At 40.6% G+C, this 144,179-nt stretch overlaps 7 protein-coding genes across 8 annotated transcripts in view; 4 read left to right on the top strand and 3 right to left on the bottom strand.

Annotated features, from left to right (window-relative positions):
* The window catches only part of cemip (cell migration inducing hyaluronidase 1), a 138,339-nt gene extending 120,884 nt beyond the window's left edge, over positions 1 to 17,455 (top strand). For both annotated transcript variants that reach the window (XM_034680589.1, XM_034680590.1), the window contains exons 21-29: positions 4,337 to 4,517; positions 4,931 to 5,146; positions 5,317 to 5,528; positions 6,150 to 6,335; positions 8,549 to 8,753; positions 10,559 to 10,645; positions 10,827 to 10,984; positions 12,508 to 12,608; positions 14,978 to 17,455. In XM_034680589.1, the coding sequence (XP_034536480.1) occupies positions 4,337 to 4,517; positions 4,931 to 5,146; positions 5,317 to 5,528; positions 6,150 to 6,335; positions 8,549 to 8,753; positions 10,559 to 10,645; positions 10,827 to 10,984; positions 12,508 to 12,608; positions 14,978 to 15,105 (1,474 nt within the window). In that variant the 3' untranslated portion in view covers positions 15,106 to 17,455. The remainder of the gene's footprint in view (positions 1 to 4,336; positions 4,518 to 4,930; positions 5,147 to 5,316; positions 5,529 to 6,149; positions 6,336 to 8,548; positions 8,754 to 10,558; positions 10,646 to 10,826; positions 10,985 to 12,507; positions 12,609 to 14,977) is intronic.
* Positions 17,456 to 23,764: 6,309 nt separating this feature from the next.
* Positions 23,765 to 29,205, bottom strand: mesd (mesoderm development LRP chaperone). The gene is made up of 3 exons (XM_034680704.1): positions 29,000 to 29,205; positions 26,398 to 26,630; positions 23,765 to 24,555 (listed from the first exon to the last, which is right to left on the bottom strand). Exons 1-3 carry the CDS (start codon positions 29,156 to 29,158, stop codon positions 24,291 to 24,293), a joined length of 657 nt encoding a protein of 218 aa, XP_034536595.1. The 5' UTR covers positions 29,159 to 29,205; the 3' UTR covers positions 23,765 to 24,290.
* A 5,179-nt stretch (positions 29,206 to 34,384) lies between these two features.
* On the top strand, positions 34,385 to 38,336 carry LOC117809627 (paramyosin-like). The gene is made up of 3 exons (XM_034679072.1): positions 34,385 to 34,510; positions 35,165 to 35,259; positions 35,693 to 38,336. Exons 2-3 carry the CDS (start codon positions 35,231 to 35,233, stop codon positions 38,106 to 38,108), a joined length of 2,445 nt encoding a protein of 814 aa, XP_034534963.1. The 5' UTR covers positions 34,385 to 34,510; positions 35,165 to 35,230; the 3' UTR covers positions 38,109 to 38,336.
* A 10,116-nt stretch (positions 38,337 to 48,452) lies between these two features.
* tlnrd1 (talin rod domain containing 1) lies at positions 48,453 to 51,624 on the top strand. The gene has a single exon (XM_034680719.1). It carries the CDS (start codon positions 49,919 to 49,921, stop codon positions 50,981 to 50,983), a length of 1,065 nt encoding a protein of 354 aa, XP_034536610.1. The 5' UTR covers positions 48,453 to 49,918; the 3' UTR covers positions 50,984 to 51,624.
* Positions 51,625 to 75,517: 23,893 nt separating this feature from the next.
* il16 (interleukin 16) lies at positions 75,518 to 123,463 on the top strand. Its single transcript, XM_034678963.1, has 25 exons — positions 75,518 to 75,758; positions 76,017 to 76,281; positions 80,622 to 80,761; positions 83,825 to 83,942; positions 87,365 to 87,508; positions 87,760 to 87,865; positions 90,613 to 90,761; positions 91,681 to 91,791; positions 92,432 to 92,546; positions 95,206 to 95,279; positions 95,560 to 95,806; positions 96,020 to 96,137; positions 96,267 to 96,399; positions 97,313 to 97,400; positions 99,736 to 99,959; positions 100,097 to 100,234; positions 101,357 to 101,491; positions 108,693 to 108,786; positions 114,176 to 115,260; positions 117,228 to 117,373; positions 117,792 to 117,957; positions 119,241 to 119,339; positions 119,792 to 120,023; positions 122,694 to 122,822; positions 122,962 to 123,463. The coding sequence occupies exons 1-25, from the start codon at positions 75,598 to 75,600 to the stop codon at positions 123,129 to 123,131; spliced, it is 4,587 nt and encodes a 1,528-aa protein (XP_034534854.1). The 5' UTR covers positions 75,518 to 75,597; the 3' UTR covers positions 123,132 to 123,463.
* A 6,537-nt stretch (positions 123,464 to 130,000) lies between these two features.
* On the bottom strand, positions 130,001 to 141,266 carry stard5 (StAR-related lipid transfer (START) domain containing 5). The gene is made up of 7 exons (XM_034680462.1): positions 141,135 to 141,266; positions 140,756 to 140,886; positions 139,612 to 139,661; positions 136,849 to 136,981; positions 134,723 to 134,840; positions 133,813 to 133,906; positions 130,001 to 133,712 (listed from the first exon to the last, which is right to left on the bottom strand). The coding sequence occupies exons 2-7, from the start codon at positions 140,843 to 140,845 to the stop codon at positions 133,562 to 133,564; spliced, it is 636 nt and encodes a 211-aa protein (XP_034536353.1). The 5' UTR covers positions 140,846 to 140,886; positions 141,135 to 141,266; the 3' UTR covers positions 130,001 to 133,561.
* Positions 141,267 to 142,670: 1,404 nt separating this feature from the next.
* The window catches only part of LOC117809998 (transmembrane channel-like protein 3), a 48,535-nt gene continuing 47,026 nt past the window's right edge, over positions 142,671 to 144,179 (bottom strand). Inside the window, 8 exon segments of the mRNA XM_034679525.1 lie at positions 142,671 to 143,049; positions 143,052 to 143,192; positions 143,195 to 143,242; positions 143,245 to 143,536; positions 143,538 to 143,575; positions 143,578 to 143,680; positions 143,682 to 143,714; positions 143,716 to 143,872. Coding sequence (XP_034535416.1) covers positions 142,853 to 143,049; positions 143,052 to 143,192; positions 143,195 to 143,242; positions 143,245 to 143,536; positions 143,538 to 143,575; positions 143,578 to 143,680; positions 143,682 to 143,714; positions 143,716 to 143,872 — 1,009 coding nt within the window. The 3' untranslated portion in view covers positions 142,671 to 142,852.

Genomic DNA, 144,179 nt, shown 5'->3' with positions numbered 1-144,179 from the left:
AGCCCATGCAGAAGTGCGAAAAGGTGCAGTTCACCGAGCGTCTGATTGAGGCTGGCTGCAGAAACATGGGAAACCACATACACACCCATTCAAAGAAGACGATCTTTACAGCAGAAATAAACATGTTTACAGCCTGGTTCAAAAAACAGTTTAGGTCTGAGTAGCTCCTTTCTCTATCGGCACACACTGTACAGAGGTTGAATTTTTGTATAACTCAAATTTTCTGAGATATTAAACTTTAAACTTCTAGTTTTGCCCAAGTAAGGGCGTGGCTGACTTGATTGACAGGCTGGCACCCTGTAGCTGTTAGCTAAAAGGCTAAAGGCCCACCTCTTTACCTCACACTAGCTCGGACGAAGTTTGGTTTTAATCAGCATTTCCAATAACGCACCTGCTGATGATAGGCTTCAAGACAGCACTCAGAAACAGATGGGTGACGTCACGGATACTAGGTCCGTTTTTTATACAGTCTATGGTCTTGATCAGGAAGGTGGTCATGACAGGGGCAGGGGCGAGGGGAGCCATCCACAAGGGATCAAAACTATTGATATTTTGATACTATTTGATACCATGAGCTATAAAGATACAATGTCTGATTTTTTTTAAATTTCAGTGGTATCCAAAAGTACTGAAGCTACATAAAGACAAAAGGTTTCATGTTGACAGCAGCTGTGGTTGAGTGAGTGCTGCCAAAAAGGAGGCAAAGCAGAGACACATTTTCTGTGTTTATCACCTCTAAAGAATGAACAAACTTATCCATACCACTGCACAATTGCTCACAGGGATGAATTTCAACAGATTTCTGTCAGTTTGATAATGATTATATTTGTGAGCAGTGTCAATACTACAGGAAAAACAAGGAAAGAGAGCGATTTGGTGGCGTGAATGCTGTATTAACTTTCAGCCTGGTAACTCAAGAGCGTCCTGTAAGCACAGCTGGAGTTTTCTGCTTTTGTGGCGCTTCAATGCACCAATTATATCTTTATCTTGTCAGTTCAGTAAGCTTTTATTTTGGTAGGGAACATTAGCGTGTGTTAACCCTGCCGTGTCGGGACACATCATGTGTCCATTCCAAATGAAACACAAGAGAATGATGATCTTGAACATGTCAGCGTTATTTGGAGTCAGGTTTGATTACCTGCAGCCGGAGCTCAAAACCACAGACTACATCGCTGCCAGAAGCAGTTCAGGACAGAGGAATGCACATCAACACAACAAGCTGATACAACACAGCAACAAAATAAAACTGGATTCAACTGAACAACAACAGGGGCATGTTTGGTGATGTGCTGTTTGGACTGCACGGTAACGGTATCTCATTAACTCTCATGTGGATGCTTCAGTATTAGTCAGCCTTTTATTACTATTAATAAAGGCTGACTGTTAATGACATACTGTGATTAATTGCATGTCAAATGTTGATTTGTGTTTGGTGAGTTTGCTGTACCACATTGGAAATTAAAAACAAGGACATGACTCAACAGTTGGTGCTCAGGAGTTCATTTTTTTGTTGCTGTGGTTTTAAAACAGCTTCAGATATTTGTTGTGTCCCCTGCAGTCATTTCACCACAGCAAAAACAAGAATTGCTTTCCAGATAAGAGAGACGCTGCGTGCAATTCCTCAGAGCTACAAGATGTGTAACTTCATCAACCACTGTAATTAAGAGGTTCTTTTCCCTTAACCACACAGAAAGGTATGCCACTAATAATTTCACCTTTTATCTGTGTGTGAATGTGTACCTGCGTGCATGCATTAGAGTGTGTGCATCAGAGCTTAGTGTCAGGCTGGAGTCTTTTGGGTTCTAGCAGGGTTTGGGCAGGGAGGTAGAACAAGCATGAGAAAGGATAGAGGATCTAACTGTATCTTCGTCTTCTAGCATCCAACCAATGGTCGTACAATCTGTCAATGAGTTTGATGAAGCCCACTGTCTCTTGTTCCTTCGGCCCATGAACACATACACATGCTACAATCTTATTTAGGCTTCCTCCCTTTTTAATGTTTTATATCTCATTGTGTCACATCAATATCAACACAACATCAAATTAAATTATGATGCCACAAAAAAAACACAAACCTTTAACAGATCTGTTAATTTATTCCATCCATAGAGGCAAGGAAAGAGGCAAGAAGCAACATTTGTAAAATCATGTTCCTTGCAGTATCAGTACGCCTCTGAGGCTGACATCCTTATATGGAAACATCCACCTCTGAGTTTTCTCAAGTTCCCCAAGTTTTTCTGAATATTTCGCTCTTTCATCATCAGTTAATCTAATATGTGTCTGTGGAAATGTAAGGTGGAACAAACTCAATAAGAACCACAGTAAAGCTGCTCTGCTTATCAAACCATCCACACCTGAGTTGAAATCATAAGTCATATTTAGCAGCAATAAATGTCGGACTTGTGCCTGTATTTTCTTCCTCCGGGGATACAGATGATATGCAGAGTTAGAAGCTGAGAAAAAAAGTGTGACAAAGTGTGGTTTAAGCACCGGCACCCTCATGAAAATGAGAGGAAAAAGAGCTCCCTCTGGTGAAGCCATGAGTGCTACACATGAATACATTTCTACCACTCAGTGTGATGTCTAGCAGGGTGGAGAGAGCACTAAAATATTACATTCAAGTAAAAGTCCAGTTGCTTTCATGATGTTAAAAATTAAATAACCAGTCTGTGAATCTACTACAGTGAAAGTAAAACATACCTTATTTCAGATTTAGTACTGAGTGCTCACTGTTAATCCGTTTAAATGTTTAAAGTATGTCAAAGCTGATCTGCTGCACTGACAGAGACAGATCCGTCCTTACCGTCCCTCCTGTCACCCAGTTTGCCGTAAATTCCTCCAGACTTCATCCTGATCAATTTTTGGGAGCCTGTAATGCCGATAAATGCCAGACTCACACGCTGTGGATTCACTCATGCTCATTAAGCTCTTGCTGAACTTTCATCCCCCTCTTCCCTCCAGTCACACTCTTACCGTCTTTCTCTGACAAAGACAGCTGAAGTTTGGCTGCTTCTTCTCGTCTTAATAAATCCACAGAGACGAGACAGCTGAAGTTTGGCTGCTTCTTCTCGTCTTAATAAATCCACAGAGACGAGTTCCCTGCTGCTGTTGGTGAGCAAACCTGACAGTCTAACTGCACTCAGGCCCTGCTGTTTGTTCTGAGCCACCATGTCCATGTGATGTGTGGCGTTTAGGGGAAGTTAAAAAATCTGGTGATTTACTGTACTGTCGTTACCTGTGCTTGTGCTCAAGCACCATGCTGAAGCCCACCTGTTTCAAGCTTGCCAGGGCCAAGGAAGTGTACCGTACCTGACCCCCGACTCATTTATCAGCATACTTTACCCAAACTAACTGTTTGTATATAGCCAACAGGAGGCTACTGATGTGTGAAGTGTGACTCTGAAACTATCCAGGGTTAAGTCACTGAATATTTTAGCAGCATCTTCTGTCAGTATTGACTTTATAGACGGTCCCTCTGCACTTGAGTCACACCAGCTTTGCATCGAGGAAGATGTAAGTTGTCTAGCTTGCAGGGCAGCTCTCATTGATGAAAATAAGATTGTAACTTGTTGTCTACCTTTCTATTCTTTGAAGTAAATGTTGGATTAATAGAAGCAATGTTTGGCTGATAAATTACAGAGACGTGAAGGTCACATCTGTGAGTATACTTCCAACTTTACCAGTAAATCCTTCCTGGTTGTGATTTGAGACTTAGCATACGTGTTCTTTTTCCCCTCTGAAGAGCTTCCCACAAAAACAACTTTAGGAGGGGCGCTGGTTCCCGCTCTCTACTCCCCACATTTCCTGTCTCTCTTCAGCTGTCCTATTGAATAAAGGCAAAAAGCCCCCCCCCCCCCCCCCCCCCCCACACACACATACAAAAAAATGCAACTTTAAAAAAACAACTTCAGTAAGATTACTGATTTTAAAATCAGAAAAAAGATGTTTGTGTGATAAGAGTTTCACAGAGTAATGAGAAGAAAGGACTTTTGAAGGACTAATACTGTTTTGCATCAACTTTGACCACACTAGTCTTCTGCCCACTAACTGCAGAGTTGTCTCCAAGAGAAGATCTCTTTGGTGGGGTCAAATCCAATGGTAACTCATTTCCAGTGGGTAGCACCTGGTGAAAGGCTGCATTTGCTGGAAATAGAGACAAATAGCAATAAAAGTCTCTTCTACCAAACAGTTCAAAGTGTTTAAGGGCATGTCTCACAATCTGGGTGCTAAGTGAGGCTCAGGGTGCCTTTATTACACACATAGGTGTGTTTTGGGTATTAAACCATGATTCAGATTGCTAAGAGGTCCGTGTGTGTGTATCTGTGTTTCCCTTCAGAGATTTTCCTATCCGAGGCATGCAGATCTACGACGGGCCTATCAACGTTCAGAACTGCACATTCAGGAAATACACAGCGCTGGATGGACGACACACCAGTGCCTTTGGCTTCAGGCTCAACAACTCCTGGCAGAGCTGCCCGAACAATAACGTCACTAATATCACTTTTGAAGACGTTCCTGTGAGTCTACATTCAACCTGGAGCTTTAAGAGACAGATCTGAATCACTGTTAAGGGCTTATAAGAATAGAGTTTTAGCTGATGCTGAGATTTGTACCTTCTTATTTCTCCTCATGTTACCTACCACTGTGAAGTGCATTTATGGAGTTCATATAGTTAGTTCATCCAAAAGTAGAGTGTAAATGAACAGAATGTCAAATGATATCAAATCTGAGCCACTGCTGTCTCCTCTTCTTTTATGCTCAGAGTAAAGGAGGAAAAAAACACCCTTTGTCTGTTTTTGGTTAAACAATAATTTCACCTTGTGTTAGAATTTTTAATATAGCCGCTCCTAGTTGGGCCCCTTGCATGATTTTAGGGGTGTTTGCACCTACAGAACATTTAGAAGCCTTGAACTTCCTCTTTATGTTTCAGATTACATCCAGGGTGTTTTTCGGGGAGCCAGGTCCCTGGTTTAATAAGATGGAGATGGACGGGGACAAAACAACCGTCTTCCATGACCTGGATGGCTCAGTCAGTGAATACCCCGGAGCCTTCCTGGTCAAGGAGGACAATTGGCTTCTCCGTCATCCTGACTGCATCGACGTGCCAGATTGGAGGGCTGCTATTTGCAGTGGACACTATGCACAGGTCAGTAAGTGGGTGTCCAGTTCTGTGTGAGGATTTAGTTACTATAATAGATTAAGATTGCTGAACATTAAAGCTCAGATTGAATGATAAAATAATTTCTTTAACTGGCAGACACATTTATTCTTGATATTAAAAGCATCTGTCTAACTAACGTGCTGCGTTTCCTTCAGATCTACGTCCAGATACGTAACCCTGCTTACCTGGACATGCACATTGTGAGAAACGAGTACCCTGATCGGCCCCTCACACTGGAGGGCGCTCTGGGAAAGAGGAAACACTACCAGCAGTTCCAGCCAGTTATTACATTGTCCAAAGGATACACTATCCACTGGGATCAGGTGGCGCCAGGCGAGGTCACCATCTGGCTCATCAACTTTAACAAGTCAGTAGACATACCTGAGACAGCAGCGTATGACAAACACCACCTTCACACCATGCACTCCAGACCCTTCAGTATGAAGGCGTGGGCAGGTCGTACCAAGACAGCATGAAGGGCAGCATGGAGTTCAAAAGTCACAGATTTTCAGTTGGACAGAGGAAATAAATGTACATGTTACAGGGATGGGTTTATACCTCCAGACCAGGCATGTGAACAGAAAGATATTAAAGGGGTCTTGAGCAGCGTCTGTTTTGCCTTCCAGGGAAGAGATTTTTTTAAAAAACATAGAAAATAAAAGATGTCCTTTTTTGTGCATAGCCTGACCCGCTAACAGACCAAACAGGTCTGAACTAGATCCACAGGTCAGGAGATACATGATCCAGTTCAGCCTGTCCTCCATTCTCTCTACTGCTGCATCACTCATCCATGCCTCTACCTTTCAGTGTATGGCAAGCCTGCATAAGTTACCCAAAGTTGAGTTAAACTATATACACACACAAATATATATAGGCTATACATATACATATATGGGGAATCTTGATCAACAATGTAATGTAGCAACTTTTGTGACTTGACTCTACAACATGGAATATCCAGATGGTGTGAATATGTGCTGTTTTTCAGGCATGATTGGATCAACGTTGGCATCTGCTACCCTAAAGGCTCCACTTTCACCGTCATCTCTGACATCCACAACCGCCTGACCAAACAGACCCGCAAGACCGGGGTTTTCACACATACATCACAGAGGGAGAAGATCAACCACAACCACCAGGCCAGAGGATACTACTTCTGGGAGGAAGACTCTGGGTCAGACACACACACACACACACACACACACACACACACACACACACACACACATATATTAAAGGGATATTTCAGTTTTTTTGAAGTGTGGTTGTATGACTTTTATATCACTGGTAATTGTTGGGGCCACAACAGATGCTGCTCAGCTTGTCTCCTGTAATGAGAAACTGCAGGAGAAATGGAACGCAACCTAGTCTACGGTTTCTGCAGACGTGTCATTTCTGCCATGTGATTTGTAGAATTTTGAAAGAGTCCAACACGAGCACTCACTTCTGTTTAGGCGTACGCTCCACTTGGGTTTTTTCCAGCACTTTAATTTGCTGCCAGAAAGCCTGTTCATTTTTGCACTATTTACAGCCGCAACACAGACGTGCTCCTCCGCCTGCAGCGCACTGATCAGCTAATCCCATCTGTAATGTACATCACTGATATACTGTCAATGTTTGACATTTTTGCATCTCAGTTTTGCATCATGTGAAGCAGGAAATGCCTAAGATCACCTGGCGGACACAGTGATGTCTTTAGTGTTTGTTTTATCAGCTCAGTCTTCCTCTTCAGCAGCTAATACAGTTCAATTTGATCATGTAAACATGTCGTGCAGATCATGGGTTGTGTCACTCTGTAAAAAAAAACAGTGAGAGCCAAACACTTACTTTGATTCGCCTTTTTGGGTATCCAGATTTAACTCCGGAACATTGAAGGAAGTCAGAAACAAACTTCAGTTCAGTACGTCAGTACGACAGTGGACTCTGGCTGGTGAGCGTCGCAGACTGCAGCCCTGTTTGATCTGCTGGTTTATCTTAATTCCCAAAAGTCCAGAGGTACTGTTGTTACCAAGTCTAACTCGTGACAGCAAGTAGTTTTCTCGGTACATTAGCTTGCAGTTTACACACCTGTATCTCTGTTTTTCCCTCCGGTGCATTGAATCACCTTTTCCTCTGTAAACTCCGGCTCATAAAGGTGTCCACGTGTGTCTGCAGTAAACGGCATGACATCGACGTGGTCAGAATCACTCAGTATTAAGTTTAGTTGTATATTTGTCTCTTTGAAGCTGCAGACCTGAACATTCAATCAGCGCGCTGCAGGCGGAGGAGCACGTCTGTGTTGTGTCTGCAAATAGTGCAAAAATGAACAGGCTTTCTAGGGGCAAAGTAAAGTGCTGAATAAAATTCCAATTGGAGTGTACACCTAAACAGAAGTGAGTGGTCGGGTCGGACTCTTTCAAAATTCTCTAAATGACGTGGCAGAAATGACACTGTTTGCAGAAACCGTAGACTAGGTTGTGTTCCATTTCTCCCTGCAGTTTCTCATTACAGGAGACGAGCTGAGCAGCATCTGTTGTGGCCCCAACTATTACTAGTGATATGAAACTCATACAACCACACTTCAAAAAAACTGAAATGTCCCTTTAACAGACCATCACCAACAAACATAGCTTTTACCACTCTCATCAACCATCTGAAAACAACAAAGAAATGTGATGATAACTCAGAAAACACGGTGGTTATAGTCGAGGTGAAGTGGACCTCACCATGAATCATCCCCCTAGGTTACACCCTTTCTTTCATTCAGGCATTTTAAACCTCATGACACATTGAAGTGAACATTTCCACTGAAGGTAACGTTAGACGAAACGCTCAGTTGATGATCTTCTAATTGAATTGAAGGATTGTGAATGTGGTAAAGCCTCTTTTGTTTTTGAAGTGAAAATATAACTGTACATTTGGTTGATCTGGTGAGTCATGTGCCTCCTACACTGTGTGGATTGTGTGTGCCAGAGCAGGATTCAACAGTCTGAAAATAAAATCAAACTGAGTTCTCTGAAAACGATGAGTAGTCTGTGAGCAGTTAGAGACAGAGACAGAAATCACTCTGCGTGTGATTATTTACAAACCTGACATGTGTTTGTTATGATGATTGAAGCTCTGGGATCAGGATCTGATAATAACAAACAGAACAAGTTATTATCCAGGGATTATTTTTTATTCTCTTCAATATTTTGAGATATTTTCTGATGATTAAAAGAGAGTCCTGATCTTGGATGCAGGGGTTGTAATAAGACGTTGCAATGAAATGATATAATAAAATGTTCAAAAAGGTCATAAATTCTCTTTTAAAAAGAGTACAACTCTAGATTTCATAATGTGCATTTGTCTGTTGTTTAAAATCAGATTAGTGTATGATGTTTAAAGATCTACCCCTGTGTGTTGCAGCCTGCTGTTCCTGAAGGTGAGAGCTCATAACGACAGGGATCAGTACGCCTTCTGCTCAGAGAAGGGCTGTGAGAGGGTGAAGATCACAGCGGTCATCCCTAAAGGCAGTCCGCCCAGCAACTGCATGGCCAAGGCCTACCCTAAACATGCTGAGTTGCCCTTGGTGGACGTACCCATGCCCAGAAAGACTCCTAATGCCATGCTGGTGAGTGGGCGTGGAGATGTATAACTCATGTTACTCCACCGTGATCAATACTTTCATTTCAATTTCAATTCGTACAACACCTTTCCACGACATATACAAAGGAATACGTTTGCAAAACCTTCTGCAGCTGACAAAGTTAAAGGTGACATATCATGCAAAATGGACTTTTTAATGGTTCTTTACCTGAAATATGTGTCCCTGGCATGTCTACAAACCCCCCGAGAATGAAAAAAATCCATTCTGCCCCTGTTCTGATTTCTCCACCTTTCTGTAAATGTGTGTGAAACGAGCCGTTTCAGACTTCAGTGTTTTTGTTACGTAACAACAATATCCGGTCTGTCACAGAGTCAGAGCTCGGAGCTTGTTCAGCCCATAGACTGTATAAAATAATACTGAATCCCCCCTCTGTTTTTCATTACCTGCACAAATGTGTGCTAACAAGGAGCTCAGGAGGGAGGCATGCTAGTTGTAGGCTGTCTTAATAAACACAAAGGTCGGTTTTACTCCCCACGTCTGCAGATTTGAAGATCTAGTGGATGATTTTTATTTATCATGGATAAGTGCTAGCGCTAGTTAGCATAGCCACATAGCTACATGTTCGTAGCTGTGTACCAAGACACACGTCTACATACTGATAAATAAAACAACAAGAAACACTAAATCTATGACCAATCGTTCAGAGAGGTCCTGCTACAGGCGCCTCTCCGTCAGGATCAGATTCAGAGGGTTGAAGTAACGCGGGTCTGTGGACCCACGTCCAAACTGCTTTTAGCCTTAATTATTAGCTCCCTCGATTCAACCTAAATAAAGAACAGACCTACCCATGCTCTGATCACCTAACATGGTACACACATGTCAGTGCTATACACAGAATAGCACAGAACCTACCTTAAAGTATCTGTTGGATTGACCCCATAGATTCTCACTGATACCTGATCTAGCTGTTTTTATCAGCATTGGACTAATATCTGATATCAGGACTGGACCGAAACATTCCTCACAGATCAGGTACTGAGTAGTTCAAAGACAAGTGAGACAGAAGTAATAAAGAGAAGTGAAACAGACATAAACACAGACAAACAGGACTGTGAGAGGTGCTGTCCTTGTAGCTGTGCTTCAGGTAGTAACAGGACATAGATATTTAGTATGTGCTGTAGATATAAACTGCCCTGAATATTGGACATTGTCTGAATGAATAAATAAAAACAGATAAACAAATAAATAAGATAGGACAGGTGAGGGAGAAGAGCTGTGGGGCAGCTGATCTTTAGGTTCAGGCACCAGAAAAGAACTCTGATTGGATGGTAACTTCTGATGATGTTCACAGCATGTGAGCACAGGTTTATCTTTCACTGTTTGCTTGTCAGCCCGATACAGCACAGAGGTTTATAATTACATTAACAACAGCATGGTAGCATTGATAGCATGCTCCACTGAATGCCATGCATTATTGACATCTTTAAGCACAGTACAGTACCCAACAAGTTTGAGTAAGAAATGCAAAAAAACTGTGCAAATGTATAGAGACAAATATCAGAAAGTGTAAAAATGAAGTTGTTTCAATCAATCTATCAAATGACAAAAATATTCATATCAAAATTTCAACAGCTACACAATTTCCTCTATAATGTCTCAAGTTGAGAAAGGACTCACTCATATAATATCTATGACCTACTGTAGAACTGTTTCATGAGCTCTTTCTCACAGATGTGGTTATTTCATCTCATTTGTTTCGTTTTTGACTGTTTGGAATGCAGCTGACTAAAAACACTGTTCATTTTTTCTCCTTGCTTTTGGACTGGCAGCACTCTCCACAACACTTCCTGGAAATCAAGCTGGAGTCGTATAACACTCGCTTCTTCCACATCAAAGAGGACTTTGCCTTTGCAGAGGTAACTTTCATACGAACAGTAGAGTGATAGTCCTGTTACTTTAGCAGCGTAAAGTTAGACCCCTGGTTAAAAGTGAAACTGAGTGTACAGTGTGTATACATAATGTGTTGCTAATATGTTGTTATTATGTTATGTTATTGTACCATACCAGTGTGGTGAGTTACTGACTGTGTTGTAACAGGTGAATGGGCAGAAGTTGTACCAACCAGAGGATGGGGTGCAGCTGACAGTTATTGACGGGCATGATGGAAAGGTGTTGGAGAGCAAAGGCTTCAGGAACTCCATCCTGCAGGGCATCCCTGCACAGATTGACAACTATGTCAGTGGACTGAGAGACGGGTAAGAAGTTGGTGCACTGCTGTCCACATGTACTAAAACTATTAATAATAATACCTTATAATACTTTATTTGTAGAGCACTTTTCAATACAGGTAACAAAGTGCTTCACAGTGGGCAATAAAAAGAAAAAGAAAAAGAAATGCAAAGTGAAATAAAGCAATAAAAAAATCACATAGAATACAGTATTTCTCAACTGCTAAAACACATTTCTTGACGTCCACCATGCTTCTCTCAATGCTATAAGCACAAAACCCAATTGTCAAACTACATTCACCAAACCTCTGACTCTTCCTGCTAAACCAAACAATGTTGTCAGATCACACCCTGAGTCAATCAAAATTAAAACAATACTGAGCACTCATTACACACGACATCAAAACACTGAACACACAATGCTCAGGACATGAAGCTGCAGATATAATGTTTATTATTCACAGTAGGATTAAAAAATACCTCTTTGAATGTAACTCCTGTATCCAGTAACAATAAAGTCAAGACGAATATAAATGAGAAGAACACGGTCTATCACAGTAGCTCAGATTTCATCAGAAGTTACTGTTCTTTGTCTTTCTCCATTGTGCTCCCCTCCTCTTCCTCCTCGACCACCTCTGACACCCACTCTTCCTCTGCCTCTCAGATTATTTCTGTCCATTGTACAACCTTCAACAACCAGTGCTCTCTGAACTGGCTTATACTGGTTTCCTCACATCATGAGCCACAAGTGTGATCAGTTTTGAGTGGTTGTGTTGAAGCTGTGACTCCTGTGCTTCAAATGTGTTTCACTTTTGCTTCCTGTGCTTACCTTTATGCAGCACAAGTGCATCATAAAGCAACATGTGTTTTAGTGAGTGAGAATGTGTTTGAAGGTGTGTCTAACAGGTGAAAAGTCATTATGCTGTTACCAAAAGAGTGGTCGCTTAGGAATTTGGTTCAGACAAAAGGGTTTAGTGTTTTAACAAATGAGAAATACTGTAAAACGTACAGGCGTACAGAGTCACAGTCTTCATGCCGATTCTCCCCCATTCTGTGGCAAATAGGTTCCTTATTCTAGAATATTGTCTTAGCATGCAGAAAAACTTAATTGCATTGCTAAAATGTTGTGTTCCATTGAGCCAAATGCAGTCATGTTCATCTTAAATCCTTTAAATGACCAAATATGGTTTCCGGCTCTGGTAAATCTCTAGCTGGAGCTTTAAAGACACATTAGGGGTTGACTGTGGCTTAGTGGTAGAGTCACTTTTCTCAATCAAATGGTTTGGATCTGATCCCAGGTCTGCTGTCAACATGCCGGAGTGCCCTCAGAGGTGCCCCCAGAGGTGTGTGAATGGGATAAGTTAATACTAATAGTGCCTTACTAAGCAGCCTCAGCCTTCAGAGTATGAATGTGGTGTGAGTGTGTGAATGTGACATGTGATGTGAAAGCACGTTGAGTGTTCAGAAGAGAGGAAGTGCTGAATAACTACAGTCCATCTACTGACAGCTGAAGGAGTCACTACAATGATGTGATGTTTTTCTCTCTCCAGTTCCATCGTCCTCCTCACGTCTAAGGGCCGTCTGGTCACCAGGGGACCCTGGACTAAAGTTTTGGAGAGGCTTGGAGCAGACAAAAGCTTCAAGCTGAAAGGTAACAAACTATGTCTGTACAGAAAATGTACTCGTAGTGCAGCATTTTAGCAGGCTGCTTCGACTAACAGCTCACTGTTTATTTTTATTGCCCCAAGGAAGCTGCTAGTGCACCAGACTGATGTGTCTGTGATACCATCATGTAGTTGCATATCATGAATTAACTATTGACATCGGGTGTTTCCAACATAAAAAGGCCTACACCACCAGGTATATGGTGTCACATTTTGATACGTGTTATAGTATAATTTTTTCCTCATTTAATTACATTTTTTTTTTGTTTTATTTTATTTATTTATTTTTTGTTGATTTTTTATATTTTATTTATTTATTTATTTAGATTCTATTTTTTATTTTTTATTTTTGAGAGACAGCTCAAATCAAATCAAATCAAATCAAATCAAGTCAAATCAAATCAAATCAAATCAAATCAAATCAAGCTTTATTGTCTTTTTTTTCATACCAGTGTAAAAACATAACAATAGAGCGTTTCCAGGAGATCCTGTTTAAATACATTAATACAAATGTAGTAATAAAAATACAGTAATAAAAATATATAAAAATGTTGTTAATACACAGCATTCATACACTCATCCATCAAAAGCTTAAAGTGCAGTAGGCAGATCATTAAATATGCAGCAGTGCATTCATGTTAATTTAACAGTTAAACAGTGTGATAGCGTGAGGTAGGCAGCTGTTTCCCAGCCTGCTTGTTCTGCATTTTTGGCTGCAGTCTCGTCTCTGAGAGGGCAGCAGCTGGAAGAAACAGAGGGGAGGGGGAGAGGTATCCTTTGCGATGGTCAGGGCCCTCCTTCCTTCCTTCCTTCCTTCCTTCCTTACTTCCTTCCTTCCATCCTTCTTTCCTAATGGCACTCAGTTAATTTGCTCTCCACTCGCTCTGTGCTGACAGACACATATCAGGCCCACGTCCCTCATGTAAACACACTGCTTGTTGTGGGACACTTCCTGTTAAATGTCTTCTCATGTTGTTTTTGAGGTGCAGCTTGAAGTGTCCATTGTCATTTGGTAACAACAACATGTTAATTGTGTTTGTTTTGAAATGCCATGTATTTAAAGAAAAGGTTAATCATCACGCTTCGTTTTAATACCTGTTGAATACACATGAATTATGTATGTTTTGCTGTGATTTAATAAACTGACTGTTGATGGAGACAGTCTACAGAGCAGACAGTGAGAAGGAAACAGAGAGAGGAGGGGTGAGCCTGTGAGAGAGGACAGGTGTGGTTGAGTGGGGAAAGAGAAGTAAATGAGATGAGAATAAAATGTATGTATAATACGATAATGATACAGATAATAAAGTGGAATGAATATCGTGTTGTAAAAAATAACCATTCAAACTGGGCTGTAAATTCCTTTAACTACTTAAATGATATAAAAATTCAAAATGCTTACTTTGCCAGCTGCAAAGAGCAATGAACCAAAATATTCACAGTTTAATACAATTCATAGAAAAAGAGCTTGTACAGCAGATTTATTCCTTTAAGATGGAAATATGAGATGTTTCTCCTGAGTGGTTTAATTATGCAGTGGATGGGTTACTCGAAAGAAAAAGAAACAATTCAACTGCAGTGCAGTAGGTGGTGCTGTTGCTCCATTGGTTGCATTCCACCAGTCCCAATATGACAATCATTTTCTAAGACATTGAGTCTATCCTAAATTTCTGATGATGAAAAATAAGTCTTGTGTATTATTTTGAACAAACTGAAGCATTAGAAACTGTAGGCAACATTTTCCCTTCTTGAAAAAATCTGACACCTGTCGTTTATTCAATATTATGAATTTGAACACAGTGTAGTTTACACAGCAGTGACACCTTTCAAGGCACCATGGTAAACAGATTAAAAAACAGAACTTGACACTCTTCCAGCTTTACTAAAGTAACCACTGTCCACAATTTGATCCTCCTGTGAGACTTCAAAGCTCAATAATCTACATCATTAACTATGTTTGCATGCACTGAATTGTTAAAGAGGCCTTCATTTCTGATGATTTATGTGGCTGATGACAATAATTATGCATGTGACCCTGCCCTGCACACAGCTGAGTAGTTCACAGAACTTCTTGTAAACAGACAAAAGGCTGTGTGTCAGTTCTGATTGTAATGACAGTTCTGCATGAACAACAGGAGAAGCAATCAGCAGCCTTTATGTTGTCATCTGACATGCAACAGTAGTGCTGTACCAAAGGCATCACCTGGTATCTTTATAAAGACCCTGAGACTTCTGTCCAGAGAGCCCTGTGCAGTAACCATCGTATGATGTGCAGACAACATGAGGAAGGTTATTGCTGTGATTCACCCTTTTCTTCAGTTGATTTCACTAACCTTGTGGTAATTTCGCTGTCCTGCAGATAAACTGGCATTTGTGGGCTTTAAGAGCACCTTTAGCCCTGACTGGGTCCACCTGGAGGTGGATGCTGACCGAGCCAAGATCCATCAAGTCCTGCCTGTCCCTGTGGTTCACAAGTTGAAGCTTTGAGTGACAGGTTCACCAGGAGGACATCCAAAAGACTATTTGGCTCCTTGTACAGACTGGAACCGCCCCCCCAAACCACACCATCCCCACCACCAAAAGCACATGCACACACACACACACACACACACACACACACACACACACACACACACACACACACACACACACACACACACACACACACACACACACACATTTTGAGTACACTGCCTGCACTGCTGAGTCAGCTGCTCTGTACCATGGGTCCAGGATCAACCTTTTGTTTAACCCTTTAGGTTTATTAGTGAGATATAACCAGTGATCTTCACTGCCCTTGAAGGAGGGAAAACCCTCCTGCAGAACCAATGTGGTGTGCAGAAATGTCACCTCAGACATGAGCAGAGAGGATTGTCCCATCTGTCCTGTGTTTTTAAGTCTTTATTTTGTAAATATAGTTTTAGATGGTAAGCTAAAGTAAATGGTACAGAGGTGAAATGTTGGGGGAACAACAGAGGCTAAAGAGCATCTGTGTATGTGGTGAGGCCGAGAAGGTGGGAGAGAGCATGTGTGTGTGTCTGTGTGTGTGTGAAACTTGCACTGTTTGTTTACACATTATCCTTCTTTCCCTTATTGTGTGAATTCACACACTGGGACACCAATATGACAGTACTGGTTGGTTCAGTGTAGAAACACATGGGTGGCATGATGGTTTAGCTTTGTCACAGTGCTGTTGTGTAAAAAGGGCTTTTGATAGTAATGTAGGCTTCAGTAAATCATTTAAAGGAGCTGTATTCAAAGTGACCCACTAAAGTCCAACATGTTCTGTCCTCAAAGGAATTTTGGTGTTGGTTTACCTCGAATCACGTCAGCAAACTCTTTGGTCTTAGAGACTGAATGTCCCAAATTTCTCCTCTGGGGATTAACAAAAGACCCCAACAGGCACATGATGCTGTTTGATTTTACAGTTACCAAAAGTAGTAGGTCTACCAAAGTAGGGTCAGGGTTAGTTCAACCAGAAATGAGGTTGCACATGACTCTAACTCATGTCCCATAATTATAAAAATCACATTCAAAGACTCTGTTTTTGCAGAAAACTGATGGCACCCACATTAAGAGGGTCAAGCCATAAACGAAAAACTAAACAGGCTGCAGGATTAACATTACGGCCTAAAACAAGCACATAAAGTGAGTGACCATCCTCCTAGCTCCTGAAACAGTAGTGACCCATATAGCCTACTGTGTCATCTGTAGCTGTTGATTATATGTTTGGTCTAGGTGAGGCCCGTCTGGTTAAAGCATTTCTTTAAGTTCAGCTTTTAAATTCAAAAGAATTCAAAAACAGGCTGAGCCTCACCTGTGGGAAGTTTTCATCTCTGTTTGGTCCTGTTGGTTTGATCGCTCTCACAGCAGCTCACAACACCAAGCATCATCAAACAGGCAGTTAGTTTGAACCGTCAGCCTCCTGTAGTTGTTTATTTTCACTCGACTTCCTCCGCTGGCATTGAGGAGAACACAGCAGTGTTTAACAACACACTGTGTTCACTGTGACCTCCATGATATCAGTCGCTGCCTCCAGGTGAGTCACACCAATGAAGAGAGAAAGGTGAGCCCCATGTGTACCTTGGGCTCTGTGGATTGTCACAGCTTTAATGAGTGCGTTTACCTTGTTGTTTTTCTCAGCTGTGATGGAGACAAACAGAAACATTCCTTTTTTGCATCCAGACTTGTTGTTGTTGACATTTGATATTGTAATGTTGCTCTCATATTTCTTTTCTCGTCAGTGTTTGTAAGCCAGTCGTCAGTGTTTCATGGGATATTAAGCGAGAAGCCTTTATTAACAATGTAAGATATTAAATCAAGATAAAGTGTCCACTGTTAATGTTCAATCAGGGAATTTTTAAATGTGCAATTTCCCAACCTAAAAAAAGATGGACTAATCTTCAGTTTGAAAGACGAAGGTTTCCTTCTGCCGAAATAGCTGGTCTTTTTTCGGAAGTTGTAGCAGTGATCGTTGTTTTGTATGTTTAAATTTGTTTTTAAAATCCAAAGTTTACAAAGAGATATATTTTATACTTATTTATTGTGCAGACACAGCTTACCCAAATCTACTAGGGACATTTTTTTAGTTGTAACTATATTTCTGTCCTGTAAGTATACTGCATGTAAGAAACTATTATAGCTCCAACATAAAGATTAGAACCAAACACTGAGTGTAAACATGCAAATGACTCTATGTGAAGTCAGCGTGATTGAACTGTAAACCAGATGGATGTGTTGTATATGTGGCTTGGACTTGTACAGTAATAAAGTCCCATGAGATATCATTTCTTTAAGGACTTTGGTACAGAAATAAATCATGCTTGTTTCAATGTCACTGACTGAAGCTCACTGCATGTCACTTTTTTTCCTTCTAGGATACACAAAGCAGCATACAAGAGAGCAGCGTCCTGAACAATCATTTATAAAGATATAAACAAAGTCAAATGTCATCTCAGCATCTAAGTGTTATTAGCGACCTTGAGTGCTCTGAAAGGCGCTTCTAAATAAAATGTATTATAATTATTATTATTATTATTAATATTTACCAGTCAGCATGACAGCACCCATGAAACATACCCAAAGCTGGGGCTGTGTGGACATGTCAGCATGGGTCGCACATTTGAAACCATGTGAGCTACTGCTGCTTTGTGTTTTCGTCAGACAGAGAAAATTCAAACTGTCTCTGAATTCTCAAATGTATCCATATGTCTTCATATGTGTAACTAGTTGAAAGGTTGTTCATTACTAGTTAGCTAGTAGACATTTTTGCCTAACAAGTTAACAAGTGAGATCAAAACAGACTCAAACTGCAATCATTTTAGGCTAAGCGGTCCACTAGGAGGTAATATGTAAATGAAGGGGGGTTGATAATATAAAAAGCCTGAGTCTATTTCAATGTTTAACTTGAGAGCCAGTAGAATGCCATCATGAAAACTTCTTTCCCACCTTTTCATTATCAATTTTGGCAACTAGTGTGACTAGTGATCTTTTTTCTTTCTGTAGCTCAACCAGTACATAGATTTAGAGCCACTAGTTTACTACAAGATTAAAAAAGCTTCACTTGTACAGCAAGTGAACGTGTTGTCTACTGAACATTTAGAGCCTCACAGGTGAACTAGTAGGATTCATTATTACAAGCCTAGTGTTACTAGTTAACAAATTATTGCTAACCAGTTAACTAATAGATATTTTAAACCTCACTAGTAAACTAGTCAGATTTTAAAAAAGTAACTTGTGTTGCTACTTGTCATATTGGAGTTTACTGGTAGACTAGTAAAACATGTTTAGGCTTACTATTTAACTAGTCATTCTAAGATCTACTACTCATCTCATCACTATCACTGCTCCCTCTCTCTCTTATTCTCCTCTATCCATCTTTCCAGACCCAACTTGGTTGAAGCAGATGTCTGTCTAACATGAGTCTGGTTCTGCTCGAGGTTTCTGCCTGTTAAAGGAAGTTTTTCCTCACCACTGTAACTAACTAAATACTGCGAGGTGCAATGCTCATGGTGGATTAAGGTGGGGTCAGACTGAGTCTTATCCTGTCTTGGTGTTGGGTCTCTGTTCATAATTTGACATAGAGTGGTCTAGAGTTTCAACATTTAACTAGTTAACTAATGCTGTAAAAGATTGATCTAGTGCAGGAAACTGGCACTTGATATCAAAGATATGAAATAAATACTCACACCTTTCCATACCTTGGCTTACCATTTCTTACCACCAGGTTGCACTCTTCAAAACTCTACATTAGCATTTTGAAACCATCACAAGGGGATTCAAAGCACACATGTATAGTTTGGACTGTTTGGACCCTTTGTGTTCGACAGCAAATGTTCTCTTTTGTGGGAAATTGGGTGAGCCGCCATGACCACACAATTTAATTTCTGCTCATAACTCTGGTCGTTTTCTATCCCTGAGGATTTTGCTTTGTACTCATTTGTTTTAAAAGAATGGGGTTCCCTATTTGGGACCTAAAACTCAAAATTGCAGATTTCCTGTTTAGTGTATGAGAGAGGCTTTTTGTAGGTCTAGGTGTGATACATCCATCCATCCATCCATTATCTTGACCACTTACCCCGTTTGGGGTCGCATGGGGCTGGAGCCTATCCCAGCTGACATTGGGCAGAGGGCAAGGAACACCCTAGACAGGTCTCCAACCTATCACAGGGTAAATATGGAGAGACAGAAAACCATTCACACACACACACTCACACCTACGTGCAATTTAGTGACCAATTAACCTGGTGGGTATGTTTTGGACTGTGGGGGTGTGATACATATGTATGCTTAATAATAATGACTCTCACTTGAACATACTGTAGGGTCTACATGTTTTACATTTTGTGGGGGCACCACAGAACAATTCAGCTGGAGTCACTGAACACACATCAAGCTTCTACATTTCTCACTGCGCTTACATATCGTCCCAAATGGAGCAACTGTAAAATATTATAAACCCCCCAGAAACTACTGCCTGATAACAGCAAATAATGTATCTTCACAGCAGCATCATATACAGGCCTTTCAGCTTCAGTATCAGGACATTATCATGCTTAGACCCAGTAGGAACTGCAGGAGATACTACAGAAACAGTAACTAAATGCTGCCAGTAGGTGGTGCTATAAGAGTTTGAAATTTTCAAAGATGAGTTCAGGCTTGAACTTCTATCAGCAGTGCAGATATGATGATAAACAGATTACTGGGTTGAGGCAGATGGCTGTCTAACATGAGTCTGGTTCTGCTCGAGGTTTCTGCCTGTTAAATGAAGTTTGTCCTCGCTGCTGTAACTAGCTAAATACTGCGAGGTGCAATGCTCATGGTTGATTAATGATGATGAGATGAGATCAAGTCCTGTCAATAAGAGGGGACTAGATCATATCCTGTCTTGGTGTTGGGTCTCTGTTCATGATTTGACATAGAGTGGTCTAGACCTGCTCTGTTTGTAAAAGAGTCTTGAGATAACATTTGTTGTGATTTGGCGCTATACAAATAAAGATTGATTGATCACATACAAATACACACACACACACACAACGTACAGTTAGGCCCAAAAATATTTGGACAGTGACACAAGTTTTGTTATTTTAGCTGTTTACGAAAACATATTCAGGATACAATTATATAATCAATATGGGCTTAAAGTGCAGACTCTCAGCTGTAATTTGAGAGTATTCACATCCAAATTGGAGCAAGGGTTTAGGAATTACAGCTCTTTAATACGCAGCCGCCTCTTTTTCAAGGGACCAAAAGTAATTGGACAATTGACTCAGAAGGCTGCAAAAAAAAATAACAAGGCTGCATGGGCTCTTCCCTCATTAACCTGTCATCAATTAAGCAGTTAAAAGGTCTGGAGTTGATTCCAGATGTGGCGTTTGCATTTGGAAGCTGTTGCTGTGAACACACAACATGCGGTCAAAGGAGCTCTCAATGGAGGTGAAACAGACCATCCTGAGGCTGAAAAAAAAGAAGAAATCAATCAGAGAGATAGCAGAAATGTTAGGAGTGGCCAAATCAACAGTTTGGTACATTCTGAGAAAAAAAGAGTGCACTGGTGAGCTTGGGAACTCAAAAAGGCCTGGACGTCCACGGAAGACAACAGTGGTGGATGATCGCAGAATCCTTTCCATGGTGAAGAAAAACCCCTTCACAACATCCACTCAAGTGAAGAACACTCTCCAGGAAGTAGGTGTATCAGTATCTAAGTCTACCATAAAGAGAAGACTTCATGAGAGTAAATACAAAGTATTCACCACAAGGTGCAAACCATTAATCAGCCTCAAAAATAGAAAGGCCAGAATTGACTTTGCCAAAAAACACCTGAAGAAGCCAGCCCAGTTCTGGAACAGCATTCTTTGGACAGATGAGACTATGATCAACCTGTACCAGAATGATGGGAAGAAGAAAGTTTGGAGAAGAATTGGAACAGCTCATGATCCAAAGCACATCACATCTTCTGTAAAACATGGTGGAGGCAGTGTGATTGCATGGGCATGCATGGCTTCCAATGGCACTGGGTCACTTGTGTTTATTGATGATGTGACAAAAGACAGAAGCAGCCGGATGAATTCTGAAGTGTATAGGGATATACTTTCTGCTCAGATTCAGCCAAATGCAGCAAAGTTGATTGGACGGCGCTTCACAGTACAGATGGACAATGATCCAAAACATACTGCAAAAGCAACCCAGGAGTTTTTTAAAGCAAAGAAGTGGAATATTCTGCAATGGCCGAGTCAATCACCAGATCTCAACCCAATCGAGCATGCATTTCACTTGCTCAAGACAAAACTTAAGGCAGAAAGACCCACAAACAAGCAGCAACTGAAGACAGCTGCAGTAAAGGCCTGGCAAAGCATCACAAAGGAGGAAACCCAGCGTTTGGTGATGTCCATGGGTTCCAGACTTCAGGCAGTCATTGCCTGCAAAGGATTCTCAACAAAATATTGAAAAGTAACATTTTACTTAGGGTTATGTTTATTTGTCCAATTACTTCTGAGCCCCTGAAATGAGGAGCGTTTGTATAAAAATAGCTACAATTCCTACATGTTTAATCATATATTTTTGTTCAACCCCTTGAATTAAACCTTAAAGTCTGCACTTCAATTCCGTTGTAGTTGTTTCATTTCAAATCCAATGTGGTGGCATGCAGAGCCCAAATCATGAAGATTGTGTCACTGTCCAAATATTTCTGGGCCTAACTGTATATCCAAAGGCATTTAGCATACAGGTAAAGGTCATTTAAAATGATGATCTGATGGCCCCTTTGTTTACTCCTGATTTAGATGCCCTCATACATGTGACTTCTACAGCACTCAGGCATGGGTCACAATCGCTTGACTGCATCGCACAACTCCATCTGCATGCTTCTCTTGTAACTTCATACCTAAGTATTGAAATGTAGAGAAAGACAACACGCAGCAAACCAGCCCCCAAGGATGTTTGCTGACACTGGTTTTGTTGTCAAAAATGTGTTAAAGGTATGGTATCAAATTAATGAGGCCTACCAAACACTTCCGTCTTCACCCCAATTTGTCATAATCATGCATTTCACCCTTCACAATTAGATTCTGTTTTTGCAGCATGGAGAAAGAGAGGACTGATCTCTATCAATGACCTGTACACTAACAAGGTGTTCTCTTCATTTGATCAACTCCAAGCAAAATTTACATTACAGTCATCAAATTCCTTTAGGTATCTTCAAATCAGGAATTATGTTAAAGGAAACATCCCCAATTTTGAAATTTTCACTTCTCCATCTAGACTTCAGTCTCTTTTAACAAATGAGCCCGATTCCAGAAAACTGGTCTCTAAATTTGTAAGCGTCTTTCTGGATTAGTCTGCTCCATGTACGCAGCACCTGAAAGCTTCCTGGGAGAGAGAAATAGGAGTAGTAATAACAGAGGATGTATGGGCTAAATCTCTCAGAAGTATTCACTCCTGCTCAATTAACTCTAGACATCAGCTAATTCAATATAAAGTCATACATAGACTTCAGACTTCATTACTCACAAACAACGCTACATTCATTTTACCCATCTCCATCACCTCTCTGCATTAAATGTAAACATGCTGATGGTACCTTGGCTCATGTGTTTTGGTTCTGTGAGAAGCTCCAAAAGTTGGGGTCAGAATTTTTTCTTTGCTACTGAGAAGTTTCTGAAGATAATCTTCCTCCAAAACTAGAAACAGCCATTCTGGACTGGTCGCAACAGCTAGAGGCTCTAAGCCATTGGAAATCCTCCTCCATTCAGTATGGAATGGTACTTGCAAAAAAAAATTGGAACAAAGAGGGGCCGCCCTGCTTTGAGGCCTGGCCTACAGAATTCTCCAGTACCTTATATATGGAGAGGATTAAATATGAGTTGTTGAGCAAAACAATCAGGTTCAAACAGATATGGCAGCCCTTCCTTGACTACATCACAGCTCTTAGGAGGCCCACATGACACCTCAATGCCTTTGCCTTTTAGTCACACAATATAACAGCACATGGATGACCATAGCAATATGTAATTTAGAGTGCTGCACAGATGGTGTGTGTTTTTTGTTTGTTTGTTTCGTAACCTTCTGAATGTTCTATGTCTTCTGAAGAAGCTATAAATAAAGTATTTTTAAAAAAAAAGAAATGTAGAGGAAGTTATATCACATGGAGACTAAAATGCATGCTGGGTCCTAGGTTAAAGGTCAATGGGTCCAAAGCAAGCAGCAAGCTGTCTAAAAATAAGAGTCCAATGCAGAAGTGCTAAAAACTGCAGTTCATCAAGGATCAGCTTGAGTCCGGCTCCTGAAGTACCAGAAACCACATACACACCAATTCAAAGAAGATGATCTTTACAGCAGAAATAAACATGTTTACAGTCTGGTTCAAAAGACCAGTGGAGTCTGGGGGGTGAATTTTTTTCTAACGCGGCAATTGAGAAGATATTGAGATTATGAGTCTTCCAATGAGAGGCACAGCTGACTTGATTGACAAGCTGGAACACTGTAGCTGTTGGCTAGGAGGCTCGAAGCCCGCCTCTACGTCACAATCGCTCCACAGAAGCAATATGGCTGCCGCCGATGATTGGCCTCAAAACAGCTCTTCAGAAACAGATGGGTATATTTTATACAGTCTGTGGTCCAAACCTGAGCAATGAAAGCTGTTCCATGGTTTATTTTACAAAATGTTTATTTAGATATGAAGTGAAAAATCTAACAGAAAAAGTGAGCACTGTTTTTGATCAATTACATGATGCTGATTTCAACCAAGTCTGACACAGAACACAACCTCCATGTCGCAAGCAGACAAAACTAGAGCCACCATCAGCCCTTCTTTCTCAGCATACATTCATTCTCAAGGTGCCTCAAAAAATCAATTTCAGTACCTGACATAAAAAAAAACATTTATAAAGAATTAAAACGCTCAGAATTAAAAAAATTGTAAGTGTATTGCTCGTCATTAAGTGATAAACAACAGAAAACAGCTGCAGTAAGGTAGCTCTGGAGAGCGGGTCACCACACTGTTACAATGATTTGAAGAATATACCCATCACTGCATCTCTGCTCTGAGGTGGAGGAAACAAAAAGAAATGTTCCTGTGACGGCAGCTCAGAGGTCAGGATGTACATGTTCACTCTCCACACTGACTCTGAATTGAAATATCTGCATCCAGAAAAAGTGCATCTCTGAGTTTTCCGTCACAGCTCCTGTTTCAGGTGGCCGGCTCGATTCCCCTCCAGGTCTGGCCTCTTGTCGTCTGTCCTCTTCTTGTTTTTCTTCTTGCCATTGACGTCATTTTGAGGCTTAACTTTGTCGTTGCCTTTAGCAGCCTTCCCAGGAAACACCTGTCCTTCCACAGTGACTTCCGCACAGCGTTCCTGGGCTGTGAGGAAATCTTTGACCTCCCAGGCCATGCTGCCGTCCCGCAGCATGAAGATCACCCTGTTGGAGCCCACCACAAACCTGTAGGACGACAAGTTGATGCAGCACAGGAGGGTCAATATTTCAACGAAGCTGACAACATTAAAAGTGCATTTCAATCTGGTGGAAAAGACACATGGCAGTTTAGTAACACTTATAACACTTGACGTGTTGTAATGAAATGAGAAAGTGACTGGTATACGATGAGACTGCTGCATCTGACTAGCAGTTTGTTTGTTGTTTTGCAATGTTTGTATAATAACAAACACTGAATCCTGAATCTGATGATTTGTAAAAACTAATTGCAGGAGATTCATGTTCTGAAAAGGGATGCAAGTATTGAGTGGTTTTGATGGATACACCTTTAAAAGATGAAGACTTGAAAGGTTGTTGAAAAGGCTAAGACACAATCAGGCCCGTCTGCACGTCCAGCCATGACACAAACGGGACCATTAGTCTTAACGTACCGTTATGGAACGTCCCATTTGGCCGTAGCGTTAGCCGCATGCACGACTGCAAATAATTGGCCAATTCACTAATTGTGCCATGAAAGCGAGGCTGGTGCAAAACGACATATGTCCAGGGAACCTCCTGGAATACCCTGATCCAACAAATTCAAACTGCACATGCCTACTACACATAAACAACAATAATCATAGTGAGCGGTACCGCAGTGACTGAGAGGAGATCAAGAAGAAATGGACATTTGATTAGAAGAATCTAGAATGAACAAACAGCTGTTATCAGCAAGTCAATCCTCAAAGAGAACAAACAAGGAGAAAGGGAAAGTTTGGCTTCAGATCTTGAACCGGGTAAATGCGTGTGGTGTTTCTGAGCGCACAGTAGAAGACCTACAAAATAAAATCAGCAACATGAAAGCAACTTTGAGCAACAAGCACCGCCACCAACGTGGTCCAGTTGGAGGACCACCTGTCCCCCCATAGAAGGATGAGGACTTGTTAACAGAGTTGTTTGGGAGGGATTCACTTCACAGTGTTGCTGGTAGGTTACCTAAGAATTATGTTGCGTCTCCTACATCTAAATTTGCTGTATGTTTCACATCGTCATACTTTTCCAAAGGATTCGTTCAATCCCTAAATATCCGTTGTCTTTGCATATTTGCTCGATGTCCTCCATCCTTTAAACAGCCTAACAGGTGTGGTAATCCTGCTGTTAGCACCTGTAATGGTGGGGTCTACCTCCATTAAATGTAATGTAAACCAACACATTTAGTTTAAGTAAAGCTTCTGAGCCATAAATAATTTAAATACGTGTAGAAAAAAATCAACCTCTGATCTGCACTTTAAGCTCCCAGCTGCCTGCCCACTGAGGCGATGAGATCTGAGGCTGGGTTTAGAGCTGTTCAGATATATAATCCAATGCAGTTTCAAATGAGGGGATGTTGTCACTCATCGCTCCCTGTCTCTTATTCTCCTCTATCCCTCTTTCTGATCCTAACTCAGTCCAAGCAGATGTCTGTCTAACATGAGTCTGGTTCTGTCTGAGGTTTCTGCCTGTTAAAGGAAGTTTTTCCTCACCACTGTAACTAGCTAAATACTGTGAGGTGCAATGCTCATGGTGGATTAAGGTGGGGTCAGACTGAGTCTTATCATGTCTTGGTGTTGGGTCTCTGTTCATAATTTAACATATAGTGGTCTAGACCTGCTCTGTTTGTACAAGAGTCTTGAGATAACGTCAGTTGTCATTTGTCGATATACAAATAAAGATTGACTGATTGTCAGTTTGTAAAGCTAATGTAAGATACATGTATTTTTTCTGCCATTGACAGCTACTGCTTTAGGAAACAACATTTCATTTAGTGCAGCCACATTGATAGCAGCCTCTGGAAACCTTTATATGACTTGTTAGCAGCACTGCACTCACCTCTGGATATCAAAATTAGCATTGAAGAGGCTTCCCTGCCAAAGGCCTGTGATCTCCTCCGTCTCTTTCTCAGTGGGATCCCCTGACACTGTGGCAAACACCATCAGAGTCCTGCCCTTCTTGGACATCTTCAGAAGCTCCTCTGGCTTGGAAGGGTCTACCTTGGAGAAATCGACAGGGGGAGGAGACCTCTTGTGCTCTGGGAGGTCCCCTTCTTCAATGTCATCATCCTCCTGTGGAACAAATGGGAGACATTGGTTTTGACATGTTAAGACAGTGAGGATATAATGAAACTCTGATCTAAATTCAGTGCAAACTAGTCCGATAACATCACAGAACAGTTGACTGTAAACAGAGTGTGTATGTTGTGCACTACAAAAAGTAGTGTCCTGACATGATGACTTTCTCTGATGTTTTTGTGCTTACCAGGTCTAAGTAATCCCAAACAGCACAGACACAGTAATGATTATCTCTGTGTCCATCTCTCTCTCTGCATCTCCCTCAATCCCCCTTTCTAACCCCAACACGGTCTCAGTAGATGTGTGTCTAACATGAGTCTGGTCCTGCTGGAGGTTTCTGCCTGTTAAAGGAAGTTTGTCCTTGCCACTGTAACGTGCTAAATGCTGCAAAGTGCTCTGCTCATGGTGGATTAAGATGAGATCAGACTGAGTCCTGCACTGCAAAAACTCAAAATCATTTCTCATTTTTAGTCAAAATGTCTTCACCCACTTGATTTAATGTACTTAACAAGTAACATTTGAGCAAGATAGAGGGACTTGTTTTAAGACAATACATCTTAAATATCTTGTTAAGTCAAACAATCTTGAAATGATCTTGTTTTAAGTTGTAACTTAGAAGAAACAAGGTTCATTTAACATTTCAGACATTTTTCAAGCTGAGATCTTATTTGTAGAAGATGGATAATCTTGATTTAAGACAAACACTTTACTTGATTTAAGTAAATGCATTTTATTGGAGAATCTATAAGAAAACAGCTCCATTGATAAAAGAAAGAAAGAACGAAAGAAAGAAAGAAAGAAAGAAAGAAAGAAAGAAAAGTTGTTGTTTTTAAGGGTGGGTTTCAGTTTTCAGACACTGTTTCTTTAAATCAGATCAAAATATTCATCCTCAAACTACATGCACACAATGAAACACCTACTTTAGAGCATAGCTGGCTTATCCTAAAAAACAACCTGACTGAATATTAGTATATCCAACTCACTATGAGAAGACATTATATCTCAAAATGAGACAATTAAACTTTGTCATCTTATTTCAAGTACAAGATGGTCTTAAACCTAGAGAAGTGCTGCTATAATATAACTCAAATGAAGGTGAATATATCTAAAATGAAGAAGTTAACATGAAATGTATTAGTGCAGAAATCTTTTTTAAAGTGAAAAAATACTAATTGTTATCATTCCTGTCTTATTCTGAGACACTAAGCTTTAAAATACTGGTACAATATTGCTTCAAATAAATTTTTCCCTGCTAATTTTAAGATCACAGTTTTCTAAATAGTACGTCTTATTTTAAGAAATCTTACCAAGCAAATTTTCACTTGTTCAATTGGCAAATTTTTTTTGCTTATTTCAAGGTAAAAGTACCTTGAATTATTTATTTTTCTTGTTTTTGGAAAGGCATTTGTTCCAGTGTGTAAGATGGGACTGGGTCTTATCCTGTCTTGATATTAGGTCTTTGTTAATATAACATAGAGCAGGGGTTTCCAAACTTTTCAGCCCATGACCCCCAAAATACAGGTGCCAAAGACTCACGACCCCCACTGTCACTCAAACTGATTTAATGTGGCTTCATTTAGCTGGTCTGCAGAAATTTAGCCTACCTATATGATGATATCATGAACTGTTCACTAACCCTAAACTTAGGAGTCATCTGGCAAAAAGAAAGGCAGAAAACTCATTACATTTTCTGTTTTCAAGGTTTCTTGGTTCACCACAAGTTAACAAATATATATACATAATACAAAACAAAGAGATGAAAAAATAAATAAATCCAAAAAATCCAAAAATGATAATAATAATAAACAAATGATAAAAATTAACAGTAAAAACAAAACAGGAAGATAAACATGAGAAAACAAGGTAAATAAACAAAACAAAATAATAATAATAACAATAATAATAATAATAAATAAGAAGAAGAAGAAGAAGAAATATTTGTATCTAACTAACTAAAAAACATTCTGGAAGACATCTCACGACCCCCCATTTGTGTCTCGCGACCACCCACAGGGTCCCAACCCTCACTTGGGGAACCCCTGACATAAAGTACGGTTTAGACCTGCTCTGTAGAGTGTCTTGGGATACCTGACCTCATACATGTGTCGACATCAGGTGTTACCTTTGATCGACCAGAGCTCCAGTTCTTGTCTCATCTTGAACTCATTCATGTTTCTTTTCACTCCATCTCTCAGAGTGACCCGTTAAACTTCAGGATGCTTCCATCATCCTCACATAGTTTGATCTAAATGGTGCTGATGGCTGCTGAGAGACTGTATCTGGAACTGAACTCAGATGTGTGGTGCTCAAAGCTAGCTCATAGCTCGGTGCTGCTGTCTGTGAGCTGCTCCGTGTAAACCTACCTCCCACTGCTCGAGGAGCCGGGCCATGTCAGCATCATTGTAGTCCCGGATATCTTTCTTTTTCTTAGTCTTTCCTCCGCCTTCAGTCTCTGAAACAACACACAGGAGATGTGTAAAGAGTAGCAGGACCATACATCTCCACCTGAAGTCGGCCGCCATGCTTACAGATGGAGGGAGACGATTGGCTGCACAATCTACCGGTCACATGACGGGGGGGGCGTGTCTTCTTCTTCTTCTTCTCTCGATTTACTGGCGGATCGCAACCAAATTAAAAAGGTGCATACCGCCACCTACTCTACCGGAGTGTGTAACTTCAGAGTGTTGTACTTCAGGTAACATTCTACACCATGCACAAAACAAAATAACCAATGAATAAATAAAGACTAAGCGACTAAGTAATAATAATAAGAAAACAAATAATAATAATAAAAATCAATAACTAATCAAAATAAATACATTAAAGCTGCTGTGAGGAACTTTTGTTTTGTATCAATTCTGGCGCCCCCCTTGTGGACAAAGTGATACCTCTTATTTTGTGTCCTTGACATGCAAAAGTAGTGTTTTCAACAAAAGCCTCATCCTGTTGTCTTCAACAGTCAACTTTATCAGGGAATGAGATTATTTTCCATGAAAACAGTCAAATAAAGGCTGTTTCTGAAGCAAGATGTCCATCATCTGGTCTGGCACCTACCCCTCCAGGGCGGTTTCAGGCATTAACAATGACAACAGAGAAGGTGTCAGTGTTGCTGCTGATGGTCTTGTTTGTTATTAAAGGTCATAAAGAGGCATCAGTATCATTTTCAGTCTGTTTCTCAGCCAGTTCAAAACTCCTCACAGGGCCTAAATCATATACATATACATAAATCATATCACATGATGCAAACCTGTTTCTTTCAGATAAACTAACCACATGTTATACATTGTTCTCAACATTACACACACCACAGTTCACTGAGAAACACTTGGCCATTAAGTACAGAGTCGATGTCAATCCTCTATGACCCGATCTTAATCTGACAGTTATCACCTCAGTCAAATCAAATAAATGCTGGCCTTAAAGCCACAGACATACAGTGGGGCAAAAAAGTATTTAGTCAGCCACTGATTTTGCAAGTTCTCCCACTTAGAAAGATGAGAGAGGTCTGTAATTTTCATCAGAGGTACACTTCAACTATGAGAGACAAAATGAGAAAAACAAATCCAGGAAATCACATTGTAGGATTTTTAAAGAATTTATTTAGTATAAGTATTTGGTCACCCACAAACAAGCAAAATTTCTGTCACAGACCTGTAGCTTCTTCTTTAAGAAGCTCTTCTGTCCTCCACTCATTACCTGTATTAATGGCACCTGTTTGAACTGGTTATCTGTATAAAAGACACCTGTCCACAGCCTCAAACAGTCAGACTCCAAACTCAACCATGGCCAAGACCAAAGAGCTGTCCAAGGACACCAGGAAGAAAATTGTGGACAAGCAAGTTGGTGTGAATAAATCAACTGTGGGAGCAATTGTAAGAAAATGGAAGACAAACAAGACCATTGATAATCTCCTTCGATCTGGGGCCCCACACAAGATCTCATCCCGTGGGGTCAAAATGATCATGAGAACGGTGAGCAAAAATCCCAGAACTACACGGAGGGACCTGATGAATGACCTGCAGAGAGCTGGGACCACAGTAACAAAGGCTACCATCAGTAACACACTACGCCGAGAGGGACTCAAATCCTGCAGCGCCAGGCGTGTCCCCCTGCTTAAGCCAGTACATGTCCAGGCCCATCTGAAGTTTGCCAGAGAGCATATGGATGATCCAGAAGAGGATTGGGAGAATATCATGTGGTCAGATGAAACCAAAATAGAACTTTTTGGTAAAAACTCAACTCGTTGTGTTTGGAGGAAGAAGAATGCTGAGTTGCATCCCAAGAACACCATACCTACTGTGAAGCATGGGGGTGGAAACCTCATGCTTTGGGGCTGTTTTTCTGCAAAGGGGACAGGACGACTGATCCATGTTAAGGGAAGAATGAACGGGGCCATGTATCGTGAGATTTTAAGTCAAAACCTCCTCCCATCAGTGAGAGCATTGAAGATGGAACGTGGCTGGGTCTTCCAACATGACAATGATCCCAAACACACCGCTCGGGCAACCAAGGAGTGGCTCCGTAAAAAGCATTTCAAGGTCCTGGAGTGGCCTAGCCAGTCTCCAGACCTCAACCCCAGAGAAAATTTGTGGAGGGAGTTGAAAGTCTGTGTTGCCCAGCGACAGCCCCAAAACATCACTGCTCTAGAGGAGATCTGCATGGAGGAATGGGTCAAAATACCAGCTACAGTGTGTGCAAACCTGGTGAAGACTTACAGGAAACGTTTGACCTCTGTCATTGCCAACAAAGGTTATGTTACAAAGTATTGAGTTGAACTTTTGTTATTGACCAAATACTTATTTTCCACCACAATTTACAAATCAATTCTTTAAAAATCCTACAATGTGATTTCCTGGATTTTTTTTCTCATTTTGTCTCTCATAGTTGAAGTGTACCTCTGATGAAAATTACAGACCTCTCTCATCTTTCTAAGTAGGAGAACTTGTAAAATCAGTGGCTGACTAAATACTTTTTTGCCCCACTGTATGTCTATGCTTACACAAACCACAATAATACAAAGTAATTTCCTCTGCTATTAAAACTTTCTCAATGCCTGACTCCACTTTCTCAATCATTTTTTTAAACTTTATTATAAATGTACATAACAAACAATGGGTACATTCAGATGGAGCAACATACATAAACAATCCTTAAAGATACAGAAACAATACAGCTTCAGTATGTATGGAGCACTGTTTGTTAAGTTGTGCACACCAAAAATAACAGCAACAATTCTCCACGTTTAGCTCCAAAACGTCATAAAAATGTAGTGAATTTTTAAAAGTCACTTTTTTTTAATCACATTTAGAGGAATATTTGTGATCTTCTTCGTCATTGTTGTGAAAAATATGCTAAGTTAAAATCATTGTTAAATACAAATGCTAAATATAATTATAAATATTAAATATAAATATAAATGCTAAATATAAATACAAATATTAAATATAAATATAAATGTTAAATATCAATATAAATGTTAAATATGAATCCAAATGTTAAATTTTAAATATAAATGTTAAATATAAATATAAATGTTAAATATAAATGATAAATGTTGCTTTGCGATCCTAAATATTTAGCTGATATGTAAATTCACAACGCCGCCTAGCGGAAATACCAAAATAAAAGCTCCTTAAAACGATACAGACTTAGCAAAAGCAACGTAGCTTGTCCAGGCTGGGTCAGTTCTGTTTCTGAGTGTTGTGAAATCTCTTTGTGGACTCCAAAACTGCCCTCTAACATTTTTACGGCGGGCAGTCTGGCTTTAACCCGTAGGAGTCATACTAACAGACTATGGTTAGGATATTTGTATCGCTTTATGATGCTTTTATTTTGGTACTTCCGCGAGGCGGCAGTGTGAATTTATTATTGTCAAAAATTTTGAGAGGCACCCTACTGCAGGCAAGATGGCGCCGCCACAACATCCACACCGGAAGTCCATACCGGAAGTCCATACCGGAAGTGATTCTTTAACCCCCTCTCTACCCAATGCCGGATGCTTCGAACTGGAAGTTTCTTCTTCGTGTAGCGTATTGATTGCATTAGTCTGTCGCTGCTAAATCAATTAGCAGAAAGCTAATTGTGATAGAGAGAGTGAGTGAGAGAGATCCCGCTGTGTATGAAGAACAGAATAATGTAGAGTGTTAGTGTGTGTGGGGGGAGGGGATGAGAAGGAAAAGACTGTAAGTAAGAGGGAAAATACACTCAAGCTGTACACAGAGATCTATATTCACCACAAAAACAACAGAGGCTCCCCAGAAATGTGTACTGTACATCTATCATCAGTGGCTGACAGTGGTGCCTCAAGTTGAAATATTTTAGTCCTAATATTTTATGTTGATTTGGAGTTTGTAATAGCAAAAGTGCATTGTTCTTTTTCAAGTACAACATTATCAATACAAAAGGGTTAAGACATCATACATATAACATTAAAAGAACATAAAATAAAGTATAATTCTACATTTCAAGTAGGGTTTGGATGGAAAGAAACAGTAGCTATGTATACATTTGCAGTTTTTCTAGTCATTCTAATTGAAGGTTCCAACTTCAATGTTTTCATGGACGCCAAATAAAGTGATCTTGTTAAGACATTGGTGTACATGCATCAAGCATTCAATCTGAATAAAACTGTTTGACAAGCTCAGAGTGTTTACGCCCATCTAATGTCTCAAAATAGAAGGAGAAACCATTCCCTCCGTTTGTTCTTGTGGTTAATGAACACCCCTGTCACTGTGTCATTGTAACGTGTTACAAATTATGTTAAAAAAGAAACAGTCACCACACACCTCTACATTTTCCTCCTCCACTCGCCCCTGCACCATAGATAACATTCTGCTCTTCTCTCGTGACTGTGGATCTACTCTGGATCTGTATTTCATTCATTCATTAATCTATACATGTGATCACATAGGCAGACAGCATGCAAGGTAATTTGGAACAAACACTACAGCAAACTTAGATAATGTGACAAGCCCCCATGGAAAGAGACTCCTGCACGCTGCACAGTTATCATAATGAACCTGTGGGGAACAGCTGTGCAGGAAGGAAGAGGGGTCACTGGGGGAATCAGTCAAAGGGATGCAGGTGTGCAGGGGCAGGACACACACCACAGGGAACTGGTGGGCAGGTGAGGTACAGTCAGGCTAACACAACATAAAATAACATATGACCCAGACAAAACAAGAGAGGCATATGCAGATGTCATCACGGCAGCATCATAATCAGCTTCAAGTTTTTCAACACACACTCGGAACAAAAGGCTGTGCATGGCTGAGACGTTAACACTATAACTTAGTGATTCGTGCAGGCTTCTTAGTAACTTGAATTCTCAACAGCCTATACACTTTTGGAGTCAATCAACTAGTCAATAATACTGATACGATTAAAATGTAAGTGCAAAAAAGTTCATAGAATTACGCGTAAACCTACGTGTTTCTGAAGGCTTTTATTTTGCGTTCACGTTCCTGTTTTTCAAGGCTTTTATTTTTTTGAAGGCTTTTATTTTTGTAACTTCCGGTATGAACTTCCGGTGTGGGTGTTATTGCAACGTTTTTAGCTTTGTAACTTCCGGTATGGACTTCCGGTGTGGACTTCCGGTGTGGATGTTGTGGCGGCGCCATCTTGCCTGCAGTAGGGTACCCTTGGGATAATTTTAGGGACATTTCGAATTCATTTTGAATAACAACAGATTTGGAGGGCGATTTCGTAGTCCTGTTTTTATGAATAAACGATTTTGAGAAGCATAGAATTATTATGTTATGTTGCTATAGCAAAAATCAACAGTTGTCCCAGAAAACAGCTCTGGAAAGAAAACCGATTTAAAGAAGAGAGGGAATCCAAGTCATCATGACAGACCCAAAGGATATCCACCTGAGGTAAGGAGTAAAGAGAGAGCATTAGATGTTAAGTTGTCCCTTTCTAATGTTGGTTTGTAGTTAATGATAACTTTGAATGCTTTCTAGCACTCCGTGTTGGGGGCTCCAGACTCTCCTGTAATTATTTTGTTTTTCTAACCTATTGAAGCACTCAGCATCAAGGATTTATAAAATTCACTTTACTTACCGTGATCAGGTGATATAAGATCTTTAATTAATTCAGAATATTCTACTGACAGAAAAAAAATCCAAACACTGTCATTAACCCTTTTTAAATACATTTGTATGTCAATGAACATTTGTATTTTCAAGTTATATTTTCAGAATTGTTATTTTATAGTCTTCCAGCAGTCCTTATTGATACTCTTCCGCGAGGCGGCAGTGTGAATTTGTGTTGGGCGCTGTTAGTAAAAAAAAAGGGGAATCATTATTACAGTTGAGTTCAGTGAGGAATAATCATATATTTATATTGATCTTGGTCCTTTCATTAATTTCAATGATTTTAGGGACATTTTGAATTCATTTTGAAGAACAACAGATTTGGAGGGCGATTTCATAGTCCTATTTTGAGAAGCATAGAATTATTATGTTATGTTGCTATGGCAAAAATCAACAGTTGTCCCTGCTAAAATCTTTTGTTATGCTAATTAACAGGAAGACTCACAGAAAACAGCTCTGGAAAGAAAAATCCTTTAAAGAAGAGAGGGAATCCAAGTCATCATGACAGACCCAAAGGATATCCACCTGAGGTAAGGAGTAAAGAGAGAGCCTTAGATGTTAAGTTGTCTCTTTCTAATGTTGGTTTGTAGCTCCATGTTGGGGGCTCCAGACTCTCCTGTATTTATTTTGTTTTTCTAACTTATTGAAGCACTCAGCATCAAGGATTTATAAAAGTTACTTTACTTACCATGATCAGGTGATATAAGATCTTTAAGTAATTCAGAATCTTCTACTGACAGAAAAAAAATCCAAACACTGTCATTAACCCTTTTGAAATACATTTGTATGTCAGTGAACATTTTTATTTTCAAGTTATATTTTCAGAATTGTTATTTTATAGTCTTCCAGCAGTCCTGATTGAGTTATGTCAGATGAAGTCCATATCCACTGTAACCGTAACAACTTAATGGTCTGTGAGAAGTGTCACTTTATCGCTATTCTTCTGTTTTTTCTTGTTTTCAGTTTCCCATCTGAAAACTTAGAGGAGGAAATGGCTCCAATAAGTCCAGTTCAAGATGAGAAAGAAAAGAAAGACATTCAGGACCACTTCATACAGAGACTTCGCTCCAACTGGCAAACAATCATTTTAATGGTGATGCTTTTAATCTTGACCTTTGTCACAGTAACTTTGAGCATTGAATTTGCTCGGTTACAAAAAGAAAACAATCAGATAAATCGGCTACTGAAAGCAAATCAACAAAACAGCACCAGTCCCTGTGGTGGGCTAAAGGTGAAAGACAACTTCACCTTCATTCCTACTTACAACAACAATGTGAGCCTCCTCTTCAACAAGACATACCTGAGTCTGCTCCTGGTCAATGCAGAGCAAGAAGAGTCCAAGCTGAGCCTGCTCCTGAACAACACAGAGAAAGAAAAGTCCAAGCTGAGCCTGCTCCTAAACAACACAGAGAAAGAAAAGACCAAGCTGAGCCTGCTCCTAAACAACACAGAGAAAGAAAAGTCCAAGCTGAGCCTGCTCCTAAACAACACAGAGAAAGAAAAGACCAAGCTGAGCCTGCTCCTGGAGGACACAGAGAAAGAAAAGTCCAAGCTGAGCCTGCTCCTAAACAACACAGAGAAAGAAAAGACCAAGCTGAGCCTGCTCCTAAACAACACAGAGAAAGAAAAGTCCAAGCTGAGCCTGCTCCTGAACAACACAGAGAAAGAAAAGTCCAAGCTGAGCCTGCTCCTGAACAACACAGAGAAAGAAAAGTCCAAGCTGAGCCTGCTCCTGGATGACATAGAGAAAGAAAAGACCAAGCTGAGCCTGCTCCTAAACAACACAGAGAAAGAAAAGTCCAAGCTGAGCCTGCTCCTGGATGACACAGAGAAAGAAAAGACCAAGCTGAGCCTGCTCCTGGATGACACAGAGAAAGAAAAGACCAAGCTGAGCCTGCTCCTAAACAACACAGAGAAAGAAAAGTCCCAGCTGAGCCTGCTCCTAAACAACACAGAGAAAGAAAAGTCCAAGCTGAGCCTGCTCCTAAACAACACAGAGAAAGAAAAGTCCAAGCTGAGCCTGCTCCTAAACAACACAGAGAAAGAAAAGTCCCAGCTGAGCCTGCTCCTGGATGACACAGAGAAAGAAAAGTCCAAGCTGAGCCTGCTCCTAAACAACACAGAGAAAGAAAAGTCCAAGCTGAGCCTGCTCCTGGATGACACAGAGAAAGAAAAGTCCAAGCTGAGCCTGCTCCTAAACAACACAGAGAAAGAAAAGTCCAAGCTGAGCCTGCTCCTGGATGACACAGAGAAAGAAAAGACCAAGCTGAGCCTGCTCCTTGATGACACAGAGAAAGAAAAGTCCCAGCTGAGCCTGCTCCTGGATGACACAGAGAAAGAAAAGACCAAGCTGAGCCTGCTCCTGGATGACACAGAGAAAGAAAAGTCCAAGCTGAGCCTGCTCCTGGATGACACAGAGAAAGAAAAGACCAAGCTGAGCCTGCTCCTTGATGACACAGAGAAAGAAAAGTCCCAGCTGAGCCTGCTCCTGGATGACACAGAGAAAGAAAAGACCAAGCTGAGCCTGCTCCTGGATGACACAGAGAAAGAAAAGTCCAAGCTGAGCCTGCTCCTGGATGACACAGAGAAAGAAAAGACCAAGCTGAGCCTGCTCCTGGATGACACAGAGAAAGAAAAGTCCAAGCTGAGCCTGCTCCTGGATGACACAGAGAAAGAAAAGTCCAAGCTGAGCCTGCTCCTCAACAAAGCGTTACAGGAAAAATCAGAGCTACAAGTGGAGAACAAGTTTTTGGAAGAGGAGAAAAACAAGCTCCAGCAGCTGTTTACTAATGAACAGCAAATCACACTTCAGCTGAGGGCAGAAAATAAACAGAAAGGTTCAATCCTGATGTCAGACAAACTATCTTTCCTGTGGACATTTTGCAACAAAAGCACGCTGCAGTGTACACGCTGCCCCCCTGACTGGACCGAGCATAATGCCCGCTGCTTCTACCTGTCTCCAACACAAAGAAACTGGGAGGATGCTCGTAGGCAGTGTTCTGTTGATGGAGGTGACCTGGCTGTTGTTTTGAATCCTGCAGACCAGGCATTCATCACCAACATGACTCATCAGTTTGTACAACAGCATCCTCAAGTACGATTGCATTCAGTATGGATCGGGTTGCAGGACATGGTGAGGGATGGCAGTTTCATGTGGGTTAATGGCCTCAAAGTCAAGCCAGATATGAAGTATTGGCGGCCTAAGGAGCCAAACAATGCTGTGGCCTCCTGGGACAAAGACCATGCGGGACAGGACTGTGTTGCCATAATCCCACCAAGGAGCATTGAACAAAAAGACTGGATGAATTCCTGGGATGACATTGTCTGTCTTGGCAAACGGCACTATATTTGTGAGAACAAAGCTCTCATTTTTTCTTAACAGTAAAACTTAATAGATAAAGACCTTTACTCATAGACTCCACCTGATCCATCAACATCACAGTTTCTTTCAATCTGATGGCATGTGCCCTCCCACTGTAACGCAAAGCAAGGGGGCAAGAATTGCAAGGTCACACGGGAATTGCGAGATCACATGTTTGTATGTTAATCATGTCCTACATTGTTGTGTTGTAACCTACTGACAAAGTAAATAGTTAAAAGATCAGTTGAGACTGGTGCTGATTCAAGATGTGTTTCTGGAGCTTCTCATCCATATAATCTGACATACAGTTGTTCACATGATTTTACACATTGGTACATGGGGATTATAATGTGAAAAAAAACAGAAGGCTTTATGTCATTCTAGTGTCTGACTTCTAATCCAAGTAAACCTGCTCTGTTCAGCTTAATGCATGCTGGACATGGCCTCCTTTTAAAAATGTTCAGTGCAGAGACACTTCGTAGACGTTTGTAAGATGCTCACAGCATTAGGGTTGCACAGGGCTGGAAAGTTTCCGTTAAATTTCCATGACAAGTTAAGCTGGGGGATTTTGGAAATATTCCAAATTGGAAATTATGGGAATTAATGGGAATGAGTTGGAATTAATGGGAATTAACTGTGAATTGAGGGTAATTTAATGGAAAGGTATTATATCCGAGCATAAATATTTGTTTTGTTATAAGCAGACATCCATCCAAAATAATACAATTAAAACAGATTGATTTGTAAGTAGAACTTTATCAAGTGTTAAATATTTTATTGAACAATCAATTCTTTCATTTCAAGAACAAAAACATGAATGTTTAGTTAAATATTACTCATCCCCCCGACCCAACCCATTCAAAAATTAACAAAAATGCAATCCCAACAAAGTCCCATTCAAAATGTTAAATGATAAGAGCCGCTCTCCCTCCAACAAAGTCCCATTCAACATGCAAATCAAAAAGCATCTTCCCTCAAGCTTCTCAAGCCTAGCCTCTGCAGGATTCTAGAAATCCTCTGTGCTTCATGTGATGGAGGAATGCACAGTGCATGTAGGGGGCGTGGTCTGAAGACACCTGCAGTAAGCAGTGTGCTATGTGCATGAGAGGAATAGCAGAGATATTGAACTGTACTTGATGAAATCTGGTTGTTTTAGTCAGGAATAGGATTATGCTAAAATATATTTTCCCCAACTATATTTAAGTCCCCTATTAAGAGCCAACCTTCAATTTAGTGAATTCCGGCTTTATTCCCGTTTATTCCCATAAATTCCTTTTAATTCTCATGGAAAGTTTCCAACTTTGAAAATTCTGGGAATTTCGCAACCCTACACAGCACTCCCTATGGAAACAATCTATAAGCACAGTGCTCATAAAAAAGGCACAGGCTGGTCATGTGGCATTTACCATTAGGTACTTCTACTACTATAGACAGTGAAATGAACTGAAGGAAGTCTACTCTGAGGACAATAATGGAGACACACTGTGGCCAGCTTGCCAAAAAAAAAAATAGAATAGAATGAAGGTACTTTATTAATCCCTAAGGGAAATTCAGTTGTTTGGCAGATAAATTGATAAAAATCACATAAAAACAAGTCATTCAGGTGTCTGTTAGCTCATCTCCCATTGGCTAGAGAGTCATGAAGCCTAATGGCTGCAGGGATGAATGATTTTCTGTATCTCTCAGTCCTGCAGAGCAGAGATAATATATAAGATGATCAACAGATAAACCTTATTTGCCCTATAAGAACATGAAGTGTAAAACCTAATGGCTGCCTCACATTAAGCACTCAGCCTCAGCAAACTGCTTGGAAGGCCTTTAAAAATGTCTTTTTGTATTGCTTATTAAATGGTACTTCAAGGAACATTAAAAGATGATGATCAATGATGATGTTAAGAGTATAACATAACTGTGGATCGTTATAGCATTCTCATTTTTAATAAAGATTAGTTGATTCCAGCGAGTCTATTAGTACAGATTACTTACATTACAGGTTTGTAGAAATCTGGGTCATCTCACATAGGTAAGCTGAGAGGGCCCAAAGAGCTGTGGTGCATTTGATGTCAATATCATTGCTGGACGGACAAGAAAAATGTACACTAAGTGCAGATCCTGATCCATTGGATTTCTGTTACTATTACTACTTAGTGAAGGAACAGACAGAATTTACACTCCAGTGTAGGACTGGCCTTCTTTGTGTCAAAGCTGTCACAGAAACTGACTTTGGTTACCTTAAATGAACGTAACTTGTGGTGATTAATTAGCCCAACAGCAATATTGTGAAATTCTGTCTTCGCTATCCCTTGCAGATTGAACAAGACCTATTTCATATATTACTTACTTGATCATACAGCGTTAAATGTTGGGCAGCGCTTCAGATGTCTTGCCAGTGCGTCCTGCTTTCTGTCTGTGAGCCGCCAGAAGTCGTGGTATGTGCTGGTAAGCTCTGAATAGAACTGGTTCCGAAGGTTTATGTTTGTGATGCGATGGAACTCAGCACAAACCTTGGAGAGAGAAAAACAACATAATAAAACCATAAGGAGTGTGAAGACCAACACTAGATATGAAATCAGAAATGTTAATAATTTTCCTAGTTTTTTCAAACAACAGAGCTGTATTCAATTTGATAATTATCCTGAATGTAATGTTGTGGTTAGAGAACAATGGGGAGAAATAGAGTAATACACACCCATATCCTACTACTTACTTTGCTGTCACTATTACATGGTTATTTCCTTTAAAAGTCTCATTTTAAGACAAAGACAGCTCCTAAAGTCTGTTTCAAGTTTTATACTCTGAAAAAAGACTGCATTAGTGAAAGTAAAAGCTACATAACATCAGTGTTAACATCTTTTCACACTAATCTTTGATATTTCAGCAAAAAATATAACAGCTGATGTGACTTACCAAAAAAGTTCTTTTGACAAGGTCAATCAATGTTAAGAAAAAAAACACAAATCTTAAATTATTTTCATTTGATTATTTTCAGACAGGGCAAAGAAAACCCCAATCAGCATTTTGATCCTTTGGGAAAGAGTAGTAGTAATAAAGGCTGTATCACATAAGTCAATTATGAGCTTGGCTTCATCAGAGACAAACCTTGCATCATGTTTTATTTAACAATTCAAGTGCTGACATAACTCACCAATAAAAGGTGTTCTCCCACAGAGCAAAGGGTATGTTGGATAAAAGACAGACAAAAATCAATCCAATTTGGAGGAGAAAAGCTTAGTTCCAAGTACAGTAGATTTAAAGGCATCTGGGTCATCTGAAGTTTAGATAAATCAGCTTAGGTGCACCTTTGGCCCTCTTATTACCGAAGTGATGTTTGTAATGGGTTATTTTCTTTCAAATAAACACAGGTCAGATGACTATTTTGGATAAATAGACAAAAACTCATTCAGGATGACACAAAGGCAACTTAGTGTTTCATCTACAAGGTGATTTTATGGAATCAACTTGTAGATGAAACACTCATTTCATCCAATGAAACAATGTGGCACAAAAAAGTATTTCTGATGCATCAATGTTTTACTGTAGGATTTAACAAGTGTTTCATTTACAACAACAAAAACTAAAAAGTACTTGTCAGTCCAGTCAATTATAGAGGAGTTTGAAAACACCTGCACACAAACTTGGGAAGATGCACACACTAGTGCTGTGTGTAATGGCAGTTACTGTCAGAGTAATGATATCTATCAAGAAATGATATTACAAAAAATAATTCTTAAGACTTAGTGGGAACTATTTAAAAAATGTAGATTTCCAATCCATATATCTAAGACTGTAGTAAAAGACAAAATAAGAAGCACCCATAAATAATCATCTTTAAATATCTAATGTTTCACATTAAGATAATCTTGATTCCTGATGTGCACTTCTCAGTTTCCACTTCAGCCTTTAAGAAAAACCAATTGGATAAGATTACATCAAAACTTTCAGATATGATTTGCTTAATCAATACTAAATATCTTAAAAAATTAGGCCTTTTTTTTCTCCACAACGCTATAATTCCCCTGTACGATGTTGTAAATGACCTAAAACAGTGGTTCCCAAGCTTTTTCTATAATTCCCCTGTACGATGTTGTAAATGACCTAAAACAGTGGTTCCCAAGCTTTTTCTGTGGGTGAAAATATTTACATTTCTCTTTTCTATTATTGATTTTTGAGGTAATGATAATTTGCAGTATTACAAAATGATCACACATGTGAAAATATGTTATTTCACTATGACCCCCATCAAACAAGTCTACAATGCACCACTCAACTCATGTCTGAGCCCGAGATCACAGACAGGGGATTTTATAATCCTCTATCTGTTTAGAACTCAGGACTTTGTAGCTTCTTACTAAATTTGTATTATCTGACTTTCCTGTCCTCTCCTCCTCCCCTGTTAATATAATTTACACATCTACAAGTAGTTTATTCAGAGTGTCAGGCTACTACACCTCACAACATGCTGCTTCCTGTTATAGCCATTCAAAGTAAAGTTTGTTGGACTACGTAACATGAGGGGACTTTTATTGTGAAAAGTTATTTCGGAAATTAAAAGTTTTTTTATTGAAGTAGCTTAAAGGCACTATGAGGAGTTTTTAACTGGCTGAGAAACAGACTGAAAATGATACAGATGCCTCTTTATGACCTTCAATAGCAAACAAGACCATCAGCAGCAACACTGACACCTTCTCTGTTGTCATTTTTAATGCCTGAAACCACCCTGAGGGGGTAGGTGTCAGACCAGATGATGGACATCTTGCTTCAGAAACAGCCTTTATTTGACTGTTTTCATGGAAAATAATCACAATGCCTGATAAAGTTCACGGTTAAAAGACAACAGGATGAGATTTTTGTTGAAAACACTAGTTTTGCATGTACAGGACACGAGATAAGAGGTATCGCTTTGTCCACAAGGGGGCGCCAGAATCGATACAAAACAAAAGTTCCTCACAGCAGCTTTAACTACGATTAGCAACAGCCGTCTGGAGTGATTCTATTTAGAATTGTTCATCTGGCCTGAAGTCACTGCTCCAGTCATTGATGCTCATCATGGACTTTAGACTGCAGAGTTTAACACTTTGGAGCAGGTAGAGCCGAGGCAACAGAAGAATCAGAACTCGTGCACACAACGCACCTGAGTCACGCACACACACTCAAAGCGCATCCTGCCGACTACAAACACGTCGACTCACCACTGTTTATCAAAGACTGTAGAAATACTGTTTATATACGGCCTTCTCGACTCAGAACCAAACAGCGTTATATTGCACACAAAGTTAGTAAATTGATAAGACGTCTCGGTGTTCAGTCAGAACAAAAATCACTTCAAGCAACAGCCACAGAAAAAAAAACAACAACACGCACACAGGGTGGTTCGGACCCAGGCCCGTATAGTTCCCACTACAAATCGCTTTGACTACTTTTACTTAACCAAAAAATGACTACATCTTTACACTATGATACATCACCGGTTTTAATTTGCTGATAAAATCAAAATCAGTCTAAGCATAACTTTGTCGATGCTACCTCTACCCACTTGTTCGTTTAACCGAAGAGCATGAGTAAAAAACAAATCTAATATATATATCTATATATCTATATATAGATATATATATAGATAGATAGATAGATAGATAGATAGATAGATAGATAGATAGATAGATAGATAGATAGATAGATAGATAGATAGATAGATAGATAGATAGATGATATATATATATATATGTAAGTAGGCCTATATGTATATATAGATATATATGTATTTATTTCATATTGCAATGTTAGTTGCTGTTTTGTGGATGATGTAAGAAATGTCTGAGGTCAATGACCTGGGTTAAGGTGAAAAGTTAGTTGCATTTACTTACAGACTGTATTGTGTTTAATGTGGCAAAATGAATGTGACAAAAATCGTGGTTCAACACTAACATTATTCTGTCAAAATGTGTTGTATTGATTTTGAACCAAGACAACAACATAAACTCATGTATGAAGAATTGAAGCTGACTTTAATCTGACCTTCTAATATGAGAAATCAGGTTTGTCTGAAATTCCCCTATGTCCTGTAGGGGGCAGCATGTCCCCTGAAACAGCTGTGACAGAACTGTTCAAAATGTAAATGTTCAGATTTTGATGACCTGTCTTCACACGAGATGATTTTGATATTCATATATAACTTTGTATTCTGTATGTAACTTTCTGTCGCTCATCAAGGTCTCAGTGTCTGAGCTCACTCCGTCACACGAGACTTCTTTCACCTCAGTATTTCCTTAAATACGGTAGGACACCAAAGCCCCGCCCATACCCACATGTGATTGGTTCCCTGTGCTCCTAGCACCTCCTACCAACGTTTCGGATTGGTTTTTGTCCATCTCCGCATCAACAACTGTGACGTCATTATTTCCAACTGTTACAGGTTTCATATTTCAGGCGGATGACAGGGACTACAGATCGAGGAGAAGGTGTACTGCCTCACTGTCATGTGTGACTATGAGACTGAGAAAGAACCAAACAAATAAAATCCATAATTCAACAAATATAATCATAAACATGAGGCAAACTTATGTGACTTTAAATATGACAGCCTCTCTTTCCTTTCTTTAAAGCTTCTCAACACGTTATCAGTCCTGCTCTCCTGATCTTTAATGACGCAGACATGTGACTTTGTAGACTTTCACTTTGCTCTCTGTTTGATCGGAAAATAAGGCAGCACTCGGAAAATGCAACAACTCTGCCAGACCTGTATCTTGTTCTTGTAGCAGGTGATCAGTTCACAAGTCCATCAACAACACCTTTTTCCTTTTCTTTAATCCTTGTCTTTTTGTGATTGCCGGATTACTGGAACAAATGTGACAGTGGGATTTTGCATAGAGATCACACCGGTAGCTCAACGGTGTGTGAGACGTTGAGGCATGGGTTGGAAACGTCAAGCTGTGGCAGAATTTACGATACTAGATCCGGCGAAGCTGTCAAAATAAAGCTTTTAGTGATGAGCAGCGGCCAGAAACGGCTCTCATGTTTCTACAAAATAATATCTACGGTGGCCCTGAAGTGCAAATCACAACCACAAATCAGAAAACACTACAGCAATTCAGAAAACTCTACGACATTAACCAAACCAGAAGAAGTAGGTACCCTTGGGGGACATGACTTGTGGCTGATAGGAAGGACATGGTTGACATGTTTTCCAAATATGATTTGCCGTAGTGTTTTCTGATTTGCCGTTGTGATTTGCACTTCATGGCCACCGTAGAATTCAGACAGCCCACCCTAAAAAATACCCAATGTTGCATAATCCCATACGTTCACACATATTCACAAATACTCGTCCAAGTTTTCCAAGATTGCTTATCATTATGTGAAGACTTCCCAGTTGGTGAGGCAGCTGAAATAACAGAGCAATGTCTACCAGTCTCATAGACTGTATAAATATGGACGTAGTATCCGTGACGTCACCCATCTGTTTCTGAAGCGCTGCTTTGAGGCCAGTCGTCATCGGCAGCCATATTGCTGCTGTCGAGCAATTGTGACGTAAAGAGGCGGGCTTTGAGCCTCCTGGCCAACAGCTACAGTGTTCCCACCTGTCAATCAAGTCAGCTGTGCCTCTCATTGGAAGACTCATAATCTCAATATCTTTGAAATTGCCGTGTTGGAAAACAAATCATCACGTACAGTGTGTGGGGATCGAGAAATGAGCTATCCAGACTACACTGGTTTTTTGAACCAGGCTGTAAACATGTTTATTTCTGCTGTAAAGATTGTCTTCTTTGACTGGGTGTGTATGTGATTTCCAGTATTTCCGGAGCCAGCCTCAAGCGGATCCTCAATGAACTGCAGTTTTTAACAATTCCGCATTAGACACATATTTTTGCCCTCCCTGGCATTTTAGGAAAGATGTGTTAATACCATAGACTGTAAAAAATATGGACGTAGGATCCGTGACGTCACCCATCTGTTTCTGAAGAGCTGTTTTGAGACCAATCGGCTGTGGCAGCCATATTGCTTCTGTTGAGCCAGTGTGACGTAAAGAGGCGGGCTTTGAGCCTCCTAGCCAACAGCTGCAGTGTTCCTGCAGGCAGCTGTGCCTCTCATTGGAAGACTGGTAATCTCAATATCTTCGAAATTACCGAATTAGAAAAAAATTCACCCCCCTCACAGTGAGAGGACATCTAGAAATGAGCTATTCAGACTACACTCATCTTTTGTACCAGGCTGTAAACATGTTTATTAATGCTTCATGTGTATGTGACTTCCGGTACTTCAGGAGCCAGCCTCAAGCGGATCCTCGATGAACTGCAGCTTTTAACACTTCCGCATTGGACTCATATTTTTAGACCGGAGGTTGCCGCTTGGTTAATACAGCAAAAGTGTGTTTGTTCAATTTGGTGAATAAACTGTGCGTTATGTTACATTTTCCATTCTATAGACCTTCATTTTCATTGTACTTTGGACTGTTGTACTTCACACTGCTGTACTCAATAACTTCTCATAAAATGCTGCTCATCCCAGAAATGTCCTAGCACTTTAAAAAAATTGGAAAGTGCAAATGAATGGCCAGGTACAGACCTTGAATGAATTCAAAGTAAGGAGAAACATGCTGAATCTTATATCCACACATCTAAAACAGAATGGAGAGCACAAGGGTTGTGTGACGTGACCAATTGTTTTTAGAAGTGGAGTTTTAAGCCCGTCAAAGGCAGTCGACATATTGAAAGTGCTGACTCAACCAAACTTTCAGACAACCTAACAGGGGGCAAAGAGGTGGAGTTGAGCAGCTTTTAGCCTCCTCATGAAGAGCAGTCAGTCAAGTCAGTAATGCAAAACTCTTAATTCTTACTTCTTCAAAACTATGAAAAAAAATCACCCTGTACAGTGTGCTGAGAGAATCTAGCATGTCAGACTGAACTGTTATTCTCACCAGGCTGTAAACATGTTTATATTATGCTTTATAGCTTAGCTTTTTTTAATGAGTGTGTATTTGGTTTCTGGGGCTTCTGCAGCCAGTCTCAACTCAAGTGGATACTTAAGCACATTTCACACATCTGCATTGGCTTCATTTCTCAAGACTGGGGGTTATGGCTTCATCCCGGATAATCCAAATGGGGATGGACACTGAAAACATATCAGCAAATAACAGGTATCCAGAGTTAGCCTTGGCGAATTTAGGCGCATGCCCCATTTTCAGAGGCTGTAGTCCTCATAGCAGTGGTTGAGGTTTGGATCCTGGCCACGGCCCTTTGCTGCATATTAATATATATATATATGAATATTAATATTAATAATTAAAAGAACAACAAAAAACAATAATAACATTAATAACAATATTACTAATAAAAACAACAATAATTATAATGATGCTAATATAAATAAAAATGACATTACTAATAATAAACAACAACAATAATAATAATAATAATAATAATAATATTAATAATAGTAACTGTATTAGTAATTATTGCTATTATAATATCAATAATAACAATAATAATAATAAAATAATAATAATAATAATAATACTGATCATAATAATAATAACAGCAACAACAACAACAATAATAATAACAATAAAAACAACAACAAAAAACAATAATACAAATAATAATAATATGAATAATAATGTGAATAATAAAAACAACAATAATTATAGTGATACTACTATAAATAGAATTAATATTGACAATAATAAAAAACAATAACAATAATGATAATAATGACAGTAATAGGAATTATTATTAATAGAATATTATTAATAATAACAATAATAATAATAATAATACAAATAATATTAATAATAATAATACTGATCATAATAATAACAACAATAATACTATCAATAATAGTAATATTAATAATAATAATAATTATAATAATTATAATAATAGTAACAGTAATAGTAACTCTTATTTAAATAATATTAACAATAATAATAATATTAGTAATAATAATAATAATAATAATAATAATCATAATAACAACAACATCAACAACAACAACAACAGTACAAATCATATTATTATTATTATTATTATTATTATTATTATTATTATTATTATTATTATCATAATTATCATAATACTACTACTACTAATAATAATAATGATAATAATGATGATAATAATAATAATAATAATAATAATAATAATAATAATAATAATAATAATAATAGCTACCCAATGTTTAACTTTGTACAAACTCTACCCCACCTCTCCTTCTGTACTGCAGTTTCCTATTAAAAAAACATACAGGAAAAGTACAAAGGATGTGTAAAATATTCTGTGTAACCTCAGTTGTAGCTGTGGCTCTACATTCAAGATGTCACTCTCTTTAAACTTAACTCAGCTTTTATTTTGTAGATTGTAACTTCCGGTCTTCTTGCTGCGTGCTTCACAGTTGGCTGGCTCACTTCTCATAGGAGTCTCATGGCAGACCAGAGCCAGCCCTGAAAGTAAGAGCAGTCAGAAAGTACGAGGACTCTTCTTACTGGAGAACTGATTCCTCTTCCGCGACGTCTCTAACATGAGATAGCAGATAATCCACGGACCTGCGGGGAGTTAGACTCAGGTCTGATCCTAGAACTTTACAGAGTCCAGCAGCCGATCCGCTCCGACCACACCCTCCCCGCTTCCTCATACTGCAGCGGGAGCGCGCAGCTCGGCTTTGATCCCCGGGAATAACGGCCCCTTCCCCGGTTACCTTCAGGATTTCATGCCCCTGGAAGCTGCAGAGACATGTGAGTGAACTGTGGGGAGACTTTGGACTGGGTATGGCTGTGGAAGGGAAGCAGAGGATATGCGGGGTTTCACATTCTCTGGTCCCGTGTCAAGACGCCTAGAGGAGGAGGAGGAGGACGGACAGGAGGACGATGCATATGGAGTCCAAGCAACTCCAGCAACTGCGAGCTTCTAACCCAGGTCTGTGTCTGAAGAAGAAGAGGTTGAAAGTGGAGAGAGGAGTTTGTGTTTTTGGAAAGTTGGGCTTTCGGTCTCTAACTTTGGACGACTCATGAGAGGATGGTGCTGAAGGGGAACACAAGTCTTCCCCCTGTCCAGGAGAGCTGCCCGGGTGGAGCCTCGTTTCTAACCAGCATGAGTTCACCAGGCCGGTCACAGTCTTTGGAAGCAAGTCGGACTGGAGATCAGTGCTGCTTCAGGCTACTCACCCTGACTCCAGTGGACTTAAAATGACATCATATTGATTCATGTTAAAAAAAAGACTGAAAATAGATCAAGTTAGTGTTGGGGTGATGTTTCCTCTCCTAAGAGATCAAAACAGAAGGATCAGCAGATGTAATGAATTAGGAATGTGATCTAAAAGAAAAGTTTCTTCTGACATCCTCTCAGTCTGCACTTTGCCTCTCAGGAGGTGGCACTGCAGTTTCCTTTTTAAAGTCACCACCTGTGAATTCTTCTGTTCTTCTTCCCCAAACAGGGACTGAGTGAGAGTATTGACTTATGTATGTCACAGGCATTGAATGAATCAATAAGATCACTCCAAGTTTAAGGTGTAATGCCAAGGCAGGTGACTAGGAGTGTGCCCGATTAACACTTAGTCTAACAAGATAAAACAATCTGGATGTTATTCACACAAAGTAATGCAGTAACAGAGTTTAGCTCTTTCTACATGTTTACATTAAGAGTATATGTTCTGTGTGTCCACATTTAATGTACAGCTGATTACCAATACTCTGAAGGAATTTAAGGAAGACTGTTCGGCCAGTTGATTTTCTCAAAGTGTGTGAAAGCAGTGAGTTAAGGCTTATCTTGGAAACAGTACGATGCAGAGAACTATACAGAACTGAACTGAGTAGCCCCCCACCCTACCCCAACTCCCTTATTATGGCTAGTGGTGGCTCTGACAAATCCACAAGTGAGGGATCCCCCAGCACACCCAGTGGCAGTTTGCAGCAAAGGAAGCGTCTCTCTTCCATCTGTGACAATTGTAAAAGCAAGATGCAGCTGGTGGCCGATCTCCTCCTCCTGTCCAGTGAGACGAGGCCCGTCATGACTTCTGAAGGGGTGGCTGTGGCGGACACCTTCGACCAGTGCCGAGACACAGTCATAGCCAGGACTAAAGAGCTCTCCATCCTCACACACGACATCCAGAGTCAGCTCAACATGGGCCGCTTCACCGAGGTGGGAGACCGTCTGGTGGAGATGGCCGACCTGGTGGTGTCTTTGACAGAATGCTCGGCCCACGCTGCTTACTTGGCGGCGGTGGAGACCCCCGGCTCTCAGCCCTGCCTGCCGGGTCTGGTTGACCGCTACAAAGTGACCCGATGTCGGCATGAAGTGGAGCAGAGCTGCGGCATCCTCCGAGTCACACCCCTTCCAGACCTCACCCCCCAGCTCCTCCTGGAGCTGTCTCAGAACATCTCTATTAACCTGAAGAATCTGACAGACATTTCGTCTCTGGCTAGCGAGAGGTCCAGAGATCGCTTTGCAAAAGAGCAGTTCAAACTGAGCGTCAAGAGCATGAGCACAAGCGGCACGGCCTTTCTCGCGTGTGTCAAGGAAGTGAAAACGCAGCCCAGTGAGCTGACCAGAAACCGCTGCGTCCTCTTTGGTGCCGCTCTGGTCCAGGCTGTGAGCGCCCTGGTTGGGTTTGCCACAGAGCCTTCTTTCCTGGGAAGAGCTGCGAGTATCTCCAATGAAGGGAAGGGGGTACAGACTGCAGTGTTAGGGGGGGCCATGAGTGTGGTTTCAGCCTGTGTCCTCCTCACTCAGGGCCTACGAGATGTTGCACAGCATCCTGAGAGCAGCTCCAAAATGGCAGACTACCGCGAGCGCCTGCGTAATTCGGCGTGTGCTGTGTCAGACGGCTGCACTCTGCTCACTCAGGCACTCAGAGAACGCTCCTCTCCAAGGACTCTGCCGCCAGTCAACTCTCATTCTGTGAATTAGTTTAGGAAGAGGCAGTATGAGCTCCAGTCCCCTCTGTCCTCTTCTGACCCACCAAAGAGACTCACCTGGGTTCTCCCTGTTCATCAGGTTTACAGTCAGAGTAACATCACATGAGAGCTGTCTGTGTTTCTGTCCATGTGGTTGAAGTATGTTAGAATGCAGGGGGAACTAAAAGCAGCCTCTGCAGGGTTTGATGTCGCGCTGGATGCGAGTCAAACCTAGGTAGAAGTGAACCACTGCATCTCTCTGGACCTGGCCGGGGTTCCGCTGACAGACAGCAGCCGTCAAACCTGAAAAGTTTACCTCAGTTTTCTACTTCGGTGAAAACAGCAGCCTTGATGATGGATGTAGCCTTGCTGTGTGAACCTATGGTTGGCTGACCTACTCAATTACACCTGCTTGTGAGATTAGACAGAGTGATCCGAGTGTCTCAGTCTTTTTTTTGTGTGTGTGTGTGTGTGTGTGTGTGCGCGCGTTTGTGTGTGTGTGTGTGAATTCCTAATTTGTAAAAGCTGCTGTGAGTGTGTGCCATAGGTTTTACACTATTTACCAGACTTTCCATAGTATTTTAAAGTGTTTTGAATATGCATGTAATGGAGTATTTATTTCAACTATTAAAATGATGTTTCTGAAGTACTGTTGATGGGGAATGTGTTCAGCAGATTCATTTCTGTGCTCTGCCATCTAAGGGACAAAAACAAGAGTTCTGTGTTACATCTGAGGGCATCTGTCTGGAGGTTTCATGGTCTTTTCCTGTGATCATGCCCCCTTAATAAGCTCACTTCTGTTCTGAAAAGTACATTTTTCAGTGTTTTATTTAATTACAGACATCATTTAAATGAGTTAAAATTTGATGTATTATTTTTATTCAAGGAAAAAGAAAAGAAGTTCCCCTATACTCATGTAAGTCGTGTGGTAAACTCCAGGTTTAAGCCAGGTGCTCTTAAATAATAGAGTATTTCCTGTCATGGGGAGAGTCACAGGAGCTGACTTTAAGCACACTCGCTTGAGTCAAGGAATACGTTTTAAAAGCCTTCAGGGCGTAACGCTTAAAAACAAAAACAATCAGGGAAAAACACTCTTCATCAGGGTGTTCTCATATTTGAATCTCCATAAACATCAAAGTTTTTGTTTTTCAATCAGACTATATTTAACAATAATACAAACATGAAATGTATAGGAACAGGTTCTTTACCCTTGTAATAGACCAGCCAAATTACTGAACACTGTAAAATGAGAGCAAAATTCATAAACAAAAATATCCATGTAGAAAAAGTAATAATTATAATAACTTTATTCATATAGCACCTTTAAAAACAAATGTTTACCAAGTGCTTGGAAAACAAAGCGTTGTTCAGGTAACAAAGAACACATTTAGACAGGGAGGAGGAACTTTAACAATGCAAAACAAAATGCAACGCAAGAAGTTAAAAGGAATACACGTACATTAAACAGAATGAAGTGGTGGGACAATAGACCAATAAATCATTGTGGAGAGGTTTTTCAAAGATAAATAGATACAAATAAATAAATAAAAAGGGATAAGTAAATAAAAGCATTAAAAGGACAATAAAAGAGGTTTTCAGAATAAGAGGACAACATTACATCTGTAAAATTAAATAAAGTGTAAAGGATAAATTAGGAACATTACAATAATAAATGGAAAATAATGATAATAAATTAAACAATAAATAATCAAATACAATTTAAGGCTATTAATTAGTTGGATACAAACTAAAATAAAATAGAAGTATTGATTAAATAAGTTGAATCTAAAAATAATAAAAAATGAACTACTGCTAGATAAATTATTCCTATAACTATATAATGAATGATACAAGCTCAGATTACCTTTTCATAACCCATTGAGTAAGACAGTCAGTCAGTCAGTCAGTCAGTCAGTCAGTCAGTCAGTCAGAAACGTTAATTGTCATTGTAGGGTAACAACAAATGTAATATTGACATTCAAATCAAATCAATATTCATTTTGTTGTCTCCCAACAATGACAATAAAGGCTTCTGACTGACATACTGTCTGACTAATAATGGTTATGAAAAGGTAATATGAGCTTGTATCATTCATTTCATAGTTAAAGGAATATTTTATTTAGCAAATAGTTTATTTTTATTATTTTATTACTTTTAGAGCCAACTTTTTTTTCCCTGTTTTTTTCAGTATTTCTTTGTACACCACAAGTTCACAAATGATATACAAGTTAAACAAAACCAACTTTAAGAAAAAAAGAATAAGAATAAAATAAAACATTTTAAAAAGGGAAGATAAACATAAGAAAACAAGGTAAATAAAGAGTGTGAATAAACGGAAATTAAAATAAATAAAAAAACATTCCTATTCATGTCACAATATTACTTTTCATAATCATACATGATGTACGTTACAAATAGAGGACTGATTAATTGAACATCAAATATCATCAGTCATCTTCTCCAATGATTTCCAGGTAGGGTCCCCATATAGACCTGAATACCTTAGTGTTATTATTCATTCTGTAGATAAGCTGTTAAAAAGAAGCTATCCTGGCCAGCTCATCTCTCCATTCACTGAAAATGATCTTTTTGCAGATAGTTTCAAAACCACAATCAGTGTAACTTCAGAGTAATACTTCAGAAACAAAAGTTTAAACGTGAAATTAATTTCATCATGACACAGCAAACCAACAGAACGGAGTATGCTGTGTATTGGAGATATGAGAGGTGTGTTTCAATTTTATTGAATGTTGTAAAAATGTATAGAAAAGTTACAACATTTGAGATAAAACTATTTAAACAAAAAACGTCATTATTTCCTTCTTTACTTTGCTCCCACATGACCTCTGAGGAAATCATGCTGCTTCTAGCATTTTATAAATGAAAAATAAATCTGCCGTGGAACACTGGACCAGCTCTACACCCTCGAGAGGGTGCTGGAGGGAGCATGGGAGTTTGCCCAACCAGTCCACATGTGCTTTGTGGACTTGGAGAAGGCTTACGACCGTGTCCCCCGAGGTATCCTTTGGGAGGTGCTCTGGGAATATGGGGTGGATGGCCTGTTGCTACGGGCCATTCAGTCTCTGTATTGTCGGATCCAGAGTTTGGTTTGTATTGCCGGCAGTAAGTCAAAATCGTTCCCAGTGGGGGTTGGACTCCGCCAGGGCTGCCCTTTGTCACCGGTTCTGTTCATAACTTTTATAGACAGAATTTCTAGGTGCAGCCAAGTGGCAGAGGGTGTCCGGTTCGGTGGCCTTGGGATTAAATCTCTGCTCTTTGCAGATGATGTGGTCCTATTGGCTTCATCGAGCGGTGACCTCCAGCTCGCACTGGGACGGTTTGCAGCTGAGTGTGAAGCAGCGGGGATGAAGATCAGCACCTCCAAGTCTGAGGCCATGGTGCTGAGTCAGAAAAGGGTGGCTTGCTCGCTCCAGGGTGGAGGAGAGTCTTTGCACCAGGCGGAGGAGTTTAAGTATCTCGGGGTCTTGTTCACGAGTGAGGGGAAACGGGAGTGGGAGATTGACAGACAGACCGGGGCGGCGTCTGCAGTGATGTGGATGCTGTACCGGTCTGTCGTGGTGAAGAGAGAGCTGAGCCAGAAGGCAAAGCTCTCAATTTACCGGTCAATCTACATTCCAACCCTCACCTATGGTCACAAGCTGTGGGTAGTGACTGAAAGAACAAGATCGCGAATACAAGCGGACGAAATGAGCTTTCTCCGCAGGGTGGCTGGGCTCAGCCTTAGAGATAGGATCCGGATCGAGAGGAGCCAGATGAGGCTGTTCGGGCATCTGGTCAGGATGCCTCCCGGACTTCTCCCTGGGGAGGTGTTTCGGGCATGTCCGTCTGGAAGGAGGCCACGGGAAAGGCCCAGGACACGCTGGCGAGACTATGTCTCTCAGCTGGCCTGGGAGCGCCTTGGTATCCTCCCAAAAGAGCTGGTGGAAGTGGCCGGGGAGAGGAGTGTCTGGGCTTCTCTGCTGAGGCTGCTGCCCGGACCCGGATAAGCGGAAGAAGATGGATGGATGGATGGATAAATCTGCAGGTTTTTGGATTGGCCTGCTAGTTCTTGCATGCAGCTGTGGGCAACATTTATTAATCAATCTTTATTTGTATTGCACCAAATCACAACAAACGTTATCTATGTTAAATTATTAACGAAGACCAATCATCAAGACAGGACACGATCCAGTCCCCTCTTACTGACAGGACTCGATCTTATCTCGTCTTAGTCCACCATGAGCATTGCACCTTGCGGTAATTAACTAGTTACAGCGACAAGGACAAACTTCCTTTAACAGGCAGAAACCTCCAGCAGAACCAGACTCATGATAAACAAATAGAAGAGAATAAGAGAGAGAGAGAGAGAGAGAGAGAGCAATGGTAGTGATTTTTTAATAACCTCAGGAGGGGGTCTCCAGCCTCTGACTCTGTTATTTATGGGGTCATGGACTAAAAAGTTTGCATTAGTTCACCATGTTACTACAGTTAAGGATCAATCATGTACTGCAAAAAGTGAAATCAAAGTAAGATTGAATATCTCTGATATGGGTGAATTGTTCTTATTGTTTGCCTGATAAGATGGTTTTTCTCACTGAGGAGTTTTTATGTTCGAGTGTTTCACTTGTTCTGAGTGTTTTGGTCCTAAATGATCTCAGTAAGATATTACAGCCTGAGACTTCATGACCTATACTGAATAATACATGCTTGAAACTAGAATATCAACTGTTACAAAGCTGTTTCATCAACACTCACAAGTATAAAACTGCTTTTTCAAAGTCACCATTTCTTATTTCAAGCATGAAATAAGAAACCATGACGTCGACACAATCATATCTCTTCACACAATTAAACAAATGACAGCCAAATGTAATCCACTGTTTTATTTTCAATGAAACTATAGAAAATATGTACTACTATATATCAGTACAGTTGGCACAGTACTGTAAACTGACACTTCATATTTAAACATTTAAACAGAAATCATTACATTCTGATAAGTTCTTCCAAATTACAAGGCAGACATTGATCCTACCTAATGAGAAATATATTCTTAACTTTTGTCTTTCCATCAAGAAAAGTCAATTAGTTTTTAGTATAACTGTTGGTTTCAAGAAATGTAATGCCTAGTGCATGTCAATATGTCAAGATAATGGCACTAAGGCGCAGACTTAGCCTAATGGTTAAGTTGTGTGTCTATGAAGCAGTTGGCCCAGGTTCAATTCCAGCCTGTGGCCTCATTCCTGCATGTTATTCCCCCACTCTCCCACTTCCCTGCACTATCACTGTCCTCCCCTCTACAAATAAAAAGTGTGAAAACGCAATAAAAATAATGGCATTTACTTAATTTAGGATTTTTTTTCAACATATTGAGAAAAGAAGTCTCATATTTTTTTATTTCTATCATGAAGAATGCACTTGTTATTAGTGAAAATACACTAATTGAAGGTATTTCTGGGTTGATTGAGGTTAGATATTTTCACTAGTTTTGGAAAGTCTTGACAAGCCAAATTGTCTTGTTCTGTTGTCAGATAATTTTGCTTAGTTTAAGTAATATACCCCACATTTTTGTGTGTTTCTTTCTTGTTTTTGAAGGCTGGCTTTTTGCAGTGTGGTGGATGAATCATGGAGTGTGTGTCATGAAATCAGTGTCAGGTTGTTAACTAAACCACTCTGGTTTGAAAGCACTGTTCTTATCTTTCAGGGTGTACAGGTTAAGTCTGTTGGATTTAATCAGTCATGTCCATTTTGTTAATATTTCATGAGAGCTGAATGATATGGGAATTGTTTTGCTTTCATAAGATCCTTAAAACGATTTGAAAGAAAACCTCATGAATACTAAATGAGATGGAGCTGCTATCGATCTTCATATTACCAAATAAAGACATACCTCGTCTCTATTAGACGGACTCAAAAAGAAGGTTTACACAAAAAGGAATGACACCACTGCCGGGACAGACTTTATCACACTGCCTAACTCCAAAGTTGAATGACCTTATTTTTAGAGTTCTTTACTTGTTTTTAATCTTTGTATGTATGGTTGAATCTTAAATTGATTATGAACATGTCTTTTTGTCTCAGTTAGTCTGTGAATCTTGAATTGAGTGAATGACTGTTAAAATAAGCTACATTGGTTGTCTCACCTAAAGTCTCATCAAAATAAAACTTGTCCCAAGATTGAGTAACAACTTCAAGTTGATTTAAGAATATCACATGAGGCATCTCTTCAAGACACAGTTCAGCTTGTATCTTATTGATTGCTCATACACTGCGTGCACAATTATTAGGCACGTGAGTATTTTTGTGAATATGTTAAAAACTATGTTAAATGTCGTTTTCAAATTAGTCAAGAAGTCAGATAGTGAATATATTTCTTCAACTGTGTGGTTAAAACGATGCTTTTCAAAGTACGTCGGCTGTATTTTTAAATAAATGCAGAATCTGCAGAAATGAGTGTGACAAATTATTATGCAAGTTGGTGATATGATCATATAACTAGGCACCATTTTAAACGTTCTATTGATTGAAAATGATAATTACAACAACTGTATTCAAGCTTCAACAAAATCAATCAATCAATCAATCAATCAATCAATCAATCAATCAATCAATCTTTATTTGTATAGCGCCAAATCACAACAAACGTTATCTCAAGATGCTTTTACAAACATAGGAGGTCTAGACCACACTATGTCATATTATGAACAGAGACCCAACACCAAGACAGGATAAGACTCAGTCTGACCCCACCTTAATCCATCATGAGCATTGCACATCGCAGTATTTAGCTTGTTACAAAAAACAACAGTTTTCTTTACATTTGTTACAAAATAAAACTGTTAATGTCTTTGAAACATTTCAAATCTGACATGTTTCTCTAATGTCCAATATAAGCTCCTTTTCTTTCAGTGAGGGTCAGAGGTCACTGTAAACTGATTTAGTTTCTGATGACTTCTCTGATGACTCTGTGAGCTGTACCTTGTATGTCTTTCCAAAGATGCTCTTTGAGCTGTATTTCTCACCATCACTGTGAATTATCTTCTTTATTATTGAACACAAGTTCTCAGTCAGGTTGAAATCAGGTGAGCAGGCAGGCCAGTTCATGAGGAGATCCTCTTTAAAGCCCTGAGATGCCGTCCTGTCCTGGGAATAACGTGAGGCATGTGTCGGTGCATTGTGCTCATGCATGAACACTAGCATCTTTTTCACTTTAGCTGAATGTCTTTTCCTCCATGGAGGAAAATACAAAGGAGGATCGCCTCACCTGGTTTAAAGATTTTAGCTTTAGTTTAAGATGGATTAGGGTTTATTTTAAGATGAGCCAGTTTATATCAAGAAACAGAGTAATCATAGTTTTCTAATAGTGAGTCATTTTTTACTTAAATTGGTGTTTTTCTTCCCCTAGCCTTAATTTGCTCAAATGAAGTATACAAAATAAATCAATGAGATTTTCTTTGCTTATATTCAGTATATTTCACTTCTAACTGTGCTGTAGGAAGTTTGTTTTCAAGTAGCTTGAGCTAAAAATCATCATATTCTACTTATTTCAACCTGTTTTAATACTTTTCAGCGCCTGCTTATTTCTAGATTTAACTCTCATTTTAAGATTTCTTATCAAGTCAAATTCACTTGCTGCATGGACAGATCATTTGACTAGCTTTAAGAAATCTTCACCTTGAATTCAGTTTTTTTAAACTACATTTAAGCTACCCTTTTTTTGCAGTGCATGCCTTATTATTTTAATGCTTCAAAATGTATTGGCATGACACAAAGCAATGAAGAAGTGTTCAGCCTCCCTGTTAGTCCTCTGTAAAGCCAGAACTATTGGCCCAGAACAGGAAACCTAAAGCCTGTGCTATCAGGAGTGGCTTCCTCCCCACGACAAAGTGCTGGAGTCATAACTGCGGGTAAGGTTTCGCCCATTTCCTGCTGCAGGAGGGAAACACTGGCCTATCCTTTTCCCCAGAGGAGCTCCCATCACTGAAGCACTGACGACAGCTGTCTCTGAGGAGAGAGACTCAGCCACTTCATGATATTAGGCCAGGGCCTTCATTCTATACACACATGTACACATACATGCTGACCTGGTGGAGCTGCCAGCTGGTTTGTTGGGGGCAGTTTTGTCCAGGTAAAAACACATGCCTCTGGGGTATTCACACTGACTGTGTTTCTATGGTACAGGTTTTGATTCAGCTCTTACAAGGACTCTTGGTTGTCTCTGCTTATGTATGAGAGGGAGATTCATAATATGTGTGTTATAAATAACTTTCTCACTCTGAGTTGATCCACTATGGACACGTCTGCTCTTTTCCAGACCATCCCTGGTCTCTTAAAGATGCCGAGCTGTTTACCTTTCCATGTGAATCCTAATTCTGTTGGCCTGCCTCTCCCTCTGTGATGTGTTCGTGGCAGTTTAAAGGATTTACCATGGGTTTGACTGTTAATTCTAAATACGTATTGTTCCTGCAAAGTGATGTATCTCACAGGAGTCTACAGTTTTTCTGTCTTTTATAAATGAAGATGTTAGGTTGACCCATGTGTATCTTAATATGAATAACAAATGAATGTTAAGGGACACATCCTATAGAAAGTCAACCCAGTTTACATCCTGACCAGCAGCACTCAAGTATTTCATTGAGTGTTAAGTTGTAAGAAGATGCGACTCTCATTTCTCACAGTGGTTGTCCTTTTTTTGTTTTTCACAGGCACATTTGGTTTCCAGGTGCTGCTGTAACCATGGTAGAGCCAACAGATCCCATGTGCATTATTAATGACTGAATTGACAGTGTGATTGCTCTGACACAGGGAAATATAGTCTTCATTATGACTGTTAGCTTATCTGGCTTCTTTTGGCTAAAGACTAAAAATGCATTTTTGAGTTTAATAAAATTACGCATTACCTCACGTTGAATAGGTTTTCATAATTACTATAATTAGGGACAAAAAAATTGAAATATATATATAATCTAATGCTTATTTTTTTCCTCATTGTTAGATTAGATTAGGTTAGATGATGTGCCCTGTCACTCTTTTTTTACAAAATAGCTTGTCAGGTTTTGCATTTTAATAACAATCAGAAAGCCACGCAGCCCAACATTTCCATGTTTGTTTCAGGAAGCTAAGAATCTCAATGTGGATTCTCTGTGAAGTCAATAACATGCTTATGTACTGAGGACGTGTTTACACAGCGTTTTGAGCAACTGGAACTCAAACTTTTAAAAACAGGTTCCAGAGGGGAGTTTTGTGAAGGCTCTTCTGTCCCTGTGTAAATAAGTGATACCCAGATCCTCTGAAAACAGTGATGTCACAGCATCATCCGCGTATTGATGCATTGCATACTCAGCACTCAGTCAAATAGCTGCTGCTGACTCTTAGTTTATTCACACTCCTGAAGACCCCCCCATTGAAGAATAGCTATATGCACAGGTGCGTTTCTTTGAAAAGTTGTACCCCAACTACTAGTGTGGCATGCATACTTGAGCGTTTTCAGTCATTTTTGGATTGTCATGTGCATGCAGATTTTTGACATTTCTGTGTTTAATGGGGTAGTTCTTGTGTTAAAGCAGGATCTTAGAACTTATTCAAAGTTTAGTGCTTCCAAAGATTTTTGTTGCTCCTATGGACCACAACTTACACTGAGCATTAGAATCCCTGCTCCTCTGGTGATGGGAGCACTAACAGTTCACTATTAAATTCCAGACATGTGTGTTAGGGCTACATTTGCCTGTATACTCTCAAACGGAGCTCACATACAGAACCGTAATGCCTGACAGGCACACAGAAACACAGGAGTCGGATTGTTGACGACAGAAATTATAGATAATGAACATTTGATGCTGATGTTTCGTGATTCTAAGTGTTAAATGACAATTTGAAGGAGGCAATAAACTGTTACACGTATCTAACAGTATCTAATATATCATTATATATCGGCTGACCTGTAGGGGAGAGTGGGGTAAGATGAGCCAGTGGGTAAGTTGACCCACCCCTTGTTTCTAGGCAACTGTGTACATTTGTTGTCATGTGACCATAAATTCAGGAAGCACCCATCATTTGTACCTGGCACTGTTCAAGAGAAGCACATGGGACAATTGGTTGGTATTTTTTTTCACAAAAAACATGTTTTTACTAGTCGAAGTAAATTTTCTGCATGTCAGCTATAATGAATATTATTTCAAAGCAAATGTATATAGGTCTAAAAATGCATATTATGCATGTTGGTGATTTGCTAACGTATAAAACCAAGTGAAGCATTTAGCTAAAGATTAGCCCAAATGGCTTAGCTAGGCTGTTTTTTCCAAAATGGCGTCTATGGGGCAAAATGAGCCATATGCTGTGGGGTAAATTGAGCCACTGGTTCAATTTACCTCGCCACCATGCACTGAAGTTAAGTAAAGTCTCTGAAGCATAAAACTGTATTTCAGTGTAGAATGACACACCTGATTTGGTTTTAAACATTTTAGAAAAGCTATCATGCCAAGGAGCTACAAAAGAAAGACCAACTGGGGCTCAACACCCCTTGAAGAGATGGAGAGAGCAGCAGCTGATGTCAAGGGTGGAAAATCCATCAGATCAGTGGCTAAAGACAGAAATGTTGACAGGTCAACCCTGCGGAGATACATAAAAAAGAAGGAGGTAAAGGAAGTAAAATCAGTAGGGTACAGTGGAACAGCAGAAGCAAAGAGGGTCTTCACAAAGGAGGTGGAGAAGGTATCTAGCAGACCACATAAAAAAGCTAGCTGAGCAGTTCCACGGCCTTACTCCAAAGAAATGCTGTGAACTGGCATTAGAACTAGCAGAGAGGAACAACATTCCTGTACCCAATAACTGGAACGAAAAGGGTTTAGCAGGTAGGGTGTGCATGAAATGACATGATTCTGAAAGTCTGCAAAGGCTAACTTATATCTTGATAGTATGAATTATATTGTTTTAGGTCGAGATGGCTCAGGTTTAAACTAAAAAAATCAGAAGGTCAATTTACCTCATGATGGCTCAACTTACCCACTGACTTGGATCAACTTACCCCTAACCTGGGGCAAGTTGAGCCGCAGTTACACTTTTTTTTGGGAAGTCATATTTTCAGGGTTCTTTGTACTAGAAGCATTTTTACAATTGCAATTGATAGGAAACATCCTGAAATATATTATATGTTTTAAGTGTACTTCTGTCTATTTATTTCTAGCCTAGAGAGCAACATAAGTAAAAATTGGCTCATCTTACCCCACTCTCCCCTATAGTTTAATCATAACATAATACACATCTTATAAACATTAATAAACCACTAACTTAAACTGATGTTGTTTATGAGGACTGAAAAGTGTTTCCAGTTATTGTTTTAGTGGAAATTTAGTCAACGGGTCTGTTTCTTGAGAAGTGACCAGAGCGACCACACAGACGTGTTTGGCAGATGGATGAAATGTTGTCAGGAAACGGTTCTTGCAGGCATGTTTCACCAAAACCAGGACTTTTGATTGTGCTATAGTTGAGTTTTAGAGAAGATGATTGAGGAGGCTACGCAGAAGACCCAGGACAAGCTGGCGAGATTATAATTCTCAGCTGGCCTGGGAACACCTCGGTATCCTCCCAGAAGAGCTGGTGGAAGTGGCCGGGGAGAGGAGCGTCTGGGCTTACCTGCTGAGACTGCTGCTCCCTCGACCTGGACCCGGATAAGCGGAGGAAGATGGTATGGTAAGATTTAGTTCCGATCACTGCCAGGTTAAGAGTCTCCCTCTGCTTTCAGTCCCCCATGGTAAGAAAGGCTACCCACGTCCTGATTTCTAACCTGTACTCAACACACACTAAAGAAGCCTTTTTCATCTCATCTTAAAGTTTTGCATGATTAAGGGCGTGGCTGACTTGGCACACTGTAGCTGTTAGCATGGAAGCTAAAGGCCCACCTCAGTTCCTTTGCCTCTGTTAGGTTGACAGAAAGTTAGGTTGAGTCAGCATTTCCAATATGGCTGTATGATAGGCTTCAAAACAACACTTCAGAAACAAATTGGTGACGTCATTGAGACGTCAATGGTTTCACCAAACTGGTGTCAACAGACATACAATTTGATAGCAGACAAATGACGTATAACAGCAGAGGCAAACTCTGTATTTGAAAGGGTTTACACAAAAAATAAAGAAATAAGAGATAAAACAGACTAAACCAAAACTAGAGATTTGGGTTCTAAATCTAAACTAATTACTGTAAAATAAATAATAATAGTAATAATAATATGAATGCTATGTGTACCACTTAGAGCTACATGACAAAGAGAGCAAGGACTAAATCCTCAGGGGAGGACTGGTTATTGAGGGAGGTGAAACTCATGACAGGTTTAACGAAGCTGGGTGGCCAGGACACATAAAGGCAGACAGAGGTCATTGTGAAATCAGAGTAAAGGTACTTAATAAACTTAACTCAAATTTCTACAGAAGGAAAGCTAATCAGGACGCTGGGGTGTAGCAACATTTTTAAAATTGATCTAACCTTTATGTTAGCAGGAAGTCCCACTGAGATTAAAAATCTCTTCAATAGACCGTGATGAGGTAGCAAACTTACAGAATCTCAAACAACACAACATGAAGACATCACAGCAGACTGACATACAATAAGGTGTCTTTCTTATAATCAACGGCTCTTCCCATCGACTGTAGCTGAAGATTATTCTCTTCTGTTAATGCAGGTGATGGAGGGAAACAGCTGATCCTCAGACGTGACATCTGCTCTGTTAAATAGAAACACCGTCCATTCAGAGTGTGGAAACTTGGCTGTTTTTCAAGTCCATCTGAAGTCCAGGTCCGGCCTTTTTCTGGCTCACATAAACACAAGCCTGACCTTTTACCTCAGCCGTGTTGTGGCCTTCTCTCTTCAGCTGCCCACTCCCTGCCTGCAGGGAAGAGATGGCCGGCTGAATGCTTTCACACCCACACGCTGACCTTTGGGTCACAATGGCTTCTTTTTTGGGATTCAGAGAGATGGAGCGCTTCCTTGCGATAAGTGGACAGCACAGACATTGTGAAGAGAAACCCACTCCCCACTCTGAACAGGCGCTTCATTTCCTGTCCTTACCCCACATTGCCTGCTATTGTCCTCACACACAAACACAAATATTTACTCTGGGCTCTACCTTAGCCCTTCCTCAGTTATTTCAAAGCATGAAAATGTGAGTTTACAGAGGGTCACAGTCTGAGGCCGACAGTGGGCTGAGTGAGAGAGCTGCTCCATGTGAGAGAAGAAAGACTGGAAATGAAGAGAAACTACAAAAAAACGAGTATGATATTAATATTTGATATGTCATTCACTTGAATAAGGGGTTGAAAAGACCTTTTATTGATCATCTGAGTAAACGTCTCCTGAGGCTTGATCTGATGAATGCAGTGAGGGTATCCTGCGGACTCAGCCGAGAGAAGGAAGTGAAACACCGTCAGGTCAGAGCCGTATGGAGGGTTTCCTGCTCTCGGGCTGTTTACTGAGGATGTTTTCACCCTCTTTTCCCTCTGAGGTGTGGTCCATTTCCTTCACACAGTACAGTACAGACGCAGAGCCTGTCCACTGTGTGCTGTTTTATCACTGTGGTGAAGTCAGTTAGTCCATTGTGACATTTTGTGAGGAAGGAAACAAGAGCCTCTTAAATAATTGATAGAATAACATTAACAAGTCATGCTCTGTGTTCAGGTGTAGACGGTTGTTGTAATTTCAGCTGGTGTGTCTGTGAAACAAAAGAAATAATGCTAACATATCATAAACTAAAGGAAGTGAAGCTGTGTTTACACAGTTCAGACTGTTGTGGTGATGAGGGCTCCTTTGTTTCTGAAAGGGTATGTTACAGGTGAGCTGGCTTCCTTTACCAACTCTGAAGCTCCTCCCCTAAAGGAAGCAAGGAGGCGAGGAGGGGGGGATTTTCCACAGCCAACGGTGGTTAAAGTTCATCTCAGTATTTTCAAGGTTGATCTTTTGTTTCAACACCACAGGTAAGCACTACATCAGCCCCTTCATGCTCCACCCACTCCACCCACACACAGGACTACATCATACAAGGCATGCCCGGTCATTCCCACAGACTAAGTCACAGTTCATGAATGAAAGAACACGTGTGTGATGGGGGGGAGGGGTTTAAATACATACAGTCGCATTATGTACATGAGGAAAGATCCAAACATGTCGAACATCAGCTCTAAACGTCCTCATTCATTAAGCCTACAAAATAAAGCCCCAGATTAGACAATGTCAGACAAACTGCCCTCTGTACACAAAACCTTTGTTTTTTATAATGTAACTCATCCAGATGTTTTTGTGACTGTACTTTTTCATACATACATAACTGAAAGTGTTGTATATCATTCATCAGTTATTGTTGAGATGTTTCACCTTTTCATTTTTTATACCCTACCTTACTGAATCAGTCCTCTCTGTGGTGGTCCAACCTCAAACCTCTGAGGAGAATCGATTGTTGTAACCTCAAACAACTGACACAGGGCAGCCACTAGAGGGAGGCACAACAACACACAAAGACTCCTTCATGACCGATATCAGTCATTCATCAAGAAGACACAAGAAGTGTTTGAACAAAGAAGTCTGGAATGTAACCAATCTAGTTGGTCATCTCTCGTCTCTCTGGGTTTTATTCCAGATCCCGCTGTCTATAAGCCAAGGTGTCCTTGGACTAGACAATCAACTATGAATATTGCTCCAGTGCTGTACCATCTGTGTGTGAATGAGATAAGTGCTTATAGCAGCCTCTGCCATCAGTGTATGGATATGGTGTGAATGGGTGAATGTGTAAAGCTCTGAGTGTTCAGGAGACTAAAGAAAGCACTATATAAACCTAAAACACAGTCTGCTGATCTGTTGTCATCATATGAGCTCATGCCGTTTGTATGGAGGATTTGCATTTTGCTTGAGACATCAGCTGTGTTTTGGTTTCTGTGACCTCACTCTCTCCAGCTGTTGTGTTTGTGTGTGTGTGTGTGTGTGTGTGTGTCTTGCTCTGGCTGACTCTGCATCTTTCTTTTTTGAGTCAGAGCTAAAGAGCCTGCAAACATAACTTTTGCAGATTTGTAGAGGAGGATGTATAAAGTTGTGCACACTGAAAATAACAGCAACAATTCTCAACATTTAGCTCAGAAACGTCATAGAAAAGTAGCTTGAAATTTTAAGTCACTTTTTTTTATCACATTTAGAGCAATATTTGTGATCTTCTTCACATTTAATTTTGGTGTGAAAAATATATTTAAGTTACAATTACTGTTAAATCCAACTGAAATATATACATAAATGTTAAATGTAAATGTTAAATATAAATATAAATGTTAAATTTAAATGTTAAATATAAATATAAATGTTAAATTTAAATGTAAATGTTAAATATAAATATAAATATAAATGTTACATGTAAATGTTAAAAGTGAGTTTTAAAAATTCGCTCTATGTTTTTATGACATTTTGGAGCTAAATGTTGAGAAATGTTGCTGTTATTTTTAGTGTGCAGAACTTTACAAACAGCGCCCTATAAGCAGTGTGTTGGGCAGGGAAGAGGTCTGAAATGCAGGGGTTTAGGAGTCATCTTATAATAATAATACATCTTCTTAATCTCCTTTTTGTTTTTTTCTTTTAGAAGATCAACCACAGTTGAACGAGAGGTAGGACACATGGGCACTTCTTTTTGGTGAACCTTGATGTTGTTTTCTAACACCTCAAAAGCAGATTTGAAACTGCTGTCTCAAATAAAACAGAATGAACCAGAAACGTAAACATTTGATTTGTAAACTGCTGTGTTCAATCAATTCTGTGAATAAAAAGATCTGTCCTCTTCAATGGACATCATGCACCAAAGGATACTTACTGTTTTTTTCCTGTATTATTAATAGGCTTTAATCTCTATGATGAATGAAAGTCCATTTATTCATTTGAGATCATTTTCAGGTTTTAAAAGTCATTGCTTTAATTCTAAACATCATGAAAGTTATTGGTTTAATTTGTATTCATATTTAGTTCTTGAACAAGTTTGAATGTATATGTGTCTCCTAGGTCAGTTCCTCGAGCACCACAGTGTTGTGACACAGAAAGCCCAGCTAAACAGCACCTTGGTTGTTGAGTATGTTGGTTTACACCACATTTAAAAATAGTCCACCATGAAGGTCCTCCACATGCTCAGCCAAAGATCAAACACTATCAAGGCTTCACCTCCCATCAGAGTCCATCTTTAAAGGTTCTTTCCATCTGGAGCCTCCTCCAAAACCCACACTCATATGTGTGTTTACTGCCCTGAGCTGCAGTCCAGACTACTCTGAACCAACTCCATTCATAACCACACTCAAGTGAGGTGTGTGTGTGTGTCTGGCGTGGTTCACAGAGAATCCATTCAGCTTACAGTTTCGTACCTAAACACACTGGCAGCACACAGGCACATTCACTAACAGAGCCTTGTAAAAGACTACTGCCAGTGTATGGCTCAAAGTAGGTGTGTGACCAGGCCCAGCTAAGTGCACTGCCTCTCCCTCCCTGCAGCTGACTCACAGGAAGGGGGCAGTGATTTTGGGGGCCCGTGCCTCACTGAGACACACTGTTGTGCTCAGCAGACAGAGAGGGGGAGAAAAAGGAGAGAGGAGGACGAAGGAGGAGAGGTACAGATAACTCACATTGAAAATGTGATGTGTTGAATCAGTTCTTGTGGAGTCCTGCTGCCTTCTGTCCAGGTCTCTGGAGTGGACCTGTAGATCCCCTGTGTGTGCTTTGAGCTGACGCTGTGGATGCTGCCTGAATACAACATGGTGGACTTTGGTGAGTAGGACTTTGAGTCCACACTACAAAGATTTTTTTTTGACAGAGAGGATAATTAGTTATAACTGTGTGCCTCTCAGACTAGTTGCATAGCAACTATGAAGAATATACGGAGAAAACAACATTGTGACAGAGTATTGTGTAACAACTAAATGACTTGCAGAGCGGCAGAGTTAAATGGTGCACTTGTTGGCCCTGAAGGCTGGATGTGTGTGTGTGTGTGTGTTTGTCCGTATGGATTCCATGACCCACTCGCACACAGAGGTCCTTTATAAAGACAGAGATTACGTAACATTGTTTGTGTCCAATCCAATGGAACCTGAAGAGCACAGACATCCGAGTGAGGCGAGGAGTGGACGGATGGGATGGGCCTCCTTTCCCCACAGCTCATACGACCACATGGCCATTCGCAGCATGCTGACGTCACTCCACACTGACAGAACAGAGGCCAGAGCAGCTGAGCATCCCTGACTACCAGACCCTCTGCTTTAGTGTCCAAAGGCATCTCCATATGAGGAGCATTGACAATACAATTCTGACGAAAACCATAAGTCGCAAAATAATTTTAAAACCATTCTGTTTTGAAAAAGATTTCAAACTAGCAATTAAGACCATAAAGTTAAAGGTGAAACTCACAGGAACCTGAAATCAACAAGTCATCTCATTCAGCTAAAGTTGACAGGGTCTGATGAGAAAAGTATAGTATGATGGGGGCACAGATGTGATACATAGAAAACAAAACTTGATGTAAAATCTTCCAAAGAGAATCAACATCTTGGTGCAGTTATGTGAATGAGTGTTCCAGTGATAATGTTTCCATGATGTGTGTGTGTGCCCGGTGAACACGCGAACAAACTAGCTCATGTAGAAAGTTTATTTGTTGTTTCCAGGGTTAAGACTCAAGCCATTCAAAAATTCTAATGTTTATATAACATGTCCTTTATTACATTTAAGTGCAACTACATTCATTCATAGCTATGTCTGAAAATGACTGCTGACAAAGTTCATTATTTTTGGATGTTTCACAAAACATGAGAGCACAAATTCAGAGGAAAAGAGGTTTTAAGTTAAGCCTTCAAAAACCTTTTTTTTTTCCCCACATGGCGTCATATTACGTCACATCGGGACGCAGGCTCTCCCACTCAGCTCACTGAGTAGTAGTAGGATGTGGAAAATACGGGCTCCAACATAAAACACCTATAAAACAAAGAGTTAGGACACTGTTATCACTCTCTCTCCCTCAATGTCTCTCCCTCTGTCCATCTCTTTCTCTGGTTTTACTTTCATAAGCCTTAAAAAGAGGCTAAAACAAAGATGGAGACACTGGAAACTTCCTTTAACAGGCAGAAACCTCGAGCAGAACCAGACTCATGTTAGACAGACATCTGCTTCGATCGAGTTGGGGTTGGAAAGAGGGATAGAGGAGAATAAGAGAGAGAGGGAGCGGTGACAGTGATGAGACGAATAGTAGTAGCTGTAGCCGCTGGAGTCTTGCACATCCTTAGCAGCAGGACATCTACAGCAGCGACTCAGTTATCTGCTCGTCTCCTCTATAATTCATCTGTATCTTCACTGTGTTGTAATAAACTAACAACTCGTGACACAAACGCAGTGTTAGATTTCTGGGTAACACTGTACAATAAGGGTCCCTTAATTAACGTTAGTTAATGCATTATTAAGCATTAATTAACAGTTTAATAATAGTTTAATAATCGTTATAATGTATTAGCTAACATTAACTAACACATTAGTTAATGCATTAATAAGCAGTTAATTAATGTCCACTGCTCAGAGTTAATTAATACATTATTAAGCATTAATAAAAGTTACAAAACTTAATTAGTTAACCATTAGTGAATGCTTTCTGGACCCTTATTGTAAAGTGTAACACATGTATCCCTTAGGGAACACATACGCTGAAGCAAAATGAGTTGAAATGTAGTTGAAGCAACACATATAAAGAATTCAACACATTTTATTTAGAATAAAACAGATAATCACAGATAACATCTCAACTGGCACAGAGAAGTACGGTGGCCCTGAGAGCTCACAGCACTGCAACTTAAGAAAACACATGCAGAAAGACAAAACACAAGAAAATTAAGAAAACATCTTCATCAATTTGACAACACATGCGCAGCATTTAGAAAACGCGATGCAAAGACCACAACACAATACATTAGAAAAACGCGCTGCAAATAGACAGCAACACAACAGAAGTGTTTCCAGAGGACACTTAAAAGTGATGCACACGCTTATGCTTATGCTTATGAGGCAGTTTAGCATTTATAATGTGTTACTTAATTGATGCATGTGTTACACTTTACAATAAGGGTCCAGAAAGCATTCACTAATGGTTAACTAATTAAGTTTTGTAACTTGTATTAATGCTTAATAATGTATTAATTAACTCTGAGCAGTGGACATTAATTAACTGCTTATTAATGCACTAACTACTGTGTTAGTTAATGTTAGGTAATACATTATAACGATTATTAAACTATTATTAAACTGTTAATTAATGCTTAATAATGCATTAACTAACGCTAATTAAGGGACCCTTATTGTAAAGTGTTACCGATTTCTGTTTATTTATGTTAGTGCTTATTTACAATGGACCTCAAGCTTGTAACTACGAGTCTGTTAGAAGTCAAGGAAAGCAGGAACAGGACAGGATTAGGAGAAATAACGCCCACAGGAGACTTGAAGTTGAAGAGCAGTGAGACCCAGCAGAAAATGATGCAGGCGTGATAGTGAGTGAGCAGCATTTACGTACCAAATTTAACCCTTTATCACTCATATTTAAATGTATTTTAAGACTTTGTTTATTTTTATTGTGTGAACAACAAGAAGCAATGAATGTTCAGTCCTGACAGTAAGATGACAGTGGATTTAAGTGATGTGAAGGTAGCCTAGATGGAGACCCTGAAGGTCTAAACTTCACTGCCAGCAAAAAAGACATGTAGAAAAATGGGTTAAGTGAGTTTGGTGATTCAGACAGCAGTGAATGAAATGACATGAAGAACCACAACAAAAGTAGAACATGATTCACTGAGAACACTGATTTGTGAAACAGGCAAGTAGAGGATAATGTTGGAGATGTTACACTAACAATGACTCAGCCCCCAAAGGTGAACACAGCTATATTCATAAACAAATGTTGTCCTTCAGACGGCCTCACAGCCCAGACACAAAGAGGAGGAGCAAACCCCACCCTTAGGGACTGAACATTTGGGGCTGCTGCCTTTCCTCTGGATTTCTCTGTGGTCTTGTGGTCCATGAAAGTGGAACTGGGGAAAACCTAACTTGGCATTAGAGGTGAGGCTGTGGTCAAGCTATGCAAAGCTCTCCCATCAAACCATAACTACTTAGTGTTTGCAGACAACAGCACTGGTGCTCAAGCTTCTTCAGGGACAGGTCTGTTTTGTAACCCTCCATAGGAATGGTTTATCTGGTTGTCAGGTTGTTACCAAGAGAAGAAGAGGATCTGTTGATGCCAGGGTGGAGAAAGAGGAAAGCACGGTCATTGTAAAGTGGTACGACGACAAACCTGTTATTCTGATATCATCCTATGGTGCAACCGAACCTTAAGACATTTGTGAAAGTCAACAGACCACAAATAGTGAAGGGGCACAACACATACCTCCTCATGCATGTGTACCACATGAGATCACACAGGTGGTACCTTTACCTGTTCAGAATGTTAGGCATCATTAATGCATAGTTGGTCTTCCACTATGACTGTGCACTACATAGGGCCCTGTTTGAACCATCTAAAGCATGCTAAGTGTATTAGCATGTTGCTGGTTAAGGGCACACAATTTGGGCTCTAAGTGAGGCGCATCAGTCAGCTCTCATTCTCTTCAAGAGCAAGGTGCTGCTGCAGGGAGGCATGTTGTTATCTACACAATAGACTATAGCTTGTCTGCTTTCATTGTCCCCTGAACATGCAGAACACACACACACAGGCCACTGCATAAAATACTATATGTGAGTGTGAGCATGTGGGCGTTGTTCTGTTTTGAGACTGGTGTCAGTCTCTGCAGGACTTCTTGATCTGTATCAGGCCTGAGTAGGCATCACCCTGTTGTGTGTAAGAGGAAGCAGTTAGAGTGCCTGTCTTCTTGAATCAGATTAGCCTCCTGCAGGTAGCATTAAAGAATATCACGGAGACAAAAGCTTGCTGTCCCCCACCTCTCTGTCTCCTTAAAAATGTATACACAACATATAGATACATTAGAACATGCCAACATATGAATAATAAATAAATGAATGAATAAATAAATAAATAAATAAATAAATAAATAAATAAATAAATAAATAAATAAAAAGGAAAATAAATAAATAAATGAATAAATAAATAAATAAATAAATAAATAAATAAATAAATAAATAAATAAATAAATAAATAAATACTCAGTTCTATAAACTGGACCCAAATCAAAGTGTTACGATAAAAATTTGCCATTTCAAGTCCCACAAAATTAAAAACACATTTTCCTTGCCTGTATTCAAGGATTCAAGGTTTTTATTGTCATTCCAACACAAGCTGTCGCATGATATGGAACGAAATTTAGATTCTCAGGTCCCGTATGAAGCCACAAAGAACACACAATTAAGAAAGAAGACAACAGTAATAAATATAAAAATATAAAAATGAATATTGTGCATGGACTGATTGAGTTGTTATGTTATAATGCAACTGTACAATGTGCAATGGTTGTGGTAGTCTGTTGTATTGTACTGTTATTATATTTATACTTCAGTAATCCTCCAAGAAACCCTGAGAATGTGAGGGTAAAAAAACCTCTGCAATGTTTCTGACGCCCACACTCTGAAAAACACAGCGTCTACAAGGAGATCTGAGTTTGCTCCTGTGGTGACCTCTTGATAGGGGTGATTTGCATAGCTTTCAAAACCCTTATAACTACTCGAACATTCCACTTCCTCCTACGCGATAGGGGTTTTGTTTCAGTGTTGTAGAGTCAAGATGTCAAGGGTTAGAGCCAGACACGCCAACTGCTTTGGTGTTTGTTTTAAAAATCACTATAAACCAGTCAGTTGAGAAGCAATGATAACAGTGGTTAGCTTGTGGGGTGTATGACAGTTTTAGACGTAATGTTTCAGCTGCAGCTCTGACCGTATCAAGCAGAGGAGTGTAAAGGGAAAAAAAGGAATATGGGATCACTCGCTCAAAGCGATAAATAATTGTACATCTAATTCGTGCAACGGCTTAAAGGCTCTGGTGTTAGCCTATTTTATGTTGAGAAAGCATAATCAATAACTTTCATTTATATTTTTCACATGTAAAATCCTTCATAAAATCCTACCGGGTCTCTCCTCCTCCACTCACGAGCAGCTTACGAAGCTCTACAAAGAGCACAGTGATTGGTCGGAAGGCAGAGTTTGCTATAAATTCTGTCTCTGCTTTGGTCTGCACCGCTCTGCACCCTCTAGCCTCAGGCAACATGCAGGCAGCCAATCAGCGCAGCACCTCATTCTCATAGCCCCGCCCTCTCAGACCACTGCATGGATAATGAGGTTAGAAACTGAGAGGCTGCAGATCCTCCACGGAGGCTGCATTTAGGATTCTTTTTGCTACTGAAGTCAAATCCTAGCTTAAAGGACAACAAGGCTAGAAATACCATCATATGGGACCTCGCAAATTCCAAACACTGGATGAGGATTTGTTGACCTTGACTCAACAGCTGATAACAATTTCCTTCAATTAAACTGCTCCAAATCCGAAGCCATACTTATTGGCACCCCCCACCAGGTCCAATCATCCCCCATAACCACCATCACCTTTTCTGGACAATCTATCCCCATTTCATCTGCTGTCACCAACCTCGGTGTGAGACTGGACCCTCACCTAACATTCGACAACCACATCAAACACCTGTCCAAATCCTGCTTCTTTCACTTAAGGAACATTGCCAAACTCCGCCCCTCCCTCACCGTATCTGACGCTGAAAAGCTCGTCCACGCCTTCATCTCCTCCAGGCTCGATTACTGCAATGCCCTCCTCATCGGGACCCCCATCAAAAATCTCCACAAACTCCAACTAATTCAGAACACCGCAGCCAGGATCCTACTCAGAGTCAGAAAACACGAACACATCACCCCAGTACTCCGCACACTTCACTGGCTTCCCGTCACCGCAAGAATCAACTACAAAATCGCACTCATCACCCATCAGTGCACCTATGGAGACGCCCCACTCTACCTAAAAGAACTCCTCACCCAGCAAACCCCAACCCGGAACTCACGCACTCCACATCAGAACCTCCTCCACCCTCCCAGAACCAAGCTCCGGACCATGGGAGATCGGGCCTTTTGTGCTGCTGCACCACGTCTGTGGAATTCCCTGCCCAGCCACCTCAGAACCCCACAGACTGTGGATGCTTTTAAAAAACATTTAAAGACCTTCCTCTTTAAAGAGGCTTTTAACTGATTTTAAGTACTGCTTTTAAAAGTTTGTTTTTACTGTGTGCCTGTAGCACTTTGAGATTTCTGGAAATGAAAAGTGCGTTATAAATAAAATGTATTATTATTATTATTATTAACAAATGACTTGCTCACTGATCCGAGCACAGAGCACTCTTTTATGCTAAACAAATGGAAAAGCATGATAAATATGATGTTGGTGGTTGTCTCGTGCAAACACTGCTTCCTAATTATGTGTGCTTGTTGTGAAAGAAAGCAAGCAAATGATACATTACAGTCCTTCTTTCTCTGGCAGAGAAGCTAGAATATCAGTAACAACTGTAGGATACATGCCCTCCTGTTTTACAGGGACCAGTTTAATGACTTTGTTTTTATCACAATTTCATCTTTTAGCTGTGGAGCTGGAAGGAAGAAGGATGTGGTTGAATAAAACAATCCATCTGAGACATCATCAAATGTCATCCTCAAATTCAAGAGCTGTTATCTGGAGCACAGGTTCTACCAGTCTCTTCCCTTTGTGTCTCCATGAACATTATTCCTGTTTCACGAATCAAAGTGCTCAGGAAGAGAAAGATGAACAAGGCTAGAACAGATTTCTTTATTTCACTGCTTTCACAATGACCGTCTCTGAGGACAATATATCATGTGCTTTTATTCTTCAGATCTGTTTAGCTTGGGAAATGTTTTCATCTTACGTCTGCAGTCCAGTTGGTGGTCTCATAGATTGAGCTCTTTGGTTTTTAAACAAAGTAAAGAGTCCACATCAAATGAAACAGACACTTATTGAGGCAGTCAGGCTCTGAGGTGTGAAGGAATGGGAAGATAATGATGTCAGACCAAAGGCATTATGGGTTTCAGTTAAATATCCTCAGAGCATTGTTTACTTAGTGTTCATAGCAAATGTGACAGGCCATCAACGCAGGCCTTTAGTGCACGGGAAGGTCATCCCTCAGTTTTCTCTGGAGTGTGAGCATTAACGTGCACGGACAGACCATCGTTCACTTGCAGCCCATTAACAGAGCCAAAGCGCTCTTTGAATGTACACAATACTAAAGTGTTCTGTACATTACAACATGAATCATGGATTAAGCTATGAATGAACTTCCGCTGCTGTAGATTGTGTTTATGATCTGTGCAGTTCATTCAGAATGTGCATGTCACTGTGAGTGAGGAAAAGTGAGGAAGCCTTTTTTATTCAATAGAGAAGAAAGAGAAGCTTTTATCCCTGCTAGCCTCCACAATAGCCTCAGCAGTTTCTCAGAACACTTACGAACACTGATGCAGTCAGACTGTCCTAACTGAATTTTCTAATTGCCCTCCAGAGCGTCCCTCTCCATTAGGCTTCAGGCCGGCTGGGAGGAGTGTCTTGGTTACAGAGCTACCAGCACACACACATACACACCCGCTGATGGCCATGCCTCAGAGATACTCCCACCAGAGAAGGAAAGCTAACACAGCGGCTGCGAGAAGGATGGAGAGGAGAAGCAGGGAGCGGAGGAAGAGCAGCAATAACAACAATCCAACTGGCTGCGAAAACCACCGCTCCAAGAAGCTGGCCATGCTCTCCAGGTACGGGCAACACTCAGATGCTCAAAACTAGAGCTGTATAGAAAACCTGGAGCAGACCAAGTTAGGATACTTGCCTTTTGAGGCTGAGCAGACTTCTTCTTAGACTGCTTATGATAAGATCTTAGTTTAAAATGAAATGCTACATTAAGAGTTGTAGAGTTTGACAACACAAGTATTGAATTATGTCACTATCAGCTGCACATCAATATTATGTAATATGCAAGATTGAACTTTATGTCTGAAACTAACTTTGTCCAGGTCCCTGATCCTGTGTCACACTAAGACCAGTGATGATAATTCAGAAGAGAGGCATGCTGGAAAAGAGTCTTACGAGCCCAGGACATGGGGCTGGAGGGAAAGTGTGACTGGGGATCGAACACTGTACAGAGAAACAGAGAATGGACAGTGGAGGACAACTCAGCAACTAGAAGAAAAGGAGGGCTATGGAGTCTGTAACCAGATGCATCAGAGCGGCTCACTCAAGGAGAGTAAAAGGAGCATGAGGAGGTCCTTCAGCATCAAGGTAAACAACAGGAGTGTTTATTCTGAACTTATTCTAACCTTTTGGAAAACTTGGTGATAGACCCACACATGTGGGCCGTGTAGCCAAGTCTCTGGAACTCCCTACCACTAACCATCCGTAACTCAGACTCTCTTCTACATTTCAAATCCAGCCTCAAAAAACACTCCTCTTTATTAGTATTCTCTGTAAACTCCTCACATGTACCTTTATTATTGCATTTCACCCTCCATTCATTGTTCTTTTCATAATGTGTATTGTTTGTTTTATTGAGTGTTTTTTTTTCATATTGTGTTAATATCAATCAATTAATTTTTGTTTGTATAGCACCAAATCACAACAAACGTTATCTCAGGACTCTTTTACAAACAGAGCAGGTCTAGACCACTCTATGTCAAATTATGAACAGAGACCCAACACCAAGACAGGGTAAGACTCAGTCTGACCCCACCTTAATCCACCATGAGCATTGCACCTCACAGTATTTAGCTAGTTACAGCGGAGAGGAAAAACTTCCTTTAACAGGCAGAAACCTCGAGCAGAACCAGACTCATGTTAGACAGCCATCTGCCTCGACTGAGGTGGGTCTGGAAAGAGGGATAGAGGGGAGTAAGAGAGAGAGGTGATAGTGATGAGAAGAGTAGAAGCTGTTGCCGCTGAAGTCCAGTACGTCCGTATCAGCTGGAGTCCAGAACGTCTGCAGCAGGAGGACGTCTATGGCAGCTCAGAGGAATCTACGAGACAAGGGAGCTCAGGGACTCCAGAAAGGTCTATGGTTAGTAACTTTAATGGGACAGGCAGAGTTAAAGTAAGTGATGAGGGGGTTGGGGGGAAGGGGGTGAGATAGGATCCCAGTGTGTTAGTGTGCCAGTTCCCCCGGTAGTCTAGGCCTATAGCAGCATAACTAAAAGCCGGTCCAAGCCTGATCCAGCTTTAATTATAAGCTTTATCAAAAAGGAAAGTTTGAAGCCTACTCTTAAAAGTAGAGAGGGTGTCTGCCTCTATGACCTTGACTGGTAGATGATTCCAAAGGAGAGGGGCTTGATAACTTAAGGTTCTACCTCCCATACTACTTTTAGAGATTTTTGGTATAACTAGCAAGCTAAAAAGAAGGTTAAAAGAAGGATTTTAAATTCTATTCTATATTTTATTGGGAGTCAGTGTAGAGAAGCTAACACTGGAGAGATGTGCTCTCTCTTCCTAGTTCTAGTCAATACTCGAGCTGCAGCGTTTTGAACTAGCTGAAGAGTTTTTAGAGACTTATTGGGGCAGCATGACAAAAGGGAATTACAGTAATCTAACCTGGAGGTAACAAATGCATGGACTAGTTTTTCTGCGTTGCTCTGAGACAGGAAGGTTTGTATTTGTAAGGTGAACTTGTATGTCCTGAAAGGTGCCCAGAAATAAAATGTATTATTATTATTATTATTATTATTATTATTATTATTATTATTATTATTATTGTTATTATTATTATTATTATTATTATTATGTTAGATACTAAGAGAAACTTATTTCATTCAGTATGTGGCAATACTCGGACGGGCACACCGACTACTAACCATCCACTGCTACAACTATAACTATAAAAACTCCATCTTATGCTTTGTTTTGTACTTTTAGAGCTTGTTCTGCTTTCTTAATTAGCTGAAGTGTTTAAATCTGTGTGTGTTTTTGCCCAGATCATGCCATGTTGAACTTCATGTAACGTCTGCGACTATGTTTCTATTTTCTGATATGACTTGATGATTAAGGTATCGTGTCCACTGCCACCGTTTGCGCTGGGAGTGTCCACTACCTCAATTTCAGAGTGCTTCTCCCCAGCATTTACTGTTGCTAGGTTCTGTTTTAAAAAGCTCTGTATGCTTCTTACTTTCATTCAATGGCATTTCAACAAGAAACTGTAAAAACCTCGAAAATTAGAGTTTGATAACTTTTGTCGTCCATACGAACCTCCGCCATTGTTGTTGACAAAGTTCAATCAAATCAAGAAGTGACATTGCTGAGCGAGGCGTTTTTCCAAAAGTTGAACTGTTTACAACTGAGCGTGCCATTGCAAAAAACGACAGCATTGGAGACGCCATTTTTCTCCTTTTGATTTCTTCATGAGGACTCCAGCCACTTGGAGTGTAACCCTAGGTCCATGCAGCAATGTTGAATGTCCCATGAGACACATAAGCCTCCCATTCCTCCACTGGTTCATGTACCACCAGTAGACAAGCCAGAAGACGGCTATTGAAAAATATCTTTTTACACTAGAAGACATTCATGCTTCGTACAACTTATAGATCTGTCCATGCAATTTGGATTTTATTGAGAACTCTGGTTTTCATTTGTAGTCCAAGCAGTATTGCCCAATCACATTTCAGCAGGTTTTGCTTGTATGCAGGAAAACATTTGACCATTAAAGAGACAGAACACAAAGCTATGAGGCCATCATGTTATCCAAGGAAACACTAAGTGTCACCTTAAGATATGAAGCTTCCCAAACAGACATCAGCACATCAATGCAGACAACAACCTGGTCCAGGTAGTGACCCCTCAGTTCAGACTCAGTGAGGAGTCTCAAGTAGTTGCATGTGACTGACTAGCTGACAGAGGAAGAAGTCTCTGCCTTGATATTAGCCACACCATGTTCTCCTCAGGTGTCAGATACCTGCCCTAAAAACCTCAAGTTGTTGGCCGAATGTTGTGTCATGATTTCAGATGTTATGATGGATTTGAATATAATTCTATCTCTTTGACTCAAAAGTGCATATGTTAAAGGAGTTCACTTTGCACACATGGCTCCTGCAACCTCCCTATAAAGGTCAATTTATCCCACTCTAAACATCTTTGACTAAATGTTAACATTTGGTGAGCAACCAATACAAACATATTCAACAGCTTTCTTTCGTGGCTGTGTAATACCCAGATATCGTGGTTGCTGTGCCCTCACCCTTTGCTCCATGTCAACATTTTCCTGTCTCAGTGTAATAACAGGCACACGCTCTGTGTTGGTGTGAGACTAGTGGCCAGCCTGAATGTCAAACATTCAGACAAAGATGGGGTTTGTTCTGATTCTGAAGCTCAGTCTCTCAGCACATTCCTCTAATGTTCAGCATGGTTGGACTGTCAGCTGCTCATCACTAACCTTACCTTTATAAGTGTTCTAGGTCAGACTCATACCTTCCTCAAACTGTCACCATATTGAGTTTGATATTTAGGTCTGAGCCATGTGAGTTTCTAGTGAATTATCACAGGTGAAATGGCAGGTGCAAATTACTTACATTTAACTCAAACAGAAAGTCAGTCAGCCTGCAGGCTCATCCACATTGGCTCCTCATCATTTCATATACTAATCATCAATAACAGACAATGCATGTCAATCAGGTGCCATGCTTCCTTCACTAATGAGCCATTAAAGTAAACACTATAAAAATGCAGCATGTGAGTTCACCTGTCTTCAACCAGATCCAGTATTTGATGTTTGTCTAATATTTGCTGAGTTTACAGTGTTACACACACTACTGTAGCAGCATGAAAACTGGGACATGTTTTGTTGTGATTCTCCATGTTGACATGTTTGGGTATATAGAGAGAAATAAATGATATTTTCATCAGTCTGCAGCATTGGTCTGGTGTAGTGTTTGGTGAATTTATTGTATATTTGCACTTTCTCTGTGTACTTCACTTACAGGACTCTGATCACTGAGAAGTAGAATTTAAAGTGTTTTAGGTTAGCAGCAGCAGTGTGTGACTGCTTCAAACAGAATTCAGTCATATGAAACGTGTGTGTTTCATATGGTAACAAAATATGGTTTTGGTAAATGAGTGTTTAGTTTTCATAAGAGTGTTTCATTTTGCAAAGGATCTTAGGTGTTCTGCTACTTGTGTGTGTGTGGTCGTGTGAACTGTGTGTAGTGTTTTGACAAAATGGGCCCTGTTTTCAAAATCGTGTTTAAGCAATCGTAAAAAAACTGTAAGCAATCGTGTCTACAACCAGATGGCTGAGTTTAAAAACCAATTGGCTCAGGTGTGGTCATGTGGTAGTCAGTGCAGGAAGTGACCTCATGATATACTTCTGTGTCTAATGTATACAAGTGTGATTAGTGTTCTGTAAATCACTGTGTGTGTTGTTTTGAAAAAAGTGTGAGGCTGACATTGTGCTTATGGTGGTGCAGATCTGGGTCGATGTTTTACTCTAACTACTAATCATTGTTTTCCTTGGATGTATGCCACCTTTCTGAAGCACTGTGTGTTTGTGTGTGTGTGTGTGTGTGTGTGTGTGTGTGTGTGTGTGTGTGTGTGTGTGTGTGTGTGTGTGTGTGTGTGTGTGTGTGTGTGTGTGTGTGTCACTGTAGGAGAGCAGTATCTGGAGGATGTGTGTAGCCACTGGTCCTGCTGAGGAGGTGTGTGGACCACAGACGGCTGATAACAGCGATCAGACGGAGTACAGAGACACTCACAAGGAGGCAGGAAGGAATGGAACAAACCTGCACAAGTAATGAAACACAGCAAACACCTTAACTCTTCCTCCTTTGTCCTCAGGAACATGCTTGAAGAACTGAGTATTACTGTATTAACAAAAATACCTTTTTATTATCAGGCTCAGTGAAGAAAAGCATCTAATACCCATTAGGATAGAAAGCAATTGAAAAAATGGACTTTTATAGACCAAATTAACTTATTGTTTTTATCTATCTTGGTTGCTTTATTTATTTATTCTATTTCCTTTATCTTCATATATTGCTTTTATCTCTTTTTATGTCTTTACTTTCTGTTATTGTCGTTTAGCTTTTATTTATAGAGCTTTAATTTCTTTCACCGCTTTTATCTTTTAATATTTCATCAATATTGATGATTCTATCTCTCTTAATTGCTTTTATTTCACCTTACTGCTTTTTTTCTTTTCCTTTTTTAAACTTTGTTTATTGGCTTTTTCACAATTACATTAAAAAAAACTCACATTTCACGTACAAATGCACAAATAGAGACACAACACTGGACAGTCAGCTTTCCCCCTAAACAAAAACAAAAACAAACACACAAAGAGAAAGTTCAAATAAAAAACAAAACGAAATGTGTATAAGTAAAATAAAGAAATTAAACAACAATAATAATAATCATATAATAATACATAAAAATATACACAGTGATACTTTTTTGGTTGTTATTTTGTCAAGGGGTCCATGAGACAAGTGTGAGTGTGAAGGGAGATAAAGAGTGGACATAAACAAAAACAGAGCAAAATATAAAGTATCAGTAAATAAACAATACAATAGTTGTGTGTAACTCACAATCACTTCATTGCTTTTACCACTCTTTTACTGCTTTATTCCTTTCTACTGCTCAGAATTCCTTTTTCTTGTGTCTTTTCTTTTATCGCTTTAATCTTCTTACTCCCTCAGTCCCTTTGGTCTAAGTTCATATTGTTGGGTTCTTGTGACGGTGGGTTAAATTATTGTTAAAGCTCTATAATCAGCTGACAATGACATAAAGGCATGTAAATATGACAAGGCATTATGGTAATGGGATAATTAGTATATAGTGTAAAATAACTAGAGACATTGAAGGTCACAACAACATACAGAAGTATGGCGGTACACTCTTATTTTGCAAATGAAGCGTATTATCGAGGCTCGTGGAAAATCAAAGGAGGGGATATAGATCATCATTCATTTTGGATTGATGTAATCTATCGAGGAGAACAGTCTGTAAAACTCAGCTGCTCAGAGCTAGGTGTAAGATTTAAGATGTCATGTATGCTATGTTCAATCTCAATCAATCAATCTTTATTTGTATAGCACCAAATCACAACAAACGTTATCTCAAGACTCTTTTACAAACAGAGCAGGTCTAGACCACTCTATGTCAAATTATGAACAGAGACCCAACACCAAGACAGGATAAGACTCAGTCTGACCCCACCTTAATCCACCATGAGCATTGCACCTCGCAGTATTTAGCTAGTTACAGTGGAGAGGAAAAACTTCCTTTAACAGGCAGAAACCTCGAGCAGAACCAGACTCATGTTAGACATCTGCCTCGACCGAGTTGGGTCTGGAAAGAGGGATAGAGGAGGATAAGAGAGAAGTGATAGTGATGAGACAAGTAGTAGAAGCTGTTGCAGCTGGAGTCAAGCACGTCCGTATCAGCTGGAGTCCAGAATGTCTGCAGCAGGAAGACGTTTATGGCAGCTCAGAGGAACCTACGAGACAAGGGAGCTCAGGGACTCCAGAAAGGTCTATGGTTAGTAACTTTAATGGGACAGGGAGAGTTAAAGTAAGTGATGAAGGGGTTGGGGGGAAGGGGGTGAGCTAGGATCCCAGTGTGTCAGTGTGCCAGTTCCCCCGGTAGTCTAGGCCTATAGCAGCATAACTAAAAGCCGGTCCAAGCCTGATCCAGCTCTAACTATAAGCTTTGTCAAAAAGGAAAGTTTGAAGCCTACTCTTAAAAGTAGAGAGGGTGTCTGCCTCCGGGACCCTGACTGGTAGATGATTCCAAAGGAGAGGGGCCTGATAACTGAAGGTTCTACCTCCCACACTACTTTTAGAGACTTTAGGTAGGATCAGCAGGTCTGCATGTTGGGAGCGTAGAGTTCTAGAGGGGTAATAGGACACTATGAGCTCTTTAAGATATGAAGGTGTCTGATCATTAAGAGCTTTGTAGATCAGAAGAAGGATTTTGAATTCTAGTCTAGATTTTATGGGGAGTCAGTGTAGAGAAGCTAATACTGGAGAGATGTGCTCTCTCTTCCTGGTTCTAGTCAGTGCTCGAGCTGCAGCGTTTTGAACTAGCTGAAGAGTTTTTAGAGACTTATTGGGGCAGCCTGATAAAAGGGAATTACAATAATCTAACCTGGAGGTAACAAATGCATGGACTAGTTTTTCTGCATTGCTCTGAGACAGGATGTGTCTAATTTTAGAAATATATGTTGAAACTATCTCCCCGGGTGTAACCCCTAAATCATTAGTAGATTTTAAACCCCATCCTAACTAGAAATGAAGTTCAAACAAGTCTACGCTTGAACTTACGCAGAGCTGGTTCAACCTGCAGGGCTGGTTTTCATTTGTAGTCCAAGTGTCTTCAGCACCACGTCTGTGGGCTTTGACTGTACATGGGAAAACAGGTGTGGAGAGTTAAAAAGAACCACAAAGAAATCCTTGAACACATCACCAAAAAGTTAGCTTCAAGACGTCTTTAAACAGAAATCTGCATGCAGGTGCAGCTAATATCTGCTCTCAGGTGTCTTACTTCAATGCTAATCCTAATCTCACTTTTTAAGCAGTGTGGCTGTAAACGAATAGAAGGTTCAAAAGAGGAAGTCCTTTTTTGGTAACAGCTGGTTGCACCTGTTACCTAAAAAGTTAGCCATCACTCTCAGAGGCTGTTCTGTCTTCAGAGGACAGGGCTCCATTTGGGTGGAGATAAATATGTTTGACTTTTGCAACTCTTCATAGTTTTGGCTTGAACAGCTTATTTCTAATCCAAACAGCAGTCATTTATTCTATTATTGAATGAGTCACTTTGGTTTCCACTCGTCCTTGTGTGCTTGTTTCCTCAGAGGCTGCAGCTTCCTGAGCCCAGACAAGCTGGCACCCTTTAACGGACAGTTTCTAAACGGCAGCGCTTTGGTGGTGGAGGAGAGACTGAGGAGCATCCACATGAAAGCTAACTGTGAGGTAACGGACCTCAAACATCTTCTTGGATCTTCTTGTTTGAACGTCATTGTTGTCTTTACATCGTGTTTAACATTTTTATACCCCTCAGTTCAGCGTTCTCTCACATCACCTGCAAATATTTACAGATCAATATCATCTACAAATAATTCAATACATTACGGCAAGAAGCACAGTCAGACACCAAACAAAATCACTTCTGTGCACTTTGCACTCCGCTGCTTTTCATAACACTGTCTCAACATCATCGTCATTTTTGTCCATTTCTGCATCAGCAACAAACTCATTTCCAGTGCTGTCTTCTTATTGTGCATACCTCTACTTTAGAAGGAACATCAAGCCTGCATCTTAGATGTTGATTTTGGACAGTTCTCTCTTTAGCTGGTTGTAAAGTCACTCTGATGCTTCAGTTCCCTTTATATTTACAGATGCAATTGTCTCGATCGCTCCTCTGTGACTGCATTTCCCTTAACTTCCCATCCAAACCTCCTGTGGCTTGATAACCAAACTTGCGTGCTTGGTCTCAATGTGCCGCTAAAGCTAACTTTGTGTCGTACGCTCATTAGCCAGCACCTCTTTGCAAATTACACGCTTTGCCAGTGAAGCATCATCAGGACCTATCGATAAAAATCAAACCTTGTCATGGTCGTACCAACCTCTGTTTTCTGCTTGCACCAGAATTTGTCTCCTCATCAATCCATTTGGCCTCACGCATTACTGAAATTAGCTACACAGATGTTTACAGGTATTTTATCTGGTTTACCTTTTATCACTCTGCCTCACCCTCAAAACCCCTAATCCAAGGTGAAGGCAAACTTTTAGGTTACCTTTCTGTTACCCTCTCCAGAATGTAACACGATGTGACATGGCACATAAACAGTGAGCACTCTCCCAACAAAGAGACATTGAAAAAAGGAAACAACTACGACCACCACTGAAGTTTTTTTTCACATGCTATAAGCAACTGATGGATTCTATCAGCATCCAGGGGTTGTTCTTCCTTCTTGTCTTTCCATGGCATGCAAAGGGATCTCAGTAGGGCTCTTAAGAATCACAGCGACTTAGCTGTGATTGGAGATCACGCCTTACTTTATCATTAGGTGATGACATAAAGATACAAATAGGCATCACTCTACATAGATAGGTATGGTTAATAAAGTGATTCCTGGTTTCAGACACTTTACAGGCTCTGCAGGCCGGGACAGTGTTCTCTGTCTGCACTGTTTCTGTGTGGGCAGGACATTTTCCAAGTGCCTCAGTCTACCCACAAGATGTAAATGACAACGCTCTATTAGATCATAAAAACAAATAGGATATTTATATTTATGTTTGTGCATTCTAGCTGACACTGTGTTCAACCTTTTGGAGAAATAATAATGATAATATTTGTAGAGCATGTTCAAAATGCTTCTGAAGCATACATGCACAACTTGCAGAGCATACATACAAACCCTTAATAACAAGAAGTGTCTGACAGAGAGCACGGTCATACAAATATCAGCAGAATCCCACAAACAGAATGTATAAAACTGCTAAACTATATAAATTAGTTCAAAAAGGCATGATCACCTCTGGATTTAAACTGTACCTGATGTAACCACTGGCTAACTGTCCGTTATCCCACAGCATGCTGTGTTTTTATTGCTCCCAATTAGCCATAAAAGGCAACACATGAGGTGCGTTTTGTGACTCAGTATTTATTATTTTGGTGTTGCTGAGGCACGCCTCATCATCCTGCCGAGTATTTGTGAGTCACTTTGAGGGGCTGTGGAAACCCAAGTAACAGAATGACAGAGAGAGAGGGAAAAAAGACATGTTGGAAAGAGTGTGAACAGCAGAAGCTCTGCTGAGTTTTCTATTCTTTCTTAGCAGATTCTTTCATTTCTGTATTATTTTACAATGGCTCCTCTTAGTGATTAAACAACTCCTTTTTACTTTGTTTATACATCACAAATTCAGTCAAATACTTCACACAAGATTACAGATATGACTTGAGTATCTTATATGAGTCAAATAAGTTACAATCTCTCATACTCCACAATAATTCAGAGGGATGAACTGTCTTCAAAAGCTGTCATTGGGCGAACAGTGCTAAGCCCAACCCCTTAAACGGTGGTCTCAAATTAGATCTTAAGTTTTCCATTCATGTGGGTCTCATGAGGATATCTATTGTATTTGCACTAAGTGCAGTTCAGTTCAGTTTGCTGAGGCTCTTTTCACACATGCACTGCACTGAAAAGATGCATGTGAAGCTTGGTGAGCCTCTGTGTGAATACAGCCGATAAACCAGTTGGCCATTCACAGCGATCAGTGACTCATCAATTAGACTCTCAAGAGCCAATGTCAGATGACTTTACTAAACTATACCATAGTAAGCTATACTAAAGTATACTACACAAAAGTATACTACACAAAAGTATACTACACTGAAGTATACTAAACTAAAGTATACTAAACTAAAGTATACTAAACTAAAGTATACTACACTAAAGTATACTACACTAAAGTATACTACACTAAAGTATACTACACTGAAGTATACTAAACTAAAGTATACTAAACTAAAGTATACTACACTTAAATATACTAAACTAAAGTATACTAAACTAAAGTACACTACACTAAAGTATACTACACTAAAGTATACTAAACTAAAGTATACTAAACTAAAGTATACTTCACTAAAGTATACTACACTAAAGTATACTACACTAAAGTATACTAAACTAAAGTATACTACACTAAAGTATACTAAACTAAAGTATACTACACTAAAGTATACTACACTAAAGTATACTACACTAAAGTATACTACACTAAAGTATACTAAACTAAAGTATACTACACTAAAGTATACTAAACTAAAGTATACTACACTAAAGTATACTAAACTAAAGTATACTAAACTGAAGTATACTACACTAAAGTATACTACACTAAAGAATACTACACTAAAGTATACTACACTAAACTACGCTATGCAGTGCTATTTTACTATTCTTTATTGTACTACACTATACTACAATACACTATGCTGTACTATACTATATAGTACAGCTATACTATAACATAATATATTATGCTATGCTATAATATACTACATTGTACTGTACTGTACGAGTACTACTATACTGTACTGCACTTTACTACACTATGCTACACTATACTGTACTATACTATACTGTACTGCACTTTACTACACTAAACTACACCACATTACACTACACTGCACTATAGCAGTGAATATACTCCATTGGTATACATATAAGCCTCATTCATTCATAAGCAGAATTATAATAGAGATTAAATGTGAATTGTATCTAGGATATTCTAGTAGAGAATTTTTAGGGGACATACCTATGCTGCACTTACAGTTAGTTGTTCACAGATAATAGTTCTCTGTCTTTTTGTGTTGTGATTTCTAGGACACTTCCTCGTGTGAAGACAATCTCCATTTGAACAGTCTGACTTCAAGCCCACAGCATCAGACTCTCCTTTCCCCACGTGGTCCTCTGTCTTTGTCTGGATACACCCATGAGGAACTCTTGGCCAACAACAATCACCTGAAGGTAAACTGATCCTGAAGTAGAGTACTGCTCAACCTACTATGATACTTTACATCATGTTTTAACGTGTTCTTTATGTCATACAGTACTGTTTGGGGAAGAACTGTCCATGTCAATTATTCTCTGTATACTTTAGATTTGTGTGTGTGTGTGTGTGTGTGTGTGTGTGTGTGTGTGTGTGTGTGTGTGTGTGTGTGTGTGTGTGTGTGTGTGTGTGTGTGTGTGTGTGTGTGTGTTTATGTCTTCATGTGTAGTTACCAATCCCAGAGGTGAATGAGGACAGGTGCTGGGAAACTGAGGAGACTGAGCAGAGCCCACCAGTAGAGATGCCTGGTGATACAACATGTTCCAATCCAACAAGTATGCATCAATTCATTTTTATTGAGCTCTGATCATTTGCCATTCAATTTCAATCAGTTAAAATCATTACAATTTAAATAAGAACATTAGTCTGACTAAACTTTGACCATTTCATGAAAAAGGGTAAACGTTTAACCCTCCTATTACCTTTGGGGTCAATTGGACCCCATAATGACTAACATCATTTTTTGGCTTCATATTTCATGACTTTTCCTAATTGAATGGGGACAACTGGGAAAACATAAAATCAAAATGTTGATATGTTCCAATTTCCTGTGAAAAGACATTACTCATCTGTGTTCCTTGGGGTCAATTTGACCCCAGGCTGTTTTAGCTGTATATAACATAAGAAATATCAACATTTTACACACATTTGTTTTGGTTGTTTTGATATTGAGGTCACTATAACATACATTTTTATGACCTAAAACAGCCTCCCTCAACCTTCAGATTGAGATATAATATTTCCATCCACCATGTCTCTAAAGACATTCAATGATGTGACCTGTGTCATACGTTTTGATAACATAGAAACAAGGCAGGGCCGATGAGAGCATGACAAACTCACAGCAGTTTGATGTTCTGTTTTAAAAATAAAGTCCTTCTAAATGTTTAAATTGTGTTTAAGGTTGAAATATATTTGATTTAAAGGCTTTTTAGGTAGTCAACAAAGAAACACAAAGTACCTGACACATAAACCTGGGTAACAATCAGTTTCTGGAGGTTTAAATGGCTGGGGTCAAATTGACCCCAAGGATAAAAGATGTTAGTACATTTGAGGGGAACAGGAGGGTTAAAAAGATCATGTTGGGAAAAATAAACAGCCCTTTGACTTGAGCACAGATTCATCATCCTTCATGAGAAATGTGAACCGTTCATTCCACTGCAGCTCAGTGTGGGAGCAAGATGTGTTCACGTGTCGGCCAAAGCTTTTAGAGTAGTGAGAGGATAGAGAGGATGATGGGGAAGTTGTTTGTAATATTGTCTCCTGGGAGGTGTGAGGTCAGAGATGTATATGTTTTCAGAAACAGGAAGTCATATCGCACAAGGGAAATGTGGTCCTAATTGAGTAAATGGCTGTGCGCACAGTGTCAACCATGTGCAGCTGAATTAAAAAGACTTTAGATAGCACTGTAAGATTGTGATGATATAAAGTTTAGGAGCTTCTTAGACTCACTGCAGTCAGGATATTACAATGCTCATGTAGGGACTCCATAAGCACATTAAATGTTACCCAGATAGGTGTGGTTTTGTATTCTCCTCACAATGAAGGTGCTTCCCTTTAAACATATCAGGAATATGTTCCCAAAATGAGGGATAAAGTGATGATCTTAAACCGTCCCCTTATGCCCATTTATTTAATTTAATGAACACAGCACGCCACATTTACCTTGCACACTTTCTCAGGGGCGTAGAGTAACTTGTCACCAGCTGTGTCCAAACACATCAAACGAGCCTTCAGCAGCCCAAATGTGTGCTCTACTACGGCACGGGTGTGGGCATGGATGTTGTTATAGCGCACCTCTTGGGGGTTCAGGATTCGCAAGTCATAAGCCAGGTTATAAGGCCATATCCCCGGTCACCTATAAACAATAACATTTTAGCATAAACAGGATAGAGACTTATGATAAATATAACATAAGATATGCTCACCAACAAGCCATCCATTTCTTTGATCAGGGGTTCCCAAAGTGGGGGTCGGGACCTCCTGGGGGGGTCGCAAGACACAAATGGGGGGTCCTGAGATGTTTTTTTTTAAGTTATCTAAAATAGTACATTTAACCCATTATAGTAAAAATATATTAAAAAAAGGTAGAAGCTAACCTTAAAAATAAAACCTTGAAAATAGAAAATGTGATGAGTTTTCTGCTATTCTTTTTGCCAGATGACTATATGACAGTCAGCTGGCAAAAAGATACCTATATGACATTCTCATATGAAGGTTTGGCACTTGTATTTTGGGGTTCGCGGGATGAAAAGTTTGGGAACCCCTGTCTTAAAGCTCCTGCCTCCAAACGCATCCCCACAGTGCTGCTGTTTAAAATGAATGTCTTCAAGCACATCAAAATAAAAAATGTATTAAGGCTTAAATAGGCTCCAACTAATCAACTGGTTTTGGCAACCGATGCGCTAATTCATGGCACTGTTGGTGGGAGGGATCGACATTTTTTTAATGCGTACATTGTCATCATATTTTTAATTGTAAACAAAGTATTTAATTTAAGATTCAATATTCTAATTATGATAAGGGTGAAAAGGAGTCAATTTCATGCTTATTTGATACATTTAGTCAATTCACCGTTTTTATTATTGAATTCTATTAAAGGCTTTTTTCTTTTACTGAAAGTAGTTTGAATATGTCATGCATTTAGTTCAAAGGTTCAAGGTTCAAGGTTCAAGGTTTTCTTTATTATTTGTATAAATTTGCAATTTGTCTTTCAGTCAGCGGTGACACAAACAAAACAGTACAACACCAACATCAAAACATTCAAAACGGTAACAACAGTTACAAAAAAGAGTATGTTTACATTTTCTGAGAAAGTTGGTCGTCATCATTTGTGTGTACGCCCTGAGGAAGTTCTATTTTTGTTTGCAGTGTAAGAATAAATTCGAGTAAGAACATATTGATGAATCCCAGATCTGTGCTTCAAACGTTTGTATCAGTTTAAGCACATATTCGTGCGTACGCACTTTTAGTGAATGAGGCCCATTGACTTTTCTTTTCTGATGATGACGTGCGTGACCAGGTGTTCGTCCGTACTGGATTGGGGATCTGGATAGCATCATCATGAAGACCCCTGAGCTGTGTCCCAGTCACCCTCATGTGAATACTGGATTTTATGGAAACAGGAAGTCTCTGTCGCAGCTGCTGGAGTTTTCTCACACGTCCACACAGGTACTGAATTTATCTGAGATTATCATTAGATTACATCGAGAGCAGCAGTAGCTCAGTCTGCAGGGACTTGGCTTGGAAACCATCAGCTGGCTGTTTCAAGTACAGACCAAAGCATGGAGGATGGACTGATTGCTGAGGAGGTTAATGCTGGGGTTCCCTTGAGCAAGGCATTGAACCCATGTTTCAGTAATACAGTGGAAATAAATATGCTAGTTAGTTTCAGTGACTGAAATATGATTTTTTTTTCCAAAACATTTTCAACCTCACTTAAACAAATACTGCGTATGTATTTAGTTTGGTTTTGGAACATCTCTTCAGAGCTCTTGGTTCCTTGTTCGGGGGCTGAGGAGCAGTGCATGATGTTCTTGTTTCTCCCTGTCTAGCCCTAGCAGTAGCTACATATTTCACACTGAGCAGCACTTTGCACCTTAGCATATTGACTTTACTTACTGGATACACTGATACTGATGTACTAGAGGAAGGTGCACATCCATTAAGAATCGCAGTGACCTCTAGTGGTTAACTAAGCTATGATGAGAAGAGGCTTAAAAAATAAGAATTTTGCTTTTACCCTTAGAAGATTGACCCAGTCACAGATACAGGCAATAAATCAACAGCTGTTAGTCTGATGTAGTTCTTCAGTTTGCAGTTCAAACTTAACAGTCAACACAAAACACATCCTGTAGGAGAGCTTCTCACAAATCATGAAAAATAGTTCATGGTTTACAGAGAGGGAGCAGAGAGATCTTTCCTATTAGACAAGATTACTGGCTTTATCAAATGTGACTGATGCTGACTGACAGTGTGTGTGTGTGTGTGTGTGTGTGTGTGTGTGTGTGTGTGTGTGTGTGTGTGTGTGTGTGTGTGTGTGTGTGTGTGTGTGTGTGTGTGTGTTTGTGTGTGTGTGGGACATCTCCAGCCTTTGCAGCGCTCCTCCCGTTCCCTCAGCTCTGCCCAGCTGGTACACTCCTGCAGCAACGTGCAAGCCTTCATTATCTGTCACATTGTGCTGATGAAAGGTCACGGCAAGGTAGGAACATCACACCTTACCCAAGTGCTTTCAGCGGGTCAGTACTCTACACTTCTAAACTTCACTCCTTGGCATACCTCCTAGGACTTCTCATCCACTACCAGAACCCTTTCTTTCCCCACCATGTCCCAGTTTCTCTTTTTTATCTAAAATGCATTACCCATGGTGCACTTCATGATGCTTTCAAACTCTCCCAGGCGTTTCTTAATGCTAACTGATCTGTTTAGCAGCTGAAATAAGAACCCATTGGCTGAAGGTGTTGAGCCCAGCTTAGACGCCGGGGCTGCAGCTATGCGTCACGTCTCGATGATGGTTCTTCTTCCAGGTCTTTGCTGTAAACTGCCTCGTCACTGTACGTCCTGGTGACCGCAGTAAAATGCATTTAAAATAACTGGAGATATAACTCAGCTTCTTGCTGTGTTCTGGTGTGCTTAGTCATACTTGAATCAGAATTAAACTGATAAGATTTAATCACAACCTCAAAATCCTCATTCAGAGTGTGTCTGAGTAAATCAGCTTCTTTTGAAAATAAACCACAGTACCACAGGTCGGTGATGAACTCTGACAGTCTTCTGTTTTTCTGATTACATGTGTTGTCTGTGGTAAAGTATTAATACTTTGGTCCTCCCACTGTGTCTAGGGTCTTGGTTTCAGCATCGTAGGAGGGAGTGACAGCCTTTATGGACCAATGGGGATATATGTGAAAACCATTTTTCCTGAGGGGGCAGCAGCTGCTGATGGACGACTGCAGGAAGGTGAGTGATGACATAAGGCCCACTGAGAAACTTAAGGACAAGTGTAGGAGTAATGTGATTGGTCTATTTTTCTTCAGAGTGCTTTTCTTTGCTAACCACTGAGACAGCTCTGAATCACTGACCAGAGTGACTCTGACTTTTTTAATGGATTAACTGGACAGTTAAGGTACATCACTTCATGGAAACATTTAGAGTCATTCCGACTGAATCAAAAGTAACATAAGACAAAGCAGTGCAGTCTCACAGGATTATTTAAAATGACTACAGCTTTTTATCACTTTCCGCCTGATAAAGGTTCAGGTCCTATTTGCACAACTGATGTTTTGCCGTGTCAACAGCAAACTGCATGTCATCAGTGGCAAATTTGCATCATGGGGTCCCCCAGGGTGCAGTTCTGGGCCCAACACGTTTTTCAGTTTACATGCTCCCTCTTGGAAATATAATACGGAAATATAATGTATATTTCCACTTTTATGCTGACGACACGCAAATATACCTCCCCATCAGAGCTGGTGACCGGTCAAATATCGAAATCCTTCACAAGTGTCTTGAAGAAATAAAATCACGGATGGCAGACAACTTCCTTCTACTCAATAACAATAAATCAGAAATCATTCTTATTAGCCCAGCAGCACAAAGAACCCTCATCATGCCCAACCTAGCAACCTAGATCATTTAGCTATCCCTGTAAAAACATCAGCTAGGAATCTTGGAGTCATTTTTGACCAGGACTTGAACTTTGAACCACAGATCAAGAAAGTTGTCCTGTCCTGTTTTTATCAGCTCAGAAATGTTTAGAAGGTCAAGTCCATTATTTCATCCAAACACGTAGAAAAACTCATTCACGCTTTTATTTCCTCCCACCTTGACTAACTCACTATACTCCTGTCTCAACCAAAAATCAATCCACCGACTTCAGACAGTTCAAAACGCAGCAGCTCAGCTTTTAACTAAAACACGTCACATCAGCCTGATTTTAGCATCCCTACACCGGCTCCCTGTTGTTTTTAGGATAGATTTTAAGACACTTTTAATCACTTTTAAAGCACAACACGGACTCGCCCCTCAATACATCTCTGAGCTCTTATCTCCCCATAAACCAGGATGCAGTCTGAGATCCTCTGGCAGCGCTCTGCTTGCTGTTCCACGGTCTAGACTAAAAACTAAAGGGGACAGGGCCTTTGCTGTCAGAGCCCCCTGACTGTGGAACAGCCTGCCAGAGGAAATCAGACTCGCAGAGTCAGTCCCTCATTTTATCACACCTTTATAGTAAAGCTTGTATTTTGTGAATTTAATTTAAAGGTGACATATCATGCAAAATTGACTTTTTAATGGTTCTCTACCTGAGATATGTTTCCCTGGCATGTCTACAAATCCCCCGAGAATGAAAAAAATCCATTCTGCCCCTGTTCTGATTTCTCCACCTTTCTGTAAATGTGTGTGAAACCAGCCGTTTCAGACTTCAGTGTTTTTGTTACGTCACAACAATATCCGGTCTGTCAGGGAGTCAGAGCTCGGAGCTTGTTCAGCCCATAGACTGTATAAAATACAACTCAACCCCTCCTCTGTTTTTCATTCCCTGCACACATGTGTGCTAACAAGGAGCTTAGGAGGGAGGCATGCTAGTTGTAGGCTGTCTTAATAAACACAATGGTCGGTTTTACTCCCCACGTCTGCAGATTTGAAGATCTAGTGGATGATTTTTACTTATCATGGATAAGTGCTAGCGCTAGTTAGCATAGCCACATAGCTACATGTTCGTAGCTGTATACCAAGACACACGTCGACATACTGACAAATAAAACAACCAGAAACACTAAATCTGTGACCAATGGTTCAGAAAGGTCCTGCTGCAGGCGCCTCTCCTTCAGGATCAGACTCTGGATCAGATTCAGAGGGTTGAAGTAACGTGATCTCTGAGCAGCCGTGTATATTCAGCCAACATGTAAACATTAGATCAACGTGCTGGAGAGCCGAGGCACATCCACTTCCTGAGGGGGCGTGGTCAGAGGGAAAACAGAGTGTTCTGAGCAGGGCTGAAGAGGAGGGTTTTTCAGGCAGACCAGAATCTGATTTCAAAGTGTTTTTTTGGGCATAAACTTTAAAGACATGTTTTGTGTTTTTATTGTTTTTGTGAAGCACTTTGTTGCTTGTATCGAAAAGTGCTATACAAATATAGGTATTATTATTATTATTATTATTATTATTATTATTATTATTATTATTATTATTATTATTATTATTATTATTATTATTATTATAAAAAGGTTAAAAATACTGGTCTAATGAAGCATGGAGACGGGCCTTTATTTAAAGAGTAAACTTTTTGTACTGCAGGTCCACAAAGACAAGAGCTCATATCCATTTCACCTTATTCCCTCTTCAGCACAGTCAGCATGTCAGGTACCGGGGTGTCATAACTGATGCAAATTTAAACCCCCAGCATCACATCTCAGCTATTACAAAGACAGCCTTCTATCAGCCTTCTGAAGTCATTTTTTATTGATATTTTATTGAGAACTTGTTTTGAATTTGATTTGATTTTACCCCTGCAAAGCATATTGAATGTAAATTTGTATGGGATGCTCTGTACGAATCCAACCCAATCCAATCAAACATTTTTAAATGATTGAGGTCTTTGGTTTGTGTGTTTGGACAGGTGATGAGATCCTGGAGCTGAATGGAGAGTCACTTCATGGTCTCTCTCACGATGAGGCTCTGCACAAGTTCAAAGTATGGCATCCACATTATCATCCTCAAATCATTAATCCTGATATTAATAATAAAACAGAGATGGTGGGACCTGACTGGGACCTATTTATCTATATGTTTTTAACAACAGCATGATTGTTTGTAGTAAAGCTATAACTTGCAGGAGGACCCCGCCATGCCATGTTCACTCACACATTTTGACACAGAGTTTTTAGTTTGCCGTTGCTCATGAGTCTGAGGAGTTGGTACTGATAAACATTTAGCATTGATTTCAAATATCTTTTTTTATGTGTTTGTGCAGCAAATCAAAAAGGGCTTACTGACTCTGGTGGTGAGGACCAGTCTGCGTGTGGGGGCCCTGTGTGGTCAGGCACAGGTGGCTCATCTCTGCAGGTCACGCTCCCTTACCTCCACTGCAGGCACAACAAGGGTCAGTGCTGACATCAGAGACTACAACTACCTGAACAACAGCATCAGTAACACACAGAGTGAGGGGCAACTCACGAAACCCAGAGACCAGATCATGATGGAGATCATCCTGCAGAAAGGTCAGCTTCGGAGGATGACGTCACAAATAGCTTTTTCCTTTACAATCAATCAATAGTGGAAATGCACATATGATATTTTCCTCTCAGTCTGGACATGCTACTCTCTCATTCACTTTCACCAGAGCCACATTTGACTCACAGCATGGTGAATTCTAATGTACGATGTTTCTTTTAAAGTATCTCATTAAAGGCGTATGTCCATGTGTGCTGCAGAGGCTGGAGTGGGTCTGGGTATTGGACTGTGCTGCGTTCCATCTGGTGACGGATGCCCCGGTATCTACATCCATAACGTCTCTCCTGGATCTGTAGCACACATGGATGGTCGACTCAGGTGAGGAGAATTATTCATTATGTAAATGGACGACTGTTAGGATCAAATGTGTGGTATGATGTAAGAGAAGAAGAAGCAGAGTTCTAATTCTCTGAACCACTTTTGAATAACTCTTCCTCCACTCTTCAGGTGTGGGGACGAGATCATGGAGATTAACAGCACTGTGGTTTACAACATGACACTGAACGACGTCTACACAGTCCTAAGCCAGTGCACACCAGGTCAGGTCCACATCATCATCAGTCGGCATCCCGACCCCGCAGTAAGCATTTGGCTAATGTTGACTCTTGGGTTCAACTGTGGGACTCTGCTGCATGCATGCTCTTCCCCTAACCTACATCATCTGTATTCAATAGAAAAGAGAGAGAGAGAGAGAGAGAGAGAGAGAGAGAGAGAGAGAGAGAGAGAGAGAGAGAGAGAGAGAGAGAGGACCGCATTAAGCCCATGTCCATTTGCAGCGGATGGTTGGTCACCATGAGTTTGGTTCCCTCTGAGGTTTCTGACAGTTAAGAGGAAGTTTTCCTTAGCCACCGTTGCCAGATGTTGCCAAAGGCCACACCTACAATCACCTTACAAGTCATCCCTTTCCACGCTGTTTGTCTCTGATTCTTCGAGGATGGACAGATGAGCCGTGCTTCAGGCTAAAACACATGATCCCATCCTTAAAGAGGCTAGTGGAAACATCCTACTCACCGTGGATTATGACCCACATCTGCCCAGCTCAGATAAAGATCTGTATGATGATCTTTTCCATGCTGCCTCCGACAGTTCCTGAAAATGAAAGACAATCCCTTCCACTGCAATAGTGACGAGACAAGGCTGTTTTGTCTCTATTCATCCTTTATTAACACACCAACAAGCAGAAGGACTGGGCATCCAGTGCTTCCTTTCTCAGGTGTGATCGTGACTAGGCTCCAGTTGCTCCCACAGCCTCCTGTGCCTGTACACTCTTGACTTCTCTCAAGCTTTCTCAGCTTTGTTTGCAGGGTTTCACAAATTTCCTGAAACTCAAACAACCTTACTGAAAACAATCTATTCTTCTGAGGCTAGAATTAAACCTTGTCTTTGTCACAGCAGTGTTAGACGTTTTTTCCTTCTTGACCTTTAGTCGTGCTCTTTCATGATCATCATTGCTTTTCATCACCCTGACCTCTCCTGCTCTCTGTGTGTCACAGGTATCAGAGCAGCAGCTGAACGATGCCATCACTAAGGCAGTGGAAAACAGCAAGCTGAGAAAGGATAGGAGCCAGTGGAGTATTGATGGTGAAATATTGATTCATTTTCCACACTTACATATACAGTACCTGTTTATGGTTATGGTTGGGATTGATCTTCAGATACTGTTCTCATGAAGCATGTTGTCTTGACTTCTATTGGTTTGCACACATCTTTACTTTCTTTCACCTTCTTTTGAACAACTTTCATTGATTTAAAAACATTGCTATGCCTACTTTTCTTTACATTGTGAGGTTCTGAAACATCAGGGGAAATCTATGATCCACTGGTCACATCATGTAATCTTTGATGTTTTTATGCAAGTTGCCTTCTGTGAATAACTGCAAAGCAATATCCACAAACTTTTAGTTTGCAAACTTAACATAAATGATGACAGCACACAATGTGAGTAACTTTAAACATGCACAGATACAAACAACCATGCCAAGTCAAGTCAATTTTATTTACATAGCACATTTAAAAACAAACAGTGTTGGCCAAAGTGCTTTACAAGGTAAAAAGTAATGGTACATGAAGACAACAATAAACAACACAACATATCAGGATATTAATGTCCTCCTCATGAGGAGAAGGCCAAAGAGAAGAGATGGGTCTTCAACAAAGATTTAAAACATTCATCAATGGGGGCCGATCATAATTGGAGTGGCAAGCCATTCCAGAGCTTGGGGGCCGCTGCTGCAAAGGCTCGGTCTCCCCGGGTTTTAAGACCAGGTTTAGGCACATCCAGGAGCAGCTGGTTTGTTGACCTCAGTGCACGAGCTGGGTTGTGAACATAAAGGATATCGGCCAAGTGGGGTGGTGCCAATCCATTTAGGGCCTTGTATGTTAAAAATGCAATTTTAAAATCAATGTTGTGACGGACTGGGAGTTAGTGGAGAGCATGCAGCACAGGTGTGATGTGCTCCCTCTTTTTCCTGCCAGTCAGGAGGCAAGCAGCAGCGTTTAGAGCGAGCTGCAGGCACTGAATAGACGACACGTCTAGGCCCACATACAAGGAATTACAATAATCAAGGCTAGAAGTAATAAAGACAAATACCACTCTCTCTAAGTCTTTGGGCAGGAGATAGGCTTTTACCTTAGCTATAAGTCTCAGCTGGAAGAAGCTGGACATAACAACAGAAGAGATTTGTTTTTCAAATTTAAAGGCACTGTTGAAATAAACACCAAGGCTCTTTACAGAGGAGGGAATACATTTGCACATCATCAGCAAACAATGAAATGAGACGCCATTTTTCTGGAAAATAGATCCCAGGGGAAGCATATACAAAGAGAACAGGATAGGGCCCAAAATAGACCCCTGAGGAACGCCACCAGTAAGAGGGGCTGTCTCAGAGAAAAAACATCTTGTCACCAGCTTAAGGCAAAATCCATAAAGGGATTGTGCAACTTTTAGCTCCCCAAACCTGTGCAAATGAGACAAAGGGCATTGTCTGATTCACAAAACACACACGAAAGGTTAAATGCACCCTAAACTGTGTTGCAGAACTAATAGCATCACTGTGCACCTGTGTTGTTTGTGCATATTTATATCAATCAATCAATCAATCAATCAATCAATCAATCAATCAATCAATCAATCAACCAACCAACCAATCAATCAATCAATCAATCAATCAATCAATCAATCAATCAATCAATCTTTATTAGTATAGCTCCAAATCACAACAAATGTTATCTCAAGACGCTTTCACAAACAGAGCAGGCCTAGACCACTCTATGTCAAATTATGAACAGAGACCCAACACCAAGACAGGCTACAATCCAGTCCCCTCTTACTGACAAGACTGGATCTTATCTCACCTTAATCCACCATGAGCATTGCACCTCACAGTATTTAGCTAGTTACAGTGGCGAGGAAAAACTTCCTTTAACAGGCAGAAACCTCCAGCAGAACCAGACTCATGTTAGACAGACATCTGCCTCAACCCAGTTGGGGTTGGAAAAGGAGAATAAGAGAGAGAGAGATGAAAGTGATGAAACGGATAGTTGCAGTAGTAGTAGACTGTTACATTAGGCGTTTCTATGCAGACAAGATTATTGTAGAAATGTCTGCTTCACAAAAGCTGGGGCTAACATTCGTTAGCTAGATAGAGTGAAGTTTTACGATCTGTCGAGGGTCTGAGGTGAGTGCCTGACAATAGTTTTAGGGAATTAAAGTCTAAAAGTCTGTGAATTCTTAAAGACTAAAGTCTGTTAAAATTTCTTGTCATTACTTTTATCATAATCAGGGGTTCAGTCGGCACAGGACTGTCCAAGTCACACATTTACCGCTGAGGTGATGGTCTGGGGTCTGAGGATGTATCATTTGAGCAGTGTTTTATTTCTTCCCTTCACTAAATGTTGTCCTTTTTGTCTGCTTCAGGGTTGCGTCGACTGGAGGCTTGTACTCACAGCCGGCAGAGATGTGAGCATTACCTGGAGAGGAGTTTCAGTCAGCTCAGGGTTCAACAAGCACAGAAGACCATGACCCGGTCCTGCAGTGATAACACCAACAGCCACCAGCACAACTGCTGCCTCAACATCCAGGACCTGCACCACACACACCACAGCCCATCAGGCCGTGTCCACAGCCTGGACACATCCAGGGTAACCAAACATACACCAAGGGGAAGGTCAAAAGACAAAGCCAAGCATATTGTTCATAGAGTTAGAATAATGTCCTGCTGTGTAGGTCTTACTTATCTCATCTTTTCATATCTTTTTTGTCCCCTCCTGGTTTGTAGTCTGCAACAAGGACATGGTCTGATAACAGACTGTCAGTGCCTGTGTATCCTGATGAAGACTATAATGTCCCATTCAACTCTCCCTCTGCCAACCCATCAAGTCAGCAGGTTCAGGATCTGGCCCTCAGGAGCAACAAGGTACTTTTCTTTCTTCCCCCCTTCCATCCTTTCTCTGTTATCCTGATGCCCTCCTGTGTAGTGAAGGATTTTTGTGGGTAGTAAATATAATCCCTACAAATTGTCTAATTATACCCCAAAAAAATGTAGGTCAGCAGATAAATAGTATTATAATGGGTACATTTGACCTTCTTTACTTATTTTTTAACAGTAAACATTTCTACACAAATAAACTAAATAATATCTACACAAAGATATTGGGTGTGCACTGAAGGGTGTGCCTGCGTCATCACTTCGGCTTTCCTGAGGTGAGTTTCGGTTGGTGGGACTCTCTGGTTGTGGTTTGGCATGGTGGTGGAAGGTAGGATTGATATTAGGGTGACCACCTTCCAAGCAGAAAAATAAAGGACACCCCCAGCGGTGGTGCCACTCTGCAGGGGCCCGACCACCATTGGCCTAATAGTGGGGGGGGGGGGGGGGGGGGGGCATCAGTTGTGGTAAATCATAATAAAGACATTGTTTTAGTAACGTAGTGCCTTAACTGTTAACTTGTTTGCTAATCAAGTATTACCTGTAATCTAGCTGTAAGACCAAGGTGGCTTTAGCACAGTGGGTAGAGTTGGTTGTTAACTGAGTGGAAAGTTGGCAGTTCAATCCCAGCTCTGGGAGTTGTCAACTTATTTTTAAGTTGTGAAATGTATTAAACAAATATGAGTATCTTTTACCAAAATACTTTTAGTATTTCATCATAGTAGAATAAAGGTAGTCTTCACTTGGTAAAACTAGGTAAAATTTACACTATTAAATAGAGTGCAAATTGTTACCTCACTTTTATTAAGTAGAATCTATAGGTTGTTTTTTATAGTGTGGTGCACAAATGATACATGCACAGGCAGAAAAGGCAGAGGAATAAAAAGCAGGAAGTCAAGATAAGATCAGCTTCTTCAGCGCTGTCATCTCATGGCATGCACGGGCCTCTGTTTGGAGTATTTCTTCTTGCTCAGACTCAGGCTGAAAAGGAAGAGAAATAGATTGAGGCACAACTCTTGGTGCCAACAGAGACTACTTCCTTTTCATACACTTTGTTGTTTCTTTACACCATTAAAACCTTTACTACAACTGTGTGTGTGTTTGTGTGTGTAGTCCACCTGCAGGTTGCGTGCTGCTCCTCAGGATGTGACCAGTGAGGAGGGTGAAAATGGAGACCCCAGCTGTTCCATTAGAGGAGTCCCAGTAGGAGAGGAAGGACCGGAGCTCTCCACAAACACCAGCTGCCAGGTACACACTGCTGTTGCTCTTTGTAGCAGTAGAAATGGTTAAGTGTGCGTTTCTCTGCTAGATTGATGTTGAAAATATGCGGCCAATATTGTAAATACGTTTAAAAGCGGCCTACAAGGGAGAGTTTTTTCACAGAGGAAGTTGATTCACACACATCACACGTTCACAAATATATAACAGAAGTTCCATCTCCATAGAGACTAAAATAATTGTATAAGTGAGCATTGCGTTCCAGTTACCACTGAAAATATCAAGTACACAACCTGTATACAAACCCACAACAATAACATGGGTCAAGCAATCATACTGTCAGCTAGGGATTCTCACGAAGCATATAAAGATTAGATGCCAATAAGATACCTGTAGTTACTCAAGTTTAATACAAATAAATATAGTGTTTTACACAGAAGTACCCAAAGTCAGTCAACAATACACAAAGTCAGGAAAATATCCAAACAGATGACTCTAAATAATCTCTCCTTCAGAATCCATCTGATTCATGTTTCAATCAATCAATCTTTATTTGTATAGCGCCAAATCACAACAAACGTTATCTCAAGATGCTTTTACAAACAGAGCAGGTCTAGACCACTCTACAGTGGATATCAAAAGTCTCCACCCCCCTGTTAAAATGCCAGGTTTTGTGATGTAAAAAAATGAGACCAAGATAAATCATGTCAGAACTTTTTCCACCTTTAATGTGACCTATAACATGAACAATTCAACTGAAAATAAAAAAATATTTTAGGGGGAAGAAAAAAAATAAATAATAATGTGGTTTCATAAGTGTACACACCCTTTAACTAATAATTGTTTGAAGCACCTTTTGATTGTATCACAGCACATGTTTTTTTTGTAGGAGTCTATTAGCATGGCACATCTTGACGTGGTGATATTTGCCCATTCTTCTTTATAAAAAAGCTCCAAATCCATCAGATAGTGAGGGCATCTCCTGTGCACAGCCATCTTCAGACCACCCCACAGATATTCAACTGGATTCAGGTCTGGACTCTGGCTGGGCCATTCCAAAACTTGAATCTTCTTCTGGTGAAGCCATGCTTTTGTTGATTTGGATGTATGCTTTGGTTTGTTGTCGTGTTGACAGGTGAAATTCCTCTTCATCTTCATCTTTCTAACGGAGGTCTGGAGGTTTGTGTTAAACTGACTGGTGTTTGTAACTGTTCATACTTCCCTCCACCTTGACTAAGGCCCTGGTTCCAGCTGAAGAAAAACAGGCCCAAAGCATGATGCTGCCCCCACCATGCTTCTCTGTGGGTCTGGTGTTCTTTATGTGATGTGCAGTGTTGTTTTTATGACAAACATACCTTTTGGAATTATGGCCAAAAAGTTCAACCTTGGTTTGATCAGACCAGAAAACATTTGATGCTTTTGGGAGACTTCATGAATGTTTTTGAAACATGTTGCCGGGCTTGGATGTTTTTCTTCATAAGAAAAGGCTTCCTTCTTTCCACCCTACCCATAGCAGAAACACATGAAGAATAGGAGAGATGTTGTCACATGTAGTAAACATATGAAGAATAGGAGAGATGTTGTCACATGTAGTAAACACATGAAGAATAGGAGAGATGTTGTCACATGTAGTAAACATATGAAGAATAGGAGAGATGTTGTCACATGTAGTACACAGACAGTACTAGTCAGAAATCCCTGCAGCTCCTTTAATGTTGCTGTAGACCTCTTGGAAGCCTCCCTGAACAGTTTTCTTCTGGTCTTTTCATCAGTTTTGGAGGGATGTCCAGTTCTTGGTAATGTCACTGTTGTTCCATATTTTCTCCACTTGATGATGACGGTCTTCACTGTGGTCCATGGTATATCTAATGCCTTGGAACATGTTTGTACCCTTCTCCTGACTGATACCTTTCAACAATGAGATCCCTCTGCTGCTGTGGAAGCTCTCTGTGGACCATGGCTTTTGCTGTAAGATGAACTGAGGACATGTCATGAAACCTAGAACAGCTGATCTTTATTGGGATTAATCAAAGTCACTTTAAATTATGAAAGGTGTACACTGACTACTATTTGTCATGAGTTTGAATGTGATTGGTTAATTCTGAACACAGCCACATCCCCAGTTATAAGAGGATGTGTACACTTATGCAACCACATTATTTTAGTGTATTTTTTTTTATTCTTCCCCATAAAAGATTTTTTTAAATTTCAATTGAATTGCTCATGTTATAGGTCACATTAAAGGTGGAAAAAGTTCTGACATGATTTATCTTGGTCTCATTTTTTTACATCACAAAACCTGGCATTTTAACAGGGGGGTGGAGACAGAGACCCAACACAAAGGCAGGATAAGACTCAGTCTTGTCTTATCTTAATCCACCATGAGCAGAGCACTTTGCAGTATTAAGCAAGTTACAGCGGCAACTCATGTTACACAGCCATCTGCCTCGACTGAGTTTGGGGTTGGAAAGAGAGATAGAGGAGATGAAAAGAGAGAGATAGAAGATAGTGGTGAGACGGATAGTAGTAGTTGTAGGCGCTGGCACGTACGTATCAGCTGGAGTCTGGAACATTCACAGCAGAAGGCCGTCTACAGCAGTGACTCAGAGGAACCTACGACACAAGGGAGCTCAGGGACTCCAGAAAGGACTATGGTTAGTAACTTTAATGGGACAGGGAGAGTTAAAGTGAGTGATAGGGGGGATAAGGTAGAGGGATCCCAGTGTGTCAGTTCCCCAGGCAGTCTAAGCCTATAGCAGCATAACTAAGAGCTGGTCCAAGCCTGGGCCAGCCCAAACTTTAATTAGTATAATTGATCAAACTGTTCTGTTTCAGCTTTCAAAGATGGGTCAAAAAACTCAGAGGTAACCTTCATCAGGGTCATAATAAGACAAACATGGAGCACAACATTTAAAAAGGACAAACAAATCCAATCGTATGTTTCCAAAATGCATCTCTTTTTCCGGAGACATCCCCACCTCTCGGGCTGGGCTCCATAATCAGGGAATTTTCATATTCTTTTTGAAAGTCTAAATGCGCAGACTTAAGGAAAACTAAATGACTATTTATTTACCACTGTAATCTCAAGTGCTCCTGAGTGTCAGTAGATTTTGTTCTTATAACAGAATATATCTGAAAACGTCTTGAAAACTGTGTGAGTGGGTTTAGGGAGAACTTTGTTGGTTGTTTGGTGAATGAGACTGGGTGTTACATCACTTTATTCTCTCCTCTCCACTGCAGCTCTTCGCCAGTGTGTACAAGGCGTTACAAAAGCTCCTGAGGTTACTGAGGAATGTATGTGCAGTGGTGTTTTTTGTGAGCATGCTGAACACCTGGCTTTTTATCATTTATCATCCTCAACTATTTTTCTCTTAGAAATACTTCTGATAAAGCACACTTTGTAAGGGTTTGTACATTTCAATTTGTCGAGGGGATCAGAATAACAACAGAATGCCTGACAATGAAAAAAACAAGCACCTAAAGCAGACCTGCTTTGATTAGACACATTGACTCAGAGACATCATGGGAGCCCTCACAGCTCACACTGCAGGCTGAATTAAATACTGACCAGGTGCAAAAACTACAGAAGAGTACAAGGGCCAGCACTCACAGCTGGCAGCACGTATGCACTTTGAGAAAAAATGTCAAAATTGAATATGGAGAATTAAGCGGTGTTGGACAAAGTACACAGCTTCATTACTCAAGTCAAAGTAAAGATCCTCCCGGTCAAACTTTACTCCAATACAAGTGAAAGTTGCTCTGTCTAATTATAATTGAGTTAAAGTACTGAAGTACTTGCTTTTAAAAAAACTTAAGTATTCAAAGTACTTCTTAAAAAATCTCAAAACATTGTATTTTCACAAAGCATAAATTCAATCAAGACTGCATAGAAGTACATTTGGTTACATTTTTGTACGTTTGAACCATAGACTGTATAAAATATGGACGTAGTATCCGTGACGTCACCCATCTGTTTCTGAAGAGCTGTTTTGAGACCAATCGGCTGCGGCAGCCATATTGCTTCTGTCGAGCCAGTGTGACGTAAAGAGGCGGGCTTTGAGCCTCCTAGCCAACAGCTGCAGTGTTCCCACAGTCAGCTGTGTCTCTCATTGGAAGACTAGTAATCTCAATATCTTTGAAATTGCCGCATTAGAAAAAAATTCACCCCCCTCACAGTGAGAGGACATCAAGAAATGAGCTATTCAGACTACACTCATCTTTTGTACCAGGCTGTAAACATGTTTATTAATGCTGCACAGATCAGCTTTTCCCCATTCATGTGTATGTGACTTCCGGTACTTCCGGAGCCAGCCTCAAGCGGATTCTCGATGAACTGCAGCTTTTAACACTTCCACATTGACTCATATTTTTAGACCGGAGGTTGCCGCTTGGTTTGAACAGAGTGGAAAACAGGGTGAACATTTCAGACGATACGTATTGTAGTACTTCATTTCAAAACTTCTAACACACAGGTGTGAGCTTGGCCTAATGGTTGAGATGCACGCCCATGTAGCGGGTGGCCCGGGTTTGAATCCAGCCTGCGGCCTCTTTCCCGCATGTCATTCCCCACACTATCTCCCAGTTTCCTATACTATCCACTGTCTTCTCCTCTATGAATAAAGGTGTAAAAGCCCAAAAAATAGAACTTAAAAAAAAATAAAAACCTCTAACACGGGCTGAAGATATGACCATGGGTGCCCAGGTGGAGAATTGTAGCCATCACCATTACCACCTCTACATGAACTGCCTGATCTGAGTGAAATCTGCTCTGTGTTTGCTCCACATTCAACCTAACTGTCTTAGGATCAGATCTCAGAAAAGAGGAGATTCATGAGCTGACGTCAAAGCTAAAGTAGAGAGTAACTAGAGCACTGATAGAAATGTAGAGGAGTCAAAAGTACAATAATTGTCTTCTGAATGTAGTGGAATAAAAGTAATAAGTACCCCCAAAAAAATAACACTCTAGTAAGTACAGATACTCAAAAACTGTACTTAAGTACAGTACTCAAGTACATTTACTCTGTTACTGTCCACCACTGGACTTATGTCAATGGTTGTTAAAGGATGACGTCACACTCTTGGATAAAACTATTTCCACTGTTCTTGAAATGTAATATGTTTTTCATCAACTGAGCAGCTGACTGAGACACAGCAGCCCCTCATTGGTCTGTTGAGCCTCTCTGTTAGAAGCAGCGATGAACTCAGCATGATAAACATAGATGGTAGCAGCTTTGACTGGGGAACAGTTTTATGCAGAGGTTTGACATCACCTCTTTTTTCTCTTCTCAACTTTCTTTCTCAAAGTGCATAAGGACCTCTGACCTGACCTCTCTTCCTGTACACTCACACAAACACAAAGATTCACACTCAGATTGAAAAAAAGAAATGACATCAAGACTGCAACAACAGTACAACTTGAAAATGAACTCTGTCGTCAACTCTACATAGCAGTATTCATGTTTCTAGTGATTGGCTGTTGTTGCTGTATAGATACATTTATTGTAGTTTGAATTTAAATAAATCAGGTGTGCCACTAATAAAAAATATAAATATACTCTGTAACTGCTGGCCACTAATCAGTCTCTCCCTCTCTCCTGACACTGCACCTTGTGTACGTGCCGAGGTCACATGACATTTCAGAGTTGATTTACCCAAAGGAATATAACCATGGTAAAATAATTACTTTCACTTTGCAATAGACCAAACGAATGCAATCCAGGCATTCTTTCATACCATATAAAAGAGGAAAGAACTTACAAAAACAATAAATTACAAAAGTAAGGTTTCTCAATACTTGCATTGTCATGGCAACAGGCAACCCACAGTCTTAAATGGCGTCAGCTATACTCCTCAGTCAAAAACACAGAGGGCCTCCTGAATGGTTTGTTCTTCATGAGCAGCAGATACGTTGTTGTTTTTATGTGACGGATTTAAAAGCCTTCTGTCAGAATGAAACCACAGGCTGTTCTTGAGAATTGATTAGAATTATCTATAGATTAATATTCATTTCCTTAATGCTGTTCAGTTCAAGTTATTGATAACAGCTGATGAACCTTTTTAAAGGATACCTTAATGGAAAGTATTTCTGCACACAGTATGAAGTCAGTTTGTTTGTGTTCTTGTCCCTGCATGTACACTCCTTCTTTTAATGTGGTGATGTTTTCAGCCTGATTACACTCTTCTGGAAGCCTCCCATGTCCTGACTGTAAAAGAAATAAACTTGTAATCAGACATTTTTACAAAATTCTATATCACTCTTGTTTCTTTCCTTCAATGCCAGGGTTTCATAACTCCTTTGATCAGTCCTTCTGTGTGTATAAAACCACAGTATGTTGAAGGCTTAAGACAGGATGTGGTTAAACTCTGGCCTCCTTACATTTGTCTACATACTTTAAACACAGTACTGGCACTTAACATGTAAAAAAAACCACACATTGTTTGGTAGCAGACTGATCCAACATGAAAATGATTTGGATTCTGATCAGGTGTGTGTGAGTGTAACGCTCATTTTGTCCACGTGGCTGAGCCAGGTTTGCTCCCATGTGTATGTTAATGGCCCTGAGGCTAATGTGAGTATCCAGAGGAAGTGCAGATGCATGATGTTCTGTAATTCCCTTAATATGTGTAATCACACCTTTTTTATTATGCATGCTTTGCACAGTGTCCGTGTATGTGCAGTCAGAATGAAAGCCAGGCAGTGTGTGTTCCTGTTCCCGTTCCTGTTCTTGTTTGCAGGTTTACACCAGGTTGGAAGTCCCTCTGAGCTTAGCTACATCCCTGGACATTCAGTTACTCCCTGATGAAGCTCAGCTCTGTCTGAAGATTTAAAAATAAAAATGATTGCATTTTAAATCTGAACACTTTTCTCTGAGAGTCAGGTTCAATTTGAGATTTTGTCTCCTGAGCACAATGGTGGCAGAAACACTGTGGCAGCATATTGTCCACAGTTTTTATTTCATACTGTAAATTCAGTGCTGATGAAAATCTATTTGGGGAAACCACCCAAGTGTTTGGAGATGTACGAGCTCCACCTCTCCTCCATCAGGCGCCACAGCATGGCTCTGTCTCTGGCCAGGTCTGAGGCCTGTTACTGAGTTCATCACCCTGTGTTAGGGCAGCAGATGTAATGTGTGTGCGTGTGTATGAGCAGAAGCATGGTTCAACATTGCATCTTTCTGTGGTTACTGCTGCAGAAGCTGTTGTGACAAATCACTTCCTGTTTGTGAAGCAGGAAGAAGAGCGAACGAGGAAACCATCAGACGGCAGCAAAGACGATTCCAGCCATCCAAACAGCTCTGCCTGCACCATCAACAGATTACACACAGGTAGGAGACAAGCACTGTTAACTTGCATATAGAACCAGCATGCAGTTAAAGAACCAGATGATGAATCCTGCACTTGATCAGACAAATCTGCAGGAAGCCAAACCTGCTGCTCTGTTCTCACATTGAAGTCCCATTTCCTGTTTCAAACAGGGTTTAATGTTTCTGTAAATGAAATCTGAGTATAGGAGGTTATGATGTTTTTGAGTAAATGAGCAGGTTTGAACACTTTCTGACAGTCTGTGTTCACAGGTTCACTCCATTTTAACTTTGAAGGTGACATGTTAACAGTCCTTTAGTGAGATGTATCCTCTGCTGTTGGAAATGTTGCTGTGAAATATTATACTGACTCTCAGAGTCCTCATACCGTGTGTCTGAAAAACCTCATCAGTGATCTCTAAACCAACATGACAACCAGCCTTGGTTGTGAAGTAAATGTTAACAAAGGTCAATTGATTTTTGACATTTTCAGACATAAGGCTCCGCCCCCTTCTCCATCTAGGGTCAGAGGTGAGGTGAGGTGACAGAGTATGTGTTGATGCTCGTTTTAAGAAAAGGGCATGCATTTTCTTAGGAAACGTAACTTTTTTAAAGGTGACATATCATGCAAAATGGACTTTTTAATGGTTCTCTACCTGAAATATGTTTCTCTGGCATGTCTACAAACCCCCCGAGAATGAAAAAAATCCATTCTGCCCCTGTTTTGATTTCTCCACCTTTCTGTAAATGTGTGTGAAACGAGCCGTTTCAGTTTTCAGTGTTTTTGTTACGTAACAACAATATCCGGTCTGTCACAGAGTCAGAGCTCAGAGCTTGTTCAGACCATAGACTGTATAAAATAATACTGAATCCCTCCTCCGTTTTTCATTACCTGCACACATGTGTGCTAACAAGGAGCTTAGGAGGGAGGCATGCTAGTTGTAGGCTGTCTTAATAAACACAAAGGTCGGTTTTACTCCCCACGTCTGCAGATTTGAAGATCTAGTGGATGATTTTTATTTATCATGGATAAGTGCTAGCGCTAATTAGCATAGCCACATAGCTACATGTTCATAGCTGTAGCTGTAGCTGTGTACCAAGACACATGTCTACATACTGACAAATAAAACAACAAGAAACACTAAATCTGTGACCAATCCTTCAGAAAGGTCCTGCTGCCTTTCTGGCAGAGGTCGGTTTTACTCCCCACGTCTGCAGATTTGAAGATCTAGTGGATGATTTTTATTTATCATGGATAAGTGCTAGCGCTAGTTAGCATAGCCACATAGCTACATGTTTGTAGCTGTGTACCATGACACACGTCTACATACTGATAAATAAAACAACAAGAAACACTAAATCTGTGACCAATCCTTCAGAAAGGTCCTGCTACAGGCGCCTCTCCGTCAGGATCAGATTCTGGATCAGATTCAGAGGGTTGAAGTAACGTGATCTCTGAGCAGCCGTGTATATTCAGCCAACATGTAAACAATAGATCAACGTGCTGGAGAGCTGAGGAACATCCACTTCCGGAGGGGGCGTGGTCAGAGGGAAAACAGAGTGTTCTGATGAGGACTGAAGAAGAGGGTTTTACAGGCAGACCAAAATCTGATTTCAAAATGTTTTTTTGAGCATAAACTTTAAAGACATGTTTTGGGGACCTCTTAGACCAATATATATTGATGAAAAAAGCGTGATATGTCACCTTTAATACTGATAAGAAATGTTAACTTTATTCTATAACTTTTTTCTTGAAAGTATCCTCTGTTTTTTTTAATGTACGGGTTTGAACATTGTAAAATCACTCATAAGAGCAAACTGGAAAAAAAACTGTGAGGACCTATGAGAAAGCTACGAGTCAGCAGCAGCTGCTCCCCTCTGGTTGAAGGTTCACACTGGAAAAATGACCCCTCCAAAAACAAGAAAAAAAACTTAATTCAAGGTTCTTTTACCTTGAAATAAGCAAAAAAATGAAGTGAAGTGAAAATTTGCTTGGTAAGATTTCTTAAAATAAGACGTAATATTTAGAAAAATGTGATCTTAAAATTAGCAGGGAAAACTTATTTGAAGCAATATTGTCCCAGTATTTTAAAGCTCAGTGTCTCAGAATAAGACAGGAATGATAACAATTAGTATTTTTTCACTCAAAAAAAGATTTCTGCACTAATACATTTAATGTCAACTTCTTCATGTGAGATATATTCACCTTCATTTGAGTTGTATTATAGCAGCACTTCTCTAGGTTTAAGACCATCTTGTACTTGAAATAAGATGACAAAGTTTAATTGTCTCATTTTGAGATATAATGTCTTCTCATAGTGAGCTGGATATACTAATATTCAGTCATGTTGTTTTTTAGGATAAGCCAGCTATGCTCTAAAGTAGGTGTTTCATTGTGTGCATGTAGTTTGAGGATGTATATTTTAATCTGATTTAAAGAAACAGTGTCTGAAAACTGTAACCCACCCTTAAAAGGAACCCCGGCTACCAAAACGTATTTTCCTCTATGATCAATGTTTGTATCAGCTATATAAAAACGATGATAAAATCCTCAAAATATCTTAGTTTGTATAAAACTGGAAAAAATATTTTCACTCGTAGGCCGCCATTGTTCTTTGCGTCTCAATGATGTTTGGGTAGTGACGTCATTTGGTTGAAACAGTCTGTTTTCTTCATGCGTGTCAGCTGAAGCATGTGATTCCTGGGTGCTCTGTGAAGGCTCTGATGAACTTCTGTTATATTTGGGATCAGACTGTCTGTACAGTGGCTGACTGTCCTCGCTGAAAAAGTCATCATCTGAGAGGAAAAGATCCAGAGACTGTCTGTCCTCCTGAAACTGTTCCTTCAGCTCATTTTCACAATTAGCAGCAGAGACGTGGTCTTGAGTAATAAGTTGGTGCACATCAGCTGGCCACTGTACCGCTGCATCAGATGTGTGTTTTTCTGTCTGAGTTGCGACATCACTCTTATTTGGAGAACACTGTACACTTACGGACTGCTGTGTTGACTGATCGGGGGACTCGTCGTCAGCTTCCTCCGTGATCGTGGTCGTGGTCGTGATCGTGCCCGATGGTTCGCCATCAGAGGCTACATCTGCAGGAGCGGGATGTTGACATCCCCGCAGGAGAACATCCAGCGTCTCCTGCCTATGGCGTTTCCTGGAGCGGACTTCACTCTTTTCCCGTGGGCGTTTTGTCTGTTTATGAATGAAAACTGACGGCACAGCATTTGGCTTCAGTCTCCGTTTATAACTAGCAGCACCTGTGAGCTCTTTCACCAGCGTGGATCAGCTAAATGCATCAAATGCATCTGGAGTGAAGGACGAGAACATAGCCGCGGGTCCTTCAGAAGTTGTGTACGTCCACAAACAATGTCCCACTGCTTTCTTCTCTTTCTGTCTCTTGGAAAGCTGAGTAGACTTACATCAGTCCCCTTGTTTCCCTTGGACTGGAAATGACACCCAAACGAGCACAGTGTGGCATTATTATGGTTTTCACGCTCCGGAAAGCCAGCTAGTAAACACGGCGAAAACCAGAGGCTCGGCAAGACGCAACCATTACACGTCATCAACCCAGCATGCATTGCGCTAGTACACAGCTACGAACATGTAGCTATGTGGCTATGCTAACTAGCGCTAGCACTTATCCATGACAAATAAAAATCATCCACTAGATCTTCAAATCTGCAGACGTGGGGAGTAAAACCGACCTCTGCCAGAAAGGCAGCAGGACCTTTTCTGAAGGATTGGTCACAGATTTAGTGTTTCTTGTTGTTTTATTTGTCAGTATGTCGATGTGTGTCTTGGTACACAGCTACAGCTACAGCTACAGCTACAGCTACAGCTACAGCTACAGCTACAGCTACAGCTACAGCTACAGCTACAGCTACAGCTACAGCTACAGCTACAGCTACGAACATATAGCTATGTGGCTATGCTAATTAGCACTAGCACTTATCCATGACAAATAAAAATCATCCACTAGATCTTCAAATCTGCAGACGTGGGGAGTAAAACCGACCTTTGTGTTTATTAAGACAGCCTACAACTAGCATGCCTCCCTCCTAAGCTCCTTGTTAGCACACGTGTGTGCAGGGAATGAAAAACAGAGGAGGGATTCAGTATTATTTTATACAGTCTATGGGCTGAACAAGCTCTGAGCTCTGACTCCGATATTGTTGTTACGTAACAAAAACACTGAAGTCTGAAACGGCTGGTTTCACACACATTTACAGAAAGGTGTAGAAATCAGAACAGGGGCAGAATGGATTCTTTTCATTCTCGGGGGGTTTGTAGACATGCCAGGGACACATATTTCAGGTAAAGAACCATTAAAAAGTCAATTTTGCATGATATGTCACCTTTAAAGAAATAACAATTCTTCATGTCTATTTAACAAAGCATTCTAGTATGAGACAAACATTAAAGCAGATTTATGCCTATTAGTCCACACAGTCGGGGTTCCTTTTAAAAACAACAACTTTTCTTTCTTTCTTTCTTTCTTTCTTTCTTTTTTTCTTTCTTTCTTTCTTTCTTTCTTTCTTTCTTTCTTTCTTTCTTTCTTTTATCAATGGAGCTGTTTTCTGATAGATTCTTTAATAAAATGCATTTACTTAAATCAAGTAAAGTGTTTGTCTTAAATCAAGATTATCCGTCTTCTACAAATAAGATCTCAGCTTGAAAAATGTCTGAAATGTTAAATAAACCTTAATAGACCTAAAACAAGTCCCTCTATCTTGCTCAAATGTTACTTGTTAATTCAATTTATCTTAAATTAAGTGGGAGAAGACATTTTGACTAAAAATGAGATAATTTCACTTGGTAAGATTTTGAGTTTTTGCAGTGTAGATACCCAAGATCAGAAAAAACAGAGCCAATACTCATTTTCCCCCCATGGCAACAACTGAATTAAACACAATGTGATAGCTACAGGGAGTTTAAGGCATGTGCAGAAGCCCACTAATAGTTTGTTTGTTTGTTTGTTTGTTTGTTTGTTTGTTTGTTTGTTTGTTTGTTTTATTCATGTCACAGCTGTTGGTATACACTTATACACTTACTGAGATGCAGACTGAGAGTACATCAGCTGCCATGGATTATGTTGAATGTTCCTCAGTAGTGGTTTTAATATTTACAATCACTAGATGAATTTTGGAGGCATTAGGTAAACAAATGGAGTCCCCGTCAGGATGAAACACCAACGCTCTGATCAACAAAGTCATACAGAGAAAATGTGATGTGGAGGAAACTTCTCCACCAAAGAAATGACTCTTTGTCATGATTTTCATCTTCATGCAGCGACTATAGTACAACATTTAAACAGTATTCGCATTGCACTGTTTCTGTTTCCAGCTTTTTCATTGGCTCACAGGACTTCCTCTCACACCTCCCTGCTTTTCTCTCTCTTGTCTTGTACAGGTGATTCATCATCTATCTTCACACAACCAAAAAGAGCTCTGAGAAGACAGGCTCGTATCGAACCATATATCCAAGAGCAGCTCCAGCAGGACCCCTGGGTTTACATGTCAGATAGTTCCCCTGAGAAGCTACCTGAGATCCACCTTCATCATCCTCTTCACCACAGCACACAGCCCGTCCAGAGCCACAGCAACCCTTCCAACATGAGTGACCAAGAAAACGGCAACCAGCTCAACGGCACAGACACAGAAACAGACGGAACAAACCCATCTGACATTCCCCCAGAGGCAAAGAAGGGGCCCCCTGTGGCTCCAAAGCCCACCTGGTTTCGCCAGAGTGTTCGGAAAATCCGGGATGAGCAGGACCAGAGGAAGCATGCAAAACCCAAGGAGCAGGGGCCTGCTGTGGGTTTCACCAGAAGCTTTGGACTCAGATCTGCCTCAACTGCATCCAACCTGTCCATCAAACAAAAGATCCACTCCTTTGAGACTTTCTCCAGTTCAGATGGTCAAGAGAAGGAGGGCAGCAGAAGGTTTGTGGCCCCCTCTACCTCTCTTCCTCTGATGGAGAAGGAGTCGAGCAGTCACTCTGCCTCACATGAAGAGTCTAGAAAAGGCAAAGATAAAATCCTCAAAGAGGTCCAGGCAGACCAGGCTGTGTCTAGTAGAACAACAGAAAGTGTCCCTGCTCTCTCCTCCGCCTCCTCCACTCCTGCTGCATTCAGTCAAACAGCAGCCAGTTGCTCTGAAGATGAACCTGCCTCCTCCCAGGTCCCCGCAGATCTTCAACCTTCTGATGTCATCAGCACCGATGTGGCGTCAGTGAGACGTGGATCTCAAGAGCAGCATCAAACAGAGAATCCCAGCAGTGTCACTGAGTCTGAGGTCCTACTTCCTGCAACATCCGTGGTGAACAGTGAGACCGAAGGAGAAACCCCTTCAGAGGGGAGAGAGGAGAGTGAAGGACAGAGCCAAGGAAGAAACCTGCTGAACGCCAAACTGAGTTCACCTCCATCCACGGACTGTCGCCCGCAGAGAGCTCAGGAGGGAGAGAGCTTAGGGAAAATCCTCGCCTTCAGTGACCAGGTAATGTGAAGTTTAATTTATGCAAACACCATATCATGTTCCAGTAGTTTCAGTCTCATTATCAAAGGAACAACTGACAGCTGAACCACTGCAACCCTGCTATAGCAAAGTCTGATGAGTGTCCAACAGTGGACATGTTTTAAGTGAGCACACCTGCAGTATTACTTCAATCAATTGATCAATTGATATCTAAATAACCCTTGGTGAGATCAAATTGTAAAAAGGAAGTGGCCTGTGTACCACCGCATCATTTATTAGCGAGAAAAACACCCACAGTGAGTTTTTGGAACAGGAGGAACCATATTTGGATGACAGAGTGGTTTCAGTGTGTCCTTTTTTCAGTGTGAGTGCATGCTAAGAACAGGCTTTAAACCAAACCAGAGCAAAAGTAATGACAGTTGACTCCTCAGACTATCAGTATCATCAGATGATGTTCAGCCAGCAGTGAGGGGTTAAGGACTTTCAGTCAATGCGTCCTCTCCTGTGTGCTGCCGTCGGTTATTGTCTGACTCATGGAGTCAAAGACAAAGTTAAGGGCTACATTCTTCACACTGCAGGTAAAAGTGACCCAAGTCTATAATGTTTTTACTCATACTGATCCTTTTATGACATGATATCTTTTGATAGCACTGGACACATGGAGTCTGATATTTTCATGTCACCTTCATTGAGGTCTTGTATTAGAGGCAGGCCAGTAGCTTGTTGCACCAGCTCAGTAAGCTGTGTCCTAACTTAGAGCGCTAAGTCTGTACTAAGTTGTGCAAGCAGTGACGTTTCACTCCACATGTACTTTTCTTAACGCCTGTTACGGTGATGATGCATTGCACAAAATGTTCACAGGGTTGCACGGGCTATAAATCCAGACAGCGTAATCTGTCATCCAGGATGAAGTTAATCTGATGACATTTGAGGGGTTGCACCAGCTGAGATAGTTCTAACTTAAGCAGAAGTTACGCCATAAATCTTACACCTACCTCTTAGTAAGCTCAAAGTCCTCCATCTAAATCATCATGAGATGCCAGAGGATTGATTTCATTGAGTTCACTGGATTCCTGGATTACGCTAAGGATGAGTGCACCCTGCCTCTCTGACTCTCCACAGTAACTGTTGACAGCAGAGCCCACTGAAACCCCAGTGGTCAGTCCTACATGTGACATAAACACAAACATGTAAACTATCAATACCAGAATCTGCTCCTGCAGACACTGCATTTTTTTAGCATCTTAATGTATTTAGACATTAGGATGATTTATGATGAGATTAAATTTGCAGAAAACACACCATGCAGAACTGAACTTGAAACTAATGAAACATGTAGTCATTTAGAAAAACATTACAGAAGACACAGATCAGTGAATGAATGAGTAACAGTGAGATGTTAAGTATCTTGTAGCAGACTAAAATAGATTTTATGATTTTTTATCCAGTGAACACTTTGTGCCCATGTGGTCTATGAGTTAAACACAAGACCACTCAGTGACAGCATTTATAATACTCTATCTACTCCCACATGGCAATTCTGCAGCTTTTTGCAGACATGAGGGCACCCCACCCTTTCTCTGAGAACACCACTGACTGCAGCTCACAATCACAAGCACACCTGAAATATTATTATATATTATTTCCACAGAAAAACTACACCTGCAAACAACTAACGTCCCTTTAATCTGTGTGGTTTTGTTGACCCTTTTTATTTTTTACAAAGCTGTTTTTAAAGTGACACACCATACAGTAGTTTGTAAAATGAATGAAATAGTTAAGTTGGTGAGTTTGTCTATGATCACATGGGTAAAGCTTGATTTGTAAGTATCATACTTTTCTTATGTGAATGAAATAAAGTGATGTTCCCTTTGAGACATTCTTACTTAAAGAAATAGAGAGGTTATGTGCTTACAAGCTCAGTGTGTCTTTTTTTATTATCTTTGTCCCTTGTGCTTGTTAATTTTGTATTTTGTTGTTTGTTCCAGTTTTCACAAGCCCTGATGCGTTCTCTACCCATGCACCCATGCCACGGTAGCCCCTACGCTCCACAGGAGTCCTGTGCACAGGATTTGACGAACACTCAAGAGTCTGAACCCGGCCAGGACAGCACCGACAGAGGATTCTCTGTCAGGTAAGAGCTTTGGCTTCACTAAGACAGTGACTCCCCAGAGAACATATTTAAGTCTGTTTGACATTCATGAGGAAGTGGGTTTTGATTATATGTATTTTAAGACAAGAAGCGGTTTCATACTTTTAAAGCAAGTGTTTGAAAAGATACAGTATACACTACCTGCAAGCCCAGCAAATGGAGTTTGAAATCTTTGCAGCAGCATTATAAGTGCACACCTTAAACCCCTCACCTGAAGCTGGGGAGGTGGAGCTGAACGTACAAGTACAGCTCTGGGCAGCAGTGACAGATCAGAGGGAGAGACTTTGCAGCTTAAATAGACGGCCAAATTGTCAGGTGAACCCGGCCCAGCCTGTCATTTCACAGTCATCCCTCCCTTTACATCTTCAGTCTAACGTGTTGTCATCTTCCTTAAACACAGCTTGGCCACTCTGAGAGAGTTCTCCATTGAGCGAGGGGAGGGGGGGACTCAAGACACGACAGCAGTCTCCTCTTCATGTGCTCACTCTGTCATCTCAGCCATTCCATCACAAGACATCCAGGAGATGATCCAAGAAGTCAAAACTCTGGATGAAGAGACACTGAAGGTAGAAAGTCACAAAAGTCCAAAAGGTTTCAAGTAAAAGCATCTGATTCAAACAAGGAATATTTAAGTATTTAATCTTACACTGTCCTTGAAGAGTTATGATCCAAATGTCTCCTCCAGTTCACACATATGGCTGAAATCATAAAATAATGGAATTTTTATGCCTTTCCATTTTTAGACAGAATGATTTATTGTCCATATGCAGCACCTCTTAGATCACAGACATTTAATCCAACATTAGGCTCCAGTTCGAATGTATTTGTGGAACTTTCCAGCAAGTTGAATGGATTTATGTAACAAAATAATTTCAATGTTGTGTGAAAGTAAATTTAGTTCAACCAATATTGAAGTTGTGACACTGCTATCAGTCCCTGTTAGCATACATTACAACTCTATTTCATCCATTCCAATCCTCTGGTCTATGAACTGTGTAACGGCAGCCATTGTTTCCTAGACTGCAGTCTGGAGTCATTTTAGCTGCAGCTAGCTCTGGTTTTTGGAGATGTCATGACAACAGAATTCCACAACAGACTTTCTTTTCCTGAAACTTTTCATTTTTATTACAAAAAAAGGAATCAGCCCCAAAAGTATGGACAGGTTTCGTTTTTTTATTTAACTTTTTATCATTATTTTTATTTATATTTTTCATTGTTGTTTAAAGCTGCTGTTGGTGGTCACAGAGTAAACATCTGTTCAGAGAGAGGGACTTTGAATGTCAACACTATCCCTCCCAACCAGATTTCCTCTTAGCCCTCCAACACAGATAGGCGTGTGCAGTCATGATAGTGCCGGACTCATAACCAATAAGAGGACGTAGTAGGGGCCGCCCCTTAACCAATCAGGACAGAGGGTAGGAGCGCAGCCCTGATTGGTCCGTGATAACATGAACGAGGGGAATAATAACATTGCTTGATACAAAGGCATTGGAAAACACAAAGATTTTGCAATAGTCTCAAATTACTTAACTTACAGATGAGTACAGATGGGCATTATGACCTTTTCTCCAAACCCAGCAGAAAAAAAGTAACCTTTTTTACACCATTCCTACCAACAGCAGCTTTAAAGCGGGGCTGCTACATTGTTTTCCTCTTTATGTACATGATGGATAAAGAGCTCTGTTGTATCCTTATCTGTATATTGGTTGGTAAACGTGATCACCAGTCTGTGCCGTGTCCATTGTTGCATTAGAAAACATTATAAAGACAAAAAAGATGTACTTGGTAGCTACACTCTAACAAATCTTGTCACAGATCAACAGTAACCCTCACTATTTCTCCACAGCAGCTGGCGGACATCCATGTGGTGATTCTGCATAAGGAAGAGGGGGCAGGGCTGGGCTTCACTATCGCTGGAGGCTCTGACTCGGAGAGCAAAGCTCCTACAGTAAGAAGAACTCGCTCACTGCAGGGTCACACAGATCACAGGACTTTAGAGCAGAGGGCCTGATCTGTACACAGTTTTCTGTCTGTAGCTGTCCTCTGTGGTGGTCATGGGTTGATCATTTGTTCTCAGATACACCCCAAGACAAGCGTGGGCAGCCTCTGGCAGTTAGCTCAGTAAACAAACTAACATGTCCCTCCCATCAGAGTTTTCTCAGAGAGTTAGGATTTGATTTGTCCCAGGTTCTGATATCTAATCTGGCACAAATGTTATTTACAAGGGAAAAAGGGAAGTTTGCCAGGTCTTGTCTCTTAGTATACCCACCATGAACATTCAAAATAGATATAAAGATTTTTAACCTAGCTAACATCCAGTTCACTCTGCTTTACATTTTACACTTTGTCACAATGTCTAAAAATAATTCATACACTGTGCATTTGTTCTCTCGTGCAAAGGTCCACAAAGTGTTTCCAAGCGGCCTGGCAGCTCAGGAGGGCACCATCCAGAAAGGGGACGAGGTGTTGTCTATAAATGGAAAAACACTGCGCAGTGTCACACACGCTGATGCCACGGCATCTCTACGCCAGGCTCGCAATCTGACGCTGGCTGTGGTGGTCGTCAGCAAAAAAGCAGAAGATGGGGGGACAGAGGAAGGAGACAGCAGGAGCGAGGAGCCCAATCCTGCAGGTGAGTCATGCAACAGACAATCAGCTTCAAGTGATGAGTCTCTCCAGATTAAATGACAGGTGTGTGTGGCAGGACAGTCACACAACAATTTTGTTTTCCTATGGAGGGTGTGTGTGAGGTGAGAGCCTTTCCATCACTCAGAGTTTAGGTCAATTTGGTTTCTCTCAGCTGCTCGAGGAGTGCATCTGAAGTGTGCTTTGGGGAGATAAAGATACTGTCTTAGACTGTCTGTGTCCACTGTTATGACAGTTGAATGGCAGTTTGAGTGCAAACTCTGGAATCGTTCAACAGCTCCATAAGCACCTGGGTTATTGTGAGTTTGTTTTGGGCGACCAATAGAGAGCTATCAGGCTTTGGTCTGTGAGAAAAACTCCTTGGTGCCTCTCGCGTGCAAGTGTGATCAGCCCATGCCGGAATGAGAGTGGTGCAATGAGTGGAGTCATGACTCTCTGAGGATGTAGTTATCCTTGACTGAAAGTTCATCTCTGATCTTGTAATGTTGACAAAGCTCATTTCTCACCTGTTTAAAGGAGCAATGCTAACCGCTGTCCACTCACAAGCAGACAGTTCAGGACAGGAAGTTCAGGCAGAGTCAGCAGAGTATTTTCACCCTCTAGCAGTCATTTGTTCATGCACAAAATGATGTATGCAGGGTTACAGGAAGCAGGTAGAGAGTCTGTGGTCAAAACAGGTGAAGCAGATACGCAGCCTAAGCCAAGAATGTCCAAGAAACTGATGTCTAAGACATTTATGAGATGAATTACCACAAAGAGCGTAGCTGAGGCAGTGAGAAGTGATCTAACCACTCTCCCTTGTAAACAACCCAAGTGGCAACCTCCAGTCTCAAAACATGAAGTCCATGCTGAAGTGTTATAAACTGCAGTTCACCGAGAATCCACTAGAGGCTGGCTGCAGAAACACTGGAAACCACATACACACCCATTCAAAGAGACGATCTGTACAGCATTAATAAACATGTTTACAGCCTGGTTCAAAAAATGGCTCAGGTCTACGTAGCTTCTCTATCAGCACACACTGTACAGGGGGGGGGGTGAATTTTTTAATAACGCGATGGTTCAGAAGATATTAAGATTATGAGTTTTGCCCAAATAACTGGGAATCATCCCAGAGCAGTCAGGTGTGTGTGGCTGAATGGTCCTGATTGAGACCAGGTGTGGGTAGATTATGTATACCAGTGAGTGTCAGTGCTCTGTGCTGACTCATTAGCTCACCTTAATGAGAAGAGCTCTTCTGTGATCTCTGCATTGCCTAAGCACTACAAAACCTCTCTGGCATTTTTTCTCTCACTGTTTATGTCTATAAGAAAATACTAAGTTGAAGTTGGGTGGGTGTCTACCCCAGTCTTTTGGTGTTTTTTCTAAGGTATCTCTAGCAGCCCTTTCATTTGTTAAAGGGTTTTGAGCCTTCTTTATTTTGGTTTTCCCCTCTCCCTTTGATCACTTTTGATTTTTGTGATTATTCCTTTTGGAACTACTTTAAGAAACCCTGTGGTCCGCACTTGCCTCCCACACCCCCTCATCCTGACACAGTTGCTTTGTCTTGTTGATGCTTTGTGCATGTGTCAGGTCTTGTTCGAGAAGCAGCCTTTCTCTGATGCTGCCGTTGGTCAAATGTTCAATCAGCTGGTCATTCATAATTTCTCCCTCGTTGTCATCAGGCCACATCTTGAAGCAAAGCCATTTCAATCAGGAGAGACACAGTTTGAAGGTTAAATGTTATTTGTTACAGCTGAATGAATAATGAAACTTGGCAGAGATCTTTGGCGTACGGACTCTATGGGGATAATGTTGTGAGCGTAGGATGTGTGAATTTGGCAGCTGAAGAAATCCCCCTAGAGTCCAGACTCTGGTGGTGTTGGTGGTTGATGATCCAAGGAATTGAAGACTTGCAGAGACCAAGTGGAGATGGGGAGGTGGAGACACATTTAAAAAGACAGCAGAAAGTTGATAGGCTGACAATAAGGGTGTGCCACTGAGCTATTGGATTAACCAACGACAGCTCCAGAGCATGCAGCTGGAAGCTGGTGAGCTATTGAACGAGGGAGAGGAGAGTTAAACAACTGCTGTGATTGCTTTATAGTCTTCCTTTCTATAGTCTTCCTTGGCTAGAGCTACATGTTATACAGCTACAGTGTAATAGTCTTATGTTTTTAATTAATGCTTGCATTATGAGTGGTACAAAGTAGCGGCTATATCTGTGACTGAACACCAACCAGCTATGTCATCATCTCTAAATCAACATCCAGACTCTCAGGAACAGATAAAGGTCACTAAGCCTGAAGCAGAGAGAGGAACAGTGAATGAGACATGAATTCTGATGTGATCGATAGCAGCAGAAAGTCCAGAGAAGAAGTTCACGTCTTCAGGTGTTGACTGAGTCCCTGTCGCTGTGGTTACTTATGTAAGACACAGGCTGATGTATATCCAGCACATTCATTTAGAACAGCAAATAGTCCACCAACACTTCTTCATAGGTGTCAAATTCTGATGAGCTACTTAACTCCTTTCAGCAAATCAGAGACGAGTATCCACCCAGACTAAAGTGCACTGACTAAGCCTCTGAGTTCCTTGACTTTGAATATTTCAGCTGCGCCATGAAAGTGTTCCTGCTCCATTCATCAGGTCATGTGATGTGTGCTTTGTGTTGCAGTCGAGGAGCAGGGAACTGTGATCAGGGTGGAGCTAGAAAAAGGAGCTGGAGGTGTTGGCTTTACTCTGGAGGGAGGAAAAGGCTCGATCCATGGAGACAGACCTTTAGTCGTCAACAGGATCTTTACAGGTAAGTTCATTCAGGAGTTTTATCACAGAGGAGAGGTGAATTCAGACATCTCCTTTTCTAAATTCAAGTTCAGACTCAGATTTAGGACAAGATAATACTGTAATACTGTAAGTAAGTGTGTGTTTCTGCTGTGTGTCAGGTGGAGCGGCGGAGCAGATTGGACTGCAGCATGGAGACGAACTGCTGCAGGTTCAGGGAGCCAGTCTGCAGGACATGACTCGATTTGAGGCCTGGTCCATGATCAAGGCTCTACCTGAGGGAAACATTGCATTAGTTATCAAGAGGAGGCAGGGGGGAGGAGAGTTATAGACACTGCTGCTGGGAGCTGCTTCAAACAAATGCCAAAGAAATAAAAAAAAACACGTCAGCTGACACATCCCTCTCTCCAAAGTCTCAAGAGGGGAACCATAGAGTTGAGTTGGACCCGAATTAACCATTAAAAGCCCAACGTCACAGTATTAAAAATACAACAAGGAGGTAGATCGGTGAGGTAATGTTTCTGCTTTTGGCACAGCGTGTGTGTCAGTGTTTAAAATGGAGATTTAAAGCCTATCACTGTAGCTACATTCATGTTCAGGAATATTGTTTACCATTTATTGTTTGTATAATTGATTGCAATAAATTGTGCCCCAAATGGTGAATCCTGGTGTTAAATCCTGGTCCAGTGCACTGAAGTGAGGTGTTTGAGGCTTGAGTCACAGAGAGCGGTTAACAACATGCAGAAAGACGACTCGGTCAGGTCGCTGTTTGAGGAAAGAGCTTTACAGGAGAGGCTGAGAGTTAAAGAGCTTGGACGGGATCAGCTGGACAAAGTTAAACAGCATTAAACCACAGAGGGAGAAATGACACCATGATTCTTTGTTTATCTTCCCCTGTCTCCTTTTTCTATCATGATCAAACCCAGCATGGATTCAGACAGCTATAACTGATTTAAAGCACTCAATTCAGCTCATACAGATAAATGCCTATGGTTTCATTTCTTTACACCAGTGTAATATCTGTTGATACATCCTCTATGGAATATGTTCTGTTTAATTTGGATTTCTGTTATAGACCTCCAAAGAAACATGCAGCAGCTGTTACCTGTTATCACTCAGTCAGCTGTTTGTTTCCTCCAGTCGTTCCTTCAGCTCCAGGAGGCTGCAGCTGTGTTGATTTTAGTCTGGTTTGTGTGTTCAACTCCTCCATACTTCCTCATATCAGAGTGTGCTCTGAGTTGATCTATGTGACAGCCTGCTGATGGCAGACTTGCTCATGTTTGTGATCGGTCATTATAGCAGCAAACTCCAGCTCTTTTGTGGCAATTGACTCTTTCAAACCCTGGGTAGACTTCTTCAGTTTGCTGAGTGTCATCTCGTTTTGTAGGTTTGTAGAATCAGATAATAAAAAGGAGCACCAGATATGCTGTATCTGTTTTGTAGTGCAGGCCCCACAGGCTAGAATAAAACAATAATTAAAGTGGTGTCACAGCTGATCACGGACATGTGAGATGACACAGAAACAAATTTTAACAACAAGAAGCGTCGACTCAGAAACTGAGGGTACAGACCACGACATTGGAGACATCTGAAGGCCAACACTAAGATGCTGGTCTGCTTTTAATACTTGAATGAAGTTAAGACAAACTGTGACTTTCTGAATCCTGATCCTGAAGTCCTGAGGACATGACCAGTATATATATATGTATATATATATATACATATATATATACATATATATATACATATATATATATATACACACTACCGTTCAAAAGTTTGGGGTCACCCAGACAATTTTGTGTTTTTCATGAAAACTCACACTTTATTTATCAAATGAGTTACAAAATGAATAGAAAATATAGTCAAGACATTGAGAATGTTAGAAATAATGATTTTTAGTTGAAATAATAATTTTGTCCTTCAAACTTTGCTTTCATCAAAGAATGCTCCCTTTGCAGTAATTACAGCATTACAGACCTTTGGCATTGTAGCTGTTAAGTCGTTGAGGGAATCTGAGGAAATGTCACCCCACGCCTCCTGAAGCACCTCCCACAAGTTGGATTGGCTTGATGGACACTTCTTGCGTACCATACGGTCAAGCTGCTCCCACAACAGCTCAATGGGTTTGAGATCTGGTGACTGCGCTGTCCACTCCATTACAGACAGAATACCAGCTGCCTGCTTCTTCCCTAAATAGTTCTTGTATAATCTGGAAGTGTGCTTTGGGTCATTGTCCTGTTGTAGGAGGAAATTGTCTCCAATCAAGCACTGTCCACAGGGTATGGCATGGCGTTGCAAAATTGAGTGATAGCCTTCATTATTCAAAATCCCTTTTATCTTTTACAAATCTCCCACTTTACCTGCACCAAAGCAGCCCCAGACCATCACATTACCTCCACCATGCTTAACAGATGGTGTCAGACACTCTTCCAGCATCTTTTCACTTGTTCTGTATCTCACTAATCTTCTTCTGTGTGATCCAAACACCTCAAACTTTGATTCGTCCGTCAGTACTTTTTTCCAATCTTCCTCTGTCCAATGTCTGTGTTCTTTTGCCCATATAAATCTTTTCCTTTTATTGGCCAGTCTCAGATATGGCTTTTCCTTTGCCACTCTGCCTAGAAGGCCAGCATCCCGGAGTCGCCTCTTCACAGTAGACGTTCACACTGGCGTTTTGCGGGAACCATTTAATGAAGCTGCCAGTTCAGGACCTGTGAGGCGTCTATTTCTCAAACTAGAGACTCTACTGTACTTGTCTTCTTGTTCAGTTGTGCACCGGGGCCTCCCACTTCTCTTTCTACTCTGGTTAGAGCCTGTTTGTGCTGTTCTCTGAAGGGAGTAGTACACATCGTTGTAGGAAATGTTCAGTTTCTTGGAAATTTCTCGCATGGAATATCCTTCATTTCTAAGAACAAGAATAGACTGTGGAGTTTCATATGAAAGTTCTCTTTTTCTGGCCATTTTGAGAGTATAATCGAACCCACAAATGTGATGCTCCAGATACTCAACTAGCTCAAAGAAAGGCCAGTTTTACAGCTTCTCTAACCAGCAAAACCGTTTTCAGCTGTGCTAACGTAACTGCACAAGGGTTTTCAAGATGTTTCTAATCATCCATTAGCTTTCTAACTCGATTAGCAAGCATAATGTACCATTAGAACACTGGAGTGATGGTTGCTGGAAATGGGCCTCTATACACCTATGTAGATATTCCATTAAAAACCAGACGTTTGCAGCTAGAATAGTCATTTACCACATTAACAATGTATAGAGTGTATTTCTGATTAATTTAATTTTATCTTCATTGAAAAAAACAGTGCTTTTCTTTCAAAAATAAGGACATTTCTAAGTGACCCCAAACTTTGTATATATATAAATATATATATCAATCAGTCTTTATTTGTATCTGTTTCTCAAGACGCTTTTACAAACAGAGCAGGTCTAGACCACACTATGTTAAATTATTAACAAAGACCCAACATCAAGACAGGATAAGATCCAGTTCCCTCTTACAGACAGGACTCAGTCTTATCTCATCTTTATCCACCATGAGCAGAGCACCTCGCAGTATTTAGCTGTGGCAAGGACAAACTTCCTTTAACAGGCAGAAACCTCCAGGAGGACCAGACTCATGTTAGACACACATCTGCTATACCTACCTAAGTTCATGGATCTGATTTTTTTCTGAGGGTTGTAATCCTTCAACATTCCCTCTGTATTGAGTTAAATGTTAATCAGGTAAAGGTTATTATGCACACAAATTTGGTCATATGCGCAAAAACTGAACTTATTAATAATAAGGATTTATTATTCTGAGTGTGCAACTGATGTTTTCTTTTTTTGCTTTGACACCTTACATCCTCCAGAGTAGAAGAAAGTGTTTGACCTTATCAGAGACCTGAGCCTTTCAATGTTCACTCTTATCAGTGAAGTTAGAAATATGTTTTTTAAGAAGTGTTGAATTTATTGTCTGAGTAGGAGGCAGTAAAACTTGATGTAAAACAGATTAGTTTGTCAGCTCACAGCAGGAAGTTCCCTGGTTCAATCCTCTGTCAGGCTGGTGCCTACAGACATGGTTAAAGTTAGACCAACAAGTCAAGCTGCCATTTTGACCAAGATGTGTCTTTTTATGTTAGAGCAGTATAGACGCTGCATTTTACCTTTGTCTCTGCCAGTTACTCCACCTCTTCAGGTCTCTCCCAAAAGAGACTGATCTCTACCCTCTACCCTTAGGACTACCCTGTTGATCTCCATCATATCTGACAGTGGTACGGTTTCTCTCTCGCTGTTTTCCACCTGCCACCTTCTAGCTACTAATGTAGTGTACAGTACTTACTGCATACTGTGTTTGAAGGTAGTCTGTAGTCTGACTGTTCTGTTGGATCTGTTTTGTAGTATGCAAGGCCAGGCGTCGCTGGATTTCCGGTTTCGGAAAGCAGAAGTAAACAACGCCCGAGCTGATAGATAAACTGCTCCTGTAGCATCACTTATTATTTGAGTAGTTAAGAAAATGATTTATCTGTAATTTAATAATTTTCACAGCACCTAAAAAACAAAGTGCCATCTGTCATAAATGGAAAAGAGAAGAAACGGCATGTTAGCGCTGTGCATTGTGGGAAACAGTACGCAAGGCAGACTGGTCTGATGCATACTGTGAAATGTTCCAGAATCAGTACGACATCCAGGTAGTTTTGGCATACTGCAGATTTTACTCTTGTTCACTTACTACATACTGAACTTAGACCAAATCAGTACGTACTGCTAGTATAGAAGGCGGTTTGAAAACAGCCAATGTGAGCTTGAATTTAAGGTTTGGAGCTGCAGGAGGAGCTCTACTCGTGCTGATTGGTTGAGTACTCAGGAAAAGCTTCAGACATCACTCCATGGCTGTTTTCAAACCGCCTACTATACTAGCAGTACGTACTGATTTGGCTTAAATTCAGTATGTAGTAAGTAGTATGTGAACAAGAGCAAAATCTGCAGTATGCCAAAACTACCCAGATGTGGTACTGATTCAGGAACATGTCAAAGTATGCATGGGACCAGTCTGCCTGACGTACTGTTTCCCATAATGCACAGCGCTAACGTTACGCTTTTTCTTTTCTCTTCTGTTTTTTTGAAGGTGGAACTCAGTTTTTAGGTGCTGTGAAAATTATTAAATTACATGTAAACAACTTCTTAACTTAAACCAGAAATCCAGTGACATCTGGCCCAGCATACTGCAACACAGATAGAACAGAAGAGTCATACTACAGACTAAATTCAAACACAGTGTGTGGTAGGCTGTATCTACTGTCCAGTCCCTCCAGGAAGTTGCGATTTCGCGATCGCAACTATCAACGCAAATTCAACCAATCAGCACGATTTTTTCACGGCCCTGCAATTTTTTACAATCACCGCAACTTTCCCGCAAATTTGACCAATTATATTAATCTCAGCCCCTGTACGTCATCGGTTTTGTCATCAATTTGACTTCCTCGGAACATAAACGTAAGTCCTCACATGATCGGCACTTTTCAACAACAAAACACGCACAGAGAACGGGTGAAGAGAGGGGACAGCAGGCAGGACAAGTGACCATGACAACGTTATTATTTATAGATTGAGGGGCTCAGTGTTAGCTTGGTCTCTACCTGCAGCAGGTGTGCTTTATGAACCAGCTCTCCTCACCTCCATGCATCTGTCTCTTCTTCATTGATGATTTTTACCCCCAGTGTGTGTTAGTGACAAAGACACAACTGGGGGGCATCTGTTTACTATTTGATGTTTGACGTTGTTGCCGTGGTTACCGTAAAAAGCTCTGCATCTACAGCTTGATTTAATCCAGTTTGGTGAAACATCAGACACATTCAGTAAGTTTTGATCAACTCCTCGTCATCAAAGATGCAGATTCATTTCAGAGTGCCATGAGCTGACTGTGCATCAGTCGCTGTGAGGTGCATTCAGGGACCGTCGTAAATGTGCAATATAGCCCTTTCATGGCATTTTTCTGTGAATCAATCAATCAATCAATCAATCAATCTTTATTTGTATAGCGCCAAATCACAACAAACGTTATCTCAAGACGCTTTTACAAACATAGGAGGTCTAGACCACACTATGTCAAATTATGAACAGAGACCCAACACCAAGACAGGGTAAGACTCAGTCTGACCCCACCTTAATCCATCATGAGCATTGCACATCGCAGTATTTAGCTAGTTACAGTGGTGAGGAAAAACTTCCTTTTAACAGGCAGAAACCTCAGACAGAACCAGACTCATGTTAGACAGACATCATGCCTCGACTGAGTTGGGTCTGGAAAGAGAGATAGAGGGGAGTAAGAGAGAGAGGTGATAGTGATGAGACGAGTCGTAGAAGCTGTTGCCGCTGGAGTCCAGCACGTCCGTATCAGCTGGAGTCCAGATCGTCCACAGCAGGAGGACGTCTACGGCAGCTCAGAGGAATCTACGAGACAATGGAGCTCAGGGACTCCAGAATCAAGAGAATCAAAATACAGTCAGTGGCCACATCAAGAATGTTTTCTAAAAACAACTGTAATTTAGCGTATTTACTTGCCCCTGAGATGTTATTGGGGGGAAAAAAGCAAAAAAAATAATCGCAACTTTCACCGAAATTTTTCCAAAAAGCTGTCGCAAATTCAGGCTTTTTGGGCCGCAACAATCACAAAAAAATCCTGCGAAATCCTGGAGGGACTGACTGTCGACTACATTAGTAGGTAGTATGTAGCTGGTCGTTTCAAAAACAGCCCATGATTTTCCACTCATTAGCTCCTCTACAAGCGTGAAGGTGATTCTATCCCAGTGTTTGTTGGATCTTAACACTGGCACATCATTCTACTGATGGGATAAGATAAAAGGTACTGATTTGGTGGTCACCTTAAAGGCCATCAAACAACGCCAAGCTGCTTGAGTCTTTGTGTTAAGGGTGATGATGTAAAGACTAGTAGAGAGCATGCAAAGACACATGGAAGTTGTAGTTTAAGCAGGGTTGTACTCGTATGTAAAAATGAACTTGTTTTCTTTGCATTATTCACAGTCTGAAAATTGCTGCATTTCTTGTGATCTTATATAGTCGTTATTTTCTGCAAATATAAGAGCAACATGAGCATATTTTATTTGGAGGCTGTGAAGTGGGAACAATAAAGAATAAATCAAACTGTTTATTTGATGTAAACACCATGAAGAGGAGAAACAGAGAGTCTTTGCAGTGGTCGTTTATTCTGCAGCTGTACACAATCTTTATACAGAGCCAGGTACCTGACATTTACAACACATGTACTGTATGATGACCACATGTTTCTATGACAGTGTGCGACCGTAGTTTAACTTACAAAACAGATGGGGATTGAATTACTTCAGACCTCCGTGTATAAACAGTTTCAAACAAAGAAAAGCCTGTCTGATTATTCACTCTACATGTTGTGGCTTTAATATTCCTGTCTGGACTTTTTCACCTGGATCAGGACGAGTTATTGCACATGTAGATTCAGGGAGGATGACATGCGAGTGTGGAGCAAACAGTCAGCACATGTGTGAACGTACTGTACCTCTGACAGAGAGTTCAGTCACACTCTGAAGAATCAGTCAATGAACAAAGGATGACTTTGTCCAGATAATGCGATTAAATATGGCTCAAATATTAATACCAGTGTTTTTCTAAATATACGGATTTGTCAACATAAAAAAGATTCAAGATAAAAATCCTGGCTGGCCCCATCATCAGACAATCAACACAAGAAAAAGCCACATGTTGGATGTGACACATTCACACAGGATGAATAAAGTTAGGAGGTATGTTATTAATATTAGTGACTAAGCTATGAATCAAAGGAAGCTAAATATTCTAAATCTTTCAGAAAACGTGAGAACAATCTTCTCTCACATGGACAAAGACTCTACAAACACCAACACATAACACAAATCAAGCCATCCTGGATTGAGACACTCGTCTTTGTTCAGTTTATTCTGAGGGATTCCTCAAACAGTTTCTAATCATGGTTTAGACAAACATTTAATCAACTTAACTCAGAGAGGAAATGAAAGTTAAATGTTGGATCGAGATTAAAATATGTAGCTAGGTGGAATTTTCTGTGACTCTCAGCGTCTGAACATTAAATGAGTGCAGTAGGTGATTGTGATCGTGGATATTCTTAACAGGGTGAATTGATTATTAAGTGAAACAGAGCAGTCCTGCCGTGTAAAGAGCTATTTTATTTGATTAGATAATAAAATACAGAGGTGATTTAAGATGTTTCCAGTGCTGCAAGCTTGAACTATGAACTACGTAAAATTCTAACAAGTCTAAAAGAAGTAGTGTCTTTGTCAGGAGAACATGCAAATAGTCATTTCTGAGGACTTAAACCTCCTCCTGCTTCCCTTTAACGTGTCCAGCATGTACAAACACAGGCTGTTTCAGTCTGCGTGCTGCAACCCCTCAGTTGGAACCAGGTAGCAGCAGTTGTTTGCTGTTGTAGATCATATAAAGGCACACGTATTAAATCCAGTGTTTAAAAAAATTACAACAGTGTGTTTTTACTGTAGCACTGTTAATGCCAGGTAAATATGAAGCTGGGGTCTTATTGTGAGTACCTGCTGCACTGGACAGTTTATTGTTAGTTTTAATAAAATGCATTTAATACAAGAGCATTTAAGGCAGTGTGCCGTGATCAAGGAGTCAGGCCTGTTATCATCTGTGTCTCTGACGGAGCACATTTGTATTGACCCCAGAGATGAGTCAACACCAGTGTATTTTGATAGCACTCAGTCATTAAAATTTTAGAAGCCTCCAGCCTGTCCACTACAGTGAGGAGTGGATGACTGTGAAGTAGGGGGAGTTAAAACAGCCTGGAACCAGCTGGATGATGATGATAGAGAGGAGCACCAAATCAGAACAAATGCTGTCTCAAAGCAGCAGGTCTGAACCGTACTATCAGTCTGAACTTATTCTGAGGAATGGAGGACTTCTGTGTCAAATCGCAACATAGCCTATTCGTGTAGCTCCCCTACCTACGCAGAGGCCGACGCACAACTCCTCCAAAATGTAACTACGCGTCAAATCAACGTGGACCGCAAGCCCTGTGATTGGTCCGCTCGGTGGCATTGTATGTCCAGCATTAACAGCACTTCCTGTATCTCCAAACATTGGCCGGGTATTTCATCTCCTCCGACGTCTCCTGTCTATTCGTACTGCAATCATTACTGTGTGATAAACAGCAACATGTATCAGCTGTAACTTAACAGAACACGCTCTGAATCTCTGTGAAAAAGTAAATAGAGATCATAACAGGGCCGGAAGCAGCTTGTAGTCTGTGCACCAAAACTCTTAGACCTTAACTTTACTGCACCCCTTACTTCTAGTTTAAATAGGTATAATAAATGCAGTAAGTGTAGATGCAGTAAGCGTGCAATGAAAGATGAGAGCATGATTTTCTTTTATGATTTAACCTTTAGATGAAACCAGCTAAAAACCTGATCCAATGAAAGCTGGGACACTTATTGAATATTAAATCTTGAGTGAAGCTCTCTCCTATGCCGGCTTTGACTCCATGATTGTTTGAATTATTATGTTATTATGAAAAGGACTGCCGACCGCGACACCAGAACTAGCCTTCAGCACGAGCTACAAGGAACAGCTTGATGAACGTTTTCAGGCTCTAGTGTTGTCATGTGTATAAATATTTTAACATTACATGTGACACCTGCAGTCACCTCATTGGTGAGGACGCTCCTCCTGTCTCACCACAACAGTGTGCCAGAACAGCTCAGTGGATCTTATGAGATCTCAGAACGGGATAGGCTGAAAAGGTTGAAGAACAAATAATCACCTAATTTTGGAATCAATTATTGAATATTAATTAAACATACTGTTGTTTATTTTAAAGAGGTGGGTGGACTTTGAGGGCCCCTGTTTCCTGACTGTTTTAAAGGGATCCAGTCAAACACGATGACATCAAAAAAGGGACTAAATACTGACAGACATCCGTTGGGGAGTTTCAGGGACTGGATACGAAGGAGGGAGGAAGCATAGCCTGGAGTAAAAGAGGAAGACAAGATGCTCAGTAGTGCAGTAATGTCTTCTTCATGACATTTTTCAAAGGGAAAACATCCTTTGTCTTAAAGCACACCCGTGCCTTCCCACTCGTGCTCCGGCGCTCGAGTGCAGCAGGTTAAAGTGGCAGACAATCATGATGTACAGGTAAGCAGAGCAGACGTTATCTATGAGAGTTCAAGTACAACATGAAGAACTAAGTATGAGGTATGAGCTGAGGTAAAGGTCAGTTTAACCAGTAATCTGATACCTTTGGAGGGTAAACAAGGTCCATGCAACATGCATGTTTTCTGTACACTGTAGTATGCAATGATACAAAGAGTAAATGTCTGGTGTCTCATCATCCTGCTACTTTAAACCAGGTAACAGATATAAACACGTCTGTGTTCTCTCTTTAGATTGGTGGGAGGATTTTCAGCCCAAAGACGGGGACTTTAGAGATGCTGGTTTGTCAAATGCAGCCTCGCTTTTACTCCTCAGTTCATTAAGTGCCATCAAATTAGACCCTGAACGCCTGAAGATTTACTGGATTCCTCTGACAGCAGCAGGGGGATACAGATAAATCCTGAGACTATTCAAGAGAAACTGTTAGATAGTCCCAGTGCACTGGTGCTGTTGGGTTTTGGACTGTTAAAAATGGAATGAGCATTTGACCTAACAGGTCAGTAGGCCTTTGTTTTTTTTAAAGGTAGAGGTTCTTAACTCTCGGTGTCAAAGGTCCTTGAGGGATTTCACAGCTTTGGCCAAGTTGCTGTAGAACTCAGCCATGCTGGAGGGGAAGAAGGAGTCGACCACGGAGCGAGGGAGCAGGCCGCCCAGGTCGGTCTGGAAGAAACTCAGAACCTCCGTTTTCTTGGGCTCTCTTGAGATGGAGAAGAAGAGACACAGGGCGGATTAGAAAACAAAGAGATGTAGAAATATGACGATGGACTTAAACTAAGGTGGTGTGTTGGTGTGCTCACCCTGAGATGGGGACACAGATGCACCCACAGGGGTGGTTGAATCCTCTCACGTAGCCAGACTGGGGAGGACAGTCCGAGTGACTCACGTTGGTGGCTGTTAGACACGACACAAAGATGCACATTTGTCTACAATTCACTGGATGTGCAGAACAGCTCACTCATCAACTCAGAGTCTGCAGGTTTACCCATCCACCCTCTTTCATAATACAATTAAAACAACCTCAGCTTTTCATTCATTGAAAAATTATTACAATCGCCTCATCTTCCTCCCTGAAAGAGAGATAATAAATGCATCTTTAAGTAAATGGAAACATGAATCCAAAGTACAGTGGGTGTTCTGGATGAACTGGCCCGCAGACTCCTGAACACATACAAGCTCAGCACACTGCTGATTTAAGAAACACATGCAAAAAGACTAAATCAGAGCAGATAGGCATGAGAACAAGAAAGAAAAAAACAGTTTGACAACAAGTGCAGCATGTTCATGCTCATACAAGCAAAAGGTGTGTTCTAAAGGTGAAACAGCTGTTTCTGTAAAGGAGGGAATAAACACATTTCAGACTGAGGGGAGCTCCAGTTCATGAGCTGAGCAGCTTTATGAAACAACTTTACTTATGTTGTGCCTTAAATTCTGGATTTTACAGTATTATTTTCATAACACAGTTTATTTAAATCAATTTGTTTTGAAATGCCAATTTAATCCAAACTCCTTTCTATAAGAGTGAAAGCTGAAGTAATGACACCTTTCATTAATGTGACATTTCAGAGATGAATGTTGTTCAGACCTGTAGATTACACTCACATTTGTAAAACTGCAGCCAAACTAATATTCAGTGTCCCAGTCCTTCTTAGAAAATACACAAGAAACAACTACAGGAAGTAGAGGAGGTAAGAATGAGTCGTTACATACCGTTTGATGAAATGGTGCCATCTTCGTATTGTTTCACTAGAATAACATCTACAAAGTCTCGTGGAGCTATGATACCCATAGCTGCTGAGGGCGTGACTGTTCGGCAGATAGAGATGTCCTGTGCAAGAGTGGGAGACAAGAGCATGTACTCAAAGACTGAGTCAAACAAAGCAAAAGCAAAATTGGATATCACTGTATGCATTTAAAGCTGCACTGGTCAAGTTTTCTTAATGTGGACTTATCCTAATTTATCACATCCATAATCTGTTGGGATGAGACAGTTGCTTTCTCAAACAATGACACATACAGTGGGGCAAACAAGTATTTAGTCAGCCACTGATTTTACAAGTTCTCCCACTTAGAAAGATGAGAGAGGTCTGTCATTTTCATCAGAGGTACACTTCAACTATGAGAGACAAAATGAGAAAAAAAATCCAGGAAATCACATTGTAGGATTTTTAAAGAATTGATTTATAAATGATGGTGGAAAATAAGTATTTGGTCAATAACAAAAGTTCAACTCAATACTTTGTAACATAACCTTTGTTGGCAATGACAGAGGTCAAACGTTTCCTGTAAGTCTTCACCAGGTTTGCACACACTGTAGCTGGTATTTTGGTCCATTCCTCCATGCAGATCTCCTCTAGAGCAGTGATGTTTTGGGGCTGTCGCTGGGCAACACAGACTTTCAACTCCCTCCACAAATGTTCTATGGGGTTGAGGTCTGGAGACTGGCTAGGCCACTCCAGGACCTTGAAATGCTTTTTACGGAGCCACTCCTTCGTTGCCCGAGCGGTGTGTTTGGGATCATTGTCATGCTGGAAGACCCAGCCACGTTCTATCTTCAATGCTCTCACTGATGGAAGGAGGTTTTGGCTTAAAATCTCACGATACATGGCCCCGTTCATTCTTCGCTTAACACGGATCAGTCGTCCTGTCCCCTTTGCAGAAAAACAGCCCCAAAGCATGAGGTTTCCCCCCCATGCTTCACAGTAGGTATGGTGTTCTTGGGATGCAACTCAGCATTCTTCTTCCTGCAAACACGACGAGTTGAGTTTTTACCAAAAAGTTTTATTTTGGTTTCATCTGACCACATGATATTCTCCCAATCCTCTTCTGGATCATCCATATGCTCTCTGGCAAACTTCAGACGGGCCTGGACATGTACTGGCTTAAGCAGGGGGACACGCCTGGCGCTGCAGGATTTGAGTCCCTCTCGGCGTAGTGTGTTACTGATGGTAGCCTTTGTTACTTTGGTCCCAGCTCTCTGCAGGTCATTCATCAGGTCCCTCCGTGTAGTTCTGGGATTTTTGATCACCGTTCTCATGATCATTTTGACCCCACGGGATGAGATCTTGCGTGGGGCCCCAGATCGAGGGAGATTATCAATGGTCTTGTATGTCTTCCATTTTCTTACAATTGCTCCCACAGTTGATTTATTCACACCAACCTGCTTGCCTATTGTAGATTCACTCTTCCCAGCCTGGTGCAGGTCCACAATTTTCTTCCTGGTGTCCTTGGACAGCTCTTTGGTCTTGGCCATGGTTGAGTTTGGAGTGTGACTGTTTGAGGCTGTGGACAGGTGTCTTTTATACAGATAACCAGTTCAAACAGGTTCCATTAATACAGGTAACGAGTGGAGGACAGAAGAGCTTCTTAAAGAAGAAGTTACAGGTCTGTGAGAGACAGAAATCTTGCTTGTTTGTGGGTGACCAAATACTTCTTTTCCACCATAATTTACAAATCAATTTTTTAAAAATCCTACAATGTGATTTCCTGGATTTGTTTTCTCATTTTGTCTCTCATAGTTGAAGTGTACCTCTGATGAAAATTACAGACCTCTCTCATCTTTCTAAGTGGGAGAACTTGTAAAATCAGTGGCTGACTAAATACTATTTTGCCCCACTGCAGATGCAGGTTTAAACTCCTTACTAGATTACTGGTTTTGCAGTTTCCAGTTTCCAAAGTGTTGAGGTGTTGTTAGAAACCACCTGCATGTTCAGACACAGTGCAGCTTTAAAAATATTTCAGACAATCTGAGGTGAAAATTGAAGAAATTTGACAACCTTATGGAGTAGCTTGGTTAGTAAATACAAAATGATATAGACAAACACTGTGTAACAAACCTCTGTGATTTGTTCCAGGAGTTCAAACTTTTTCACGTTGTTGTCCCAGTTCACTCTGATGCCGTTGGGTACGGGTTTTAAGCACTCCCACACTTTCTCCGGGCTTCCACTCACAATCCCTTCCCCCTTATAACTGAAGAGGAACACAACACACAGAGATCAGAACATTTTGAAGTAAGGTTATTTGATGTAAATATATTCACGACAGGAAAATGATTTAAGCCCCTAAACTAAGATCTGCAAAGATTTTATTCTACTGTGTTCACTATTTGATTCACCCCTCAATAAAAAACACACACACCTAACTGAAACCTAATGATACATTTTAAACCTCACCTTGCTTAGAGACAATATGCAGTTACTGATTTCTAAAATCAATTCAAATGTATGCATCATAGGTATTTAGAGTACCATAAAAGGTTTCAGCAACTCTAGAAAGTAGTTTCTTATATTTCAAAATATAACCTTAATTCCAAAAATGTTAAAAACATTGTGTTATATGTTGTTAACAACAGATTTTGATGGTTTACAAATCATTAAAAAAATGTGTTTGGTTGAAAATAGTAATCTTCAGACCCTCAGGCAGCACTGCATTAAAAACAGACACGACTCTTTAGTGGAAAGCACAGCATGGGCTCAAAATCATTTCCAGAAACCATTTTCAGTGAGCACAGTGCAATACCCCATCCATAAATGAAGGATACAACCGCAACATTCAAAGAGGACCATAACATAAACCAGAAACACCAGAGACTTCTCTGGACCTGAGCCCATTTGAGATGGACTGAGAGGAAGTGGAAAATTTTCCTGTGGTCTGGTGAGTCAAAATTTGACATTCTTATTGGAAATCATGGACACTGTGTCCTCCATGCTATAGAGGAGCAGGACCATCTGGCTTGTTAGCAGCTCACAGTTCTAAAGCCAGCATCTCTAATGGTATGGGGATGCATGAGTCCCCATGGTATGGGGATCATAAGAGTCCATGGTATGTGAAGGCTCCATTAATGCTGAGCAATATATACATATATGCTGCCATCCAGATAATGCCCTTTTTCAGGAAGACGCTACAGATTTCAGCAAGACAATGCCAAACCACATCCTGCATGTATTACAACAGCATGGCTCTGTGGTAGAAGAGTCCAGGTGCTGAACTGGCCTGCCTGGAGTCCTGACTCGTCGGCAATTGAAACATTTGGAGCATCACGACCCCAAAAATTACAACAAAGGAGACTCTGAACTGTTGGGCAGCTGGAATCCTACATCAGGCAAGAATGGGACAACATTTCACTTTCAAACTCCAGAACCTGGTCTCCTGGGTTCAAAGAAGACCTGATGCAGCTCAAAGGTAATCTTGTCCCTTGCCTGAAACAACTGTTTGAAATGATCAATTTACTTTGTAAATTATTTTTTAGAAGACAATAAAATGTTTCAGTCTCAGCATTTGATATGATGTCTTTGCACTATCTTCATAAAATATAGGCTGTAAAGATGCAAACCATCAAACTCTGTTGGGGCGCTGGTTTTGCCTGGTAGTTGAGTCAAACGCCCCATGTGCAGAAGCTATAGTCCTAGACCTGAATCCAACATGCCCTTAACTGAAACTCATTCCCCACTCTCTCTCCCATTATTAGATCTACCGGAGTAGTGTCAAAGCTCTTTAAGTGGTCTGAATGATTAGAAAAGCGCTATAGAAGTCCATTAACAGTTACCACTGACATAAATTGGGATTATATTACAATGAAGAGACATTTGCTTGATTGATCCAGCAGACTGTATATGATATGTTCTGAATCAATCAGTTTGGGTGTTGAGGGTCTCCATCTTTTTTTTTTTAAAGGAAGCAATGACCATATTTGGATGAGAGGTTGGATATGGATTGCTACATCTCATCTTGGTTGACAGGTCACTGCACTCGTCACTAACAGGTAACCATGCCCACAAGTACACCCCACTTTACTTTTCCATAAAAGGCTTAAGTTTACAAAATCTACATCATGTTGTTTTGAAGATTGAGACCACATGTTGCATATGAAATGATTGTGCTGAGGTTATAAATTAAGCTGGTCGTAGTTGTGGGAACAAGTTTTTATCTATTAAAGATATGACAAATCAGGGCCGGCCCATGGCAGTATAGGCAGTATAGGCAAATTCTAGGGTCGCCAGCCATCCATAGGGGGCGCCGCTTGCACCCTCAATGAGTGAGGAAGAATAGTTGAAGATAATAGGAAAAATAATATTATTTCTTGTGATGTAATTTGGGGTTAAATTGAGGAGTGATGCCAGTATACATTTAAAAACTTGTGAATCACTTTTGGTTTTTTAAAAAAATTGTTTGCAAATCAGTTTTTGAAGTCTTAAGTGGATTTACTTGTTGTTGTTGTTGTTGTTTTCTTTACACTTTAGAAGCTGTTAGCTTAATTTGATAGAAAATGTAGGCTAGGCTTAAATAAGCATGTTGCTTCTGCCTTTCTGTCATCACTTAGTACATTACTGTTGCTTTGCTTAAAGTGTCTGTACTGTGAACATTAGTGTTATATAATAACTGAATAAATTCTGCTACTACATTATGTATTTTGAAATATAAATATCAGTGTTGTTACCATTTCATTAATGTTCTTTTAGAGGTCATTTCATTTTAAAATATAAAAATCTGTAAAACATAAGCTGGATGTCAGCTGTCTTTAAATGTATGTGTGATGTGATTGTTGGAGTTGGTTACAGTACAAGGGGCACCAGTTGAAAAGAGAGGTCAAGGTTTCTCACACATTCCCACGGAATTCAGACGAAGGACGCCAAGACACAACCACGTCGTTCTGTCAGAGAAAAACAAACAGCACATAACAGTGAGTGGCATTTACCGTTTTGGTATTAATGAGCCTGACAGATGCTCCTCTGGTGATGAAAGGTCACCCCCTTATATATAACACCCTGACATTCAGTCATCATGTGACAGCCTGGATTTCAGGACAGTGTTATTTTGCTGCATCACCACAGTGACATAGTCGCTCAAGTATTCAAGAGTTGTACATTCTTTGAAAAAAGTCACCAAAAAATATCATTGCATTCAAATATTAAATTTAGAACTGTGAGAGACTTTCATTGAGTGCAGAGTTGGTGCCCCTGGTGGACACTGTAGTATGCAGTCTCATTTAGTACTAGTAATCTGGGTAATCTCAAAGTCTGTATCAGGATCAGGTTGTTCCAGTTTAGTTTGACTTTAAGGAAACAGGACAAAAGATGGGTGAGCTGAGCCTGGATAACAAAATGAGATTCCCATTAGGGCCCAGGGGCTGACCTTCATGGGCACTGAGTAAGCACCCCTTCAATGTGCTTCAGCATGTTAATGAAGAGTAAGTGTTGATCCAGTGATAGGTGGTAAACACAGATCACAAGGAAGGAAATACTGAAGGGGTGACTCTCTGAAGAATAGATTTTATTAGCCAATTGTTTAACAAAAAAAAAAAAAAAAAAAAAACATGAAAGGATTACATTCATCTTTTTAGAAAATAAAGATCAGAAACAGAATAAATACAGGCTGGGGACATGGTTATATTATTTCCCATGAGTTTTGAGCTGTTTGTCAGTCAGAAGTTGTAAAAAAAAATCAAGTAAGAAAGAGGATTTATCTATATTAACAATCTAAATATGACATTAAACAAAGGTAGTCTTGATCCTTGCTATGTAAACTGAGTTATGCCCTGTATTTGCAGGTTGTACTCTGTGTTTGTAAAGGCTTGACTGGTTAGTTCAGCTGGACTGCTCTATGTCGACGAGCAGGCCGAACAAGTGACACCTCTGACTGTAGCTACCTGCTGCTTCCCTACACGAGGGAGTGGACAGCTCAGGTGAGGGGACACGTGCACATATGAACCATTTCATTTCAAACAGAATCATAAACACCATTTACCGATTTCTTGCAGACTTTCCAGCCGGACTCATCCTTCTTGTAGCTCATCAGGCAGTCAGCAGCTGACTTTGCTTTCTCCTCATAATCCATTACAGGCAGTGAGAGGGAGCGACCGCTGCTAACCAGAGATACTTGGCAGAGAAACTGGTGTTAGATCGGTGATCACACACGATGGTTACCTCTTTGTCTAATAGAAGACCAGAGCTATAAACCGAGCAGACAAGGTGTTAGCGATGTTAGCTTGTGAAGCTCTCCAGGCCACTATCGAGCCAGAGATGTCCGAATGAATGAGCCGCGCTGCACAGCCCGCATCATTAGAGGAAAACGACCTGCTGAGGGGAGGAAACCAGGAGGAAACTGACACAACTCCACTTCTTACTGTTAATACTGCTCCACAGACAACATCTGCATCGGCAAATCAGTCAAAAACCCTTTAAGTTGGCTGAATTTTCCGAAATCCGAGGGGGATGGTTGCCAGATGTGTGAACTCACCCTGAAAAAGCAAACTGCCGGTTATCCTTCAAAATAAGGTTCCTCCCGTAAAAACGGTTCAGAAACGAAACCGTGCCACGTATAACAACCTTCATATTACATCCAGGGCTATACTACAGAAGACGATTAGGGCCGCTGGAAAAAAGGTCTTTTTTATTATTGTTGTTATTCTGAGATAAAAGTCAGAATTATGAGATAAAGGAATTCTGACTTTTCTCAGAATTCTGACTATAATCTTAGAATTCTGACTTTAATCTCAGAGTTCTGACTTCAATCTCAGAGTTCTGAATTTTTCCTCAAAATTCTGACTTTAATCTCCGAACTCTGACTTTTTTCTCAGAATTCTGATTTTAATCTCTGAACTAAGACTTTAATCTCAGAATTCTGGCCTTTACCCCCAGAATTCTGACTTTAATCTCAAAATTCTGATTTTCCCCCCCAGAACTCTGATTTCATTCTCAGAATTCTGAATTTTCCCCCCAGAACTCTGACTTTAATCTCAGAGTTCTGACTTTAATCTCAGAGTTCTGACTTTAATCTCAGAGTTCTGATTTTAATCTCAGAATTCTGACTTTAATCTCAGAGTTCTGATTTTAATCTCAGAGTTCTGACTTTAATCTTAGAATTCTGACTTTAATCTTAGAATTCTGACTTTAATCTTAGAATTCTGACTTTAATCTCAGAGTTCTGACTTTAATCTCAGAGTTCTGATTTTAATCTCAGAATTCTGACTTTAATCTCAGAGTTCTGATTTTAATCTCAGAGTTCTGACTTTAATCTCAGAGTTCTGAACTTTTTCTCAGAATTCTGACTTAATCTCAGAATTCTGACTTTTCCCTTAGAATTCTGACTTAATCTCAATATTCTGACTTTTTCTTAGACTTCTGATTTTAATCTCTGAATTCTGACTTTAATCTCAGAGTTCTGACTTTAATCTCAGAGTTTTGAATTTAATCTCAGAGTTCTGACTTTAATCTCAGAGTTCTGATTTTTAATCTCAGAATTCGACTTTAATCTCAGAGTTCTGACTTTTTTCTCAGAATTCTGATTTTAATCTCAGAGTTCTGACTTTAATCTCTGAATTCTGACTTTTTTCTCGGACTAATGATAATTTAAAAAAATAGACCTTCATTTTATTTATTTTTTCAGTGGCCCTAATCCTCTTCCGTACATTACGGGGATTTGACTTGGGTTTAAATGTTTGTTTTCACACACACCCCGCGCTCCAACTGTATGAGCGAGTATGACCGTCTTTTATTTTGAAGGTAAGAGCGCGCGGTTACTTCCTGTAATCTGTCTGGCTCGGTCTGGCTTCACGAAGACGGGGCTTGTTTCCTTGAAGCAAAGCCAATCGGGAATTGTAGTGGTCCCTGCTCTCCAGATGAAATGCTGTTAAATCATTATGCAGGCCATGCCAGGAGAATGTGGGATACGATTGGCTTTATTATGATTTCATGTAACCAAGGGTGATTACATGTTTTTCAGGTGTAACACTGAATTAATACTGTCTGTGTTGTTTGCTTTTATTGTTAAACACAAAGCACACCGTTTCTAATGTCTGTTTCTAAATGACATAATACCACAAAAACACTGTAAAGTATTTTACTAATACTTTAGTATTTTAACATTATTTAGCACATATCTAAACATTTGAGCAGACCAGATATTGGACTCATCCACCTTTAGATCAAAGCTGGTTTTGGACTTCTTCTTGGCCAGCTTTGCTTGCCTAGCTTCAGACTTCAGATAGCGCTCTTTGTTGTGAATGACCTGTATGTACTGGTCAGTGCTGCTGTTCTGTGGTCACTGCTGGAGGCCAGAGACACTGAGTCTGACTCTGTCAGAGGGGTGTCCAGCTTTGGTCTTGTCTTGGCCTTCACATAGGACTCCATGTGCCTTGTCATCCCTGGGGACTGATAGTGTCTTCCTGGAGACTGGGAATGACACTGGTTCGAACAAGCAGAGAGTCTGCTCCTTTCACACTGGTCTGGAACAAGGATGTGACTCCAAATCTCCCCAGTCCCCTTCACAATCCTCCTCCTCATCCACTTCCTGCGCTCCATGTTGTCCTCGAGCAGAGTGGCTGCCCTTAGCCATCGGTAAGTGTCCCTCACCAATGTAGAACTGTGCCTGATGGTGGAGGTCAGAGAGAGAACGGGGCCGATGAGCCTTCCCCAGTGACGTTCTTCTCCTTCCTCTGCCCTCCTCCTGCTCATCCTCTTCACTCAGATGCTGCTCCACTGGGTGAGACCTGTGAGGATGTGGTTGGTGGTGAGCTGTGCGGGGGGTGGGTACGTTTCATGTTGCGTGGATACAGCTCTACGACTGTGCAGACTCCTCCATGAGGTAGTGACGTGGAATCCGAGTGGTTGAGCGCAGCAGCTTCTTCCTAGGCTCATGCTCGTTGACAATGACGTACCGGGTGGTGTGGCCCGCGCCGTCCCTCATAACTGTGTGCAGCAATGATTTCCTGCAGCCTCCACAGGGTGTATGGAGCGCTTGGTCTTCCTGTAGAGGGGGTCAGAGTGGATGTTGTCAGAACAGCAAGCTGCTGGGTTGAATGCCATGTGATGGTAGGACTTGGACTTGCAGGTACCGCTAGGGCCACCAAGAAATGGTGGAGGCCTGTTATGGAGAGGGACAACACATGACAATCAGTTTTTAAGTACAAGCGCTCAACTGATTTAGCAGTCAACTTTTCGTTCAGATGACATTAAACATTTCAAAAAAGCTGTCACCAGATACTTTGCAGAGTAGAGCGGTCTGCAGCTAAACGCATTGCAATATTCTCAGAGCTGTCTGCAGAACTCCTTGTGTGTTAAACCTCAACATTTTCACCTGGGTCGGTGCCGTAGGTCAGGCTCGCCACATGCCATGAGAAGTATAGGACTCCACCTGAGCTACAGTGTGATCAAAGATGACCACTAATAAA

This window comes from Notolabrus celidotus, chromosome 3 (assembly GCF_009762535.1).
Source record: "Notolabrus celidotus isolate fNotCel1 chromosome 3, fNotCel1.pri, whole genome shotgun sequence".
NCBI classification, from domain to species: Eukaryota; Metazoa; Chordata; class Actinopteri; order Labriformes; family Labridae; genus Notolabrus; species Notolabrus celidotus.
Note: the sequence above shows the minus strand (reverse complement) of the source record. Positions and strands in the feature narration are given on the sequence as shown.

What these genes read in the sequence shown, in the direction of transcription:
- il16 (XM_034678963.1), top strand. Translation starts at nt 75,598, where the DNA reads ATGGCCATGCCTCAGAGATACTCCCACCAGAGAAGGAAAGCTAACACA. An exon ending in TGATGGACGACTGCAGGAAG is followed by an intron (nt 92,547 to 95,205) that starts GTGAGTGATGAC and finishes GTGTTTGGACAG; the next exon opens with GTGATGAGATCCTGGAGCTG. An exon ending in CACATGGATGGTCGACTCAG is followed by an intron (nt 96,138 to 96,266) that starts GTGAGGAGAATT and finishes TCCACTCTTCAG; the next exon opens with GTGTGGGGACGAGATCATGG.
- stard5 (XM_034680462.1), bottom strand. Translation starts at nt 140,845, where the DNA reads ATGGATTATGAGGAGAAAGCAAAGTCAGCTGCTGACTGCCTGATGAGC. An exon ending in GGAAAGTCTGCAAGAAATCG is followed by an intron (nt 139,662 to 140,755) that starts GTAAATGGTGTT and finishes TTTCTCTGACAG; the next exon opens with AACGACGTGGTTGTGTCTTG. An exon ending in TGGCACCATTTCATCAAACG is followed by an intron (nt 133,907 to 134,722) that starts GTATGTAACGAC and finishes CGTGTCTAACAG; the next exon opens with CCACCAACGTGAGTCACTCG.
- tlnrd1 (XM_034680719.1), top strand. Translation starts at nt 49,919, where the DNA reads ATGGCTAGTGGTGGCTCTGACAAATCCACAAGTGAGGGATCCCCCAGC.
- LOC117809627 (XM_034679072.1), top strand. Translation starts at nt 35,231, where the DNA reads ATGACAGACCCAAAGGATATCCACCTGAG. An exon ending in CCAAAGGATATCCACCTGAG is followed by an intron (nt 35,260 to 35,692) that starts GTAAGGAGTAAA and finishes TCTTGTTTTCAG; the next exon opens with TTTCCCATCTGAAAACTTAG.
- mesd (XM_034680704.1), bottom strand. Translation starts at nt 29,158, where the DNA reads ATGGCGGCCGACTTCAGGTGGAGATGTATGGTCCTGCTACTCTTTACA. An exon ending in GGCTCCTCGAGCAGTGGGAG is followed by an intron (nt 26,631 to 28,999) that starts GTAGGTTTACAC and finishes TTTGTTCCACAG; the next exon opens with GAGGATGATGACATTGAAGA. An exon ending in GCTAATTTTGATATCCAGAG is followed by an intron (nt 24,556 to 26,397) that starts GTGAGTGCAGTG and finishes GTCGTCCTACAG; the next exon opens with GTTTGTGGTGGGCTCCAACA.